The 144,179-nt window shown below is 39.8% G+C and overlaps 1 long non-coding RNA gene across 1 annotated transcript; it reads left to right on the top strand.

Moving 5' to 3' along the window:
* Positions 1-49,763: 49,763 nt before the first annotated feature.
* On the top strand, positions 49,764-87,524 carry LOC147998190 (uncharacterized). Its single transcript, XR_015647061.1, has 3 exons — positions 49,764-49,813; positions 84,894-85,034; positions 86,120-87,524. It is a non-coding gene; the product is annotated as an uncharacterized LOC147998190 (long non-coding RNA).
* The last annotated feature ends 56,655 nt before the right edge of the window (positions 87,525-144,179 follow it).

The raw sequence follows: 144,179 nt of genomic DNA on the forward strand, positions 1-144,179 counted from the left end.
CTGGAGCTTGAGCCTGTTTGCAGGAGGAGAAAATGAAGCAAAAGAGACAGGAATATCAAGGGATGAAGTACATGCTCCTTCTGCCACTGGCCCTTTCTTTGAATCTCAGATCTCTTGACAAAGTTGTTTCAGGCTCAGTGCTACAGTTTGCAAGTGCCCACTGGAAGGATGCTAATGTTTTTCCCTCCTCCCTTTTCTCTAAGATAAGGCAGCTCAGGCACTGACAAGTTAAATACTTTGTTTCAAGTCACACATGGGTTATAGTTGACAAAGAGATAATTCTAGGACACTTACTGTGACTCCAGCACCTGTGTTCTCATCCAATAAGCTATAGGGTTACTCAACTCTGCTATACACCTATGCCATTTATTCTTCCCAGTGAGAGGAAGTAGTAAAGCTGTCTATTTGTACTACTTGCACCCAGATGAAGCCTGACAAATAGACCATGCTCCATTCCTAGGCAAGCCATTGGGTGTGAAGGCTTTGGCCTTAACAATCTAGATGATGTATTTTTATCTCCTCCTGTCCTCTGTCCCTGGCACCTTGATAGAGTACAGAGGCTGATCATGCTTGCTGTTCTCTCTGAAGCAGCCTCACTAAGAAGAGTCCCTTCCCAGCTCTCTTCTCACAGCTGTGTGCCTTAAAATTTTTTTCTTGGTTAACCCCTAGGAAAGCCTTCAATCTCTGCCCTGAAATCAGGCCAAGTTTTTAAATATCCTACTTAATTTTTGTGAATTCCACCCTGGAGATACATACTACAAGCATATAGCTGACAGGACAATGTTGTCCTATGTATGAAGGATCAGTAACTTTCTATGTGATGTGGTCTTAGATTTGAAAATGGAGCCCATCATCGACACTGTTAACAGAATGAAGTGACCAGGGTTACTGTTTCTAGCATCCTCTAAGGCAATGGGATAGGGTTGTCCTATGGCATGGAAATGGTTCAGGTCTAAATCTGCCTTGACAAATTGCAGCAGTCAACAGGATCACTGAGGAGCATGCCACCCTGATAGTCACCCACTAAGAAGATCCCATTCGGATAATGAGATCTATGACAGGAGTGATAAGTGTGGGGACAAAGGAAGGTTCTAAAGATCTCTATAACCTTACAAATTGCCTTTGTTTTTGTTTTTGTTTTTATAATATGTTATGTTGGAGCTGGAGAAATGGTCTCAGTCTTTAAGAGAACAGGTTGTTTTTCCACTTGACCCAAGTTCAGTTCCCAGCTCCAACATGGTGACTGGCAACCTTTAAAAACCCAGTTCCATGGTATCTGACACCCTCTTCTGTGCTCTACTTGGACTGGCATACCAGTTGTGCACATACATTCATACACAGAGGCAAACACTCATACACATAAAGTAAAATAAAATCTTAAATATGTTACAAAAGTGTCTTTTATTTGTGGTGTTAGAGGTTGAACTCAGAGCCTTTCATGTGAAGAAAGGCCTTTTACCTCTGAGCTATATCCCCAGCCTATCAATTCACTTTATATTATGCCAAATATGTTCTTTCTTAGACTATAATTGACGCCATTAGCTTGCTTCTCCTCACTCCATAATAAGCCCTCTCTTTACCTTCACCAACATTTATTGGCTCCTCAGCTTGAGTAGATGTGGTATTTGAGGGTTTACTAGGATACTATGTGTGGCCAAGTCAGAGACAGAGACAGTATACTTTCTGTTTAGAAGCTGCTCATTTAGTGACTGTTTGTGTTTCTTGTCCAGGTCAAAGAAATATACTTTGCTGAGGTGTATATTATTAAGGCTCTCAGATATTTCCTTTTGGACCTGGGAACTTGCATCTTTCCTTCCACCAGAACAACCTCCATCCCACACAATCAGTAGTTGTCCAGAGAGACCAATGGGAATTTTTTTGTAGTAATATATGCTTCTCTTTCTGGGGACCATAATGTGACCATCTTGTAGCTCTTTGCAATTTGTAATAGATGACAGTAGCCATTACCTCTATATTCCCAAATAAAATCAGCAGCTTGCCATACTGTTGGCAAACTTTTGGATTACCCTTTTCCTTCTCCATTGTCCAGCATCTATGAACCATGGTTGGCCTAAAGAGTCTCACTTACTCTAACTAGAGAACCAGATGGAAAGGCTTGTTCCTACCATTAGCAAACTATGTCTAAACCACAAAAATCAACTCACAATGCTTCAAGACTGAATGAATTAGGGATGTCAGTGTCTTTCATAGATACATGCTATGTAAGAAGTGCCAGAGGGGCTAGCAAGTTGGCAGAGTGGGCAAATTACTCTCTGTACAGAGAGATGATAGAGTTCAGAACCCCTGAATCCCTATAAATCTGAGCAAAGTAAAGTGTGCTCCACTACTCCATGTGCTCCAATAGTGAGATGAGAGGCAGGGACAGGAGAATTGCTGGGATCTCGTGGACCTTCTTCTAGCTGTGTATACAGCACAGTTCACAAATAAAAAGGAGATCCAGCCCCCCAAAGAGTAAAATGCCAGAGCCAACACCTGAAGTGATCCCCTATGCCCCCATAGCATGTGTGTGGGTACAGTTCACACATGTATCTGTACTCAAGATAGAGGAAGAAAGAGGCACCACTAGCTGAAAAGTGGGTGGTGAAGCCATGTCAGGAATCACATATCTGCTGACTGCAAATCTCTACCAATCCCTTGTACTAGATGCAATGGATTTTCCTGGAAGGTTTCTGTGATTGCTCACAGTACTTGCTCGTTTTGCTGTTGGAGCTAGTTTGACCTCTGGTTCTCTTACAGATGCCTATCCTTTAGCTGCTACAACACACAGCTGAAATACAGAAGTGTTCCACCCCCAAGAATCTCACAGAAGTCAGTTGCCTTTTAATGGTAACCAGTTTTCTTAGGTGGCTTCCCACCTCAAACCAACCCCCCAAAATAAAGTATTAATATGGTGGGTGGCCTATGAAGTTGGGGAGTTGTTTTTTTATCTCTTCAGATCATTTTTGTGTGTCACCTGCTGTAAGGTGTCCCAGTTTGATGGGAGTCCAGATTTGGACGATTGGATGGTCCAGATTTCTGTGGGTCATGATCTGATCTCCAGGGTTCCTCTATTTCCTGTCTTCTTAGAATCTGTTAGTCATTGAGTGTTTCCAAGCTGTAGACTGGCCTGCTAGCCTTATTCTGTAATTGAGGGCTTGCTCTCTGCCTTATATGCACAAGATTTGTCAGTGTCAGAGAAACAAGGCCATTTTAAAGTGATCTCTATGTATTTTCTATGGCCTTGCCATGACCTGATTTGATTATCATGTGTTTATTATTTATAGAACGTTACTCAGAAACAACACCAACATTATGATTTTTACCTAAATCAAAGCATGTGTTTATAGAAATTTACCAATTTAAATATAAGGAACATATGGCCCATTCAATGTCGGGAATTGTGTCTCATCAATCATTTATATTATAGCACCTTGAAAAGTACTCACAGCTACCAACCCACAACCACTTTCATTTTAGTAAATAAATTAAAGAATGGCTTTTTTTACTATTAGATCTCCTCCATTTGTCTATAGTCACTAATGCGAAGAACAATTCTACTATTTTCCTAATGTCCACCCTCCTTGTGGGAAATAGTGATATGCCATTTGGTACCATAGATGGGGTCACTCCAGCTCTTGAGAGAGTTCCTGACTGGTTTAGATTAGTTATCCTATGGGGAGATTCCACAAAGGGCACACTATACCCTTTTTACAGCAAGAATGAGTGAGGAAAATCCAATCTGGACGGGGTGGCTTATGTTTGTAACCCCCAGCACATGGGCTGTTGTCCCAGCCTGAGGGAACATCAATGGAGACCCTGGAGAGGGGAGTGGAATGGATGGGACAAGAGGCACAAGGAATGGAGACAAGACAGTATTCTAATCAAGTCTCGTTTAATCAAGCAAAAAGCACTTGCTTATAAGCAGAAAAATCACACAACACAAACTGGTAGTCAAGGTAACAATAAACATATGTCACATCAGAAACCAATGGCATAAGTTTTGATTTCCCAAAAACTTCTTACCTGCAATAAGTTTCAATTTTCTGAAGTTTCTAACTAACAATAGAGTGAAACTCATTCCTGTGTAGAAGCAAGCTACAAGGAAGTCTCCAGTATTCTTAGATGGTGCTAACCCCCACGTATGCTACTTGGAAACAAGGGCCCACGAAGTGGGAAACACCTAGCTCAGGCACAGAAAGGCATAAGTTGGCCAGGTGGCCCCGGATAGGGAGTATGAAGTAAGCATGTAGATTGCCATGAGTTTGAAACCAGGCAGAATTACATAGTGCCTCAAAACTAAATCAGTACAAAAGAACACGCAGAAAGGAATGAAAGGAAAAAGGAAAGGAAGGGCGCTAACAGTGGAAGATGTATGCAGTTTGTTGCTCCTGTTTATAAATGAAGTGCTTTGGAAACTGAGACAGGAGGAATGCTACACATTCAAGGCTAGCCTGGAGTTTCACAGTGAGTTCAAAGCTACAAAGAAAGACTCTCTTTCAAACAAACTCCACAACAATCATTACTGTGAAAAGTAGCATTTTACAATGGATAAGAAATATATCAATCATAGTGAACCCAGGACTTCGTTTAGATAACATGTGATAAGTAGAGATACTACTATTCTCAGACAATACTAAGGAAGCTCATATCTCTGAAAATCTATGGCTATCAAAACCCTCCAATTCTGAGCCACATTGTTCATGTGGTCAAGAGTTTCAGCCCAATGAAGAATGTCAAAAAGGAATTAGTTTCTCAACACAGTGGTGACTATTTTTTTTTTTACTTATGCGAGTTAATATGTTTACTTTGTCATTCAAACCAGTTTATTTTTAAAACTTGCCATCTAAAGCATAGTGACTCAAATACGACTATTAAAAATATTTTTGACCTGGGATCACTCTATATAGCTTTCCCTGCCTGGGAACTTGTTATGTAGACCAGGTTGGCCTGGAACTTACACTCATCCTCCTGACTCTACATCCCAAAGAATGGGACTACAGGAGTAAGTCAACTTACCCAGCTTATTCAAATGTGACTTCATATAATGGGTACCAAACTCAGTAAAGAAAGGCAGTCTTCTTAGCAGAAGAAACAGTGGTTGCATCATGATGCAAATCTTCATCTAGTATAGACCCCCAGTGAAAGCTTTGCAGCTAAGTGGAGAACACATCTCTTTCACGTGTTTTCTCTGGCTAGATTTAAAGACCATTGCTCAGCCTTATTCCTTAGTTTATTTAGAATGTGCATTATCATTGTAGAGGAGTTATTTACGAAATCTTTACAAGAAGATAAATTAGAATTGTTTAGTTTAGATACAAACCAAAAACGTCAAGGCTTTATAGTAGAGTGTTCAAAGATCTCAGGTCTGAAGCCAAATGCTTGAGTTTGTTCTTGTCTCTGATACACCAGTGACCTCAGGCACCTGATGCACCTCTTTCCTCTTCTGTGCCATGAATCTCACTGAATACCTGACCTCGCCCTTGTTCATACAGTTAAATGAGTTCAAAACATGCAAAGCGCATAGTGAATGCCTTACCAATGTTAGTAGTACTGGCGGGGGATTTAGAACTTTTTCAAGTGTATGCCATATCTATAAGTAGTCATTAGGTGACCGTAGTCATGCCAGCACAGGGGAAAAAATCAGTTGTGAAAAGTCTCAGACATGGAGGTTAATGAGAAGAAGGCCTCCCTTATCTATAAAAGGAGCTAGGAAAGAAGATAGTAAATCAGTCAGATTCTATTGTCCAGGTGATGCAAAATTTCTTCTAAAGTTGAGAGTTAGTTCAGGGCATCATTCTGAAATGGAAATTTTGCCTTTGCCTCCCTCCCCAATGAGCTCTTCTGTTCTTTCAGCAGCAGAATTGAGTAACTGCTTTTCTTTGCCTGGTTGCCCAGAAACCTCTACATTCGCAATTCTTTCTAACCCACACTGTGTCCTTTTTCCTCCTTTAGCTAATAGAAGTAACTTGCTTCTATTAATTTGGGATCTCTTCCAGAACTATGAATAAATAACTCATTGTTATGTTCACAACATTTGGTTTTGCTTTAAAGTGCTATAAAATGCCTTGATTCCAAAAAAGGGGGGGGGGCGGGACTGAATTGAGACCAAGGCTATCTAATCTTGATCTGTTTGCATAAAAAAGAAGGGTGGGGGAGATGGCTCAGTTTAGTAAAATATTAGTCACACAAATATGAGTTCAGATCTCTAGCATCTAGGTAAAAAGTCCAATGTGGTGATTTACTCCTGTAATCTCAGTACAGAGAAGGCAATATCAAGTTTTCTGGCCAGTTAGTTCATCCTACTTGGTGAGCTCTACATTCAGTGAAAGACTTATTTTCAAATACAAGGTGAAGAGTGATTTAGGAAGTTACCTAATGTAAATGTCTGGCCTCTACATGTGTTCTCTCTCTCTCTCTCTCTCTCTCTCTCTTTTTCTCTTTCCTTCACACACACACACACACACACACACACACACACAGAAAACACACACATCCTTGGGCAGGAGGAACATTTAGATACTTTTCTACTGTTGTTATAAGATATCATGACCAATTTATAAAAGAAAATGTTTAATTTGGGCTTATGGTTTCAGAGGATTAGAGTCCATGATGGTAGAGCAAAACCATGGCAGCAAGAACAGGGAAGAGTGCACCATCTTCATCTATAATCAAGAGGCAAGAGTGAGACGAACTGGATATAGCTTGAGGTTTTTGAAACCTTAAAGCCCATCCCAGTGATAAAACTTCTCCAATAAGGCCACAAGTTCTAATCCTTCCCAAAGAGTTTCACCAAATGGTGACCAAGAATTCAAACTTATGAACCTATGGAGCAATTTTCATTCAAGCCACCACATATATGTCTAGATTGTCACAGATCTAGGACTTTTTTTTTACTTAGTTTGTAGATATGGTGGTGGTATTTGTTTGTTTTGTTTTGTTTTTTATTTTTTTTTTTATTATTTTGAGACACAATCTCACTATGTAGCTTTGGATGTCCTGAACTTAGTATGTAGATGAGGTTGGACTCAGACTCATAAAATCCACCTGCTTTTGCCTTCAAAGTTCTGGGATTAAAGACATGTGCTACTACTCCCTGTACAGATATGATTTTAATGTGCTCAAATTATACTCAAGTATTCAAGTATTTGAATGCTTGGTCCTCAGTTTGTGGAGCTGTTGGGCTTAGTTTAAGAGGTGTGGTCTTCTCCAAGGAAGTATGTGACTAGATGTTGGCTTGGAGTTTTCAAAGCTTTACACCATTCCATGTGTGTTATCTATACCTCATGCTTTCTGTTTGAGATGTGAGCTCTCAGCTTATTCATCTAGCCATTATGCCTACCTTCTGCCATGCCTCCTACCATGACAGTAATGTACTACTTACCTCTTTGGGATTGTAAGCCCTCAAATCCCATTCTTTCTGTTAGTTGCCTTGACCATGGTGTTTTTTCACAGCAAAAGGAAGTTAGGTAATAGAGTACATCTCACTGATATTGCCAAGTATACTGCAAATACAAAAATCTCATCAGCTTTCTCCTTCTATGGAAGGCAGATAAGGTTTTACCAGGCTATTTGAATAGCTGTACAAGTTCTCTCCTTTGGACAAAGGTGAAGAAGCAACTGTAAAGCTTGTCTTTTGACTGAAAGCAGGACTTTGATTTTATGCTGATAAGTGTTCATTCTCTTTTTGTCTATCTTTTGTATTCCTTTTGTCACTGGGAGACAAAGCAACCATTTATTAAGAGAAAAAGGAGAAAGAGAGCCAACACTGATAAGGGATGCTTGCAACTCTAGGAACAGGTAGGAAAAGATAGCTTCTGCCACAAAAGCTCAAGGGCTGTATAGATGGCAGGTGATTAATTCTTTTCGATCTTGAGGAGAACCAGGATTAGATTCAGCAGCCACTGCCAATGATCAAAGACTCCCTTGGGCTCTGGGATGAAACAGAGCCAGGGATGACAGATGCAGGGCAAAGCTCAGGACTTGGCAGAGTGGCTCCTAGGAAGGGCTAAACCTGCAAGTCAAGCTTGAGCTACAGAGCCGGATGCAGCTCACTGCTTAGCACATGGGAATTGCAATTTGCAAAGAAAAGGCCAAAGTCAGGAACAGCTTTCCAAAGGTTAGTAAAAATCCAAAACAATGGTTAGAAACTGAGCATGCCCAAGAAACGGGAGACACACTGGGTATCACCCCCAGGCCATCCTTGCTCATGGGAATGTCTCCTTTCTCAATGTTGTTCTTTTGGTGGGTGCCATGCATGTAGTAATTGGGAATCTGAAGCAATTATGAAATGACTCTCAGGCTGGCATCCAGACAATGGGTCAATGGGAGCGGTACATATCTACCCAGGAACTGTTGACTCAGAAAATTTCTTAGAGAAACTAGAGTGAGAAGGTTCATGGAAGAATGCCTTGACTTCTGTACTATAGCAGGGTCAGTGAGCTGGCTGCACAGATTCAGGGACTTGGATCCAACTGGTTGTGGCCAGGAGAGGAAGAAATAAACAGAGAGACACATGGACAAAGAAATGCTGTAACCAAGCAGATGGGTCTGTCTGGTGGAGAAACCTCAGCATTCTGGAAGCTCGGAGTATTTATTAACTAGAGTTGAACAGAGAAGCAGGATTATTGCATACAACTGAACAAGGAGGCAGGGCTAATACACAGAGATAAACGAGCAAGCAGGGTTTATGGTATATAGCTGGATCAAGAATTAGGTTTAGCTAATCTCGGTAGAAGTGCCGGTATTAACAGCACACATTTGCTCAAGACATCACTCATTTAGAGCTTCTTCTGCTCCCCACATGATTTTCAGAAAACTATTCTTGGCAAGGTTTAAAACACAGAAAATTTATCATAATAGCTCCAAGCACATAGCAGGGAGTTGGTGAAATGCAACTAAATACATAAGGAGAACAAAAGACAAATTATACTTACTGCCCTATTCCTCATTTTCCTTACGATGGCCTCATTATGGAAATTCATTTTGCATTTATTGCAGGAAGATCCTTGCTCTAGTTCTAATGCAAACAAATGGTGCTTTCCTTTGTTAAGCACATCACTGATGGAGAGAACCCCACTATAGAAGCATATTCATTAGAACTGCTCTTCTCCTGTTCACTCCCATGTTAGTGGGAAGACCTCATGCCACCAATAAGCACAGCTTCTTTCACTGTGGTCCTGAAAATCTTTGTCTTCCAAGTGAGGGCAAACATCTCGGCTGAAATGAAAGAGCTGTCATTTATTCAGTGAATTATATATAAGGCCAGTCGCTATTGAAGATAATGGGTGGAGACAGGTTAGTGGCCAGCCTGGTCCAGACAAGACGTTAGCATTTTAACTGGACTCTCGAGAGAAAAAGACCACTGGTTCAAAGCTGTGACTCTTTAGTAGGATTATATGATGCTCTGGTAGGTCCGTGAGAGAAGAGTTCAGGGAAAGGGAGGTTTTATAATATCCCTATCTTTCCAAGCACTTGAAAGTCATGCTCTTGAAGAGTCCCCTTTCTGCCTAGTTATTCCTGTACTCTTCAGCTACAGAGTCTGGGAAGGGTATTTGTCATAAACTGTTCACCTAGAATTCTTAGGTAACAGAGAAATAATTTATACCTTAATTCTCTCTCTCTCTCTCTCTCTCTCTCTCTCTCTCTCTCTCTCTCTCTCTCTCTCTCTCCCTCTCCCTCTCCCTCCCACTTCCCCTCTCCCTCTTTCCCTCCCCACTTTCTCTCTCTCTCTCTCTCTCTCTCACACACACACACACACACACACACACACACACACACACACACACACACACATTAAAGACAAAATTCTCATAAAAGAATGAGAAGCCTCCACTGTCCTTTTGAGAGCAAATGCTACAATAGATAAAAGTGCTTTTGCTAAAAGATTTTCTTTTTCTTTAAAAAAAGATCATGCAGCTTTGATGTTCTGGTGCAATCTTCTTTTGTTCAACCCTCCCCCCCTTAAAAGACAGCATTCTTTATTGCACATCTATTTTCAGGTAACCTGTGGGCTTTGGGCAATAGAATGATTTTTATTTAAATGGGATAAACTCCATTTTCTTATGAGGGCACTCATCTGGTTGGACCATTGACCATGATGGTGCCAATTGCCAAATGAAGAGGAAGCCATGATTTCAATAATACATTAGTTGATCTGTCATAATAATGCCATTCTACAGATCACACAGTTTTATTTTGTAACTGACAAACTCACTCTTACTTAGGCTATTGCTTTGCGGGGAATTAATGCTTTACAAATTCTTGGCTACTGACCAATCAAAGTGAGGAGCTTTGCTCCGAATGGCTGTGATTCAGAGGTCTTCATTAGATTTGCTTCCTCATCCTTTCCTGCCATTACTCATCAGCTTTGATGTAACCAGTTATGTGATCAGTTTCGAGTTTTGCCCTTTGAGAGAAAACATTACATTAGATGTTTTACTTTCATCTTCCCCTTGTATGGGTTAATATTTATTGCACAAAAGCTTTATTATTGTGAGAACCAAAACAAAGAGTATGAAATTTGTTTCATGGGAATGGTGCAAAAGGGGTGCTTTTTCTCATGTACAATAAAAAACTGTGGTAAACAGTGAACTAGTCTATGGGGGGAGGGCGGAAATGGGGGGAGGGTTGGGAGGGGAACACCCATAAGGAAGGGGAGGGGGGGAGGGGGATGTTTGCCCGGAAACCGGGAAAGGGAATAACACTCGAAATGTATATAAGAAATACTCAAGTTAATAAAAAAAAAAAAAAAAAAAACTGTGGTAAAGGCATCCTGGTTCATGGGAGTTGCTTGCTGCTGCTTATTAAGAAATGATGGTTGGAAATTTTGCACACAGACTAAGAGCAAATATCTGTATATTTTCTTTCTACAATGAATCTAATGTGGCTCTCGGTCTCAGAAACAGAATGTGCTCAACACTACTGACTGACACCCATCAAGGCACATGTTTCGATTCTCTCATGTTCCCATACATACTTGAAAAGATTTGATTCACTGGGCCTTCACATTTGTTGTGTGTCCTCAGAAGTTCTAAGGTAGATAGATGTCTTTCCCTGTGATTCTGAAGGGATTGACTACTCCTTTACAGACTCTGAATTGGAGATTTGAGAAGAGAACCAAAGCCAAGACTATCTCAGTATATCTGCTTTGGCAAGGTTGAGACTGCTCGTGCATTCAGCTTTTTTTTTTTTTTTTTTTTTTTTTTTTTTTTTTTTTTTTTTTTTATAAACTTGAGTATTTCTTATATACATTTCAAGTGTTATTCCCTTTCCTGGTTTCCGGGCAAACATCCCCCTCCCCCCTCCCCTTCCTTATGGGTGTTCCCCTCCCAACCCTCCCCCCATTGCCGCCCTCGCCCCATAGTCTAGTTCACTGGGGGTTCAGTCTTAGCAGGACCCAGGGCTTCCCCTTCCACTGGTGCTCTTACTAGGATATTCATTGCTACCTATGGGGTCAGAGTCCAGGGTCAGTCCATGTATAGTCTTTAGGTAGTGGCTTAGTCCCTGGAAGCTCTGGTTGCTTGACATTGTTGTACTTTTGGGGTCTCGAGCCCCTTCAAGCTCTTCCAGTTCTTTCTCTGATTCCTTCAACGGGGGACCTATTCTCAGTTCAGTGGTTTGCTGCTGGCATTCGCCTCTGTATTTGCTGTATTCTGGCTGTGTCTCTCTCAGGAGCGATCTACATCTGGCTCCTGTCGGTCTGCACTTCTTTGCTTCATCCATCTTGTCTAATTGGGTGGCTGTATATGTATGGGCCACATGTGGGGCAGGCTCTGAATGGGTGTTTCTTCAGTCTCTGTTTTAATCTTTGCCTCTCCCTTCCCTGCCAAGGGTATTCTTTTTCCTCATTTAAAGGAGTGAAGCATTCACATTTTGATCATCCGTCTTGAGTTTCGTTTGTTCTAGGGATCTAGGGAAATTCAAGCATTTGGGCTAATAGCCACTTATCAATGAGTGCATACCATGTATGTCTTTCTGTGATTGGGTTAGCTCACTCAGGATGATATTTTCCAGTTCCAACCATTTGCCTACGAATTTCATAAACTCGTTGTTTTTGATAGCTGAGTAATATTCCATTGTGTAGATGTACCACATTTTCTGTATCCATTCCTCTGTTGAAGGGCATCTGGGTTCTTTCCAGCTTCTGGCTATTATAAATAAGGCTGCGATGAACATAGTGGAGCAGGTGTCTCTTTTATATGTTGAGGCATCTTTTGGGTATATGCCCAAGAGAGGTATAGCTGGATCCTCAGGCAGTTCAATGTCCAATTTTCTGAGGAACCTCCAGACTGATTTCCAGAATGGTTTTACCAGTCTGCAATCCCACCAACAATGGAGGAGTGTTCCTCTTTCTCCACATCCTCGCCAGCATCTGCTGTCACCTGAGTTTTTGATCTTAGCCATTCTCACTGGTGTGAGGTGAAATCTCAGGGTTGTTTTGATTTGCATTTCCCTTATGACTAAACATGTTGAACATTTCTTTTTTTTTTTTTACTTCTTTCTTTTTTTTTGTTTTATTAACTTGAGTATTTCTTATATACATTTCAAGTGTTATTCCCTTTCCCGGTTTACGGACAAACATCCCCCTCCCCCCTCCCCTTCATTATGGGTGTTCCCCTCTCAACCCTCCCCCCATTGCCGCCCTCCCCCCATAGTCTAGTTCACTGGGGGTTCAGTCTTAGCAGGACCCAGGGCTTCCCCTTCCACTGGTGCTCTTACTAGGATATTCATTGCTACCTATGGGGTCAGAGTCCAGGGTCAGTCCATGTATAGTCTTTAGGTAGTGGCTTAGTCCCTGGAAGCTCTGGTTGCTTGACATTGTTGTACTTTTGGGGTCTCGAGCCCCTTCAAGCTCTTCCAGTTCTTTCTCTGATTCCTTCAACGGGGGACCTATTCTCAGTTCAGTGGTTTGCTGCTGGCATTCGCCTCTGTATTTGCTGTATTCTGGCTGTGTCTCTCTCAGGAGCGATCTACATCTGGCTCCTGTCGGTCTGCACTTCTTTGCTTCATCCATCTTGTCTAATTGGGTGGCTGTATGTGTATGGGCCACATGTGGGGCAGGCTCTGAATGGGTGTTTCTTCAGTCTCTGTTTTAATCTTTGCCTCTCCCTTCCCTGCCAAGGGTATTCTTTTTCCTCATTTAAAGAAGGAGTGAAGCATTCACATTTTGATCATCCGTCTTGAGTTTCGTTTGTTCTAGGGATCTAGGGTAATTCAAGCATTTGGGCTAATAGCCACTTATCAATGAGTGCATACCATGTATGTCTTTCTGTGATTGGGTTAGCTCACTCAGGATGATATTTTCCAGTTCCAACCATTTGCCTACGAATTTCATAAACTCGTTGTTTTTGATAGCTGAGTAATATTCCATTGTGTAGATGTACCACATTTTCTGTATCCATTCCTCTGTTGAAGGGCATCTGGGTTCTTTCCAGCTTCTGGCTATTATAAATAAGGCTGCGATGAACATAGTGGAGCAGGTGTCTCTTTTATATGTTGAGGCATCTTTTGGGTATATGCCCAAGAGAGGTATAGCTGGATTCTCAGGCAGTTCAATGTCCAATTTTCTGAGGAACCTCCAGACTGATTTCCAGAATGGTTGTACCAGTTTGCAATCCCACCAACAATGGAGGAGTGTTCCTCTTTCTCCCCATCCTCGCCAGCATCTGCTGTCACCTGAGTTTTTGATCTTAGCCATTCTCACTGGTGTGAGGTGAAATCTCAGGGTTGTTTTGATTTGCATTTCCCTTATGACTAAAGACGTTGAACATTTCTTTAGGTGTTTTTCAGCCATTCGGCATTCCTCAGCTGTGAATTCTTTGTTTAGCTCTGAACCCCATTTTTTAATAGGGTTATTTGTTTCCCTGCGGTCTAACTTCTTGAGTTCTTTGTATATTTTGGATATAAGGCCTCTATCTGTTGTAGGATTGGTAAAGATCTTTTCCCAATCTGTTGGTTGCCGTTTTGTCCTAACCACAGTGTCCTTTGCCTTACAGAAGCTTTGCAGTTTTATGAGATCCCATTTGTCGATTCTTGATCTTAGAGCATAAGCCATTGGTGTTTTGTTCAGGAAATTTTTTCCAGTGCCCATGTGTTCCAGATGCTTCCCTAGTTTTTCTTCTATTAGTTTGAGTGTGTCTGCTTTGATGTGGAGGTCCTTGATCCACTTGGACTTAAGCTTTGTACAGGGTGATAAGCATGGATCGATCTGCATTCTTCTACATGTTGACCTCCAGTTGAACCAGCACCATTTGCTGAAAATGCTATCTTTTTTCCATTGGATGGTTTTGGCTCCTTTGTCAAAAATCAAGTGACCATAGGTGTTTGCGTTCACTTCTGGGTCTTCAATTCTATTCCATTGGTCTATCTGTCTGTCTCTGTACCAACACCATGCAGTTTTTATCACTATTGCTCTGTAATAGTGCTTGAGTTCAGGGATAGTGATTCCCCCTGAAGTCCTTTTATTGTTGAGGATAGCTTTAGCTATCCTGGGTTTTTTGTTATTCCAGATGAATTTGCAAATTGTTCTGTCTAACTCTTTGAAGAAATGGATTGGTATTTTGATGGGGATTGCATTGAATCTGTAGATTGCTTTTGATAAAATGGCCATTTTTACTAAATTAATCCTGCCAATCCATGAGCATGGGAGATCTTTCCATCTTCTGAGGTCTTCTTCAATTTCTTTCCTCAGTGTCTTGAAGTTCTTCTTGTACAGATCTTTTACTTGCTTGGTTAAAGTCACACCGAGGTACTTTATATTATTTGGGTCTCTTATGAAGGGTGTCGTTTCCCTAATTTCTTTCTCGGCTTGTTTCTCTTTTGTATAGAGGAAGGCAACTGATTTATTTGAGTTAATTTTATACCCAGCCACTTTGCTGAAGTTGTTTATCAGCTTTAGTAGTTCTCTGGTGGAACTTTTGGGATCACTTAAATATACTATCATGTCATCTGCAAATAGTGATATTTTGACCTCTTCTTTTCCGATCTGTATCCCCTTGATCTCCTTTTGTTGTCTGATTGCTCTGGCTAGAATTTCAAGAACTATATTGAATAAGTAGGGAGAGAGTGGGCAGCCTTGTCTAGTCCCTGATTTTAGTGGGATTGCTTCAAGTTTCTCTCCATTTAGTTTAATGTTAGCAACTGGTTTGCTGTATATGGCTTTTACTATGTTTAGGTATGGGCCTTGAATTCCTATTCTTTCCAGGACTTTTATCATGAAGGGGTGTTGAATTTTGTCAAATGCTTTCTCAGCATCTAATGAAATGATCATGTGGTTCTGTTCTTTCAGTTTGTTTATATAATGGATCACGTTGATGGTTTTCTGTATATTAAACCATCCCTGCATACCTGGGATGAAGCCTACTTGATCATGGTGGATGATTGTTTTGATGTGCTCTTGAATTCGGTTTGCCAGAATTTTATTGAGTATTTTTGCGTCGATATTCATAAGGGAAATTGGTCTGAAGTTCTCTTTCTTTGTTGTGTCTTTGTGTGGTTTAGGTATAAGAGTAATTGTGGCTTCGTAGAAGGAATTCGGTAGGGCTCCATCTGTTTCAATTTTGTGGAATAGTTTGGATAATATTGGTATGAGGTCTTCTATGAAGGTTTGATAGAATTCTGCATTAAACCCGTCTGGAACTGGGCTCTTTTTGGTTGGGAGACCTTTAATGACTGCTTCTATTTCCTTAGGAGTTATGGGGTTGTTTAACTGGTTTATCTATTCCTGATTTAACTTCGATACCTGGTATCTGTCTAGGAAATTGTCCATTTCCTGAAGATTTTCAAGTTTTGTTGAATATAGGTTTTTATAGTAACATCTGATGATTTTTTGAATTTACTCTGAATCTGTAGTTATGTCTCCCTTTTCATTTCTGATTTTGTTAATTTGGACGCACTCTCTGTGTCCTCTCATTAGTCTGGCTAAGGGTTTATCTATCTTGTTGATTTTCTCAAAGAACCAACTTTTGGTTCTGTTGATTCTTCCTATGGTCCTTTTTGTTTCTACTTGGTTGATTTCAGCTCTGAGTTTGATTATTTCCTGCCTTCTACTCCTCCTGGGTCTATTTGCTTCTTTTTGTTCTAGAGCTTTTAGGTGTGCTGTCAAGCTGCTGACATATGCTCTTTCCTGTTTCTTTCTGCAGGCACTCAGCGCTGTGAGTTTTCCTCTTAGCACAGCTTTCATTGTGTCCCATAAGTTTGGGTATGTTGTACCTTCATTTTCATTAAATTCTAAAAAGTTTTTAATTTCTTTCTTTATTTCTTCCTTTACCAGGTTATCATTGAGTAGAGCATTGTTCAATTTCCACGTATATGTGGGCATTCTTCCCTTATTGTTATTGAAGACCAGTTTTAGGCCGTGGTGGTCCGATAGCACGCATGGGATGATTTCTATCTTTCTGTACCTGTTGAGGCCCGTTTTTTGACCAATTATATGGTCAATTTTGGAGAAAGTACCATGAGGAGCTGAGAAGAAGGTATATCCTTTTGCTTTAGGATAGAATATTCTATAAATATCCGTTAAGTCCATTTGGCTCATGACTTCTCTTAGTCTGTCGACATCACTGTTTAATTTCTGTTTCCATGATCTGTCCATTGATGAGAGTGGGGAGTTGAAATCTCCCACTATTATTGTGTGAGGTGCAATGTGTGTTTTGAGCTTTAGTAAGGTTTCTTTTACGTATGTCGGTGCCCTTGTATTTGGGGCATAGATATTTAGGATTGAGAGTTCATCTTGGTGGATTTTTCCTTTGATGAATATGAAGTGTCCTTCCTTATCTTTTTTGATGACTTTTAGTTGGAAATTGATTTTATTTGATATTAGAATGGCTACACCAGCTTGCTTCTTCTGACCATTTGCTTGGAAAGTTGTTTTCCAGCCTTTCACTCTGAGGTAGTGTCTGTCTTTGTCTCTGAGGTGTGTTTCCTGTAGGCAGCAGAATGCAGGGTCCTCGTTGCGTATCGAGTTTGTTAATCTATGTCTTTTTATTGGGGAGTTGAGGCCATTGATATTGAGAGATATTAAGGAGTAGTGATTATTGCTTCCCGTTATATTCATATTTGGATGTGAGGTTATGTTTGTGTGCTTTCATTCTCTTTGTTTTGTTGCCAAGACGATTAGTTTCTTGCTTCTTCTAGGGTATAGCTTGCCTCCTTCTGTTGGGCTTTACCATTTATTATCCTTTGTAGTGCTGGATTTGTAGAAAGATATTGTGTAAATTTGGTTTTGTCATGAAATATCTTGGTTTCTCCATTAATGTTAATTGAGAGTTTTGCTGGATACCGTAACCTGGGCTGGCATTTGTGTTCTCTTAGGGTCTGTATGACATCAGTCCAGGATCCTCTGGCCTTCATAGTTTCTGGCGAGAAGTCTGGTGTGATTCTGATAGGTCTCCCTTTATATGTTACTTGACCTTTTTCCCTTACTGCTTTTAATATTCTTTCTTTATTTTGTGCGTTTGGTGTTTTGACAATTATGTGACGGGAGGTGTTTCTTTTCTGGTCCAATCTATTTGGAGTTCTGTAGGCTTCTTGTATGTCTATGGGTATCTCTTTTTTTAGGTTAGGGAAGTTTTCTTCTATGATTTTGTTGAAGATATTTACTGGTCCTTTGAGCTGGGAGTCTTCACTCTCTTCTATACCTATTATCCTTAGGTTTGATCTTCTCATTGAGTCCTGGATTTCCTGTATGTTTTGGACCAGTAGCTTTTTCCGCTTTACATTATCTTTGACAGTTGAGTCAATGATTTCTATGGAATCTTCTGCTCCTGAGATTCTCTCTTCCATCTCTTGTATTCTGTTGGTGAAGCTTGTATCTACAGCTCCTTGTCTCTTCTTTTGGTTTTCTATATCCAGGGTTGTTTCCATGTGTTCTTTCTTGATTGCTTCTATTTCCATTTTTAATTCCTTTAACTGTTTGATTGTGTTTTCCTGGAATTCTTTCAGGGATTTTTGTGTCTCCTCTCTATGTGCTTCTACTTGTTTATTTATGTTTTCCTGGAATTCTTTCAGGGATTTTTGTGTCTCCTCTCTATGGGCTTCTACTTGTTTATTTATGTTTTCCTGGAATTCTTTCAGGCTTTTTTGCAATTCCTCTCTGTAGGCTTCTACTTGTTCTCTAAGGGAGTTCTTCACGTCTTTCTTGAAGTCCTCCAGCATCATGATCAAAAATGATTTTGAAACTAGACCTTGCTTTTCTGGTGTGTTTGGATATTCCATGTTTGTTTTGATGGGAGAATTGGGCTCCGATGGTGCCATGTAGTCTTGGTTTCTGTTGCTTGGGTTCCTGCGCTTGCCTCTCGCCATCAGATTATCTCTAGTGTTACTTTGTTCTGCTATTTCTGACAGTGGCTAGACTGTCCTATAAGCCTGTGTGTCAGGAGTGCTGTAGACCTGTTTTCCTCTCTTTCAGCCAGTTATGGGGACAGAGTGTTCTGCTTTCGGGCGTGTAGTTTTTCCTCTCTACAGGTCTTCCGCTGTTCCTGTGGGCCTGTGTCTTGAGTTCACCAGGCAGCTTTCTTGCAGCAGAAAAGTTGGTCTTACCTGTGGTCCCGAGGCTCAAGTTCGCTCGTGGGGTGCTGCCCACGGGCTCTCTGCAGCGGCAGCAACCAGGAAGACCTGTGCCGCCCCTTTCGGGAGCTTCAGTGCACCAGGGTTCCAGATGGTCTTTGACTTTTTCCTCTGGCGTCTGAGATGTGTGTGCAGAGAGCAGTCTCTTCTGGTTTCCCAGGCTTGTCTGCCTCTCTGAAGGTTTAGCTCTCCCTCCCACGGGATTTGGGTGCAGAGAACTGTTTATCTGGTCTGTTTCTTTCAGGGTCCGGCGGTGTCTCAGGCAGGGGTCCTGCCGCTCCTGGGCCCTCCCCCACCGGAGCCCAGAGGCCTTATACAGTTTCCTCTTGGGCCAGGGATGTGGGCAGGGGTGAGCAGTGTTGGTGGTCTCTTCCGCTCTGCAGCCTCAGGAGTGCCCACCTGACCAGGCGGTTGGGTCTCTCTCTCACGGGGTCTGGGAGCAGAGAGCTGCTGTGGGCCGGGATCCGCGGGTGTGGGACTTCCGGTAAACACAGAACGTGCCTGGTCCTAGAGGAATTCTGCTTCCGTGTGTCCCAAGCTCACCAGGCAGCTTTCTTGCAGCAGAAAAGTTGGTCTTACCTGTGGTCCCGAGGCTCAAGTTCGCTCGTGGGGTGCTGCCCACGGGTTCTCTGCAGCGGCAGCAACCAGGAAGACCTGTGCCATCCTTCCGGGAGCTTCAGTGCACCCGCATTCAGCTTGTTTAAAGAAAAGAAAAAACAAAGCAAACTACATTTGGAAACCAATTCAAAGAATATATGCTCCTTGTTGACTTGGGGTGAAGAAAAAGAAATCCTTCTGGTAATTACTGCAGGAGAAGTCTAAACTGAATTACTAAAGTAATGAAATGGTTATTATGAGCGCTATAAGTCAGGGCTGCTAAGAAAATGGAATTTTAATGAGTAGATGCTTGGTACAAAATAAATCACACCTTACAAATACAACATTTTATTTTGAAGCAATTAGGAAATTAAAGGATGGAAGAAAAGAGCCTCTTTAAGATCTTAATTCACATTAGGGTCAGTGTATGTGTGTGTGTTTGTGTGTGTGTGTGTGTGTGTGTGTGTGTGTGTACTCTCGACTCGTTTTATGTTTAAAATAGAACAGTCTGTTTTTCCCTGGCCAACCATTGTCCCCAGTATCAACTCTCGATAGCATAGTCCCTGTTTACATCCCTGGTATCCAACACCTTTCTTTGTAGCAACACTTTTTTTTGTCATTATTGCCTTTTAAAATTAATTGTGGTATAATAATCCAAGTGTTTAAAAGAGTTAACAGAATAGTGTAAATATGGGCATCATTTATCAACTCTAAAGTTGACAGACTTTTAAAAAGTTGATCTGTATTGGTGTGTGTGTGTGTGTGTGTGTGTGTGTGTGTGTGTGTGTGTGTGTGTTTGCATGTGTGTGCCACAAGAGAATGTTTGATCTCCTTGGATGGTTGCTACAAGCATTTGTGAGCCACCTGATGTGGCTACTGGCAATAGACACTGAGCTCTCTCTTCAGCCCCAGTCGACATGCATTTGTCCATAGTTTTAATGTTTTAAATTAATAACATTTCTCTGAGCACTTCTGCTCATCTCTTAGAGTACAGTTGCAAACTTTTCTAGGTTACATATTCTGATGATGGACTTACTAGTTCATAGAGTGGGCACATACACAACCTAAGGCCAGAATGTATTACAAAGTATCAACACCAATTAGATAATCTCCCCATCCTTTCCTAAAGTCTTTCTTCTCTGTAATGACCTTAGTTAAATCCCATACATATGTCATTTTTGTTTTTGCCAGTCTGGAACACAAACAATATTTCAGGATGATTGTAGTACCCCTCCCCCTTATTGGTGGCTGTTGAGGTAACCATCTGCTAGAGTTCATCTTTCAGTAAAACTCACATCTTTTAGAAAAGCCTCTTCATATGTATTTTATATTGTATTATACTTATATTGTAGTTATCAATTGTGTTACTGATTGTTGGGATCTTATTCTAGACAATAAACCTATGTCTTTTATACATTGCGTATGTCCAGTCTGCCTTATAGTTTGTATTTTCACTCTCTTTCCGGTGATTATTGGCAAATTACGATTCTTAATGACTTTAATACAAGTGAATTCATCTAAATCCATATAAATAATCCATTGTAGTTTTAGTTTTTACAAGTGAATTCTTGCTGAGCATAGTACCACATTCTCAGCAATCTGGAGATGCTTGACAACCTGGACTACGGAAAGAGACCTTACCTCTTTTAAAGATTTGTACCATGAGGATTCTTAATTCATCTTGTCAATTTTAAAATCCCACTAAGGAACTAACGTAAAGCTTTGTTGCTCTCATTTTTGTTTTATTTTCCACTTTATAGAATCACTATTGCATCCCTCAAAACTTTGCTATGTGTTTGCTAAATATGCTAAGTCATTTTTTTTATTGAAACCTACACATAAGACAAGGAAGGCTTCACACTGTTATAATGTGGTGAATTATTTCACAGCTGAACACACCCATTTCATTATCAACTGAAATTCATCACAAGAGTTTTATAATGTAGGATTGCCATCTTCATACCATTTGTAATATTTTTATTTTGATTGACTTTTTTAATTTTATAAATTTTATTTTAAGTAAATTCATCTAAATATTCCTGTTTAAATAGCATTACTAATAGTGATATTCAAATGACTTATAGTGCTGATTCTTCTGTCGGCTTGATCTCTAATTAAGGTTTGGATATCTCTCAATATTATGCAATCTCGTTAACTTTTTGTCAATTTTGTTTTCTGTTTTCTGATGCTCTGGCTAGCCTCAAACTCCTGCCTTAAGACATCCTCCTGCTGCTCCCTTCCTAGTAGTTGTAGCATCCACATCCACTGCATTCCTTTTACTCTTTGTTTCTTCCCTTCTCTAGCCTGTTGTTCTTCCTGCTTTCCTCCCCTCTCTTTCCCCCACTCCCACTCTCCTTACTCCCTCCTTTCCTCTCTTCTCTCTTTGTTTTGCTCCTTGGAGCTAATCCTTTTTGCAGTTGCACTTACTCTAGGAGCACAACCATACCTAATCAGGGTTAGACACTCTAGAACTGACTCTGTTTTCCATGTTTCCTTTGTTAGGGAAACTACTACTTTTCCAGTTAGCCCTGGAATGGGTCTTCTTCAGCTAACCTCTATTTTCTGGCTATTTTACTGGTCTGTGGACAGGTGTCATCTGCCATGTTCTACCCCATTAGATGTGCTTTTAAAAATGCATGAGATAGATTTGGATCCATCCTGATATAGTTTGCTTCTTAACAAGCAAGCCTATACTTCCTTTACGTGTATTTGAATTACTGGTCTATTTGGACCCCTCTTTAAATGCATGCATTTGTTCTGGAATGTGTTTCTCCTCCTCGCCACACATTCTTTTCTCCTCAAGTGGTATCTTTTGTTCTTTCAGTTTTAAATATATATTCATACTCCTTGAAATTTGAAGTTACGTGTTCTTTTTTCTTTTTTCTTTTTTTAATTGCTGATTCCAGGACTTTAACCGTGTTAACACTGCTAAGTTTATCAATGCCTTGGCAAAGTGCTAAAAACAAAATGGGATTCAGAAACCTGTTTCCCCATTGTTTCATGCATCTTCTATGTCACAGTGAGTGGCATTTTAATCTATCTTCTAAACCCTCCAAATTAGAGGTTGCTTTTTAATATATTCAATGCCTCATTACATTTGTCATAAGTATAGTACTACTTATTTCTGTGCTTCAGACTTTCTATCCCTTTCTTTTCCCAGAATTCTTTTTAGATAATGTTTTGGTGAATATTGTGCATATCCTCTTTATTTTTTGTTTGCATGCATGTATATGTATTTCACTGTATTTCTGAAAAGTAGTTTTGCGGGATATACAATTCTAAATGCACCATTAGGATTAGCTTCATTTGGATTGTGTTGTAGCTGATGAAGCATCCATCAGTCAAACTGTAGTCCTCAGTAAGTGAGCTGTGCTTTCTGTTTTCTTTTAGATGTTCTCTATTTGCTATTATACATTTCCACGATGATTTTATTGTAATGTATTCCTTTTTATCTATTTTCCTTGGAATTTGTTCAAATCACTGCACTTCAGGATTGAGATCTCTTTTTCCATTTTATTTTGTTTGTTTCCATATGCACATATTTCTTTGTGGATAGTGGCCTTATGTGCCATGGCACATGGGTGAAGCTCAGAGAACAACTTGCAGGGGTCTCTTTTCACCTTCTACCATGAGTGCTGTGTCCACAGGCCTGTACTCAGGTCACCAGGCTTGATGGTCAGCACTTTTATTTTCTGAGACACCTCAATGGTCTCAATATTGTGATGTCTTTTGACAGGTCTATGAAATCCGCACCCTTAGTCATCCCCACTAATTTCTACAAGAGTATTTCTATTTAACTCCATTGTTAATATCTTGGTGCTATCCTGACACTGACTTTTTCAACTCCATGTTTTCTGCACAATTTCTCCAATGTCCTCTAGATAAGTAGTTATGGACTATGCCAAAATAGCTCTATTATGTTGTAGGCATTTTTAATCCATTCCGAAGGGCCTTCTGAATGGGGAAGGAGTCTTTACTAGCACTTGAGTAGTGAAGGGAGGAAGGTCAGGAGTTCAAGACCATCCTTAGTAAGTTGGGAGTTGGCCTGGGCTGCATGAGATTCTGGTGTGTGTGTGTGTGTGTGTGTGTGTGTGTGTGTGTGTGTGCACATTTGTGTGTGTGTGTGTGTTTATGTAAAATAAAAATGAGTTACTTTTTATTTGGGGTTTGCTAAGTCTACCATCTAATGTATTTGTGAGCCTGAACCTACTGAGGTGAGAACTCTGGGTCATGTTTGTCAGTTTTATTGTTTTCATTAGAGCTTATGTTCTTTTGAAGTTTATTTCTGCTCATTCTTTGATATCGGGTGAGATGGAGGTCCTTCAGACAATGTCTGTGTTTGTTCTTGTCAGTCACTTAGGAATACCACCAACCCGGGGTCAGTCTTAATTCAATTTCCAACCTAAACTTTTCACCTCACACGGCAACATGAAATGCAAAAGCAAACCCATATGTTTGCCAACTGAATGGAACCTGCTCAGGGGAATTGTTTTTTAACTAATACTAAAGTCAAAACACTTATTTAATGACTTCTTTTTTGCAGTGAGGTGTGTATGTGTGTGTGTGTATGTGTGTGTGTGTGTGTGTGTGTGTGTGTGTGAGAGCGTGTGTTTGCATGTAAGGAAGTAAGAGGTAAACCCCAGTTATTAGTTCTTTGCACAATCCACACATTTGAGACAGTCTCCTTCACTGACCTCAGGCTCATCAAGTAGACAGAATAGCTGGTCAGCTAGACTGAGAGACTGCCTGTCTCCACCTCCTTGGCTCTGTGAATACAAACCATGCTTTGCTTTCTCTGTGTGTGCTGAAGATCTAACTCTGATCCTCGTGATTATGCAGCAAACACTGTATGAACTGAGTTATCTATGTTCATATGCACCAGTGTCTCTCCACTTTCCTAATGCTGTGACCCTGGTAATGTAATTTCTCATGTTGTGGTGACCCACAACCATAAAATTATTTCTGTTGCAACTCCATAACTGCAATCTTGTTACTGTTATGAAGCCAAAAGTAAATATCTGTGGATTTTAATGGGATTAGCTAACCCCTGTGGAAAGAGCAGTTGAGGCCTGAAAGGGTCACAACCCATAGGTTGACAACCACCAATATAAACAATGAGTCGTTTAGCCAATTAGGGAAATGACAGTCTGTCTACTCTGTTGCATTGTCTAGTTTTGAAGGGTTCTTATCTTTCTTTTTACTGTACTTTGGTGGGATCTCATAATTCTTTTTTTTTTTCTCCAGCAAAAACTCCTGAGGATAAAGCTGCATACATTTAATTCCTCTCTCCCTACTCCGCATTATTAGCTAGGTGAGGACCAGGCCTCCTCCAACTTTTGCACTGCCACTCTCAGGAAAATCCTTGGGATGAATCACAAGCACATGGATAATTTTCTTAGTACAACAGACTCTTCATTACCTGTGTTCTAAATATCAATCAGAAGGACAATTATTTTTAGCTCAGGTATATGTGCAAGAAACATCTAAACAGTTTCTGCCATGGTTGCTGAATAATAAAGTTTTGTAAGTATTGTGGCCAAAACTTTGAAGAAACCCCACCCTTCCAGTCAGCAGCCACAGGATTCTTCTAGTTCTTGGACCCTTGACTTTTCTTTGATGTGGATTTACTTTAAAGATATAAGGGGGAGTTTGTAAAAACGGGGGGAATCCCTAATAATTTTCTTTGTATATACCAGGGCTCAGAACATGACTCAGTAGCCTAGGGAGAACCTTCAAGGGTTACTGGCCACCAGCACAGGAGAAAAAACTTCTTGCTCAAGGTGCAGTTAATGGCCTTGTCTCGATGGGGGCTATAAGGTAGCAAGCAATAGACTTAGATTCCAGACATCCTCATGTGGCCTCTACATTTTTGTGTGGGTGTGCACATTTAAACAGATGCATAATCATGCATGTACATACCATATATAGACATCCATACAAAAACATATACATTTCAAAAATTAAGTTTGGTCCACATGTCAGTTGTCCTCCAAGTCTCTATGGAAATATTTAACCTAAGGGAAAGTTAGTGGCTACAAAACTTAATATAAGTTGATGATATCTCAGTTTCTACTCCAAGTTTCTTAAAGTCTTGCTAAATACCACTGACAAACCTTAGTTCACATTTAATTAATCACATAGGCATAGGAGCAAAAGCCATAAAGGAGCTAAATCAATGAATATTAATCCTCATGACCTTGGGCTTGCCAATGGATCTTTAGATATGAAACTCAAATTACATGCAGAAGGAACAAGAATATGGAAATTATACTTCATCACAATTAAAATATTCTGTATCACAGGTTGTTATCAAGAAAGAGCAGAGTCTACATTATAAGAGAAGACATTTATAAATCACAGATATGTTAAGAGTTTAATAACCTTATAATACAAAATAAGATATGAAAAGAATTCTTACAACTCAACAATAAAGAAGACAACCTTGAATGTACAATCTCCCAAAGATATACAACTGGCCAACAGGCCCATGAAAACACACTAACTATTAGTTATGTTTGTGCCTATAACTTTAGAGCTGTGGAGGCAGGAAGTAGAGGCAGGAGGATTCCTGGGGCTTGCTGGATTCCAGTTAAGCTTCAAGTTCAGTGAGAGACCCTGCCCCAAGGGAATAAAATAGTGAGCTAAAGCATAAAACATCAAACAACATCTTTCTAAGGCTTCTGCAAGGGTGCCCTATCCCATATACACACCACACTACACTTACACATGTACATACAAAAATACACACGTACTTCAAAAAGAAAATGATTGAAGTAGCTATTCATATTAGCATGGCTACTGAAAAATATTTGAAAACAAATGATAAATTGGCTGAAGATACACAGAAAAATAAAATATTGTCTGTTCATGGTGGACTTATAATTGGTTTCATCACCATAGAAAAGACTACAGGGGTTCTTTAAAATTAAGAATTATCACAATATGCAATAATTTTATTCCTGGGTGTACTGTGGAAACATATTCAAATAAATCTATGTGGGAACATGTTCAAAGTAACAGTGTATATATAATAGCCCCCAAAGGTAGAAAGTCTAACAAATGTACATCAGGGAAGACAGTGGATGGATGGATCAGAGGATGGCTAGATAAGCAAGTATTGGAATTTGCTAAATACTGGTGATTACCAATAAATTGGGATATTACTCAGCCACCAAAGACAACAGCATCTCAATACCACAAAGAATAAATCGTTGAAGCCAGAGACAAGTAGCCAGGTGGTGGTGGCACATGCCTTTACTCACAGCACTTGGGAGGTCGAGTAGGTGAATCTCTGAGTTTGAGGCCAGACTTGTCTACTTCCAGGGTAGCCAGGAGTATATAGAAAACCCTGTCTCAAAAACCAAAACCAAACCAAACCAACAAACAAAAACCAATCTTAACAAGTGAGAGAAGCGAGACACGAAAGATCACATTAGATTGCATTATGGAATTTCTGTGACATCGTGAAATGTCAAAAATAGGCAGATTTACAGAAATAGTGTAGATTAATAATTTTCAGGAGCTCTGGGGGCAGGAAATGGAATCTATTGTTCTGTGGGTACAGATTATCCTTTTGAGAATGATGGAAATCTTCTGGAACTAGTTAGAGATTCTAGATGTGCAATATTGTGAATGTCCTAAACACTACTGACTTATTTACTTTAAAAGGATTAATTTATATAAATCTCACCTCAAATTTAAAAGTTTAAAAACAACCTAACGGAAAGTCCTTACAATGTGGAGCCTTTCTGAACTGACTAATCATTTGCACCATACTAGAAAACCAGAGACTGGTGGTATTGCAAAGTAGCTAAGGAGCCTTGTTGCCAAACGTGATGACCTGAATTTGATCCCCAGAATCCACAAGGTTGAAAGTGAGAACCAACTAATGCATGTCATCCTCTGATGTCAACATATGTATGGTGGCATGTGTACCCACCTACCCACCCACCCACCAAAAATCAATCAATAACTCAAAAAAAGAAGAAAGAATCCTAGGCTTATTTGTCATCTTCTTCATTTCTTTATTACCTTTCTACATGCACATATTTAGGAAACTCCAGATCTAAATTTTAAATCTTGGCCTGTAGGACATGACTACTGTATTTCATGATGTTCTTGGGGCCTGCATTAATTTCCTCTCATCAAGGAAGAAACCAACACTGAGTTGCTTAAAACAAGGTATATTTGGGGCTGGAGAGATGGCTCAGTGGTTAAGAGTATTGACCATTCTTCCGGAGGTCCTGAGTTCAATTCCCAGCAACCACATGGTGGCTCACAAAACAAGGTATATTTATAATTTCAGTTTCCATGGACCAATTGTCTGAGCATAAAGATGTTATTTCCTCCCTACCACCTTAGCAGGTTGTAGCAAACGTACTAGCTGAGTGCATTCTCATGTGAATGCATGCCTAGTGAAGAATTGCTTTATTGGCTGAATTTATGTCCTTAGGACTTCAGGTCAGTGGGTCCTGGTTTTGTGTTTGCTATTGAATGGAAACCACACTCAATACCATGACACTGACTTGATGTCCTGAAGGCTGTCTTCTGTGTCTTGCTATATGGGGTTTCTCCTCTCACACTTAATGGAAATTTACCCAAGCAAACCTCATTATGAGAGAGCCTTATTCTAGTTGTTGTGATGGAACTCTACAGAAAATGACAATCCTGGAAGTGACGTGTGTGTGTGTGTGTGTGTGTGTGTGTGTGTGTGTGTGTGTGTGTGTTTGCTTCCATACAGGTACATGATGCTATGGCACGTGTGGGGTTGAAAGTACAATCTCAGATGTTAGGTCTCACTTTCTACTTTGTGAGAGGCAGGGTTTCCAGTTTAATGGTAGATGAACCAACCAAGCTAGCTAGTTTGTGAGCTTTCTGGTCTCCTCCAATCTCTCCTTTTGAGTGGTTGGACTACAAATGTGTGCTACCTTGACTGAATTTATGTGTGTTCTCAACTCAGGTCCTTAAACTTAACAGGCAAATGCTTCATGCACTGACTCCTTCTCCCAGCCCAGAGACTTCTAGTTTTCATTGGTAACTCCTTGTTTCTGTTCATACTGATTTGCTTGAATGCCAAGAGGTAGGAATCACAGGGAGAGATCACTGTAGAGAATGTCTGGTGCAGGGTCCAGTTCTTCACTGTTTCTGATATAAAAACTTTTAAATTCTTTTAAGTTATGATTCCATAGACTAATTATTGTGTGAAACAAAGAGCCTGTCCCACATTGTTGCCTACATGCCCCTAAATACATTCCATTTTTGATAGTTTTGAAACACAAAATTTGGTAAGAAGATGCCTCAGATATATATTACAACAGAATTCTAGTCCTTTTCTTCTGTTCCAGTAGCAGAGATTTTAAATTTAGATACTGATGGTCATTGAAATGTTGTTTTAAAAAATAAAATTAAATTAAAGCAGCAGAGTCGTCTGTAGCCCAGACTGGCTTTAAGCTTACTATATAGCAAAAGGTGACCATGAACTGATCCACCTGTCTCCACCTGTCAAGGGCTGGGACTACAGGTTTAAACCATTGCATAGATTTACATGGTGTATGCTAGGCAGGTTCTTTGTCCAGTGAGCTGTAGCCCCAGACCCATCAAACAGACATTTAAAGTCAAGCTCAAGGACATTGATTCAATCTAAAAGCCCTACCCCTCCTACATTTTCATGAAACTGACTTTTTTCTTTTGTTTCTGGGCAATAAAGAAAAGTAATTACCTTTAAATCTGAGTCGTTGACTTTATAGCCACCTAAGAACATATAAAATTATCCTTTCTCAAGTAAGTAGGAGATAGAAATGCCTCTGATAGCAATGAAACTTTTTTTTCGTTGAGAAGTGTTACAAGAACACAGAAGAGTTGAGATGAGTTTTGGCTTGTATTGAAATTTTATTACAAGCATGCCTATATCCAGATCAAAGGGGACTATTGTATTTTTATATCTAGACTCCTATCCAAAGATTTCAAAGATGGATCTGCTCTAATTTTATCCAGTGTGTTCTTTCTGAGTCCTATAATAGGTTTTTGTTTGCATGCAGGCACGTAATTAAGAGCGGGGGAAAAATCCCTTGTTAAAATCAGCTGGGAATAATCAGAGTGATCATTCCATGACTCATAAATATTCCATGAGCAATATGGCTACATTGGTAATGTCTAACAGTTTTCCAGTTCCATTTAAAACTTTTTGTTCTTGAAGTCTTCAAGCCCAAGAGAAGATTGCTTTAAATTCTCAATCACAAGAAGACCTCATGGGATTTCTATTTACAGTGATTTGATTTATACATCTTCAAAGACTATTAAAAAAACTAACATGTTATTTGTGACTATTTTACTGACTCGGGAAAGGGATATAGTGTACCTCTTCTGGCACTTCAAGAGGTAGATATCTGCATTCCCTTGGCTACTTCACCAGGACCCATATCTTGGACCTATAATATTTTGTCTGCTTAGCCATTTTTCATTATAGTTATCTGAACTTGGAGCAAAGTGATATGATCATGTAGATCACGCAAACTCTCCAAGTAGAGTTTTTGGCAAGAAACTTTAGCAAGTCCAGGAAAAAAAACACAAGTGAGAAAAGAGATAGTATAATGACAACATTGCCTTAAAGGTAGATGAAAATCCAAGCTCCCCTTCACTGCTCCCATTTCTGCTTAAAGCCCACAATTTACTTCCGCCTGGTAGCACAGTCACTTCCAGGTGATTTGCACTTAGGTTATTGCTCCTTAGTTTCCCTTCTCTTGGTGGAAGATGAACGTAGGAGAGGGAAGGTTCTTGAGGAAGAGGGCCTCGAGCTCCCCCTACAGGTTCAAATGCTTACTGAACAATACTTCTGTCCAGTGTCTGGTTTTCGTGATCCTTGTAGTTGTAATTGTAGTTTGGAGCTTTGGTTTTGTTTTTGGTTTATTTTTGCAAATAATATATTTCATCTATTTTTAAAAAGGACTTTATTAAAATTTTCATTTCTTCAAACAATTTAAGCAAAGAGAAGAAGGTTTGTTCCTCCTCCAAATGAGATTTTTCAGATAACAATGCATACAGGCACAGGATCAGGGGGAAGTCCTTCAATGAATATAGCATTGTAGCAAACATCATTAATCATTAAAACATTAGGAAATGTGGATATTATCCTTTGGCTGTAACCTAATCAAGGCCTGAGATTGGGCATTCTAACACGTGTGAAGACTTAGATTCTCAGCCTAAGCAGCATGGCTAGTTGGGGCTAGCTAATTCTCTTTTGTTGAGGGCTATTTTGCATCTTCTGCAGTACTCAGAAGCATGCTTGACCTCAATCCACTAGATGTTATTTACTTGCACACAAATCAGTATGGCCACCAAAGATAACAAAACTTTCCTGGGAGACAAAATTGACCTTACTTGAGAAACACTGGCTTCAGGAAACCATAGCAAATGAGATTGGGAAATATAAAAAAGAGGAGGGGGCACCTCAGATCAATACTTTTCTACAGATTACATTTGTCCTGAGCCCAAGACCTGTATTTCACAAACCAAGGATCTAACATTAGAATCTTGTGAAAGAAAGCTTTGCTTCCATTTATGTTATTCACGGGGAGTCCTGAGGAATTAATTCCAAGGACTACAGTGAATATGAAGGAATGTGTTAAGTTGTTTCATCAGTGCATCTGCAAGTGTTATAAATAAGGCAGAGGGCAGAGAATATGGAGATGCCTGAATGTTTCCTTCAGAATACTATTCATGTATAACATTTTCTTTCATGAAGCAACAACAAAAGCTCTTGACTAGAGTTCAATTCTGCTAATTATTTTGTGATGAACAGGTTTTCTGTCCCCCCCCCCCACCAAAAGAGATTTCTGAACGAATAACAACTGCCAAATAGTAAAAACAAAACACCAGGCCAGGCATTTAAGAGGAGTTGGTGCTTGCAATAGAAGGCTTGTCTTCCCATAGTTCAGTGGATCTTGGCTTGCCGATTTTGCCTTCCAGGAGACATTTGGCAATGTTTGTACAATTTTGATTTTCAGAACTGGGTGAAAGGCTGCCTTTTTTAACCTGGTGAATTGTTGAATATGCCACAATGCATGGCACAGCCCCAAATAGGAAAAAAAAAATCATCTGGCCCCAGGTGTCAAAGGTGAAAACCCCTGACAGAGATGTGTGACAAAGGAGGGGATGGGCTTTCATATAAGATGACCTGGAGTCAGAGGAAAATTATTTTTGGCAAGAAAAAAAAAACATTACTCTTCTACTGCCTTGTGGAAGTTTCTCTGGGTCTAGCACAGATCATTCGTTCCATTCTTTTAAAAAGCAGATGGTGTGTGTAAAATATGGAGTTAGGAAATGGATAGTAAGGACCTTCCGGAACATTGGTTCTTATGAGAAGATTCCAGAACAGAGCAACTTTGGGACATATTGGAGGGGGAAGGAAGACTAATTGAGTGTGTTGGGGTTATAGCTCAGTTGTTAGAGTTCCTAGCATGCAGGAAGTCCTAGGACTGATCTTCAGCACCATATTAAACCTAGTGTGGTTGGTACACATTTGTAATCCCAATATTGGGAAGGTAAATGCAGAAGGATTAGAAGTTCAGGGTCACCGTCATGTTCATAGACAGTTAGTGGCGCCTTGACTTCTAAGAATAACTCTTTGGAGTTAAGGGGGAAGTTTCTAAAGTGGGGCTGTGGATGCTTCTCTTCCTCGTGTTTGGAGCTTTCAGCGCCTCTCTTAGGCTTACATGCACAGAGAATGGCAATTTATGGTAGGCATGGGAGCATGTATGCATGCCTGTATGGGTACATGTGTACATGTGTGGGTATATGTGTTGTGTGCTTGTGTGTGTGTGTGTGTGTGTGTGTGAGAGAGAGAGAGAGAGAGAGAGAGAGAGAGAGAGAGAGAGAGAGAGAGAGAAAGAGAAAAGTTAAGGGAGAAAACTTAGAGAGATTAAATATAAGATATTTTCTAAAAGATGGACCAGGACTTTATACTTACTCAGGCAGAGAGTAACTATAACTTCAATAACTGAAGTAGTCCATGGTTTAGAGTTAATCAACGACTTCTGAAAAGGATAATGGTTTTGTAGGGAGTCATGTGCCTTTCATCCCAGTTCTGCTTCTGTGTCTTTCTTTTAAAAATATATGTGCATCACTACACCTGTATATCACACCTGTGCTTGGTGCCTACAGAGGCCAGAAAAGGTGTTCAGTTCCCTGGAATTGGAGCTAGAGATAGTTATGAGCTGTGGGTGCTGGGGATTGAGTATGGGTCCTCTGGATGAACACAAGGCTTTAAATGGCTGAACTGTCTCTTTAGCCCCATCTGCTATTTTCCTTTTATCTTTGCTTACTGGATATCAGGTCTGTGCTAAAGAAGGTTCAGTAGCATGTGAAATACTATTATAGTTTTTAAGTTTCATTTTTTCTCCTCACGTTTTCAGTGAAGGCTCCCTAGCACTTTAGAACATCTTGTTACTCCCCCCACCTCTGAGAACAGCTCAAACATGTGGACTTTGAATCTTTTCATTTTCCAGAATACATATTTTGCCTGTGTATTTGCATGTTTCTTCATGCTTAATTGTAGTTCATTATAGTGAAAGTCGGGTTTAAAAGTTAACAGAAACTTTCCAAAGTGAAATGAAGAACACAGTCGATTACTGAGAATGTCACCCAGAATGTTCTTCCAGGCACAGCAACCCCTAAAATTGGGGTTTCCTGACATCTGTTCCTTCACAGTGGCATACTGTAACTTTTTTTTTACTCCCTCCAGTCACAGATCAGTCTGGAAGAAGTCCCAGAGAAATGTAATTTTGTCATCCCAATCTTTCCCAACTCTTGGTTGGGCCCTGCTATCTTTATTTTCTTAGTGTTTCCCATTTTGGTTGCAACTGAGCTGTGACTATCTTTGAATCCTTCATATTTCAGGTGTCTTTTCCTTAATAACACACAAAACAAAGGGTTGAAAACTAAAATCAAATATGGTAAGGTTCTTTTTCCTTTCCAACTTTTATTTTCATATCTGTGCTGCATGTACATGCATGGATGTTTTCACATATATATGTGTGCATTTGAAGGCCTGAGGTTAATGTCTCTAATCATCGTCCATTGCTCTTCAACCTACTTACCTAGGTAAGCCCTCTTATTCACACACAGAGGTCATAGATACAGTTTGTCTCAGTAGACATTCTTCTCCGAGGATCTGCTATCTCCCACCTTCAATGACTATAATTAAAGATGGGCCACCAACCTCACCCAGAATCTTATACGGGTTCTGGAGTACTGAACTCAAGACGTCCTGTTCGCAAAGTGAGTGCTTTAATCACTGGGTAATATCCAAAGCCCAAGAATTTTTAAATAGTCTTTATTGGTTAGATCATTCATTCATTTTACAGAAATGAGGGTTTATTAATATGAGTCCCTCCAAATGGCATGCAAGCATTCTACCAAGCAAGCTACAGTCTCAGCTCACACTGGTTAGATCGTTAAACATGTGGTTACAGTGTTATAAACGAACTCATTTAAATTGTCAAAATGTCAGTATATCTATCAATATTAACCATTGACTTAGTATCCTGATCAGAGAAATACTTGATCCAATAGGGATATGGACTTCCCATCAGATACTCTTTCTTTTGTACCATTTTTGCCTTAGATTTTAGTCTGGGGAAATAAGATTTCTGTGTGTGGATGAATGTCCAGTGCCATACTTAGTATGAAGTTGCATTAGAAATTTCCAGAACTCCAGCTTTATGTGTACTCAATATAGACATTCCTGGAAGGGGTTGGGCACAGTCTTCCAGTGCATTTTACATTTCCTTAAGTGTACCAGACCTGTTTTGCAGACTCTTCTGGAAATGTTACCGTAAAATTCTGTTAGTACCTTCTGTTTCATAATTAAGAACAGGACTTGAGGGCCGGAGTAAGGACTATGGCTCAGTCAGTAAAAGTGATTGCCACACAAATGTGAGGTCTTCAATCCCAAGAACCCAAGTCAAAATTCTGGGTGTGGTAGAACACACTGGTAATCCCAGTGCTGGAGGACACAGAGACCGAAGAACCCCTAGCTCTGGCTGAACTAGTGAGACCCAGGCTGTTTTACAGCAGGTGGATGATGGTATTTCTAAGAATGGTGTTTAAAGTTGTCCATTTGCCTCTACATGCTTGAGCACCCACATACACACCCACCCACATACACCTGTGCACCCCCCACAAATACAGCGAGAGAAAGAGAGAGAGAGAGAGAGAGAGAGAGAGAGAGAGAGAGAAGTTTAAAGAATATTTGAGACTGAGAATGTAGCTCAGGGATACAGTGCTTGCCCACCATGTGCAAAGCCCCGAGTTAAACTTCCAATACCCTTTCCTCAAATTAAAAAAGAAAAAAAAAGAAAGAAAGAAAAAATAAAAAATAAAAAGATTTCACATACAAAAGATAGAAGAATCAGGAGGCACTGTGTTTAGAAATAAGAATCTAATCCTGAGGTTTTATAACATATTTATACACAATAGACTTTACTACATACATGTCTACATGTACATGCTATCTGGACTACATGCCCATCCAAAGACCAGGATGGAATCAAGAAAATACATTTAAATATCCACTTTCGGTAAAGTTTGGGAAATGAAATTGGTGTGCTTCAGCAAACGATTGCTTCCCCAGAAGCCCTTTGGCCCCTCTTCACTGCCTCTGCAGAGAAAATAAATGAGTAATGGCAGTTGTGTTCCCAGAGCAGTGGCAATTAGGTTAAGAAAATTCTCTGTATAAGATGCGATTGTGACGGTAGAAACTGCATCTCTCATGCTTGCCTTGTGGCTCTTAAGTCTGTCCGTCAAATAAACATTGAAAATATATGCAACAAAAGAAATGAAATTCTGTCTTCCAAAAGCTCTCCTGCTTCTGTCTATATATTCAGTTGTTGTTGCTATTAATTGTAAATCTTCATCAGGACATAGGCCATGGTTCATTTCCTTTTGTTTTTCTTTCTTCTTTCTTTCTTTGATTTTTTAAAAAAGCTAATATATATCACAGATGTAATGAAACAGAACACATGAACATAATTTTACATTAGCATTGCCAAGTGAGTCTGAGACGCAGCTACGAGTCCACTTCAAAAAAATTATAAAAATGTGAAATTGGGTCTAGGGAGACAGCTAAGGAATGGATTTGATTGCTGTTAGAGCATGGGAACTTGAGTTTGGAAACCCAGTATCCTTAATGTCTAGGTGTGGCAGTGTGGATCTATAACTCTGTGCTCGGGAGGGCGTTGGGCAGACAGCGGTGGATGAAAGCCAGACAAGTTAGGGAGTATCAGTAACCTCAGATCCCAGGGTCTTATCCCAGGGCCCAGCCAGTCTCTGTGCTCTGAAACTCCAAGTTCAGTGAGAAACCCTTTTCTCAAACAACGAAGGTGAAGAATGATAGATGAAGACTCCCAGTGTTTTGATCTCTGGCCTCCACATCTACATACACTGGCATGTGTATACACATGCATATACACATAGCCACCTCCCCATCATACACACACATATCACATATACACCCTCACCCCTGCCAAAGAGGAATATGCTTTGTTGCGTTTTGAATATACTTGGCCCGGGGTAGCAATATTAGAAGGTGCGGTCTTCCTGAAGGAACTGTGCCCCTGTAAGGTTGGGCCTTGAGAACTTACTCCTAGCTGCCTGAAAATAGTCTTCTCCTCTTTGCCTTTGGAACAAGATGTGGAACTCTCAGCTCCTCCAGTGCCATGCCTGCCTGAATGCTGCCATGTTTTCTGTCATGGTGATAATAGACTGAACCTCAGAACATGTAAACCCACCCCAACTAAATGTTGTCCTTTATGAGAGGTGCCTTGATCATGGTATCTGTTTACATCAATGAAAATTCCATCTAAGACATACTTAAAGATCAAGTCTTTAATGCTTAATCAGATATCCCTAGGATATAGGCTGAAGATGTCTTAGAAATATTTGGCACTGTAGTTCTAAGAAATCTGGGAACGGTGATTACTATGTGGAAGATGGCTCACAGTGAAGCCTTATAGAGGACCTGAAGAAGAGAGGGTGAATATTATCACTGAAGCTTTCTGATGGTTAGTGCTGTGAATGAGCCAAGATCTAGAATTACCGAAGAGACAAGCTTGGGCACTCCAGCAAGAGATGGTTTAAGTTAAGTTAGCTTCAGGGCATGTTCCTGGGGAATTAAGTTCCTCATCATTAATGTTAAGTTAATTGAGGTGAGAAGGCCTGCCTACTGTGGGTAGGCATTCCCTCTGACTGAGATCCTGAACTGTGCAAAATGGAGGAAGTTGAGTGCCAACATAGTATTTATTCAAGCTCTTCTTCTTCCTGATGCGGATATGATATAACCAGCTGTCTCAAGGTTCTAGAGCCCCAGCTTCTCAACCATGAAGAGTTGAAACGAACCTATTATACCTTAAATGGCTTTCGTTATGGTATTTTCACCTATCATAGCAACAGGAAAAGAAATAAAGACAGACATGTTGGAGGAAGATGTTCCGCCTGAACAAACTATAGGGCATGAGGAGTTAGGGATACAGTGAAGTGATGAAACTATTTCTAGTGTTTGCAAACAAGGCCATTTGAATCAGAAATTCCACATGGGACTATGGGATGAGATAGGGTCTGAACATAGTATTTAAGAGGAACTTACATAAACTCTAGGGTGAAAGAGATCTGAGCAAAAGCAGGCTTGGGAGTATTGGTAGAAGTCTGCTCCACCAATCTAATTCCAATAAAGGACTGAAAAAGATCCCTTTGGATAGTTTGATTTTGAAAGCAGGAGAGGCAGAAATTGTCATATTTCCTAACATGTATGCATTAGTCTGTTATTCCTATTGTATTGCTTTGGGACAGGTTGCCGATATGCCTAGTGGTTTACAAAACAAAGCATTTTCTTTCACTGTCCACAAGCCATTGATTATATAGAGTGTCTTTGGTCCTCTTTATTACATGGCAAGGTTTGGTTCTAGGTGTTTAACTTCGTGCTTGCCATTAACCTATATCTGAAGAGAAGGCCTAGCCTGAAGCCTAAGATTTTTATTCTCTTTGTAATAGTGGGTGAGTCAAAGGCCAAGTCAATTTGTGCAAGTAAATTCTATTCCTTTGGTCATTCATTACAACAAACCTGGCTTAATTGGACAGGGAAATTAATTTATTTCAAGACAAGAAATTAGGTGAATATTTTTGGAGCAAATATCCATGTTTAAATAACTAGTATGATATTTTTTTTCTTGAAGTGCACCTGCACAGATCACCTACCTTAAAACCTAGAAAATTCAGTCTTATAAAACCATCTGTATTACAGCCATATTGAAATCTTGACCATGACTATAATCATCTTTCCTGTCTTGTGGCTGTTTAAAATATTGCCTTTGAAATTTTTATTGTACAAGGGGTTCTTTGAATGTGCTATGTGTGATGTTTGAGTGTACTATGCTCTCCCATATGCTCACATAATTTAACACTTGGGCCATAGCTTGTGGTACAGTTTGGGAAGGCCATGGACCCTTTAGGGTGGTAGAGCCTTGCTGGAGGAAGTGAGTCACTGGAGGGAGGGCCCAGTGTCACTTACTGTTCTCTCTGTTTCCTTATGTAGTTGAAATATGACTCACTAGCTTCCTGTTCCCATCACCTTTCTCTAAGTTGTTTTGTCAGATATTATGTTAATGCAAGAAGGTAAGTTACCTGACACAAAGGGATTGTGGACCATGTTTTTTTTTTTTTTTGGAGCTGAGGACCGAACCAAGCGCTCTACCACTGAGCTAAATCCTCAACCCCTGTAGAACATGTTTTTAATCCTTGCACTCAGGAGGCAGAAGTTGGATCTCTGTAAATTCAAAACCAGACTGGGCTACACAGTTGAGACCCTATCTTAAAAATGAACAAAACAGTAGAGGGGGGCGGGCATTTGAAGTACTCTTTTGTATTCAACTCACAAGTCACATCTGAAATATAAGAAATGTGCCTTTGCTCATATTCAAAAAGAAATCATTGTTCTCTCATTTTATGCAACCCAGCATCAAAAGTTTTATTCCTTAATGTTGAAGAAAGTTAGAAAAACTTTGAATGCTGCCTTAGAAAACAACTTGTCTTCCCTAATAGCTTACATCAGGAACAGCTGCAGAGTCACGTAAACAAGTTGACTAAGTGCTTTTCAGTTTGAATGGGAAGATGCTTTTCCTTCCCTTAAGAAGAAACATGACGTCTGCAGGAATTGCTCAGGAGCCCTTTCTGAATGAGCTATTTGGCTCTGGGAGGATTTCACATGTCTGTGTGGTACACAGCAAACCAGAGTTACTGTCAGATCCAGATGTCAGAAAGCTCTTTCACATGCTGCCTCCTACAGAGTCTGCTTCCTCTACCCTCTGACATTATCCCCGAAGTGCATCCCTGACTCTGCTCACATTTACTGTACTCTCTTGACAATCGTCATATTTGTAGAGTACACGCCACTCAATCAAAAAGCAGCAAAACACTGTAAGCAGTATGCCACCCAAATAAAATATTTCAGTTCCAAAGAAATCCAACATCTAATCCTCCAAGTATATTCATTTATTATATGTTTTATTCCTTGAGAATTTCATATATGTATACAATATACTTTGGTCATATATATACATACATATATATATATATATATATATATATATATATATATATATATATCCCCTTCCAACTGTTCCCATATCTGGCCCTCTACATCTCCTTCTCAACTTAATTGTAATTTCGTCCTCCTCCTTCAATTAGTATTGTCCATGTGACGAGGCAATGTATAAAGATACCATATACCCGATTAAGCTGGCTTGCTCTCCGTTAGCATCCATTAATTACTAAAAGCATCCAGGTAGGGCTGAAGTTTCACAAGCCCCTCCTGCCTCTGTGTTGGAAAGCTGATTGGCTTGATCTTTTGCAGGTCTTGTGTGGGCAGCTAGAGCTGCTGAAAGTTCATGAGCAGATCAATTCTTTCATACCCAGAAGACACCACTTCCCAACAGTTTTCCCTACCTCTGCAGCAGATAATATTTGGTCCCCTCTACCTCCATATTCCCTGAGCTTCAGGGAGGAGGGACTGATAGAGATATCACAACTGGAGCTTAGCACACCATTGGCATTCATTCTCTGCTCTTTGACTAGGTGCAACTCTTTTGTTTGTTTGTTTGTTTGTTTGTTTGGGTTTTTGTTTTTGTTTTTTGTTTTTTTTTTCCAGAGCTGGGGACTGAACCCAGGGCCTTGCGCTTGCTAGGCAAGCGCTCTACCATTGAGCTAAATCCCCAACCATAGGTGCAACTCTTTATATTGACTGCTATCCACTTTACTACAAAGCTTCTCTGCTGAGGAGTAAATGTTGTATGAATCTATAGTTATAATTTCAACATTTAAAATAATAATTCTTTGAGTGTTTCACACAGTGCACTTCAATCATATTTATTGCTCTCCCCCAACTCTTCAGAGACCCATGCCCCTCAACCCTACCCATGAAATTTGGTGTCCTTAAACAAAATCCTTTAAGACCAACTTTCTGCCTCCGTGTCCTGAGTAGTGGGTTCAACAGCCCAAGGCACTGACTCACAATTTATGTGGTGCTGGGGATGAAACCTAGGGTATATTGCATGCCCGTTAAGCACTCTGACATCTGGGCTACATCTGTAACCTCATATACTGTACATTAATATAATTTTAATAATGAAACATGAATGCTAAGCATTGGGTCAGAAAAAGTTGCAAGTTGAATCCACAGATTTTTAACAGCTCTGTCAAAAGTGCAGAAATGAAGATGAATACCATTGGGTGGGCAACAGCTTTTCTTGACAATGACTTGGAGAAAGCACGTTTGGAAGTTAGATGAGGAAGTTACAGACCTTGACGATTTCACCAAGGCTAGGTAAGTTAGCACAGGAAATCAGTGCATGCCTGCGCCTGTCAGAATCTCAGGAAAGCTGGATTTGCTTCTCCCAATTCTCATCACATTAGAGCTTCCTGTAAGGCAGAAAGCAAGTCTGAATGGGAGATTACAGAGAAATAGGCACAGGAAGCAATTTGCAAGTAGAAGATACCAGCTTCCCAACTGAACACCTCTTGATGCAATGATGAGACCATCTGCACAGGCCGGGGCTCACTGGGTCTGAATTTAGGAGCGCATCAGCTTTATTCAGAGTGTCAAAGATAAACTTTCCCTTCTCAAACCACCCCCCCTCTGAAAAAGTTTCCATGCTTTGCATTCTCCTCTGACCAAAAAAACAAGGAAAGAGTCCTCAACTTGACATTTCAAGCTTTAGAAATGAGTTCTCATGGATAAGCTAATACACTACCTGTGATTCATTTTTAAATTTACATTCAGATTTTCAAACCTTTAATTAACTTATTAAGTGTGTGAGAGATGGGGGGAGGGGTGCACCGGTAACCTGAGGAAGTCAGAGAACAACTTGCAGAACTCATGGTTGTTGTTTTCCTTTAAATGTGGGTCCCAGAGATCAAGGGGGAAACTGGCAGTGCCCAGCAAGCACTTTTCTCGCTGCGCTTTCCTGTGGCTCAGTTATTGACTTAATTCTATTTCCTTCTTCAGCTAGGCCCAGTCTGACTCAATATGTAGCTGAGGATGTCTCTGAATTTCTCATCCTCTGGCCTCTACCTTCTGAGGACTGGGATTGCAGGCTTATACTACCACTTCCAGTTTATGTGATTCTGGAGAGGAACTCCATGCTTTCATGAGGGCTAAGTAAGCACTCTACAATGGAGCTACACGTCCTGCCCAGCAGGCATTCTAGCGATAATTAAAGCCGCATACATTATTGGATTTGTATCAACTGAACTCACTTTGCCATCTTTATTCCACCTCACTCTGGTCCTACACATAAAACCTTTTTTGTAGATTTTGGTACAAATTTGGATTATGTTTCCCCTATTAATTTTGACACAGATTATAGGGCTGCCCCCCCCCCCCCAAAATCTGTAAAGATTATAAGATGAGGCGGTGCAAAAGACAAAGAAATGTATCTGGATTCCAACAGTTACTTTCAGATTGGACTAGTGACTAAATTTATGTAAGAGAAATGAAGAGACAGTCTAGTGTGACTCTAAAAAAGGCGGCTTGGATATGAGCATGCAGCGGTGCTCACAGAAGAAAAGCACGCCAAGAGCCAATATGATAATAGAATGGAGATTAGCACTTTGCATGCTAAGCCATCCCTGCCCATCCCTCCTGCTCACAGTGGCTGCCTAGACTATGTTGTCCTTGCCCAGACATTCTTTCTTCTTGTCAGAAATTGGTTCCTACTATTTAGGATGCAACTAAAGCATCATCTCTTCATGAAAGAACTTCTAAATCCCTCATACAAAATACTGCATCTTTTTTTTTAAATGTGACTACCACCCGCTCTGGCTGGTTCCCCTATCCTGTCACTCTAAGTGGCTCACCTGTGAGTTCCTTCCCATGTCAGCCTTCCCAGGGTTGGGATTACAAGCAATATAAAATCTACAGACTGACATATATCAATAGATCTACCCTTCCATACATATAATTTGTCTACTCATTGGATACATTTTAACAGTTGATGGGAATCTACTTTATAGTCTTTATTTTTTCCAGTGTGTGTGTATGAATATTCATACAATTACCTTTAGAAATATCAGTAGGGCTCTGGTCCCTGGGGCTCTCCACAGTGATTTCTGGCCCTGCTAGGTGTGTGTGTTCAGGTGAGAGGGGGTGGGGGGTGGGGGGGGACTCAGGCAGGGAGAGGGGAACAGCTTTTGCTGCCCCCACTGCTGGTCTTTTTCCTTTTTTCTGCCGCTGCTGCTGCCACTGCCGCTGCCACTGCCTTGGTTGCACAGACTGGGCTTAGCCAGCAGGAGACTGACTGGCCAGCAAAGGGTGCAAGGGAGCTTCTGGCAGTCATTTTGGGAGAGCAGATCTCTTCCTCAAGTTGCAATGTCATAGCTCTTGTGACAGAAGCTCTCAGATGATGGAATAATTCCTGCACACTTTTAATCCTAAACATGGCTCTTAAATAGATTTTGGATGAGTCAGACAGTGTCTGACAATAGGTACTTCCTATTGGTTTGGCCTGAGAGCTTGTGAAGACCTCATCTACATATTTTGGGGCATGGTCCTGTTTTTACTGACTGATCTGTCTTGAGCCTACATGACCTGTGGTCCCATCCTTACCTGTGGAGGAGGAGCTTGGGGCATTGCCTACGTGACTGGTCTGTCTCCAACCTCTCTCCAGGGGTCTGTGTGTGGCACAGCTATGGCAGGCCTTGATATCATGGGAGCCTGGGAATGCACCTGCCATCCCTTCTAGGGTCCCCGGGGACTTGACCTATTTCAACTAGGAATCAGGGTACTTTTCACAGCCTGCTGCCCCACAGTGTTCCTGATTAGAAGGAGCTGTTTGTGTCTTTGCCAATTGATCATGTAATAAGTGGAGAACACCACCCCTGTCTGAAAGCAGAAAAGAAAGGTTGAGTTCCATTCCCAAGAACAGACAGGTGGATGGAGCCCATTGTATCCACCAGACTCTTGGGCACAGTGCTTGGCACCGAGTGAGCAGGTGTTAGTTAAGGTTGGCAGTGCTAGCAGCTATGACAAAGACTGAATCACCGCAATCATTTGCTCCCTAGCATTCCTTTAAAGGTGGGATGAGTTGCAAGTTATAGAGTTTCAATTGCCTGTTCTGATGATTTACTTGACAATCACACAGAAGATTGATGGAAAATACAGGAAAGTGATAGATGATGGATAGGTTAAATTAAGGTGGAAGTCTAGTAGCCAAAGAAGAGACTATATAAATGACCATATACTGCTTAGATACTTTATGAGAATTGATCAATATTGATTTAGGAGAACAAAGATACTTCTACCATGCCCTCCAAACAGAGTGCCTGAAACAAAGAAACAGGTATTGTCAGCGGGCACTGGGGGGATGGATGGCAAACCAAGATCCAAAACCCTGGGGTCAGTAAAGTCTTTGTATTGGGTACATTTTTCTATTTGGAATTTTGTTTTTTGACTCATAAGAGGTTTGCTAGAATGACTTGACCCACAATACTGACAGGTTTTTAATTGTAATTGAATGAAACCTTTGGAATGTGTCCCTGTAAATGAATTCATTAGCATGGCCATTGAATTATTAAGCTTATCATTTTCCCTCAGATTATTGTTTTTAAATAAAGATTGACTTGTCATCATTCATAGACTACAACCCAGGCCTGGGTTTTCAGAAGGATGAGTTCAGGTGGGGCATGAATGTAATGAAATCTCTATGTAACCAGTGTAGGAAGTAACTAATAATAACAACTGTGGCTCCTACTCTTCCTGAGGGCCTGCCTACAGTGTAGCCATGAGCATGTTCCCAATGCTTTGCCTTAAACACAGAAAAAGGCATTTTATCTGAGCCTCATTCTCATATGGCCAAAGAGGAAGACACAAAATGTGACCGCAGAGCATTGGACTTCCTTTTCACTGTGCGCTATTCCATTGAACATTTATTTTCCAAACTCAAGACAATGAAAGATGTGTTTTAATTAACTTTCTGTCTCTCCAGTGAGTTCTTGGACCCTCACTTCCGTTCACACAGGATGATCTACAGGAACAATACTCTGAATGCTTCTTTTCACACAGTTATGGGGAATCAGTTTTTTTCCAAGGCGTGTTCAGAGGCAGGCAATTTTGATTGCATGTCAGGTCAGCAACTCCAAGAAATGTGGGGGCATTATTCCTAGAGATGTGTTTGTAACCACAAGGTGATGCCACGGAGTGCTTTCAAACAAGTATATGATGAAGCCGAATCAAGGGCAGCTATCCTTTTTCCTTGTTTGCTGTATCTTTTGCCTAATATTTAAGCATTTAAACCTTACCAGAGTGGAGTTTATAACTCTTTGGCCTGAATGTATGTTTCATTTCCCTGAATGCACATCTCATTTCCCAGAAGGGGCATATGACGCCCTTTAGATATCCAACATGAAATAAGCTGTGACAGTCCTGTGACAACTGGGGATGGAGTTCCTGCATGTCCTTCACTGTCACTGTCCAGTCCATTCATACATTAGGTCATTATTAAGCTGTGATTAAATGTCTCATAATATTAGGTGTAGAGAGGGTGACAGTAAGTCTTCTATTCCTGAATTTGTCAAACCTAGGGAAACAGGGTTTGATAAGCCTGTGGACCCATTGATATATGTTTACTAGACCTGTTACAGTAGCCCTGCATGACAGTCATGGATGAAGTTCTTTTCCATAGCCCTGGGCCTTGGGAAACTATCAAGTAGGGCTTCAGTCAAATAAGAAGACACTGAGGAAGTGTTCACCAACTGTTCTAGAAGCTGCATGAGCATTAAGTCCTGCCCATTCCAGAAACCCCAAAGCCTAACAGTCCAGAAGCAACAGCAGAGGACTGAGTCAGCCAAGTTCTTCCTGCTCTTCCAGCCTGAAGAAACGGAACAGTGTGAGATTCCCGAGGATGGACTTGAAGTGCTGTCACTGTGAGTTTCTTTGTCTGGGTTACATCTTGATCTCTTTATGTATAAAATAAGGATGTAATAGGATTAATAGGGACAATTACAGCACTAGGCAGAGTGACGCATTACACCTTACTATGCTCCTTGCTTGGAAGCACCCATTAATTTAATTCGCTTCGGTAAGTATATATTAGGGTTCTGCAGGAAATCTGCTATTTTCCATTCCCATCTGTCACCCAGTTTCTTGCACTAGCTCTTTCATTGTACCTTAAAAAAATCTACACATCATTCACCCAAATGGACATCATTAATATGAAAGGCACCATTTTTTCATTACACTTTATCTCAGGCTGCAGACAACTGGTTGCATGGGGGGTATTGCAACCACATGGGTTCCTAACATAATTAGCTCAGTGGAGCTTTTAGTCATGAATCTGCCCCCCCTCCCTTGTGTAAAACTTCTCAAGGGCAAGCCAAGCCAGGAAAGGCTTTTCGTTCACCTACTCTTCATCTGCACTACAGGTTCTATCATAGGGTCACTTGCTGTGTGGTCTAAGAATATGCACCATGCAGTTTGACTTCTGTGTGTGCTCTTGCAATCCCAGCACTTGGAAGGCTAGAACAAGAGGACCATGAGTTCCAAGTAAGTTGAGTATATCATGAGACTCTTTTTCAAAAAAAGTGGGGATTTGAAATACAAGACCACCTCTAGCTGTGGACATCGGCAATTGTCAGCTGCTAGGAGACAGAGACAATTTTCTCTAAGTCAACTTAACCCCTGCTTAAGCTGACCAGACTCTAGTGGAAGACCTCAATTTCAAGAACACTAGTAAATCACAAATTGGTTTTGAAAGTTTTAAAAAGAAAAATGAAGGACACGGATTAAGGTAGGAAATCTGGAAAGAGTCAAAGGACAAGGAAGAATATTTATGAAATTGTCAAAGAACTACTAAATAAATTTCAAGAGATTCCAGAGATTGAGGTACTCTTGTTCTAAAACAGCATTACATTTAGGTCTCAGCCACCTAAGGTCATTGCAAAAACATATGTTTACATTATGGTTTATAACAGTGGCCAAAGTACAGTTATGAAGTAACAACAAAAATAATTTTATGGTTAGGGGTCACCACAACTTGAGAAGCTGTGTGGAAGGGTCACTCACTGCTTTAAGAGGATTGAGAACTACTATCCTAGCAACTTTGGATGCATGCAGTGAGTGGGTCTTCAAGAGACTGAGCACATCAATATTGAGGCCTGAATGGAGGAGGGACTCAGAGGACTCTACCCCTCATTGCTGAACTATTTGCTACTGGTAGATTCACCAAGCAAGGAAAACATTACCTTCAGTTGTGTACCTACCAATAAGCATATCAGCCTTTTAGTGGTTAAATGAAATAGATCGCAGAACAAAGCCCAAAGTCGTGAATCTGGGAGTGGAACTGGTAGGAATGAGGTGTATGCGTGTGTGTGTGTGTGTGTGTGTGTGTGTGTGTGTGTGTGTGTAAGGGTATATGGTAAAAATGGGAAGGAGATAGAAAAGAGTAGAAGAAAAAGTAATCAGAAGACAGTACACACACACACACACACAGATACACACACACTCACCTACACACACATACACTTCATGCATGAAACTGTCAACTGCATTAATCACTAACTCCACAATTAGGGCTCAAGAGAAAGCTTAGTGGTTAGAAGCACTGGCTGTTACTGCAGAGGACCCAGGTTCAGTTCCCAGCACCCACGTGGCAGCTCATAACCTTTGGTAAGTCCAGTGCTAGGGGATGTGATGCCATCTTCTAGCCTCTGTGATTACTACATGAACATGGAGCACAAGGGTACATGCAGATAAAATACCCATTTGAGTAAGTTAAGACAACAACACAAAAAAACCTTCACAATTTCTGCCCACACGTTCAGATTTAGTAGTTTCAAGATGGTACCCAAGAACTGGCATTTCACACGCACATCCCACACATGCCGATGCTCCTAATCCATGGGCCATACTTTTCTGAAGTGGTAGCCTAAATTGCACATATTTCATTTTGTCTGCATGGTTACCTTTGAATTTAAGCTTTACCTTTACTCAGGAACCCCATGATAATGACTCTGTGACCAGGAACTGAAAGGGAATCATCGTTTGCTCATATCCGATTGACTTATTTTTTTTTCCAGTCTAGACAAAGTCCATTTCATTTTCAATATTTCCTTTAATCCCTAAAAACCTGCACATGGAAAGCACTCTGTAGAATTCTATTGTCCCAGCTTTTACCCTGATGAATCATCTTTCCACAGACATGTGAGCCTTTAGCAAATGCATTATGTCATCCCTCTGAGCTCCGTAGAGACAACTGATATGCCTTCAGATACCACAAGAGCTGATGGCTCCATGTGCCCCTCATGCAGTCACTCTGACTTGGAAGGGTTTCCAGGAATGTGACAGAAAACCTTGTCCCTGGTTCCAACTACTGGAAAGGTGGGCCCATGATCCTGTCTCCTCTCAGGCTGCCACATACAAAATAATGATTTATTTTTAGAGAAGAAATCATTAGTCATTACTCTCTCCCAAGATTCTTCCCCCACCCCTTCGGTAAAATTTAAGAACCTGATTCTTTATAAGAAAATTTTCAGGCTGTTGGAATAAATGGTGAAATGATTATAGCCTTTGTACAATGAAGCCTCCTTTCTAGACAAAGGCAAATTTTCCAGAGCAGTCTTTCCCTCAAGTGCCTGGTCCTCATATCTAAATCAACTTTATCTTTCACAACTTATTAGAGAATTCTCTGATTCCTTTGATTTTTTTCTGGTTTCCTCAAACCCCGAATCCAAACCTAATTTTATAATATACTAAACATTTGCCCTTTAAGCCTTTTATAAAAATCTTATCCTGGAAATCAATTCTTAGCAAAACAACCCTCTAGCTTTGGTATAGAAGATTATATGAATATTTCTTATACATATATTATATGTGTGATATTTAATACTAAAGCAGAAGCGACAGAAAACAAGATGACTCTGATAGCTTTAAATCCCAAGCTATAAGAGATTTTGTTTTGTTTTGAAGGATGCTTGTATCTCCTTGAGCTAAATCCATGGTGTGGTAAATGGTTTTATGGCCAGACAAGCCACCAAAAGTTGCCAACTTTTGCCTTTAATTAAATTGTATTTGTAAATGTGTGGTGGGAAATGTCATCATTTAGAAGCTCATCAAAAATTCATCATCACCTGGTGGCTGAGAAGGCACAGCCATCCCCTGGGAGAGATAGTACACTTCACTCCATCCATCCACCCTGCCCCATCTGTAGCCTTATAATTTTATAATTGAACCCTGTTCAAGGAGACTGAGGTCATCAACATCAGAAAGAAGCAGAAGGTAGATTTTTAGGAAAATATACAAGCCAAAGGGAAGAATTTCTAAAATATAGCCCACATGTAATCTAAAGGCTTTTTAGTGGTCTTGAGACTAAGCACATCATCTCTGCTGCACTAAGGTGACCAAGGAGACAGAGAAGAGACAATGTATGATGCTTATATCAGTGATCTCCTTTTCTACTTAAAATGATACAAATGAAGACCTTTGATCACGAATCTTTTGCCATCTCTCTCATTAGAAGGCAATGTCCTTGTGTCTTTCACTTGAATCTGAGGGTTGTTTGGTTGGCACCCATGTTAGCAATGACTCAATACTGAGTCGGGATGGTGGGCACCTGCAGTCCTGGTTATTTGGGAGTCTGGAGCAGGACAATTGCAAGTTTGAGGCTAGCCCGGCCTAAACACTTGGAAATCATCATCATAATTTTGTACACACACACACACACACACACACACACACACACACACACACACACACACACACACACTACAACCACCATCACCACCTCCAACAACAACAAACAAACAAACAAATACCAAACAAAACTAAGAATACAGTGATTTTGGTCTAGACCTTTAAAAGGTCAGAGACCCCTGCCTTGGAAACTCCTGTTCCTAGAAGTACTCATTCTTTGCACCTAAATGTCATGTTATGAGGAAGACTCAACAGCTCTTTGTGAAGGCCCATATCAGGACAGACTGGAGTCAGATAACAAGTAGCACCAATCTAGCAGCATATGAATAAGCTGTGTAGGAAATAAGTATCCTGTTGGCACTGGCCCTGTCCACCTTGTATTAAGATAAGAAACACTAATGATGACTGTTCATTTAATGTTGGAAGTCATTCTTCATGTGGCAACAATATTGAGAATTAACAACCCCCTTTTCTTGTCCATACCATAGCTCCTCTAGGCCAAGATGGGAACTCCACTGCCACAGCCTTGCAGACAATAGCCTGGTAGAATTTCCCCAGCCAGAATGACCCGGATATGACTGTCAGTGTTTTTTTCCTTCACAGAAAGCAGCATCTAATCTCCCCCTGTCCTTTCCTTCCACCCTTGCTGTTATTTCATTCAGCATTATCATTAAGATAGAGTCCCCTTTTGGCTGTCATGGTACTTACTGTCCAAGCCAGCTTGTTCCTTTCTCTAACTTATGAGAATTCTCTTGCCTAATCCTCTGGATTATGGGGCCATGCCAACACACCCATGCCTCAGAGTGCACTGATTAACCAGATGGTGTGCTTTAAGTCAAGAGCAAAAGATCGCATGTGAGGTCTACTGTGCTATTGAGTCATCATATGAACAGCAAGAGCTTTCATCAGTACTAAAATCTCAGTCTTTATTTCTTCCATTAAGAGATGTAAGTATATTTCTAAGATACGTATATTCTGTGATAGTATTGTTTCCATTAGGGTCCTGCTGAATGTCCCTAGAACTTATTATGTAGCTCAGACCAACCGTGGCCTATTGTCTTTGCTGCCCTAGTGATGGAATGACTTGTCGCACTATGCCTAGCCTGTGCTATTGTTAAATTATGAGTAAGGATTAATGGCAGTAAGCTAAGAGTAAAGATTGACCTGTCAGTGACCACAGGGATGGAAGCTCTACCCTCAGGAATTCTTGGAGGGAAAAAGAAACTGCTATGCAGAGGGAAACAGGAAATGAAGAGGGTGTCAGAAATACATTTACATGGTTTATCTTTGCCTGGCTGAGGCTGTTCTGAGTCACTGCCGGGATAATGCTGAATCATGGCTACAGCTAGTAGCCATGACATTCTTTCTGTCTGCTGGCAGAGTAAGCCTTTGTTGTATAGAGTTGTGGTTCTGCTCTCAATTAAGGTGAGTGTTTGTTATTCCTATATTGACTTATACCTTGAAAAACTGATACCTAGAGAAGAAAGGAATATTGCTCAAGGTATGATCTTAACAGAACTAAGAAGCAGGATTCAAACTGGGGGTGCTGGCTGCCTTTGCCCCATCGTTTGTCCTAGCTTTGGCTGATCTCAAGACTCTAGGCACAAAGCCTCAGGGAATTCAGTTTGAGTTCACAGCAATTTTTTTTTAAAGACAGAATCTTATCTACCCCAGGCTGGCATTGAGCTCACTGTGCAACAAAGAATTGTCTTCAACTTCTTTTGATCCGTCTGCCTTCATTTTCCGAATGCTAGGATTACAGCTGTGAGGTATTGTACTCAGTTTATGTGGTGCTCGGTATTGAACTCAGAGCTTAGCCCGTGATAGGCAAGCATTCTACCAACTGGAGCTGTATTCCCAGCTCCCAACGTAGTTTTAATCTTTGTCACCTGTCAAGCATCAGAGGGATTGCACTAGGAAAGGCTATGTTTGTACAATTTTACATACAATGTCATCTCCAATAGATCACATGTGCCTTTGCAGGCTGCTCAAAGTCCTCAGAAGAATATACAATATTACTAAGCAAACACAAAAGTTAAACTGCAAAAGGAAAGTATAGGGCAATGCATTGCTCTATAGATAGGATGGGTGTAGAGTGGTCTGGCAATAAAGAATGCAGTGATCTGAACACGGAAAAAAGGAAGGACAGAAGGAAGGAACACGAAAGAGAGAAGGAATTGATTTAAGGTAGTACTCATTTTCAGTAGCCTGTCCTGAAAAGAAATCCAGAGCCTTATATGGCAGAGTAGATGATTGTAGTTAATATCCAATTTGCTATGATGAGGCAGTAAATTAGGTCACATCTATATTAGATATGTGTTACACTACTGAAATTCTAATAGCCCTTTCCTAGTTGCTTGGAAAAATACTAAATATTTGCTTAAAAATACTTAGATGCAATTTTTTCTTGTCTCTAAACATTGCCTGGATTCCTATAGTGAGCTGGATGCATACTTCATGGGATTTGCTTGGCCAAAAGGCTAGCCTCCAGCTCAGAGAAGCACCTGCTTCTGTTGAAACCTCTCATTTGCTTTAAATTGCATGCATAATTTAAACTGACTGTAACACCTTAAAGAGCCTTGAAAATGAATCTATTCCTTTTCACTGGGCAGAAATAAGTAGCCCCTCTGTAATTGTAAAGGATGTGACCCATTTCAGGAGATCTTAAGTGTTCTCACATACACAGAAATGAAAATAGTAACCAGGCGAGGAGATGGCTATGCTAATTAGTTTGCTTATGGTGATTATTTTACAGTGCATACTATATGCAGACATCAAGTTTTATGCCTTAAATATATACCACTTACTGCTTAGCAGTCACTGTTCAGTAAACAAAAATAAAAAAGAAAGAAAAAGAAAAATCAACAACAAAAACAAAGCCAAACACCCCCACAACAAATAAAATAAACCCAATTGATTTCAGGGAAACGGTATTTTGAATAAAACATCATTTGTGTGTTAAGAACATGTAGTTACCAAATATTAATGCAAAAATAATTCAAGTATTGTTTTAAAATTTATGAGTATAATATTTAGTATACTCAGATCAAAGTCAGATAACTTGTACAGAAGACACTAAACAGGTATCTATTCTCCTAGTCTGCCTTTCCCTAGTAGTTTATAACAGATGTGTAAACAATCAATAAAGACTAGTAAAGGGGTGTCCCTAAGTAGACTTCAGCTAAATAAGTTGTTCTGAGTAGTCTGAATTCAACATTGAGGCATGCTATTGTTTCTTTTTTTATCAGTAAAGTAATATATTTTATTTTTAGTGGTATTTGAATAGCTTCCTTAGTATAGTCATCTGTGTGACTCTCTTATTCAGCAAGCACTTATTCACAGAGCAGTCCTGATTAGTACTATCATTTTAGGATTATTTTTTATTGGATAGTTTATGTATTTACATTTCAAATGTGATCCCCTTTCTCCCCTCTCCCATAACCTGTCCCCCTGCTTCTATGAGGATGTCACCCTCCCACCCACCCACTCCCACCTCAGTGCCCTGGCATTCCCCTACACTGGGGAAATGAGCCTTCACAGGACTGAGGTCTTTTCCTCCTATTGATGCTGGACAATGCCATCCTCTGCTACATATGAAGCTGAAGTCATGGGTCCCCCATGTGTACTCTTTGGTTGGTGGTTTAGTCCCTGGGAGATTTGGGGTCTGGTTGGTTGTTATTGTTGTTCTTCCTATGGGGTCGAAAATCCCTTCAGCTCCTTCAGTCCTTTCTCTAACTCCTCCACAGGGGTTCCCATGCTCAGTCTGATGGTTAACTGCAAGCATCTTAATCTGTATCAATAAGACTCAGGCAAAGCCTCTCAGGAGACGTCCATGTCAGACCCCTGTCAGCAAGCACTTCTTGGCATCAGCAACAGTGACTGGGTTTGGTGGCTGCATATGGGATGGATCCCCAGGTGGGGCAGTCTCTGCATGGCCTGTCCTTCAGTCTCTGCTCCACTGTTTGTCCCTGTATGTTATTGCTTCTTATGATTTAATCTGAAGACTCTTATCTGAAAGGCAACACTTTTAAACAAAAGAGAAAACAGCTCTCTTTGTAGGAAGAACAAACACAAGCCACTCGGCACGAGCAGGACGTGCAATTTATTTTGTAGCTATTACTTGAAGTTGGGGTATGTGTAAACAAAGTCCTTCCAATTAAGGAGGGGGGTGTTTCTTGTAAATCTTTGTAATTCTCAGTTAAATCTGAAAACTATTCTTGCATCTCTTTTAAATTTAAAGATAATTTTTTTTAATTTTTAAAAGACTTATTTACTTGAAGTTCCATGCATTTGTGTGTGTTTGTGCTTGTCTTGTGCGTGCATGCCTCTGTGTGTGTGTGTGTGTGTGTGTGTGTGTGTGTGTTTGTGTATGTTTCGGTAAGTGCACATGAGTATAGTGACCACTAAAGCCAGAATACAGTAGCAAACTCCTCTGGAACTGGAGTTATAGACAGTTGTTAGCCACATGTAGCTGCTGAGAGCACAACCATGTCTCTCTATAGGAGTAGCAAGTATTTTTAATTGCTGAATAGTCATTTTGCTAGAACCAAGATGAAAATGTATATAATACCTGATTCTTATAGAAGTAGTTAGATTGTCATTAAACATCTCCTGCCTGGGCAATGAATACTAATTTACCAGTTACACACACACACACACACACACACACACACACACACACACACACACACACACACATATATATATATATATATATATATATATATATATATATATATATATATTGGATTTCATTGGTGTCCTAGCTCACGTGAAAGAATATAGTATAGCTCTGCCATTGTAAAATGAGAGCAGCCTTTATGACAATATGTAAAATTATGGACATGACTATTTTCCAGTTAAACAACAAAAGGTACAGCAGTGAAAAAATAGGCAAGGTGTTGAAGGAAGAATAATTAGTTGGACAAATATAAGGACAGACTTGAAAGCAAGAATTTTCTGTAGCGGACCTAAGCAAGGAAAACAATGTATGGCCATTTAAACACTTCCCCTGTCCTATCCTTACCCTCATGAAGAGGCAGAATGAGGTTTCACTGGCTGGAAACCAGAAGATTGATGACACAATTTTGTACCTCCTTATTAGTAGTATGACAAAAGGAAACAAAGATTTAAAACTTGGAGCTATTACGTTAAGATGCTCAAAAATGATGACTGAGCTTCCAATGTCACCCCAACTTTCCTGTCTGCTTCAAGCAGAAGAGAGAAAAGAGCTATTATTACGGATTTCACAGAGCATGTACTAAAAATCTTGAGCTAAGTGTAAACTCTTTTGCCAGTGAGGAAACTGACAGCTAACTATCTCACAAGGTCATTCATATTTTAATTATGACACTAGTGCTGCCTTCTGACAAAAGGAAAAGGAAAACACTGTGTTGTGACTTTGTGACTCTCCCTTGGAGCAATAAGCAGATGCCATGAATGAATCAGTCCTACACTATACACCAGTTCCATATTCATCCACTCCCAGAATAGAAATGTCCAGAGCAGGGTTTCTCATCCTTGACATTATGATATTTGGGGCCACATAATTCTTTGCCCATGAGGCTGTCACGTTCATTATCGTTTCTAAGGGTAAAAGATGTGGATAGAGGCATCTGCTTACTCTGTTAGAAATTAACCTGATAAATAAACAAGAAATTGTTTGTAATTCTGTTTACAGATAGAAAACTGACAAGCATGGGCAGATATTAAGATTAAATCTCTATAAGTGTAAGATCCAATTAAAATATTTATGATGCTACTATCATATGTAGGGCAACATTCTAGGGTTTTGCAAAGATTTAAGAGACTAAATCAGGGATATGCATGTGGCTGAGTGGTGGAGTTCTTGCTTAGCATGTGCAAGCTCTTGGCTTTCATCCCCAGTGCCACAAAGTAAATGAATAAATAAATCAGATACAGTTTTTGTAACATATTCCAGAAGCTCATAGTAATACAGGCTCAACAAATATTTCCTATGCAGACACAGCTAAGAAATGCATTAACTTTGAGGATCAGTTTGTTTCCATTGCTCCTATTCGGCATTGGCACTGTAAAATAAAAGCAGCCGCTATGACAATATACACAATGACAGACATGACTATTTTCCAATCGAACAAGAAAAGTTACAGGGGTGGAAATATGGGCATCGGGTTGAAGAAAGAACAATTGTTTGGGAAAATGTGAGGACAGGATCGGAAGCAAGGAATATAATATATGGTCATGTCAACATTTCCTCTGTCCTAGCCCACCCTCATATTGACCACTAAGGTGCAATTGCCAGGAAAGCATTTTTTCTAGGTTTGGTTGGAACACCTATACATCTTTCTATGTTATCGGCTTCCCTCAGGTGTTTCTAAGGATATGCTGGAGCTGTAATCACTCCCAAGTTTGCGTTGTTTTCCTTCATGATGCGCCCCCTTATCGTTTACCAAAGAATGAAGAATATGTCGGTGAGATACTCAGCATATAGAACCTTGAGGAGGTGTGTCTGATTCAGTGGGGGAGCCAAGGCTCTGGAACTACAGTTTTCAACTCCCGTAGTCACTGTTCTCTTGTAACTTATGTACAAATACATGACATTTGCTGCAACACAGAATTGAATGATGCAGACATACTCACCACTTCTCCAGTTCCAGTGGGCACTGAGCAGTACATACACAGAACCTTTCAGTTTTCACACACACACACACACACACACACACACACACACACTATTCTTTTAAACTGTGGTGCTCTTATGAGCTAAGAGTGCATAGACTCTGAAAGGACTAGCTCTAAGTCTGGGACTGGAAACTTGGGTAACAGTTGAGACGTTTAATAACTGCGCATCCAGTCATATGTACTATTGAAGTGCCACTCTTGTCATCTGCAATGTGGTGAAAAGCAGGACACATCCAGCAGGTGGTCATAAGGATAAAGTGATGCATTGTTCTGGGGGAAGCTGCAGAGTGGCACATAGAGATAAAACGTTGCTTTCATTTTATTGGTACGGTTCTGTGCCTTGAGGCATTTTCCACGCTTACTTCCATGCACACAATCCTGTCAGTTGCAAATGGCAATCATTTTGCATCTTTTTTTTCCTAATCAGAATGTCCTTTATCTTATTTTCTTGCCAAATAGCCCTGCCTAGTACTTCTGGTACATTGGCGAATACATATGTTGAAGGCAAAAACTGTTTTGCTTCTGCTCTGGTGTGGAAAGCTGTCAGCGTTTCACCATTAAGTCTAGTAGTAGCTGCAGGTCCTCAACTGTCTTTTATTAGTTTGCAGACAGCTGGCCCTCTGTATTGACTATGTTGCTGTTACTATGTTTAATCATGAAAGTGTATGCCTTTCTCCTTGATTTACTTTGTTATATTTTATAATCCCCTTTTTCTTATTTATTTGACTCTAACTACCTTATTGTGTTGAAAACAAGCTATGTGATTGGTTGTACCTGTTTGCATTTCTTCTAAGATCTGCCCCAGTTACCTGGAAATAGCCAGGTATGCCTTATTCAGTATATAAGGGGCTGCTTGCCCCCTCCTCTCTCTTGCCCTTTTGCTTTCTTACTTTTTTACCCTCTTTCCCCTCTGCCCCATCTCTCCCCATCCCCTTCTCTCTCTACCTCTTTCTTGGCCTGTATCTACTCCTCTCTCTCTCTCTCTCTCTCTCTCTCTCTCTCTCTCTCTCTCTCTCTCTCTTTCTCTCTTTCTCTCTCTCTTCTCTCCCAACTCCCCTCCCCATACCCTAAATAAACTCTATCCTCTACCCTACCTGTCTTGTCATTGGTACCTCAGGGGGAAGGAATGCTTCAGCATGGGCAAACAGAGGCACCCATTTCCACTTTACCATACCTCACTCTACCAAACATATCTATAGCTTTCTTTTCTTTTCCTTTCTTTCCTTTCCTTTTCTTTTCTTTTCTTTTCTTTTCTTTTTTCTTTTCTTTTCTTTTCTTTTCTAGAAAGCACAATAATACCCACCATTACTTGGCAGTCCGAAAGGGTAGACACAGTAATATATATATACGCTGTATAACATCTTTTCTAGTTTGAGTAGTGCATGGTTCCTAGCATTTCCGTTGCTACAAGATTTGCTGGATCAAGACATGTAATCTCATTGTTCAGAGTTGTCTTGTGGTTGAGAAGGGATATATACATATATATATATGTGTGTATATGTATATACATATGTATGTGTATATATATATATATAATGCAGCCATTATAATAACCTCATTAAGGCTACTACTAAAGAGGCAATGCAAAAACTCACATATTAGTGCAGATTAACATGTTATTGCTTGGGGAAAAGACCTTATATCCATTAGTCTTCATAACATTACTCTGACATGGAAGTATATGGCATTTTTAATATTTGAATTATTACATATTTATGTGCCCATGACTATGGATGAGGAGGTCAGAAGGGTGTTGGAGTTCTAGGTAGATATAAGATGCTTGTTGTGGGCATTGGGAATTAAATTCAGATCCTCTTTAGGAACAATATGAGATCATAATGGTTGCGCCATCTCTCAGTGTTCAGTGAATACAAAGTTTTAAAATGATATAGTAGCCTGCTATATGGAAGAAGAAGAAGAGAGAAAGACCAGATGGAGGAAGAGATGGTGGAGATGAGAAAAGGAAGAGACTGTACCTTAGGAAATAGCATGAATGAAGACAAAGCAGTAGAAATGATCAATGAAACCATCAAGACCTTGTGAGTAATGACCTTGCGGCGCGGTGGCATGTACAAATGAGTATAGCATCTTTTCTAGTTTGAGTAGTGCGTAGTTCCTAGCAATCTTCCATTACAACACTCCAGTTACAAGATTTACTGGACCAAGACATACGGTCTCATTTTTCAGAGTTGCCTTGTGGTTGAGAAGGGACCATTAAATAATCTGTTCCATTCTAATAAAATAATCCATGGATATAACCAAAAATGTACACTCGATTTCTTCAAAGCCAACAGTAAAGCATGTATTCCAGTGTAGTCCTCTGTTGTATTTCCAGCCTCCCACTACTTTCCGCTTATTAATCTGAGACAATCTCTTGCCATCTAAGGACAGGGACACACTTAAGTGTCTGCTAGAGATTCTATTTATTCTTGCAGAGTACATAGTACATAGTAACTTCCTCCCCCACCCCCAGAGGCTGTATATATTATAGCTCTCTGTATCTAGGCAGTTTCATGCTCTTTTTGAGTTAGCTGCCATGTCAACTTACTGAGTTAGATGATTTTCTTAAACTTTGGTAATGCTGACCCCAACCACTTAAACCTAGTGCCCATGGTTGGTCAGGAGCTTTATGTCTTTGCCAATTTCTTCTTTCTGAGACATTTAGCATTTTACAAGTCTTCATCCCTTCCTCCTTTTTTATTTCTTCCCTATGTTTATTGTGACAGAGTCTTCCTATGTAGCTCTGGCTGTCCTGAAACTCTCTATGAAGACCAAGCTGGCCTTGAACTCACGGGCAGCTATGAGGTGCCATGGCTGTGCTGGGAACTGAACCCAGGTCCTTTGCTATAGTCACATGTGCTCAGACCCACTGAGCTATTTCTCCACCTTCTCACCTACATTTTCAGTGGTGTATTAGATATATTAATGAGACATAATATATGAAGAAAATAATGTATAGGGAGAAACTTTATTTTAGCTTATAGTTTCAGGGCTTTTGTTCATCATCAGCTGACTCCATTGCTCTTTGTCTTTTAGCAAGACAGGAGAATCATGATGGGACAGAATGGTAAGCCTCTCCCTTCATGGCAGCCAGGAAAGGATATGGGAAGAGAAGGAGCCAGGACAAGATAATCACTTTCAAAGCCATGCTCCCCATGACCTTGTTCTTCCAACTTATTCCTAATATCTGTTATGGTCATTAATAGACATAAAGTGAGCATATGATCCAGTCATCTCTCAATAGCAACTACAGCTGAGCATTGAACCCCCTAAACAGGAGCCTTTGGAGACCATTCATCCATCCATTCATTCATTCATTCATTCATTCACCTGTTTGTGTTGTTTTGGGATCCACCTGCTTCTGCCTTTTGAGTGCTGGGAATAAAAATGTGTGCTACCATGCCCGGTTCTTTGGGGATGTTTTATATGTAAGCCATACACGTATGTATAAGCATGTATAAGGCTCTGGGTTTTATTCACAGCACCAAAATGAAGCAAATTAATAAATTTTGCAGTATTTCAGACTAGAGAGATGGCTTAATATGTAAGGGTTCTCATTGCTTTTCTCAAGGACGTAAATTCAGTTCCTTCAGTTCCTCACACCCTTGCATTGGCAGCACACAACCACCCGTAACTCAGATCTTACATAGATCTGACTCCCACTTTTGGACACGACATGGTGTACACACATATGCTCAGACCCACTAACTTACACATTAAATAAAATAATTTTTAAAAAAATCTAATATTTCTCTCTCTCTCTCTCTCTCTCTCTCTCTCTCTCTCTCTCTCTCTCTCTGTGTGTGTGTGTGTGTGTGTGTGTGTGTGTGAATTCAAGAGAGCTTGGCCTGGAATCATCAAGCAATGCCTGTAGCAGAACTGCAGGGTGTGGCATAGATGTAGGCTATGTGCGTCATTATTACGAGCAGGCTGCAAATTATCCTCCATTTTCCAATGAGTAACAACCTACAGTGAGATCCTAGACAGTAAATGACCTACTAGCTAGCTGAGTAAAAGATTCTGTGATTGGGCCCAAAGATGTAAGAAGAAGCAAGAAAGAGCAAGGTTTGGTTGCATTTCTTTGCTTGTTCATTTTATTTCCACATGGCAACACTGTAGTTGAAGCTTGAGCAAAACAAAACAAACAAAAAAAACCTTGCTTTTTCAAAATTGAAAATGATTTATATTTAGGTAGCTTGGTTTTCACATGATTATTGGGCTTCGAATGCAGGCTAATGCCAGATAGCACTTGCCTTTGCCCTGAGTGTTCTATCCCCTAGCAACACACACACACACACACACACACACACACACACACACACACGCACGCACGCACGCACGCACGCACGCACGCACGCACGCACATAGAGAGAGAGAGAGACTTCTACAAGTTCAAGAATTTTAATAATACACTTCTCTCTGACCTATTTTGTAGTTTCTTTCTTAGGAGATTTTAAAAGTTTGGCTTCTTCATCAGTCTTGGTGGCTATTTACCCAGTTTAAAAGCACATAACAGCTTATACCTTCATTAATTAATCCCTATGAATTTATCTAGTTACCTTACCAGAAAAGAAATTCAAGCTCTCCTCCTCTACTCTCCCTTACATCACATTGCCTCCCTGGATGCTTCCATATTTTATCAGCCTATACTGCTTATGCTTTTAGCATTGATCAATCTTGTTATTATATACTTTTATGAAAATCTTTTCATATCCACTGTCAGATGGGTGATATTTATTGCCCTTTCATTTTACCTAAAGTGACCCAATTTTGTTTGTGTTAGAGACATCCTTACCTAAAATCTACATTTCCTGGACTCCTGTGCATGTTTATTGGGACACATGACACAGTTCTGACAATTAAGATGTATATTAAAAGTTGTAGGGCATATAACTCAGTGGTCCATAGCTTGACTAGTATACTTAAAGTTCCAGGATCCATCTCTAGAATCCTATAGACTAACAACTCCTCGATTCAGTCCCTAGCATTACATAAAGTAGACACAGTGACATATTCCTGTAGTCACAACACTTGTGAGTTAGAGGCAGGAGGATAGCAAATTCAGGGCATGTTTGTCTACATTGAGGGTTCAATGCCTGTTGGGATATAAGGAGTGAGGGAAAGGATGGATAGAGAGAGGGAGAGAAGAAGGGAGGGAGGGAGAAAGAATGGGAAGGGAGAGAGGGAAAGTAACAGTGGTAATGATGCAGCTTCGGGGGGATGCTCTTTAAAATAGCACGGAATATAGTTGGTTTGTATCTTTTGCCTTTCGGACTTATTCTTTTTCTGCTTAGCTACAGTCACAATATTAGACAAGAAACATCTGCATGAGATGGTAACAAGCATAAGATAAGAACCTCACTCTACATTCAGGCTGAGTAGAAAAACAGGGGATAAATGAGTTCTTCATTGGCACACAGAACCACATGCTTCTTGGGACTTAATATTAACATAAGAAAAATAAACAGCCTTTAATTCCAGTTCTTGAGAGGCAGAGACAGGCAGATTTCTATGAGTTTGAGACCAGCCTGGTCTATAGGGTGAGTTCCAGGACAGCCAGGGATAATACATAGGGAGACCCTGCCCCAAACAAACAAATAAGAAAAAAACCCAAAAGTAATAAAAACTAGCTGATCTTCATTGCTGTTTTCCCCCCTCAGGCTTCTTATTTGCAGTGGCAAGAATAATAAAAAAAGAAAGAATGAGGTTATAAATGTTTACCTGGAGAAGAGAACTGTGTCATTGGACTGTATAATATAATTCTCTGGAGTGATGTCGGAGACTTTTGTCCCCCTTCCTGGGATTGTAGGATTGGAGAAGTCAGTGCAAAAGAAGAAAGTTGAGTCAGAGGTCAGGAGTTGAGTAGAGAGTAATGGGAGTGCTGCATATTGTAGGAGTGAAGCTGCAGGAAATGGGAGGGAAATGATGAGGGTTGGTGGGCTGTCTAATGCTCTTGTATTAAATGCGGTTGAGTTGGAGGAGAGAGGCTCAATGTGGTTAGTCCACTCATTATGTGCATTAAGCAGACCAGAGTGCATTAAATACAAAGTGAATTGATTTTATGCAACTGTCTGCTGCCATCCTTTTGGAAAATCATGACTAATGCATGTCTGCAAATGTGCTTCTCCGGAAGAGCTGGTTGTGTTGGGGAAGAGTTATTCTACCTAATCCCTTCTCATCGGTGGTATGGATTATTTAGCATGCTCACTTGACCTTGAGAACTGTACATCTGCCTAAGAAGTAATGAAACCCTAGCCAAAGAAGAATACTAATATTGCACAATGTTCCTTTGAAATTTGCTATTTAGGCTCATTTATTTTTCCTTGCTGATAAAAGGGAACTCTGCCTTTACAGTGTGAGGTTTGTAAGTCAAATAACTGCTCAAGTGCCAAACAAAGGGAACAACTTTGTTTGCACTCTCCAGCCTATTCCTTCCTCAAGGAAATTTTTCTCTTAAGGATTCCAGGTCTGGCCTTAGATCCTTTACTCTAGGGCGAGACACAGCCTTCCCACAGAGCAGGTCCCAGCCAACTTTGATCTCACTTCTCCAAGGCTGGTGTCTGACCTCCTGAGCTTTTACACTATTCCTCTATTTTCTCCGTTCACTAGGCTATTGTTGGCCTTAGAATAGTGCTTGCCCCATATACCATGACTATTTTTATCCTCCTGCTTCTTGCTGATTGACCTAGCTTAGGAATCCTCACTTGCCCTGATCTTTGGTAGTTGTATTTGCTTCTTTACAGGTTTGTCTTGAAGATTTCCATCCACTCCCTCTCATAAATTTCTCCTCTTTCCTCTGGAGCATACTCTGTCAACAACTGATTCCCCGACTGCTGCTTCTTGGATTTCTGTGCTCAACCCTTGCAATGCATTGAATTCTTCTATAGAGTTAAAGCTAGAGAAGCTGGAAGAGTCAGGGCTGTGCAGCAGGAAGTTTATACGAGCCTGTATGTAACTCCTGTGTTTTTCAACCATACAACAGAATGTCCTGCCTGTGCCATGTTTGTAACATCTGTCTCTCAGCAGGATAGGAATAGAAACGACTCTGGAAGTTGATTTGATGAGCAGGCACAAACTCAGATGCCCCCTTTTCAGCAATGTTCTCTCCTGGTGCATGTTCATTGCTGTGTAGGAATTTCCCCTCTTAATAAGAACACTAGTCATGCTAGATGACAGCCCACCCTAGTGGCTCATCCTAATGATCACATCTGCAAAAGACCCTATTTCCAGATAAAGTCCCTATCACAGTTATTGTGGGGGGTGAAATGGGTGTAATTGACTTCAACATATCTGTGCAGAAAATAATTCAATCCAAAAACACATATCAATCTCTAATCTAGAATCCCTTTGCCCAGGGGAGTTTTACAATCCACTGTTTTACCTAAGAATGCCACTTACTGAACGTCAGATTAAGAGTCCTTTGTTTGCTGGTAAACAAGAGCAGGCTCACGCCAGAAAGGACTCTTGACCCCAAAGTAGTGAAACAGGGCAGGTTTTATAACCTAAAATAGAATAAGGAAAAATGACAAAGGTTCCAAAAATTTCAGTTCAGTTGATTAAAACCATTTGTTTTATGTTGTAAAACAATGGACCCCTGAAGCTGCAGGTGCGGCTGCATGAGAATGTGAGAATGTGAGAATATTCTGCTCAGCAGGATGCAGCTAGCAGCAGGGAGCAGTTGGGTGAAGTAGGAGACAAGTTAGCTAAAATGAGGACAAAAATGGAGTCACTTTGGGCAGTTCACCCAAAGCCGTTCGGATTGTAGAAAAGTAGCACAAGGCATGTACCATCTGTTACATTACACTTCAAGCAGTACCAGGAATGCAAATACTACATTATAGTTACAGAAATATCAACTAGATTCACACTAAGTGAGGCAAAGACCACTGACGCCACCTCATCACATCAAGTCACACGTTACTGCCACATGAATTATGATTTAACGTTCACTTTAGAGAATTTTTATTCCCATATTGAAATACCACCTAATGGATTAAGCACTATTATCCAATACATGGATTTCATACTTCTGAAATGATTTCTAGTAATTCTGCCCTAATTCCACCTAATTCCTAGGTAACAAGTTGTCTGTTTTAACATGGATAACTTCCTAGCCTGTCCAGTGGCTTCCCCAGTCATCTTCAACTGTCCTTACTCTGTGCTGAGTCATCTTCTGCTCCTATAGCTGGACTAAGCCATTCCCTCAACCATTCCTTATTGCCTACCAAATCAAGTCCATTGGAGACCTCTCAGTGCTTCTATAATATAGGCCATCATCTTCTCTATAGAATCCAACCCTACTGTTCATTATTTTGATTCCATGGTGATCTTACTGTGCGTGTGCAACTCCTAGTGCTGAAGCCATGATTTCTAAATCCTGATTCTACTTACTTACCAAGGTCAAGTTCAGATCATATCCTCAGAGAATCTTCTTTGATTCATGGGACTGGACATCACTTTATCTTTTCACATCATGATAACAAGGGAGAAAACCTTTCAAGCACTTAATCATGTGCAAGACCCTGTGCACAGCACCTTGTAATTGCTGACTTTATCATCTCCATGGTCTGTGAAGGGAGTCATATATGCAGCTCCATTTTCCAGATGAAGAGACTGAGGGTCAGAGAAAATAAACAACTTTGTAAATTTTTACAACATGGTTAGAAGTAGACCTGCATTTTGAGCACATGGCACTTATCTCCAGGGCCCTGCTAATATTTTTGTTACTATATTATTGCTGTCTTATTGTGTTACTACATTAGTGTGTCATTGTCTCTTGAGTTATAGATCTTAAAATATGCCTCCCTATCTAAATGTTTAAAATTTCTGGGTGTTTTCCTTTGAACCTACCATAATAATACTTAGCATAGTGCTTGGTTCATGGCAAGAATTTCAGGGGTTGGGGATTTAGCTCAGTGGTGAGCGTTTGCAAAGCCCTGGGTTCAGTCCCCTACTCAGGGGGGGGGGGGTGGAGAAAAGAAAAAAAAAAGAATTTCCTTACTGTGACAGGTGATGCAACCTATGGTTAGAAATCAATCCGGAAATATTGTAGTTTGCCCCAGTAAAGTTTGTTTCTTGTTAATAGAAGCAGTCACTTTAGGCAGTTCTGCTTGGATGAATCCTATCCCAGGATTAATATTTCTCTCTCTCTCTCTCTCTCTCTCTCTCTCTCTCTCTCTCTCTCTCTCTCTCTCTCCCTCTCTCTCTCTTTCTCTCTGTCTGTCTGTCTCTTGGTCTCTCTCCCTCTCTCTCTTTCTTTCCCTCTTCCCTCCATCACTCTTTCCTTCTTTATTTCTTTTGTTTTCTTTTGTCCCCTAGAGACTGGGTCCATGCAACTTGGGCTGTCTACAAAGACCCTTGAGTTTTGTACCTTCTACTTCTCAAGTACTGGCATTACAAGCACATGCCACTGTGCCCCATTTTATGCAGTGCTGGGATCCAAACCCAGGCCTTTGTGCATGCTGGACAAGCACTCTACCGCCTGAGAGCTGTATTCAAAACCCTGATTCACAGTTCTTATTCTATGTCTAAACTGAATTTTGCCATCATCTCATTTCCACGATTACCCCAGGGTTCTTTTCCTTCTAGATGTTTGGAAGGTAAGGCACTTTTAAAGAAGTGAGGATGAAGGACTTTTGTGGGCTAGGCTTGGAAGTGAAGACCATTTTTTTCACATACCAGAGGGCAGTCATTGGGCCACATTGTGTCGCAAGCAGTGTTGAGCTATGTCAAACAGCTGAATGTGTATCTGTCTAGGAGGACAAGTAGACACAGAGAATGGATACATTGGAGCTCACCATGCCACAATCCTAGAGCCATCACAGTAGCATTGTAGTTACTTCATCAACCTGGAGGCTACTCTCTTATTGTGCAAATCAAGCTCTCTACTTTGGTTTCAGGACACTGGGAAAATTTGTGTTAAAAATCCCAGTTAGAGCAGGTTACACACTATTTCTCTTGTTTACCCACAAATATGTCCTGCATTTAATCAGCTTTAGAATCGGTATTGACATAAGGAGGTTTGCAGAGAGGCAGCTCTTAGGGACATGTGTCATTCAGGAATGCTTTGATCTCATTAGTCTTTTCATGGCTGACACTAAGAGATTTCGTCCATTTAAAAATAATCACACACTCATGAGTCAATGCATCTGTTTACTTAAATTGCCCTTCTCCTTGATTGGCTTATGCAGTGGGAAGCTATTTGGCTGAGTCTTTTTATTTTCCTAGTCTCAAACCTGTCCAATAACTAGTGAGCTGAACATAATAATAGATTCATCATTTTAACCTCGTTCTTTTCCTTTCTCAAATGAGAAATGTTAGCATAATATTCAAATGACCTACTGAAAATGGTGGTAGTTTTTCTTCTATCTCTAATAAAACTGAGAATTTTAGAAGTCTGAATAGTTCTCTTACTTAAAAATATATTCTTGTCTTATATAGCTAATATGTTAGGCAAGGCTCAATTGATAACTACTTTCAAAAGAAATTGAGTAAATCTTCGATTTAGTCCTAAACTAGCCCATTATCATTTAGTGGATCAAAGCCAAACATTAAACAAATACATATATGTGATGGTTACAACTGATTATCAATTTGATAGGATCTAAGTAGTACCAGCAAAGAGATAAGCCTCTGGGCATGTCTGTGAGAAATTATCTAGGTTAATTATAGTGCAAAGGCTCACTCAATGTGGGTGACACCATTCTACTGGTTAGGGTCCCAGGATGGATGGAAGTGAAAAACTGAGCTGAAAACCAGCTTTCATAGATTTCTGCTTCCTTCAGAGGGAATGTGACCAACTACCTCACATACCAACTGCCATGACTTCCTTACCATGATTGACTACATTGCTCTCTATTGCTATCCAATACAAACGTGCAGAAAGCTATGGCTGTGGAAACTGTTCAGAATACCATTACATGCTATAATCTGACTGACAATTCTCTTCTCTTACCTTCTCATGTGTGAATGACTGTGAATGCTGTCCCAAATACTAGAAACATTGTCTGAGTATTCTGCTTTTCCTCAAGAAAGATACTTTGATACTTATGGAGAAAAGTACTTTTTCCCCTCCTAAAACTGGTGAATTGTATATAATAAGGAGATATATCTTTTGATTTAATATATTATACTCTATAATTATATACTATTTAGTATACATTTATATATTTGCTAATAATAATTAATAATCTAATCTGTAATCACTAATTATCTATTATCAATGGTTTATTAACCATGAATTATTAATAATTTAATCATTTAAATTAATAGTAATTTATATTATGATTATATGTTTTAAATATGTAATTATATATAGTATCTTATAATACATCTTATTATATGTGTGTATATCATAGATTCTGTCCCACCACAAACAAATAGTGGTGCAAGAGGTTCTGTAACACATCCCATTTTAGTTTTTGAATCTTAGAATTAAAGTCAAGACTTACTTTTGTTGGGTTCATTCTCCCTGAAGTGTAAAATTGGCTCTTCAACCTTCAAGGCTGGTGATCTTATAACTTCTGCACAGTCATTCTGAGCAACTGTCAATCTACAGCCTCACATGGCAACTCATTTAGCTGTTACAAGGTTAAAGTTGCTGTGGCTTTTTGGAATTCTGATTTTCAAAATAATAATAATAACAATATTAATAATAATAACCATTGTTATTATTATTAGTGTGCGTGTGGGGGGATTATATTCCATGTATACATGCCGACATGAAAAGACAACTTTGTGGAGTGTGTTCTCTTTTACTATCTTTCATGAGTTGTAGGTCTTGAATGTGGGTCACCAGGCTTTTGTGAGAACTGACTTCTCCCACTGAACCATCTTGCCATCCCTCTGTCTCCTTTTGACTTCTGTCTATTGAGCCTGTTTCTTCTGTCAAAACTGGGTAATAGTAAACAAGATTTTATTTCTTGTATAAATGTATATGGTAAGAAAGCTTAGGTTTCAGGCATTTTAGAATTTATTTTTATTGTATTTAGATGTTCAAAGTTAACCCAATTTGTTCACACTTGTGTCCAGGAGATTCTTTCTGGGAAGAGACGGCCTTCAAATCTTGAATTATGAAAAGTGGCAATTTCCTTAGCCACATAGATGATTTGGTGCAATTATGTGATGTGGATGGACAACCTAAGTGAGGAAATCTAGAATCAGCTTGAAACAATTCCTTCCTGCTCCATGGAGTATAACCAAATGATCAGTCCAAACTGGCCACAGAATCAACCCTTGTTCTTGGTCTTTGTTTTATGAATGCCAAGTTGCTGAGCGCGCGCGCGCGCGCACGCACACACACACACACACACACACACACACACACATATATGTATATCTGCTTTTCTTACAGAGGACCTCAGTTCAGTTCCTAGCATCCATGTACTGCCTAAAACAATCCATATTCCCAATTCTAAGAAATGGGATGCCCTCTTCTGGCCTCCTCAGGCACTGCGTGCATATGGTGCAATGTGTTCATATAGGCAAAACACCAATACACAATACACACAAATATTTAAAAAATATAAAAGAAAAGAAAAAAGTGACAAATAAAGTTGGTCTTGACTTTTCTTTAAAGCATGACAGGGTATTATCCTGTCTGTATCCTAGATCCGCCTGTTAATGAGTAGGTAGCCCAAGATGTCCTTCAATTTGCAGTGATCCTCTCACCGCCTCAGCTTTTTGAATGGTGGGATTACAGGTGTGTGTCACCATGCCCAGATTTAAATTAGACTTCATTATGTAGGTATTGCTATCAAATGAACTATTTTGACCTAATCCATGTCTTCTTACAGAATAAATATGAATAAAATTAATATCTGTGCCAATAAAATTGTTCCTGATAAATGGCCAATGAAGTATTGAATATAAAGAGATTATTTGCTCATGAATCATTGAAAATCCTCTTGTCTAGTGTTTAAATTGTGTCTACGTCTTTGCAGTTCCCTCAGAAGGAAAGAGACACACTTATTAGGTAGATCATTAGTCTCATTCTCTTGTCAACCACTGGAAATTTTGTACCAACATTCAGGATATGTGAGTTTTTATTTGTTTCAAAATAAATCACCATAGACTTATGGACTTATACCATGTACTGTTAGCATGAGGCAGGAGTCTATACATAGCTTAGTAGGCTTCTGTGCACAGGGTTGCAGAAGCTGCAAAACAAGATGTCAGCCAGGCTGAGTGTCGTTCAAGCAGATGGGTGTGATGTGGTTATTAGCAGATTTCAGAATTCCTTTGCAGTTGTGAGACTGAGGGGACAGATTTTCCATTGGCTGTCAGCAGAGAGCTGTTTTCAGCTCCTGCCTGCTCTGCAGTTCTCTACCTCTTGACCTTCTCAGGACACAGCAGTTGACTGCTTCAGAGCCAGCAGGAGAATCTGAAAGCTGGACCGTTTTGAAAAACAACATGGAAGGATCCTCTGTGTGTATGTATGTGTTTTTCCTGCTATGTTATTTTCTAAGTTTATTTAATTTATTTTTCTTATTACATTAGATTTTTAATCAGCCTATGGCGAAAGCATCCAACTTCCATATTGCGTTTTCGTACATATTTTCTTTGGGCGCTCTTCTCCCCCTGCTCCACACCCTCATTCTACTGCACACCCTCATTCCACTGCACACCCTCATTCCACTGCACACCGTCATTCCACTCCACAACGTCATTCCACTCCACACCATCATTCCACTCCACACCCTCATTCCACTGCACACCCTCATTCCACTGCACACCATCATTCCACTTCACACCCTCATTCCACTGCACACCCTCATTCCACTGCACACCATCATTCCACTCCACACCATCATTCCACTCCACACCCTCATTCCACTGCACACCCTCATTCCACTGCACACCGTCATTCCACTTCACACCCTCGTTCCACTGCACACCCTCATTCCACTGCACACCATCATTCCACTCCACACCCTCATTCCACTCCACACCCTCATTCCACTGCACACCCTCATTCCACTGCACACCCTCATTCCACTCCACACCCTCATTCCACTGCACACCCTCATTCCACTGCACACCCTCATTCCACTGCACACCCTCATTCCACTGCACACCCTCATTCCACTGCACACCATCATTCCACTTCACACCCTCATTCCACTGCACACCCTCATTCCACTGCACACCATCATTCCACTCCACACCATCATTCCACTCCACACCCTCATTCCACTCCACACCCTCATTCCACTGCACACCCTCATTCCACTTCACACCCTCGTTCCACTGCACACCCTCATTCCACTGCACACCATCATTCCACTCCACACCATCATTCCACTCCACACCCTCATTCCACTGCACACCCTCATTCCACTGCACACCCTCATTCCACTGCACACCATCATTCCACTTCACACCATCATTCCACTGCACACCGTCATTCCACTGCACACCGTCATTCCACTGCACACCCTCATTCCACTCCACACCCTCATTCCACTGCACACCCTCATTCCACTGCACACCCTCATTCCACTTCACACCCTCATTCCACTGCACACCCTCATTCCACTCCACACCCTCATTCCACTGCACACCCTCATTCCACTCCACACCCTCATTCCACTGCACACCCTCATTCCACTGCACACCCTCATTCCACTGCACACCCTCATTCCACTGCACACCCTCATTCCACTGCACACCCTCATTCCACTGCACACCCTCATTCCACTGCACACCCTCATTGCACTGCACACCATCATTCCACTACACACCCTCATTCCACTGCACACCATCATTCCACTGCACACCCTCATTCCACTGCACACCCTCATTGCACTGCACACCCTCATTCCACTGCACACCCTCATCCCACTCCACACCCTCATTGCACTGCACACTTGTTTTACTCTTCCACCCCCAGTATCCTTCTGTATTGCTCTATCTACTTTCCTTCTCCAAGACTTCATTCCCTCTTCTTTTTCCTCTTTCTTGAAACCCCATTTAATTTCCTGATTTTGGCCCACACTCATTTACATATATTAAAACCTTGAATCTGCATATGTGAAAGAAGGTGCAATGTTTTTCTGATTCTGGGCTATCTCATCAATGTTCTCCATAGCTTAATTTTGTTTATGGATGAATAAAATTCCATTGTGTATATGTGCCACATTTTAATTACCCTTTCCTCATTTGATGGACAACTAAGCTGATTCTATCTCCTTGATATTGGGAAAAGAGTGACAATAGACATGACTGTGTGACTAAAGTTCATAACAAAATCAAGAAAAATTTTCCATATACTTTCCACACAACTTCCCAAACCAGCATCTCTTATTTTAGTTGTTCATTTGCAACTGTTGACAGACCTCTTCTAATAGGCTGCAATCTCCCATAGGCTACAATGATTTAAAAAGAGATTTTACTTTATGTGGGTGCATTTGCATATGTCTTTGTCTGTATGAATGTATGCCATGTCTGTATGGGTGACCAAGAAGGGAGTAACGCCCTGGATCTGGAGTTACTGATGTTTCTGAGCTGCCTGATGTAGGACCTAGGAACTGAAACACTGAAACAACTTTACAGCCCAAGACTACAATTCAAAAATTTTTCCATTTATATAATGTACAGTGACAAAGATCAAGCCACCTCTCCATCCCCACACTACAAATCCCCCCTTTTATTGAAAATATACTTTTTTCTCATCTATTTTATCCCGAGTACAGTTATTTTTTCCTCCATTTCTCTCAGTCTTCCAACCTCTCCTTCCACTTGGATCCACTTTCTTTCTGTTTCTCCTTAGAAAACAAATAGGCTTCTAAGGTAGTTGCTGTCAACCACTTTGGAGTTGAATGACCCTTGTACAGGGGTTATATGTCAGATATGTATATTTCAACCAATGACAGTAGTAAGATTATCCTTATGATATAGTGAAAATAGTTTTATATTTGAGGATCATCACAACATAATAAATTGTATTAAAAGTTCACAGTTTTGTGAAGGTTGAGAACCACTGCTCTAAGGGATAAAAATAAAACATAACAAAATAAAGTAAGATAAAACAAGAACGGTCACATTAGTGTGCAAACAAGAGTACAGAAAAAGAACAAGCAGAAGGGAAAAGATCACCTGAGAAGGCACAAGAATCGAAACCCACTCATTCACACGCTCAGCAATTCCACAAAAACTGACAAGCTATAATATATGTGCAGAAGATCTGCAGAACTGTGAAGAGCATACACATGCTGCCTCAGTCTCTGGGTTCATATGAACTTTAATCATGTTGGTTTAGATGGCCTCCTTCTTTTGGTTTCCTCCATCCCCTCTGGCTCTTAACTACGTTCTGTCTTCCCTTTTCTGGAATCCCCTGAGTCCTGAATAAGGGGAGGACTTTGATAGAGATGTCCCTTTGGGACTGACTGTTCCAAGGGATTTCACTTGCTGCCTATTGTCCGGCTGCGGATATCTGTATTTGTTCCCATTTGCTGCAGGAGGAAGCTTCTCTGAAGGCCCCATTGCTTAAGATAACAACTACACAAATCATTGAATATGAAGAATTTGAGATGGTGCCTTCTTAGAACCTTAGCCCCTATGTTCCTGCAGCTCTGGTAAGGAAGGTACTCTGTATACTATCAAAAGAGAAACATGGACACCAACATAGCCACAAACCCTTTATCTACAGTGGTGTCCTGCCTGCAAGATTTGCTGGAGGAATGGTTGTGGGAGTGACCAATCAACATCTGATTTGATCTAAAGCCCACTCCATGTGATTTAAAACATGCTGGACACTTCTTGGGTGACCAAGAAATGGGGAATAAATAGCTTGGTGACCTAGGGTAAAACTAAAACCAAATAGTACTATTTCAAAATAAAGCAAAACAAAAAATTTGTAAAATCACAAAAGCCAAATGAACAAACAACAAAATCGCAATAAAATGACTACTGTTGACATTCTGCTATACTCATAGATCATTGCTTTGCTCACTCAGACTACAACTCTTAATGTTTCCTTTGTATAAATTTATAGTGCCATAAAACTAGCATTGGAAAATTGTAAAGAAATGTCACTGTTCAGTCACCTCTGTCTCACTTCTCTGTTCCATTAGTCATCATTTCTATTTCTTCTCCCCTAACATCTGGAAATTCTATTCTATTTACTATCACCATCATTTTGAGTTTTCCAAAATCTTGTAGATTTGAATTCACATGGTCTACAGCCTTTTCAAACTGGCTTCTTTCACTTAAACATTTATGTTGTCTAGATATCTTTTCTTTGTTTGACATCTCATCTGCTTTTAGGGCTAAATAGTGCCTCATTGTTTGGGTGGACACAGTTTCTTTATTCACTCTCCTACCAAAGGGTATCTTGATTATATCAAAGTTTTATGTAAGCTCTTAACTCCTTCAAGTTAGTGAGTACCAAGAATTCAATTAATGAGTCATCTAGTGTGTAATGATACATTTTTGTGAAAATATCTTTTTACCCCAAAACATCTGCTGGACCTTGCAGTCAAGTTAATAATATTCTTTGATATCCTCTAATATTATTACTGAGTTTGCTATCCTACTATGTACTCAACACTGTTAATTTTAACCTGCCTTTAAGAGAACAACATAACAAATTTTACTATGCCTTGTATTGACTATAAACTTGGCTTTTATAACCCAAGCTAAATGCATAACTTCACTCTTAAATACTCTTCCATGTTCCTCACCCAGAATTTCATAAGTGTGTGTTGTGATAAACATTTGCTAAAAGCACCTAACAAGTTAAAAACAACCTTAAACAACAAATAACTGTTGGAAGTCGTATATAGGTATAACTCAATAATATCGGTTTACAGTGTTGAGTACCATTTTGGGTCAATTGAAATTAAATAAATCAATGAAATGCTTGTTAAAGATATCTGTGAGGTATCCATTATTCCTCTACCATATCATGCTTTCAGGATAATAATGCAGATCAAAGCTCTTTGTTACATGCACACAATAGACACAAGGACAGAAGTGAAAAATTCAAATTTGGGTTCACTCTTGGTCAAATTAACTCAAGAGGATGTCTGTTTTTTTTTTTTCGGAGCTGAGGATGTCTGTTTTTATTCCTTAATGAGTTATCAGTGTAATTGGGCAAAGTCTGCTTAGCTTTTAAGGAACTGCCAAGCTATCTTCTGAAGTGAACAGGCCACTTTGCTTTCCTTCCAGCACAGAGTGGGAGTTCCTGTAGCTCCTTGTCAACCCTTGTTGTTATTGCCAGTGTTCTAGATTTGAGCCATTCTAATGTATATAGTGGTATTTACTGATGATATAGATTGCATTTCTGTGGAACATGTTTCATGCCTTTGTTCTTTTTTTCTTTGGTCAGATGTCTCCTAATATATTTGCTTGATTTTTAAAAGTTGGCTTGATTTTTTTCCTACTTTTCACTTTTTGGAATTCCTTTTGTATTCTGTATAACTTTAAAAAAATCAAGTATGCCATTTGTAAAACAATTTCTGCCAATTAGTGACTTGCCTTCTTAATTTTTGACAGTGTTTTTTTTTTTTAACAGAAGAGTTATTTTTAACTTTAAGGAAGTCCAATCCATCAACTCTTTCTTTCACAGGTTGGGTCAAAACCTCTTGACTTTTATCCTGTTGTCATTAGGGCATTTAACAGTTTTATGTTTTGACATGTAGGTCAGCAATACATTTTCAGTTCATTTCAAAGAGGCTCATAATATCTGTGTTTTATTTGTGTTGTTGTTGTTTCCTTTGTATTTGTAGCCTCTGTGAAAATTTGTCTCTTTGCATCAATTCTACACAGGATACTTCATTTTGATGAATTTAATGTCAACTAATTTGACTTTAATTGCATTTGTGAAATCACTTAATACTTGCCATATAATATAACCTAAACATGGAAATGCCTTTCCCATAATATTTACAGATCATATCCATGCAGAAGAGGAACTACAGGCTGGAGCTAGAAACTGTGCAGACCTTAGAATTCAGCCTACCATAATATCTATGATCATTCTGGTCATGACCTCTCTGACACTCACATTTATCATCTGACAAATGAGAACTGTAACGTATCTCTCTCTCTCCTAGTAAGGGAATCTGTCTTTCTGTTTAATCTACTGTGTTAAAGACACAAACCAGACTGGCTTATATAATTGTAAGAAATTTTTCAGACTCCATGCAGCACATTAGAAACCCAGTAGAAAAATATCCCCGCCTTCGAGATCATTTCAGAGACTAAACTATCAGAAAAAGAATATATTCATGGCACAATCTTATTCCACTCCCAGTTCATCAATATAATATCCTCAAAATAAAGACAAACAGGGCACATCTGCAGGCAACATGAGACCTGCATATGAGACCTTCCTGAAGTAGACTTGTGAGCACTTCGGGGGCTTGTCTAATGTTTCAGGATCTCTTTCTATTGGCTATCGACTTGAACTGTTTTGTTTTGAGCTACTCAAACAGTGTCTTGAACTGAGATTATAAATCAGTGGTAGAGTTTTGTTAGTATGCATGAGACTGTAGGTTCAAATCCCCACACTGAAAAAATAATCTCAAAGAAGGCCTTATTTCTTCTCTCTCTCTCTCTCTCTCTCTCTCTCTCTCTCTCTCTCTCTCTCTCTCTCTCTCTTCTACTGGATATTTTCTTTATTTACATTTCAAATGTTATTCCCTTTCCTGATTTTCCCTCCAGCAACCCCCTATCCCATCCCTTCTTATAAACTGAGATTTCTGAAAGTTTACTATCAGTTTTTAACATAGACAGGCAAAACAGAATGTATGTAACAAATTGGGAAATGGCAGTGGACCATAAACATTGAACAATTCTTTCATCAAAAGGAATACATGTTCTTTGAAGACCAATGTTCATGAACGTTATTAGAGAAGACATTGATCATCAACCCCAGTAGGAAGGGGAAAAGTAAAAACAAAAACAAGTTATATATAGAATGTTAGTAGAAATAAAGTATAAGTTTGAGGAATAAGAGCTATATTTTTATAAAATATGACCCCTTCTTTTACAGAGTGTCTCCTATACTTAGTCTAAGGATACCCTTTTAAGGGTGTAATTATCTAGGTTGATAATGCTTGTATAGATGGACTTGGTAGAGAATGTCTCATAGTTGTGCAATACCTACCACAGTGCCTGCCATATAAAGAATGTACATAAGAAATGCTACCATGTGGTATTCTTTGAGGAATTGGGATAGTATTCAGTGCTGTTTCTCTAGTAGGACATAGAAAGTGCTTTTAAGAGTAAGAGCACTTTTAAGTGCTATTGTTTATTGTAATTGATGAGAGGACACGGTCAGAAGAGTGACAATAGAAACAAGGGCTCACCATGTAGCTCTGACTGACAGAGACCTCACTACATACACTAGGCTGGCTGAGAACTCACAGAGATTGGTCAGGTTTTGCCTCATGAATTCTACGTCTAAAGGCATGTGCCACCACACCTGGTGTTGGTCAATATTGTGAAGAATATACATGTATCACTGGTGGTGTATAATCACTGCTGCTGACAACAAACAGTAGGTTTTTTAGAAGCTGAATCTGATGGTACATGTTTATAATCCCAGATACTTGGTAGTATGAGGACTTCAAGTGCAAATCTACCTTGGACAACTTTGTAAGATCCTGTAGCAAAAGAAAATGTAGAAAAAGTGTCAGGGAAGTTGCTTGGTGGTAGAATATATACCCAGCATGTGCACAGACTGAGTCTCAATTTTCAGCACTAATAAAAATTGCCTATAAAAAGTAAATCTGTCAGCAGTCTGGGTCAGGTGAAAAGAAATTTGGAAAGTTACAGGAATGCCAAACGTCAGGGTGTGGAAAGGTATGACGTCTGCAGCTGTGCTTTTTTAGTTTTTTTTTTTTCTTTTCGAGTGGAAGCTAACCATAATCAGAGTGATAGAATGTTGAGAACCGTGATTTGCTTTTTATCACTTGAGAGGTCAGTGGTTTACAAGCAGGAGTGAAATTGCCCCTTTGGGAGCATTTAGAAGTTTTTACAGGCATTTTCTGTTATTACAACTTGGGGAAGGAGAGGCAGGACTATGGCCATCTGTTACGCAGGGATCACTGAACTGTAATGCATTCTATAATGAACATGACAGCCTCCTTGGCAAAGAATTTTCTGGTCCCAAATATCATAATGCCAAGGTTATGAAATCCTGCTCTGGACATTTTCGTTCTGTGAGTGGATGAAGATGGAACTGGTGTACATGTATGATTCATCCATGATGTCTGTTTATTACTCTTAGGGAGAGTCAGAAAATCACAACACAGTGTTTTCCTTTTCCTTTGCCCAAAAAGCAGCACTAGTGTCATGACTAAAATATGCATGCCCTTGTGAGATAGTTAACCATCATTTCCTCACTTAGCTCAAGATTTTCAGTACATGTTCTGTAAAATCAATAATAATACCCTTTTTTGCTTGAAGCAGACAGGAAATTTGAGGTGACATTTGGAAGCTCAGTCATCATTTTTCAGTATTGTAACATAATAGCTGAAAGTTTTAAATATCTGTTTCCTCTGGTTATAATTTTCATTTTACAGTGACTATTTTGTCAGATAGGACTTTCTTATAACAGTCGAAAAAAAGGTTTAATCATTCTTAATATAAGAGACATGGATTTCTTTTACATATACTGTGGGATGATCTTTCTTTTTTTACTTTTTTTATTTTTTTTTATTAACTTGAGTATTTCTTATATACATTTCAAGTGTTATTCCCTTTCCCGCTTTCCGGGCAAACATCCCCCTCCCCCCTCCCCTTCCTTATGGGTGTTCCCCTCCCAACCCTCCCCCCATTGCCGCCCTCTCCCCATAGTCTAGTTCACTGGGGGTTCAGTCTTAGCAGGACCCAGGGCTTCCCCTTCCACTGGTGCTCTTACTAGGATATTCATTGCTACCTATGGGGACAGAGTCCAGGGTCAGTCCATGTATAGTCTTTAGGTAGTGGCTTAGTCCCTGGAAGCTCTGGTTGCTTGGCATTGTTGTACTTTTGGGGTCTCGAGCCCCTTCAAGCTCTTCCAGTTCTTTCTCTGATTCCTTCAACGGGGGTCCTATTCTCAGTTCAGTGGTTTGCTGCTGGCATTCGCCTCTGTATTTGCTGTATTCTGGCTGTGTCTCTCAGGAGCGATCTACATCCGGCTCCTGTCGGCCTGCACTTCTTTGCTTCATGCATCTTGTCTAATTGGGTGACTGTATATGCATGGGCCACATGTGGGGCAGGCTCTGAATGGGTGTTCCTTCAGTCTCTGTTTTAATCTTTGCCTCTCCCTTCCCTGCCAAGGGTATTCTTTTTCCTCATTTAAAGAAGGCATGAAGCATTCGCATTTTGATCATCCGTCTTGAGTTTCGTTTGTTCTAGGGATCTAGGGTAATTCAAGCATTTGGGCAAATAGCCACTTATCAATGAGTGCATACCATGTATGTCTTTCTGTGATTGGGTTAGCTCACTCAGGATGATATTTTTCAGTTCCAACCATTTGCCTACGAATTTCATAAAGCCGTTGTTTTTGATAGCTGAGTAATATTCCATTGTGTAGATGTACCACATTTTCTGTATCCATTCCTCTGTTGAAGGGCATCTGGGTTCTTTCCAGCTTCTGGCTATTATAAATAAGGCTGCGATGAACATAGTGGAGCACGTGTCTCTTTTATATGTTGAGGCATCTTTTGGGTATGTGCCCAAGAGAGGTATAGCTGGATCTTCAGGCAGTTCAATGTCCAATTTTCTGAGGAACCTCCAGACTGATTTCCAGAATGGTTTTACCAGTCTGCAATCCCACCAACAATGGAGGAGTGTTCCTCTTTCTCCACATCCTCGCCAGCATCTGCTGTCACCTGAGTTTTTGATCTTAGCCATTCTCACTGGTGTGAGGTGAAATCTCAGGGTTGTTTTGATTTGCATTTCCCTTATGACTAAAGATGTTGAACATTTCTTTAGGTGTTTTTCAGCCATTCGGCATTCCTCAGCTGTGAATTCTTTGTTTAGCTCTGAACCCCATTTTTTAATAGGGTTATTTGTTTCCCTGCGGTCTAACTTCTTGAGTTCTTTGTATATTTTGGATATAAGGCCTCTATCTGTTGTGGGATTGGTAAAGATCTTTTCCCAATCTGTTGGTTGCCGTTTTGTCCTAACCACAGTGTCCTTTGCCTTACAGAAGCTTTGCAGTTTTATGAGATCCCATTTGTCGATTCTTGATCTTAGAGCATAAGCCATTGGTGTTTTGTTCAGGAAATTTTTTCCAGTGCCCATGTGTTCCAGATGCTTCCCTAGTTTTTCTTCTATTAGTTTGAGTGTGTCTGGTTTGATGTGGAGGTCCTTGATCCACTTGGACTTAAGCTTTGTACAGGGTGATAAGCATGGATCGATCTGCATTCTTCTACATGTTGTCCTCCAGTTGAACCAGCACCATTTGCTGAAAATGCTATCTTTTTTCCATTGGATGGTTTTGGCTCCGTTGTCAAAAATCAAGTGACCATAGGTGTGTGGGTTCATTTCTGGGTCTTCAATTCTATTCCATTGGTCTATCTGTCTGTCTCTGTACCAATACCATGCAGTTTTTATCACTATTGCTCTGTAATACTGCTTGAGTCCAGGGATAGTGATTCCCCCTGGAGTCCTTTTATTGTTGAGGATACCTTTAGCTATCCTGGGTTTTTTGTTATTCCAGATGAATTTGCAAATTGTTCTGTCTAACTCTTTGAAGAATTGGATTGGTATTTTGATAGGGATTGCATTGAATCTGTAGATCGCTTTTGGTAAAATGGCCATTTTTACTATATTAATCCTGCCAATCCATGAGCATGGGAGATCTTTCCATCTTCTGAGGTCTTCTTCAATTTCTTTCCTCAGTGTCTTGAAGTTCTTATTGTACAGATCTTTTACTTGCTTGGTTAAAGTCACACCGAGGTACTTTATATTATTTGGGTCTATTATGAAGGGTGTCGTTTCCCTAATTTCTTTCTCGGCTTGTTTCTCTTTTGTATAGAGGAAGGCAACTGATTTATTTGAGTTAATTTTATACCCAGCCACTTTGCTGAAGTTGTTTATCAGCTTTAGTAGTTCTCTGGTGGAACTTTTGGGATCACTTAAATATACTATCATGTCGTCTGCAAATAGTGATATTTTGACCTCTTCTTTTCCGATCTGTATCCCCTTGATCTCCTTTTGTTGTCTGATTGCTCTGGCTAGAACTTCAGGAACTATATTGAATAAGTAGGGAGAGAGTGGGCAGCCTTGTCTAGTCCCTGATTTTAGTGGGATTGCTTCAAGTTTCTCTCCATTTAGTTTAATGTTAGCAACTGGTTTGCTGTATATGGCTTTTACTATGTTTAGGTATGGGCCTTGAATTCCTATTCTTTCCAGGACTTTTATCATGAAGGGGTGTTGAATTTTGTCAAATGCTTTCTCAGCAATAATGAAATAATCATGTGGTTCTGTTCTTTCAGTTTGTTTATATAATGGATCACGTTGATGGTTTTCCGTATATTAAACCATCCCTGCATGCCTGGGATGAAGCCTACTTGATCATGGTGGATGATTGTTTTGATGTGCTCTTGAATTCGGTTTGCCAGAATTTTATTGAGTATTTTTGCGTCGATATTCATAAGGGAAATTGGTCTGAAGTTCTCTTTCTTTGTTGTGTCTTTGTGTGGTTTAGGTATAAGAGTAATTGTGGCTTCATAGAAGGAATTCGGTAGTGCTCCATCTGTTTCAATTTTGTGGAATAGTTTGGATAATATTGGTATGAGGTCTTCTATGAAGGTTTGATAGAATTCTGCACTAAACCCGTCTGGACCTGGGCTCTTTTTGGTTGGGAGACCTTTAATGACTGCTTCTATTTCCTTAGGAGCTATGGGGTTGTTTAACTGGTTTATCTGTTCCTGATTTAACTTCGATACCTGGTATCTGTCTAGGAAATTGTCCGTTTCCTGAAGATTTTCAAATTTTGTTGAATATAGGTTTTTATAGTAAGATCTGATGATTTTTTGAATTTCCTCTGAATCTGTAGTTATGTCTCCCTTTTCATTTCTGATTTTGTTAATTTGGACGCACTCTCTGTGTCCTCTCGTTAGTCTGGCTAAGGGTTTATCTATCTTGTTGATTTTCTCAAAGAACCAACTTTTGGTTCTGTTGATTCTTTCTATGGTCCTCTTTGTTTCTACTTGGTTGATTTCAGCTCTGAGTTTGATTATTTCCTGCCTTCTACTCCTCCTGGGTGTATTTGCTTCTTTTTGTTCTAGAGCTTTTAGGTGTGCTGTCAAGCTGCTGAGATATGCTCTTTCCTGTTTCTTTCTGCAGGCACTCAGCGCTATGAGTTTTCCTCTTAGCACAGCTTTCATTGTGTCCCATAAGTTTGGGTATGTTGTATCTTCATTTTCATTAAATTCTAAAAAGTTTTTAATTTCTTTCTTTATTTCTTCCTTGACCAGGTTATCATTGAGTAGAGCATTGTTCAATGTCCACGTATATGTGGGCATTCTTCCCTTATTGTTATTGAAGACCAGTTTTAGGCCGTGGTGGTCCGATAGCACGCATGGGATTATTTCTATCTTTCTGTACCTGTTGAGGCCCGTTTTTTGACCAATTATATGGTCAATTTTGGAGAAAGTACCATGAGGAGCTGAGAAGAAGGTATATCCTTTTGCTTTAGGATAGAATGTTCTATAAATATCCGTTAAGTCCATTTGGCTCATGACTTCTCTTAGTCTGTCGACATCACTGTTTAATTTCTGTTTCCATGATCTGTCCATTGATGAGAGTGGGGTGTTGAAATCTCCCACTATTATTGTGTGAGATGCAATGTGTGTTTTGAGCTTTAGTAAGGTTTCTTTTACGTATGTAGGTGCCCTTGTATTTGGGGCATAGATATTTAGGTTTGAGAGTTCATCTAGGTGGATTTTTCCTTTGATGAATATGAAGTGTCCTTCCTTATCTTTTTTGATGACTTTTAGTTGGAAATTGATTTTATTTGATATTAGAATGGCTACACCAGCTTGCTTCTTCTGACCATTTGCTTGGAAAGTTGTTTTCCAGCCTTTCACTCTGAGGTAGTGTCTGTCTTTGTCTCTGAGGTGTGTTTCCTGTAGGCAGCAGAATGCAGGGTCCTCGTTGCGTATCCAGTTTGTTAATCTATGTCTTTTTATTGGGGAGTTCAGGCCATTGATATTGAGAGATATTAAGGAGTAGTGATTATTGCTTCCCTTTATATTCATATTTGGATGTGAGGTTATGTTTGTGTGCTTTCATTCTCTTTGTTTTGTTGCCAAGACGATTAGTTTCTTGCTTCTTCTAGGGTATAGCTTGCCTCCTTATGTTGGGCTTTACCATTTATTATCCTTTGTAGTGCTGGATTTGTAGAAAGATATTGTGTAAATTTGGTTTTGTCATGGAATATCTTGGTTTCTCCATCAATGTTAATTGAGAGTTTTGCTGGATACAGTAACCTGGGCTGGCATTTGTGTTCTCTTAGGGTCTGTATGACATCAGTCCAGGATCTTCTGGCCTTCATAGTTTCTGGCGAGAAGTCTGGTGTGATTCTGATAGGTCTCCCTTTATATGTTACTTGACCTTTTTCCCTTACTGCTTTTAATATTCTTTCTTTATTTTGTGCGTTTGGTGTTTTGACAATTATGTGACGGGAGGTGTTTCTTTTCTGGTCCAATCTATTTGCAGTTCTGTAGGCTTCTTGTATGTCTATGGGTATCTCTTTTTTTAGGTTAGGGAAGTTTTCTTCTATGATTTTGTTGAAGATATTTACTGGTCCTTTGAGCTGGGAGTCTTCACTCTCTTCTATACCTATTATCCTTAGGTTTGATCTTCTCATTGAGTCCTGGATTTCCTGTATGTTTTGGACCAGTAGCTTTTTCCACTTTACATTATCTTTGACAGTTGAGTCAATGATTTCTATGGAATCTTCTGCTCCTGAGATTCTCTCTTCCATCTCTTGTATTCTGTTGGTGAAGCTTGTATCTACCGCTCCTTGTCTCTTCTTTTGATTTTCTATATCCAGGGTTGTTTCCATGTGTTCTTTCTTGATTGCTTCTATTTCCATTTTTAATTCCTTCAACTGTTTGATTGTGTTTTCCTGGAATTCTTTCAGGGATTTTTGTGTCTCCTCTCTATGTGCTTCTACTTGTTTATTTATGTTTTCCTGGAATTCTTTCAGGGATTTTTGTGTCTCCTCTCTATGGGCTTCTACTTGTTTATTTATGTTTTCCTGGAATTCTTTCAGGCTTTTTTGCAATTCCTCTCTGTAGGCTTCTACTTGTTCTCTAAGGGAGTTCTTCACGTCTTTCTTGAAGTCCTCCAGCATCATGATCAAAAATGATTTTGAAACTAGATCTTGCTTTTCTGGTGTGTTTGGATATTCCATGTTTGTTTTGATGGGAGAATTGGGCTCCGATGGTGCCATGTAGTCTTGGTTTCTGTTGCTTGGGTTCCTGCGCTTGCCTCTCGCCATCAGATTATCTCTAGTGTTACTTTGTTCTGCTATTTCTGACAGTGGCTAGACTGTCCTATAAGCCTGTGTGTCAGGAGTGCTGTAGACCTGTTTTCCTCTCTTTCAGTCAGTTATGGGGACAGAGTGTTCTGCTTTCGGGCGTGTAGTTTTTCCTCTCTACAGGTCTTCCGCTGTTCCTGTGGGCCTGTGTCTTGAGTTCACCAGGCAGCTTTCTTGCAGCAGAAAAGTTGGTCTTACCTGTGGTCCCGAGGCTCAAGTTCGCTCGTGGGGTGCTGCCCACGGGCTCTCTGCAGCGGCAGCAACCAGGAAAACCTGTGCCGCTGTTTCCGGGTGCTTCAGTGCACCAGGGTTCCAGATGGTCTTTGGCTTTTTCCTCTGGCGTCTGAGATGTGTGTGCAGAGAGCAGTCTCTTCTGGTTTCCCAGGCTTGTCTGCCTCTCTGAAGGTTCATCTCTCCCTCCCACGGGATTTGGGTGCAGAGAACTGTTTATCTGGTCTGTTTCCCTCAGGTTCCGGTGGTGTCTCAGGCAGGGGTCCTGCCGCTCCTGGGCCCTCCCCCACGGGAGCCCAGAGGCCTTATACAGTTTCCTCTTGGGCCAGGGATGTGGGCAGTGGTGAGCTGTGTTGGTGGTCTCTTCTGCTCTGCAGCCTCAGGAGTGCCCACCTGACCAGGCGGTTGGGTCTCTCTCTCACAGGGTCTGGGGGCAGAGAGCTGCTGCGGGCCGGGATCCGCGGGTGTGGGACTTCCGGTAAACACAGAACGTGCCCGGTCCTTGAGGAATTCTGCTTCTGTGTGTCCCAAGCTCACCAGGCAGCTTTCTTGCAGCAGAAAAGTTGGTCTTACCTATGGTCCCGGGGCTCAAGTTCGCTCGTGGGGTGCTGCCCACGGGCTCTCTGCAGCGGCAGCAACCAGGAAAACCCGTGCCGCCGTTTCCGGGAGTTTCAGTGCACCAGGGTTCCAGATGGTCTTTGGCTTTTTCCTCTGGCGTCCGAGATGTGTGTACAGAGAGCAGTCTCTTCTGGTTTCCCAGGCTTGTCTGCCTCTCTGAAGGTTCATCTCTCCCTCCCACGGGATTTGGGTGCAGAGAACTGTTTATCCGGTCTGTTTCCCTCAGGTTCAGGCGGTGTCTCAGGCAGGGGTCCTGCCGCTCCTGGGCCCTCCCCCACGGGAGCCCAGAGGCCTTATACAGTTTCCTCTTGGGCCAGGGATGTGAGCAGGGGTGAGCAGTGTTGGTGGTCTCTTCCGCTCTGCAGCCTCAGGAGTGCCCACCTGGGGATGATCTTTCTTAATGGTATATATTCATGTGCTTTTCTATTGCATTTATGTTTGGGGTGTCAGACATAGCAATGATTTCTAAAAATCCATTGAGAAAAAGATTAGTCTTTCTATCCACATTGAGATACATATGTTCTCCAGGTGACATGTCCTCGAAGTGACTCTGTCCTCAAAGATGTATTGACACAAGCCTACCAGTTCAGGACCATTATCATGGAGAACAGGGTAGCCAAGTGGATGTCTGAAATATTAGCTAGTCCTATTAGTACTTTTCCACTGTGGTATTAAAATCCACTGATCCAAAGCAACTTACAGAAGAAAAGTTGATTTTGGCTTATTGTTCCAAAGGGAGGAGTGTCCATCTGGCATGGAACCATAGCAGCAAGGAGCAGGAAGTAAGTAATCACATCTCAACCACATACAGGAAGCAGAGCAAGAGAACAGGAAGAAGGGTGAGAGTATGAGCCCTTAAAGCCCGCGCAAAGTGATATACTTCCTCCAGTGAGACTGTAGAACATAAAGGTTTTATAACCGCTGCAAACTGTGCCACCAACTGCGTGTTGAAATACATGAACCTGTGAGAAGCCATGTACTTAGAACTTACATCTATCATATAGCAATTAAAGCCAAAGATTGGTAGACAAGAGAAACATCCAAAGAGAATGAGGGTGTTCCTGCATATGTATTAAAATATTGCACAATATGCTTCTATGACTACATTTTAAAGGTGCGAATCCATGACAGTAATAGATATCTATATCTATATCTATATCTATATCTATATCTATATCTATATCTATATCTATATCTATATCTATATCTATATCTATATCTATCTCTATCTCTATCTCTATCTCTATCTCTATCTCTATCTCTATCTCTATCTCTATCTCTATCTCTATCTCTATCTATATCTATATCTATATCTATATCTATATCTATATCTCTATATATCTATATATCTATATATCTATTCAATGACTTAATATTAAGATTTTCATTCATGCTAACAGAGATAATAATTCCAATGACTCATTTCACATTAAATAAGAGAACAATAGAAACAAAAACTAGAGAGATCTCATGTATTAGAGGCTTGCATGTAATTTTTTTCTTCAGGGGTTCATATGGTGAAGGATTGATTCTCAGAGTGACAACAGTTGGTGATGGAACTATAAAGAGTAGAACCTGTTGGAGATCCTTATTCAACTGGTGCATGCCAAGATCCACCTACCTCTGCTTCCTGTGTTGGGATTGATGGTGTGTACCACCATGCCTGGTTGCATATGATTTTAATAATGAAATACATTGATTGGTTCAAGGTTCCCAGAACAAGAGAATTTTTTTTTTGTTTGACGGTTTTTTGGAACTAGTGTTTGAGAATTTAGTTCAGGCTAGCTTCAAACCCATATTCCTTGTTATGGTACCCCCTAAATGCTAGTATATCAGATCTGTGCTGTCATAACCCCCTGAAACTTTTCAATAGATATTGAGAAATACAATGTGCTAAAATGACAAATGTTTGTACCAATCAAATGTTTGAAAATGCAGGATGAAGAGGAGGAAGCCATTTCTAAAGCCCAAATGAAAGAGACTAGTTTTAGAAGCAAGATCATGTGGTGTCACTGAAGGCATGATGTTGTTAGGGAGTCTATGACTTTCTTAGTGGCAAGTAGACATGTGCAGAAGAATTTCCCTCTAGGAAGCTGAAGGCAAGGTTACCTAGAAATGTGGCGTTAATGTAAGAATTTTGAGGAAATTAAGACAAGTTTGAAATCCTGTTCTGTGAGATCAGAAAAGAAGTATTATTAAAGTAACAAAGAGGGCAATTTGGGGATGCAGAGATGACTTTGTGGTTACAAGCACTTGCTGTTCTTGTGGAGGACACAAGTTCAGTTTCCAGTGTCCATGTGGTAGCTAATAACAGTTTGTGACACCAGTTCAAGGGGATCTGATTACACCTTGTGGCTTCTATAAGCACCAAGCACACAGACACACACAATGTATGTATGTGTGTGTGTATATATATATATATATATATATATATATATATATATATATATATATATATACACATATAAGTTCATGTAGGCAAAACACTTTTATACATAAAAATAAATATTTTTGAAAGGATGGTAATTTATCAAAAGAATCCCAAGATCCATTAAATAAAGCTGGCTATGTGAAACAATGTGATCCATTTGGGAAGCAATGTAAATGAAATGGAGTTAAGGATGTTACTAACTGGGAAGATGCTCTCCTAGCACCTCTGCGAACCTGGGGTTGACCCTGCCATAGTGCTGAGATTAAATCAGCTGAAAGTGGTAATGATATTTTCAACCAAGGCCTTAGGATGAAAACCTGCACAAGGAACTTTGTGAGGAGAAGAGAATCCATCATCCAGCCTTACTGTATAAGATGAGGAGACTGCAGACTTCACCCAAGAGGACTTATGAGAGTATGTGGGAGAGAAGAGAAATGAGCCATAATTTCACCATCCTGAGCAACCATGGCCAAAAACCTTTAAGAAGATTGTGCTGCACAAGGGGGAAGAATTGGTCTGAGTTCGGTGACAGCTCTGATGCAAAGGAATGCAGTCATTGCTTTAGACTCGTGGTTGTCAGGATGGAGAAGCAGCTGGATAGAAGCCAGAAGAACATGCAGATGGTTGCTGGGTTACCTCTCCCTGCCTCCACTTGCTGATACTTTGCCAGAATCACCTGGCCCGCTGAGTTGGGCAGAATTCTTCCTGCTGATCCATCCTTCTAAGCCCTAATCCATCTTGCTCTTGCTTCCTGCAGCTTCCCTTGAGCTGGGAGACAATGTAACTGAAAAGATTTTCATCGGGAGCATAAGTCTTGTTTTACAAGAAGCTTTCAGGGGAAATTTCTGGCTTTCCCATAACTTATTTCAACTCTTGAGAGTCACATAACCATAACAATGCAGGCAGACTATTTGTCTCCAGTCCATTTGATTCTTGCACTGGGAAAGCACGCTCAGCCACCCGCACCCACCATGTCATTTCGTCATTCATTAATTTGACTCAGTAAACTCATTAAGGGGCACCAGGGCCTTATTTGATGGGTATAGCACTTAGGTAAATGGATTGGTTTCTTTGCCTGAACAATAGATAGTGTGTATATTTACATGGAACTAATCAGAGCACCAAACATTTGAGCTTTTCCCACAGCCCTGTGTGGAAGCAGCTCTAAACCCACTGGAGAAGGATGCAGTGATGTCACATGCAAGTTGGCAGCTACACTCTTCAAATAATCCTTTGCTCTGTGACGCCAGCATGTGAAGAAACAATGTATCTGGTCCTTGGCTTCATTAAAACTGTGTTCCATTTTCAGACACCCAAACTGTTGATGCTTCTTTAACAAAAGGATTTTATTTGCAGTCAGATCCAAGCCGAATGGTCCTTCATGTATGAAATACCAGCACAATTGTGTTTGGAAAGGTTGTTGCCCACGTTTGGATGACATTTGTAAGTGTTTTATGGTTTCCAGAGCTCTTTCGTGTATAATATGATTTGTTGCTCCTACAACCCCACAGAGTTTGTTCTCTGAGCCTTGACTTAAAAATGAATAAAGGGATTTTCAGAAAGGCCAGTTTAAGTGATAAAGTTAAGCTAAAATCACTGGTTGTCTGAAACACAAGGGATCCTTTCTGTCATAACATGCTAACCCTGAGCAAATGAAGTTTCCTGTGCACTTCCACTTTGTGCCATAATAAAGTGTGTTCAACTTGATCTCAGGCTGTATTTCAAGGTTAACGCTTTATAAATGGATCTAAATCATCGGAGCTCAGGCCAGAAGCTAGACATTTATTTATTGATCTAGTCTGGCCTCTTGGGTTTCTTGATATTTGGTGAGATGGGGCATTTGTTGGAAAAGCATTCTGTTTCCTCTAGAGTGAAAAGTACTGCTCTTGAATTTTAAACACAAGAAATGGTTCAACAACACTCCTGGGCACAGAGCCTCATGTTGGCACAGAAAAAAAATGGTCAATTTCTGAAGAGTCACTCTATTGACTTCCACTTAGAGCTAAGTCTTAAAATGATTGGCATTAGGACTGGGTGTGGTGACATCCACATATAATCCAGCACTCAAAAGGCTGAGGCACACAGAGCTCTGTGAGTTTAAAGCCAGTCTGGTCTCAGAAGTCAGTTCCATGGAAGCTAGGGAGAGCAAGAGTCTGCCTTAAAAAAAGAAAAAAACAACACTCTCAAGACGTTATACTCTATGAAAGCCTGCATAGTAATTACGTGTATCTCTCTATCCTTATACTATTTCTAATGAAGTATTAATGATTGAATATGTTCATTTTCAAAGATTCCCTATTTCATAATGTGATAATGTTCAAGTATTAGGTGTGTATAGCAGAACAAAATTAAGAGCTATCAAACTATTTTATGGGTCATTTATTAATTGCAGAAAGTGAAGTGAGAATTCTCCTACAGTGGCTGAGGATTTGGCTCAATTTTTAAGCATTTCAGGAATGTTTGATTTGGATGTTGTGTACAACACAAATTGGGCGTGGTAGTGCATGCAAGTAATCCTAGAACTCAAGACAAAGAAGCAGTATTGGGCATCACCCCTTAGCTATATAATAAGTTTGTGGCCAGCCTGGGATATATGAGATTCCATCTCTAAATAAATAAATAAAAGTCCTTTTACCATAAAAAAATCTGAAAATTGGCTTAAGAAGTAGCTCACTACTTCAGAACAATTGTTGCTCTTCCAGAAGACCCAGGTTTAATACCCAACACCTACATGACAACTCACAACTATCTGAATTTTAATTTCAGGGGAATCCTACATATACTTCTGGCCTTTACCAGTATTAGTCACTCACATGTGTATACATATATATATACATATACATATGTATATGTATATATATACATACATACACAACATACACACTCACACACACATACATACATACATATATATGCAAAACACCCATACAGAAAAAAAAAGATCCAGTTTATATCCTCTAGTACCTGAATACATGGACTTCTGGAGTTATGTACCTTGAAGAATGGTTTGACATATCCGTGGTATCCCTGCCTCAACCTGAGATCATGATCTTAAGAAACATCACATATTAACCTAGCAGCTATAGTGTGGTGACACGAAGATTCATCCTCAATACAGAGGCCATCCTCAATACATAGTACCTTAGAGGCCAACCTGGATTTTATGGGACCCTGTCTCAAAGCACAAAACAAAACAAAATCAGATCAAATCCATGTCAAAGGACCTACAGCAACCAACTTAATGACATCCTTTATAAGCCAGTCACAAAAGACATAGAGAGGGAGAGGACCTGTGGCAAATGAACATAATTTGAAGAGAGCAGAGAAGTAAATGCTGTGTATTGCATCTGAATCAGAGAAAGAAAATGGTCGTAACAGGTATTTTTAAATATTCTTTTCTCATACAGTGTATCCTAACCACAGATCCCCTCTCTACACTACTCTCACCCCACTTCCCCTAATGAATATTAATAGGAAAATTTCCAAAATGAAAAGTTGAAAGAAGAAAAAAAAATCAACATCTGTGCTTAAATTTGAGAGCATTTTTGCTTTTTAAAAAAGATAATATGAACTGATTCAAATGTTATTTTGTTAACAATCTAGGTCTGAGTAAAGAAAAATTTGCAGGAACATTTTGAATTTTGCTTCATTATTTTAAAGTGCCACAAAATAATATATTTATTGTGTAAAATGAAAGAAATTTATTACAAACCTTGGTTCAGCACAGGCACTGTCTAACCTCAGAGTTCTACTCTCTACTTATGAAAAATATTTAACATTTGTGTAGTTCCTTGGTTTTGATCTAGCTGTTTTCATCATTAAGAGGCCTTGTCTCCTTTATATATGATCATTTTAAAGGATGTTCACTTATTTATTGGCTTAGCAGGACCATTATGTGTAAGAGTCTCTGACAGTCATCTGGTCACCATTGACAGAGTCATGTGGAGAGTCACATCAACTTAGAGAATTCTCTGTTTTCATACACCACCAGTTATTACTCCCTTGAAGAAGATCTGAGCTTGACTAAGTACATTTGTTAGAGTCCATTTTTCTGTCCATTGTGTAATATAAATATTTAGTGAGCAGCTATGGATTATGGCCCTCGTCTGACCACTGAAACTGTACTAAAAATATATGTGCCTTCACCTCACATAGGCAAAACACTCACTCATGAAATTTCCAGGTAGTTTTCCAGTGTTCCATGGCTCAGACACACACACAGACACAGACAGAGACACAAACACACACACACACACACACACAAACACACACACACATCCACACATACACACACACACACAGATACACACACAGACACACACACACACAGATCTCCTTCTCTACCAGTGTTTTTTCATAAGCATTAAAATTCTAGGTTTCTTTTCCCACTTGTAGTTACTTGTTCACTTATTTATTTAGTTCCAGTGCTATTCAGTGACCGTATACAACTGTACAAACATCACTGCACCAAGACACAGAGCAAGGCATGGAAGTTGGCCGTGTGAATAAAATGCCTGTCATGTAAGTGTGAAGACCTGAGTTTAAATCATCTGTATATGTAGAAAAGCATCTGGTGACTCTAGCATTGGAAGGGAGAGAGTCAAAGGTCTCTCAGACTTGCTGGCTGTCTCAGTGAGGGGCTGTACTGCTGTGAAAAGACATCATGACCATAGCAATGTTTATGGAGTCAAATACTTAATTGGGACTGGCTTACAGTTTCAGAGAGTAGTCTATTATCATCAAGGCAGGAAGCATGACAATGTGCCAAGCAGACATGGGGCTGGAGGAAGCAAGAGTTCTACATTATTTTCATTTATTTATTTATTTATTTATTTATTTATTTATTTATTTATTTATTTATTTATTCACTTTACATTCTGATTGCAGCCCCCTCTTCCCCATCCCACCCTCACAATCCCCTACGTCCATTAGCCCTTCAGAATAATTATGCTATTACCTCTACAAAATACTGTGGAGAATCACATTAATTTACAGGATTCTGTTTTTGTATATCATCAGTTATTACTCTCCTGAGGAAGATTTGAGCTTGACTAATGCTCATATATTTGAAAAAAAAAAAGCTCTGTTTTCTTCTAGCTACAGAACACATGACCTTCTGGTGTAATGTACACTGAAGAATACTGTGGCATGTCCGTGCTATACCTGCTCCAACACTAAATTATTGTCTTAAGACATATCAAACATTAGCCCAGCATTGATAAGGTGGTAGCCGGAAGTACAGGACTTCAAAATCATCCTCAACACATAACATGCTAGACACCAACCTGGGTTTAGTATGACAGTGACTCAAAATACCAAATCAAACCAAACCAAAGTCAGATTTACTCCAGGTCAACGGAGCTTCTGCAATCAAGTCAATGATACCTTTCCTTAGAGAAGAAGATGCCTTGTCCCCCTGATTATCACTTGCCCTGGGACATTAACTTGTAGCAGGACTAGGCACATCCTCTTCCAACGAAGCCCAGGAAGGCAGTCCAGCTAGAAGGAAATCCAATGACAGGCAAGAGAGTCAGAGAATTCACTTCAGTTTTGAGGAGACCCACATGGACTCCAAGCTGTGTGCATCAGTTACACATGTGTAGGAGGCCTAGTTCCATCCCCTGAATGCTCTTTTGTTGGTGGTTCAGACTCTGTGAGCCCCCATGGTCCCAGGTTAGTTGACTCTATATGTCTTCTTCTGGTGTCCTTGACACCCTCCGCTCCCTAAATCCTATCCCCTACTCTTCCACAAGACTCCCCAAGCTCTTCCTGATGTTTGGCTTTGGGTGTCTGCATGTGTTTCCATCAGCTGCTGGATGAGGTCTCTCAGGAGACAGTTATGCTCCTGTCTGCAAGGATAGCAGGGTATCATTAATAGTGTCAAGAGTTGGGTCTCTCCCACAAGATGGGGCTCAAATTAGCTCGTCGTTGGCTGGCCCTTCCCTCAGTCTCTGCTCCATCTTTACCCCTTGGCATTTTGTAGGCCGGACAGATTTTTGGTCCAAGGTTTTGTAGGTGGGTTGATACCCCCATCCCTCTACTGGAAGTGCAACCTGGCCTCAGGACATGGTCATTCCAGTCTTCATATCTTCAACTACTAGGAGTCTCAACTAGGGCCACCCCTCTAGACTCCCAGGAGCCTCCCCCATCCCAGGTCTCCAGCTAGTCCAAAATGTGCCCCCCACCTATTTCCATTCTATCTCCCAGGCCTTTTCCACAGCTCCTCTCCCCACACCTGATCACATCACTGTTCCCTCCTCACCCCATCTTCAACCCTATTTCCCCCCTCCCTCCCTCCGCTTCTAATTTCTGTTTTATTTCCACTCCTGTGTGATATTCACACATCTTCACTTGAGTCCTCCTCAGTATTTAGTTTCTTTAGGTCTGTGGATTATAACATGGTTATTCTATACATTATGGCTAATATCCACTTATGAGTACACATCATGTGTGGCTATCTGGTTACCTCACTCAGGATGATCTCTTCTAGTTCCATACATTTAGCTGCACATTTCATGATGTCTTCATTTTAAATAGCCGAATCGTATTCCACTATTATAAATGTACCAAGTTTTTGATATCCATTCTTCAGTTGAGGGACAAATCAAATCAAATCAAAAAGCAGATCACATACTTACAATATGTCATGACAAGGTCACAGCTACTCCAAAAAGGCTCCACCTCCTAATAGTGCCACTAACTATGGACCAATCATTCAAACATATGAGTCTATGGGCACCAGTCCTATTCAAACCAGCACATTACGTCTATAATTAGTGATCTCTGGATTCAGGTCATCTCACTTCCTTTTTAAAATTCTGCATGGCTTCCCATTGGCCCTGGAAGTTCAAGATAGCAAAGCTATGGTTCCCTAGTATGCTCCTTTCTGAATTTGTCACTTCTCTTGACTACTTCTGGGTGTGGCTTTTCTAGCTGCACTTCAAATGAAGTCCACCCTCTTGGGCAGTGCATTAATTATTTTTTTCTTGTTACTGTGACAAAATACCTAAGGAAAGCAAATTAAGGAAGGAAGGTTTTATTTTGGCTCAAGGTTTAATAAGGGATAGAGTTCACCACGGCGGGAAGGAGAACAGGAGTTTGATTCAGCTGGTTACAATGTTAGTCAGGAAGCTGAGAACAGTGTCCCGGTGCTGAGCTGCCTCCCTTCTTTCCTCTTTATTATTCAGTTCAGGACCCCAGTCCATGGCATAGTGCTTCCTACCTTCATTTTTAGTTAAACGTCTCTGGAAATGCCGTCATAGACATATCCAGAAATGTCACCATTCATTGAAGTTAGCGCTGGCAGTGAAGGCAGTTCCAGGTAAGTAGAAACCGGAGAAGTATGGGTTTTGCTTTTAGTTCATGTAGCTTTTAAACTTCTAGTCTATTTGCTCACATTATTCTCTTTCTGGAGCTCTCTTGTGGTTGTTCATGATCATTTTCTTCAAACTTATAAGTGCTTGATTTATGTTTGTGTTATAGGGTATTTAAATCTATTTCTAGTTAGGATATGGCTCAGCCCTTAGTACTCACTTTTAATCTCAAACAATAAAGGTAAACTTAGTTTGTAGAAGGAAGCAGCCATGATGTTCAACTGAGTGGCAAAAAAAGTGATGAGTTAGAGGAAGATTTGAAGGAGTAGGATACGCCCAACTCTCACAAGAAGAAAGAGAAAAGAGAAGCTACTTAAGGGAGAGCAGTGCAGAGGAGAGGAGGCAGTTTTACTGTGCAGTTATACAAAGACAGTACAGGAAGAAGAGAGTACTTCATGGGAACATAGTCAAGTTCATGGAGACAGTACAGTAGAGTTGAGAGGGTGAGTAGAGCGGCACAGAGAGGGAGAAGGAGGTAGTTTTACCAAGAGAGTTTTACAGAAACAGATTAAAGAGAGAACAAGCCATGCACAGGTGAAAACAGGATGAGTCAGAGAAGGAGAATGACCTGAAAGATTAGAAAAGATTGCTATAGTTAGTTTGAGGCCGGGTAGAGGAATCCAGAGGTGAAGAGAAAAGCCAGATTGAGTAAGTCATCTGAGAGAGAAGTTTGAGCCAGAAGAGCTGAGTTGCAAGAGCCAGGCAGAGCTCACAAAGAACTAGGAAGGGATGAGCTAATTCAGTAGCAAGTCTCAGAAGCTGAAAATATTCTAGGCCTAGATTAGCTTGTATGTAGTCTAGAAGCCTCCAGGACTGGGCCTAGGTTAGGAGACAGAGGCAGTATGCCTGCAAGATGAAAATTACTTCAGGAAAATAAAAGTTACTTTTACATGTTTGAGAGGGGTTTGTCAAAATTTTCACTCTGTCACACACAAGCATACATACTCTGGTGGTGGTGGTGGTGGTGGTGGTGGTGGTGTTTGTGTGTGTGTGTGTGTGTGTGTGTGTGTGTGTGTGTGTGTGTGTGTGTGTTTTGCAGGAAATACACACATTGAATGAACTAATGAGGAAACCCTGCAAAACACATAAAAACATAATTAAATTAATAAAGCTTTAAACTGGAATGTAAAGTCAAGCTTAAGGAAAAGCAAAGAAGCTCCTGCAACAGTTAAGGATTGTTTGGTTATCAGCTGTGGGGGTTTTCTTTAAGACGAACATGCAGGACTGGAGAGATAGCTGCACAGATAGGCATGAAGACTTTGAGTTCACCAATCATAACAATGTTCACCAGTAGCTCCAGTGCTGTGAGGGCAGAGTTCTGAGGTCCTTCAGGCTTGCTAGCTCTCAGCCTAGCTGTGGGTTCAGTGAGAGACATTGTTTCACAAGAATAAGACAAATAAGGACAAAACAGAATATCTTCTGATACCCTCCTCTGGCTTTCACGCACCTGCACCTACATACACAGATAAAACAAAACACATGCCTGTTTGGATATACACACACACAAAGACACACACACACACAAATGCACACACACACGCACACGTACAGGCACACACAGGCACACACAAGGGACAAACATCATTCCTGAAATATTTTATGATAGTGCACAATCAGAATCTACTTATACTTTTAAAAGTTCAGACCCTGAAGACACCACAGTTATATTCTAATCTCGATGTCCTCAAACACTAGACTCTGAGTGGCTTGAACTTCTTCAGTCTGTAAAGTTGTTTTCTTTCATCTGGATACCAATAAAAAGAATGAAGCACAAACTTAACATTCATCTTTACAAATCCATATCCATTTCATTTAAAGGTCATATTTTCCCTAACACAACCATTCTTCTCAACATTTAGCATGAAAATGTCCCATCCCATCTAGCACATGCCACTAATGGCTAGTAATGGAGCAACATTACTACCACACTCATATTAACAAAAAATTTCCCCTCTGTGATATTCTGTAGCTTTTTGAAAAATTACTGCCGTTCCTGAGAAATAAAATAAACGCTTTTCTCCCCTTTATTCTGTTAGACAGTTTTTTAAAAGAGAAGATATCATTTTATGATAATTGAATATAGTTTGTTCTTCATGAGAAAAGCTTTTTCTGTAGAGCTGACAGGGAAAATGAATTGCCGCTTTCCCTTCTGTGTAATTTAGCTATTTGAATTAGTTTTTTAACTAATTTTCTGAATGATCAAACCTTGTTTGGGCTTAAAGGGAAATACACCCTTGGGATATATTTTTTTCTTTTTTGTGATAGTAGTAGGGATCAAACCCAGAGCCTCATCCATGGCAAGTAAGTTCTCTATCACAGAAGCACACTCCAGCCTAGCTCTTAAAGCTTTCTTTTTAAATTAATTTAGTGGGAGGATAGAGACTTAGCTCACTGGTTAAGGACACAATTTGCTTTCCCAAAGAACACAGGTTTGATCCCCAGTACCCTACACATGCTCACCAATATCTGTGACTCTAGTTCGGGGAATCCAATTCCCTCTTTTGGCTTCTGTGGACACCAGGCTTGCACATAGCACACATACATACATATAGACAAAACACCTAACCACATAAATGGGAATTACTTTAGGTGTGGTCAGAGTGGTAGCTTATATCTTGAATCTCAGCCCTTGGAAAAGGTAGGCAAGAGAATCAAGAGTGCAAGTTCACTCCCAGCTATATAGAAAGTTCAAGGCCAGTCTCCATTATATAAACTGTTATTTGCCTTGGATTATGTGATAAGAAGCCAGCTCATTCTGGAATAGTTGGTTATGATTTTATCTTGAAAATATATGAATTTCAAAACTTGACAGGTAAATGATCTGAATCGTTCCAGGTATGAGAAGTAGAAAAGCACATGTAGAACTTTCAAGTCAGAGAGAAATCTAGTTTGTACCATACCATGGCATACATGTCAAAGACAAAAGGAGTTCAGGTATCACATACACTTATGAGGACAGTTCATAGGGGTCTTGGATGAAGTGGCCAATTTGATCTGCATTTTAAAACCATGTGGGAGAATGTATGTTGAACATATATGTAGTGTATATGTGTGTTCATGTATATGAATGTAGGCATGTATATAAATTGGCACCCATCTGAAGATCAGAAGCTAAGCTCAGTTGTCAGTCATCAACTCTTCACCTTGTTTGAGACAGGGTCCTTTCACTGTATACCAGGTCAGCTGGCTGAGGAACTTTACGGGATTCTCCTGTCTCCACCTTATATCATGCCACAGACTGATGTGATTGCAAATGCATGATATAATACCTGGCTTTTTTGTTGGTTCTGGTCATCTAATCTCAGATCGCATGCTTCTGTGGCAACTGCTTTATCAACAGTGTGACTTCTTAAGCTCAGAGTTGGATTTTGATGGACAACTAGGGCTTTGTATGCCACTCTCTGAATATTAGACTCTGATCAAGTCACTTAATCACTTTTGTCCTAACTGTCCAAATCCTATTATTAAATTCTATCCTTCCAGATTAGTACTGACTTAATAGAGTATACATAGAGAATTGTGATTCCATGTAATATTAACTCTCTAATTTACTTTTTCCTTGTGCGTTTGCTAAGAAAATTGCTATTGAAGCAGAAATATTGAAAATTAAGAAGTATTACTTTTTCTCCGTTTATTAATAATAGAAAATATAGACACTATTTCCCGTATATTAGAAAAAGTTTCAAATGGAAGATTGGCAAACATTTGACTGTAAATCAAGTTCTCTTCCTTCCTGATTTTTGATGTCTTATAAGTCTGGGATATTTTTTTAAACTACTCTTTTAAGGGTGAAAGGAGACAAAAAGGGCTGGAGGCTATAGCTCAATGGAAGATTGCTTGTCTTGCAGGCACGAGACTCTAAGCTACCCTTACCAACACAAAAGTACATCAAGAATATGTATTGACATAGACATTTGGGGCTCATAGAAGGCAAATGTTTCCTAAAAAAATCGACTCATTAAAAAGTGTATTATGTGTGGATAAATGTGTGTGTAAACTATAGCCTTACCAAAAAATATAACTTGTTGTGTTAACTTTCCTTCTCTTATAGTTTTGAATACTATTCCTGCCATATATTAGCTCTTCCTCACATCTTTTTGTCTGTTATCAGATCATAACTAGAGTGCCCCAGTCTTCACATTGTAAGTTTTTTCCTATTATAATTGTAACAGCATAGAATCATAAATTACTTCCTCACAGCCATCCCTTCAGTATCCCATGAATTTTGAATTATTGTGTTGTTTTTAAATTATTTATTGTAGAATATAATTATAATATATAATATATGTAATAGATGTGTGGTATATCTATCTATCTATCTATCTATCTATAAACACATTTATGAATGGGCATGTATACACTCCTAAATATGCACACATGTGTAAATAAATATTTTTAGGTTATATATATTTTAACATGATGAACTAAAGTTAGAAATCACCAATAAACATCTAAATTCCATGCATATGTAGATGATAAATGCATTTTAATATTTAACCCATGGATCAAGAAGGAATTATGATAGAATTTTAAATTCTATAACCTTATTTATTATATATTATTTCATTGATACTTCATAACTGTAATTTTGCTAGTTTTATAAATCGTTTTGGAGACAGAGGTTTGCCAAAGGGGTTGTGACTCACAATTTGAGAAACCCTGGCCCAAAGGGTTCTTGACCCATAGATTGAGAACCACTTACCTAGATTCCAATAAGATACTAATAGACAAAATTGAGATTAGCAAAAAATTCAAAGCTGAATAGAATATGTTGGTGAAATGTGATATGATCAGAACTTTCTGATATTGGGAACTGAGGCTGTAGCTCAGTGGGTAGTCAGGTGTGGGAGCACACATCCATTAATCCTTACACTCCAGAGGTAGAGACAGGAGGATGAGAAGCTCAGAGTTGTCTTTGATGATACAAGAAGTTCAAAGTCAGTTTGGAATGCAGAAGACTGTGCTTCAAGTAAAAGCAACAAAAAAGTTTTCAGATACATGCTGATTTAGAAATTGGTGCTCTTACTTTTGGGGCCATTTTGCAGTTTCTAATAAGTCAAAGGAATGTCTTTAGGCCATGAACTTCTAATCTTACTCAATATTGGTTAAAAATTATGCCAGAAGTGTTGGATAAGATGCTTGTGTTAGAAGTCTGTCTCACCATGCTCAACTAACACATTTTCATCAACTGGACCAGTTTTGCAATGTATCCCTTATATATACTTATTATATACCTCAAAGATATTTTTAATTTTTGGAACCATAGAAGAATTGCTGAAAAAACATGATGATAAGGTCAAATGACATCTACTGCCATTTAGATGTGCTGTGATAAATTAGGACAGCAGCATTTTGCTAGGTTCCATATTCTTTAGTCAATTTCTGCCAGTCAAAGGTTGAAGTAAATGAATCCTTAGTAAATCACTATGTTGGATTTATAGAGAAGGGAAGCTTGTAAAACTGTTCCTTGTGGTCGTTAAACACTCTTTGTCTTCTCTCTAGAACTGGCTGTATTGATATTCTACCAACACATCAAGGAAATTTATGAGTTTGATGCTTTGATCTCACTCAGTGAGAAAGTTGGCAGGGAGTGATAGAAAAAGAACATCTTAGTTTTCCAATAATGTCTTTATAGCATTGTGTTTGAGTGGGTAAAGGAATATTCAAGGTAAAATGGGTGTAGTAGAAAAGGCCAGTTGAAAACCAAAGACAGGGTTGAAAATGTGGCTGAGTTGGTACAGAAGTTTCCTAGACTATGCTAAGCCATGTGTTCAGCACCAGATAAACCAGGCATATTGGCATGCATCCATGGTGCCAAGACTAAACAGATGGAAACAGGGTGTTCTGAAAGTCATCCTCAACCACATAATAAATTTGAAGCCTTTAGTTTCTATATCAGTGCCTATCTCAACAAAGCAACAATAAGCATATAAGTAATTTCGGCTTCTGTATCTCATAATTATTCAGTTATCGGAGATAGAGTGTTTCCTGATTTTTTAATTAATTATTTTATTTATTTACATTCCAGCTTTTAACCCCTGCCGCCTACCCCCTTTGGATTTCCTTCTTCCCCTTGCCTCTGAGAAGATGCAGAACCGCCCCCCCCCCACCTTGGATACTTCCCTTCCCTGGGGCTTCAACTCTCTCAAGATCAGGCACATCATCATCTCCTACTGAGGCCAAAACAGAGAGTTTTCTGCTCTATATATGCAGGGAGCCTCAGACCAGCCTGTGCATGCTACCTGGTCAGTGGCTTAGTCTCTGGGATCTCCCAGGCGTCCAGATGAGTTGATCTTCCTATGGGTAGCCCTCCCCTTTAGCTCCTTCAATCCTTCCACTAGTTACTCCATAGGGGTCCCTGACTTTAGTAAAATGGTTGGGTTTAAGTATTGGCCTCCGTCTCAGTCAGCTACAGGTAGGGCCTCTTAGAGGACAGTCATGCTAAACTCCTATATGTAAACACATAATAACACATAATCAGAAAGAGTTTCAGGCCTTGGTCGCCCCCCATGAGGTGGACAGTCTTTCTTTCAGTCTGTTCTCCATTTTTGTCCCTGTAGTTCTTTTAGGCAGGAACAATTCTGGGTCAAAATTTTTGACTATGGGTTGGTAACCCCCTACCGCCTCCATTTGAGGCCCTGTCTATCTCCTGGATATTAACTCTTCGAGTCCCCTTTCCTTACTGTTGGACATTTCAGCTAAAGTCACCCCAACTGAGTCCTGAGAATGTCTCACTTCACAGGTTTCTGGGAATTTCTAGACAGTCTTCCCTCCTCCCACCCACAGAAGCTGCATATTTTCATTCATTCTCCTGGTCCTCTGTGGGCTTCTCTTCTGTTCCCCAACACCATACCTAATCCTGTTCCCCCTTTTCCATCCCCCATCTCACCCACATCCATCCATCCCTCTGCCTTCCATGATTATTTTGTTTCCCTTTCTAAGTGGGATTGATGCATTCTTACTTGGGCCTTCCTGCTTGTTAAACTTGTTAAACGTCTGTCCACTTATTAGTGAGTACATACCACGCAAGTCCTTTTGGGTCTTGGTTACCTCAATCAAGATGATATCCTCTAGTTCTATACATTTGCCTGCAAAAATCATGATGTCTTTGTTTTTAATAGCTCAATAGTATTCTATTGTGTAAATGAACCATGTTTTCTGTATCAGAGAAATCTGGGTGGTTTCTGACTTCTGGTTATTACAAATATAGCTATTATGAACATAGTGGGGAACCTGTCCTTGTGGTATGGTGGAGCATCTTTTGCATATATACCCAGGAGTGATACAGCTGGGTCTTCCGGTAGAGCTATTTCCAACTTTCTGGGAAACCGCCAGATAGATTTCCAGAGTGGTTGTACCAGTTTGCAATCCCACCAACAATCGAGTGTTCTTCTTTTACCACATCCTCACTTGAGGTTTTGATCTTAGCCATTCTCTGTCTGATATTTTATAGCTGAGAAAGTTTGGTTATTATCCTACTCTACATTAACTATTAACCTGGCCCAGCATAGAATTCCCTGAAAAGAGGTATATCTGTAAAGGACCATGTCTTGATTGTTAATGGAGGCAATAGTGTTTATGATAACACTATTGTTAAGTGAGGCAAACCCGTTTATGGATAGCAGTGTACTTTGGCAACTGATACTAGGTTGTGCAACAAAGGAAGCTAAATAATACCTACAAATTTTCAAATATCTTTCCTTATACCCACAAATAGATGTAGACCTTGCCTCTCATTGCAACCCTCTCTTGAAACAGATGAGACCATTATAGAAAATCAAAAACAGTTAAAACACAGAGCTGGAGGTCTCAGTCCCAATGGTTACATCTTCAAAACAACTGCCAAACCTAAGGCTTTGGTAATATTGTAGAACAGGAGTTAGAATGATTCTAAATTCCAAAGGACCATGTACTGCTCGCTAGAATGTGTTTCCTAGTAATGTCAGAACTCACACTGACAAATCTTACCAACATGGTGTTCTAAGTGTGAAACAATCACACAAAAACAACAACAGCAACAGCAACAACAACAGCAACAGCAGCAACAACAACAACAACAACAACAACAGACATGATAAGGTGGACATGTGGAAAGCCCATAAGGTTTCAACCCTACACAAAGAACTATAGACAACTCAGGAATGCTGAGGATGGGGAAATAGTTTTCCCCAGTATCATAGTTACTTTTCTATTGCTCTGAAAAGACTTCATGACAAGGAAAATTTATAGAATATTTTACTGGAGCTTGTATGTCTAAAGGGTGAGTCCCTAATCATCATGATGGTAGGTCAGCAGGCAGAAACATGTGGCACTGGACCAGTAGTTGAGAGTTTATACCTTGAGAGATAACCAGGAGGCAGAAAGATAAAGAGGCAGAACTGAGAATATTGTATGCTTTTGAAACTTCAAAACTCTGCCAGTGATCCTCTTTCTCTATTAAGACTACATCTTATATCCTTCCCAAACAGTTTCATATATTGAGGACTAAGCACTTAAATATATGAACCTACGGGGTCCATTCTCATGCAAACCACACACCTTGGTAAGGGAACACCAAATAGTTATCCAGTGTCAAATTGTCAACTCTTTTTTTTTTTTATTAACTTGAGTATTTCTTATATACATTTCAAGTGTTATTCCCTTTCCCGGTTTCCGGGCAAACATCCCCCTCCCCCCTCCCCTTCCTTATGGGTGTTCCCCTCCCAACCCTCCCCCCATTGCCGCCCTCCCCCCATAGTCTAGTTCACTGGGGGTTCAGTCTTAGCAGGACCCAGGGCTTCCCCTTCCACTGGTGCTCTTACTAGGATATTCATTGCTACCTATGGGGTCAGAGTCCAGGGTCAGTCCATGTATAGTATTTAGGTAGTGGCTTAGTCCCTGGAAGCTCTGGTTGCTTGGCATTGTTGTACTTTTGGGGTCTCGAGCCCCTTCAAGCTCTTCCAGTTCTTTCTCTGATTCCTTCAACGGGGGACCTATTCTCAGTTCAGTGGTTTGCTGCTGGCATTCGCCTCTGTATTTGCTGTATTCTGGCTGTGTCTCTCAGGAGCGATCTACATCCGGCTCCTGTCGGTCTGCACTTCTTTGCTTCATCCATCTTGTCTAATTGGGTGGCTGTATATGTATGGGCCACATGTGGGGCAGGCTCTGAATGGGTGTTCATTCAGTCTCTGTTTTAATCTTTGCCTCTCCCTTCCCTGCCAAGGGTATTCTTTTTCCTCATTTAAAGAAGGAGTGAAGCATTCACATTTTGATCATCCGTCTTGAGTTTCGTTTGTTCTAGGGATCTAGGGTAATTCAAGCATTTGGGCTAAAAGCCACTTATCAATGAGTGCATACCATGTATGTCTTTCTGTGATTGGGTTAGCTCACTCAGGATGATATTTTCCAGTTCCAACCATTTGCCTATGAATTTCATAAACTCGTTGTTTTTGATAGCTGAGTAATATTCCATTGTGTAGATGTACCACATTTTCTGTATCCATTCCTCTGTTGAAGGGCATCTGGGTTCTTTCCAGCTTCTGGCTATTATAAATAAGGCTGCGATGAACATAGTGGAGCACGTGTCTCTTTTATATGTTGAGGCATCTTTTGGGTATATGCCCAAGAGAGGTATAGCTGGATCCTCAGGCAGTTCAATGTCCAATTTTCTGAGGAACCTCCAGACTGATTTCCAGAATGGTTTTACCAGTCTGCAATCCCACCAACAATGGAGGAGTGTTCCTCTTTCTCCACATCCTCGCCAGCATCTGCTGTCACCTGAGTCTTTGATCTTAGCCATTCTCACTGGTGTGAGGTGAAATCTCAGGGTTGTTTTTATTTGCATTTCCCTTATGACTAAAGATGTTGAACATTTCTTTAGGTGTTTCTCAGCCATTCGGCATTCCTCAGCTGTGAATTCTTTGTTTAGCTCTGAACCCCATTTTTTAGTAGGGTAAATTGTCAACTCTTAAAAGATATAAAGGAGTAACATCCCATTGACTAAGCAGAGTATGATTAGGAATACATACATGTATACATGTCATAATACTTAATAGAAAAAGATGCCATGGATTTATAGGAGAGTGAAGAGAGTCATATGGAAGAATTTGGAGAAAGGAAAGTGAAGTGGAAAATGCTGTGATGATATCCTCCAAAATTAAGGAAATAAAGAAACTTTTTTGTAAAATTCAAGTCATATTTTAGATTATTTTAAAACAGAAAGTGTTAAGTCATAGTTTTGAAAAAATTAATCCAGCTATGAGTTAGTTTGTGCTATTGAACCTACCACTCTTAATCTACCTCATCATTGTAAGCTGCTTAACTTTGAAAAATCCTGTGAAAATTGGTTTGTAAAACATGTTTAAACATTTAAATCTCAATGTACTTATATGGTGTCATAGTGGGAAGGGCATAAAATATTTATCAAGAGAAATATTAGGTTTTACTCTCAATGAAATACTACATATTGCTGCATGTTAGTGTAACATGTGCTTTTCACTCTGCTGGTGCATAACTATTAATAACAACTAATAATTGATAATTTAAAAATATCTAAGGTTTGTGGAAACTAATACTTTTTAAACAGACTTAATTCATTTATTTTTCTTGTATAAAAACCCTTATGTGGTAGCCACAGCTGGAGCCTGGGTCCTCTGAACAGAGACTCTGGTGTGGATTTTCACAGGATGGTCAGTGAATTCCTGATAAGGAGACTTGGTGAACATAGTCTCTTTCCAGAGGTCAGGGGTCAGGTAGCTCTAAGTCTTGGAATAGCATCAAAAGTGACCTTGGCAAAGTTGTCCTAGGTGGCAGTACAGCCCCTGGCTGAAGTGTAGCAGTCATCTGTACAGGCCATCATCAGTAGCTTCTTGGGCACAGGAGCAGAGAAAATGCCAGTGCCTCTGGGGAAGGGATGAGACACACTAGCACAGAGACACAGAGGCCTGTCACCTTACATGGTACAGCGTGGGGCTTGCCAATCTTGTTCCCCCAGTAGCCACTCCGAACTGGGATGATCTAAACCTTGGCCAGGATGATAGCCTTTCGGATGGCAGTGGCTACCTCTTGGAGCACTTAACACCAAGACCAACGTGGCCATTGTAGTCCCCAATAGTGACAAAAGCCTTGAACATGGTTTGCTGGCTAGCCTGAGTCTGCTTCTGCACTGGCATGGTTTTCAGAACCTCATCCTTTAGAGATGCACCCAGGAAATGCCAATAATCTCAGACTCTTTAATGGGCAGGGAGAACAGGTGTATCTCCTTCAAGGATTTGATCTTCATGTCCTTAACCAGGTGGCCCAGCTTGGTGACAGGGCTCCACTCCTGTCTTCAGTTTTACCTCCATGAGCCCCGTGGCCTCGACCATGGCCACAGCCTCGACCACGACTGGGACCCCTTAAGACCGCTGCCGAATCCTCCACGGAAGCCCCAGTGGCCTCCTAATCCTGGGCCCTGGGTCCTCCGGGCCCTCCCACTGCACTGGTGACATCTGCCATTTGGTATTTTCCAGAAGAAGAACAAGAAGAAGAAGAAGAAGAAGGCGGAGGAGGAGGAGAAGGAGGGTGACGAGGAGGAGGAGGGGGAGGAGCTAATTAATACTTTAAATATTGTTAATTATCATAAATATATAATGTATCCAGCAGTGTATAATACATTAATATCTTCAAAAAGTTCTCTGAGTGCATACTATTTATTTTCCTATAATTTACTCTGCAGTAGATGGCTAAGGAAAGTCTGAAGAAAGATGATTTCTTTGAAGCTATTTGCTTTGTTCTGTCTAGGTCTGTCTGTCTGCCTGCCTGCCTGCCTGCCTGCCTGCCTGCCTGCCTGCCTGCCTGCCTGCCTGCCTGCCTGCCTGCCTGTTTTGTGGGATAGAATTTCTCTGTGTAGCAATCTTATCCATCCCGGATTTCAGAGTTCTACCTGCCTCTGCCTTCCAAATGCTGGGATTACAGGCGTGCCCAACCACGTCTGCCAAAGTTATTTTTGTATATAGTATATGCCATTATTCTGAGTGTTCAACATCAGAGCTTTATGATTGATAGACTTAGGCCAAGGAATACCCAGTTTTCTGTGTAAACTGGTTTCTTTAATAGTATTTCAACAGAATCATATCAAAACTTCCTGTGAAAAGTATTTTCCCATTCAGTCTCTACTCTTTCTTACTCTATTATCTTCTTATTGCCTTAATTTTTGTTTTCTAATAAATTGAACACTCCCATGTTCCACTTGCTATACATTTCTTCTGCAGGATATTTGATCACACTGTAAACCCTGAGATTCTGTTATTTACTGAAAAAAAAACCTGTTTCTAGGTGTGGTGTAATCAGCCTTTAGAACATACCTTTAATTCCTCTGGATGGAATACACACATGTTCTTAGTACATAACTTTAATCTCAAATGATGAAAGTAAAGTTAGTTTGTAGAAATAAACACCCATATTTAAAAGTGACTTCTAGTTCAGGGGCAGAAAAACTGACAAAACATTTGACAGAAATGGGTATGCTCAACTCTTGTGAGAAGAGAGAGGAAAGGGAAACTATTTAAGAGAGAGCAGTGTAGGGGGGGGCAGTTTTACAGAGACAGGTTTCAGAGAGAAAGAATGAATTAGACACAGGTAAAGACACATGAGCCAGAGAATAAGAAGGATCCAGACGATTAGACCAGACTGCTAGAGTTAATATGAGTCCAAGCAGTGTGATTCAGGAGAGGCCAAGAAGAGAAGCCAGATTGAATCAGTCAGTTTGGAAAGGAAGTTGAACCAGAACAGCTGAGGTGAACCAACCAACCACAGATCAGGAAGAACTAGAAAGGGTAAGCTTATTCAGCAGTAAATCTCAGAGGCTGACACAGAGGCTAGAAGCTGCCAGGACTAGGCCTAGGTTAGCAGACAGAGGCAGTAAGCCTTGGAGAGAACAATTACCATCAGGCAAATAAAAGATCTGTTTACAATACATGAAGTAATATTTCATACTGTAATAACCTGAGAGCAAATTCAAGGAAAAATTAAAGGGGGGGTGGGTGGGCTGCTGAGCTTGAGCCTGTGAGAGAACCAGAAAGGAACCTCCACAGCTGCTGCTTCAAGTTATTGCTTGAATTCCCACCCTGACTCCCCTCAGTGATGGCTTGTGACCTGGTAGTATAAACCACATAACCCCTTTCTTCCCCAAGTTGTTTTTAGTTAGTCTTTTATCACAGCAGCAGAGAGGAAGCTAGAATCGTTTTTCACTCACATCTGATTCCTATGTCTCTCATTTACTGGGCTTCTCTCCATTACTTTACTTACTTAACAAAAAGCCACCTAGAAAGAATTAATCACAATTCCTAAATTCAAAAATATTAAGGCGGAATTTGAGGATATTTACCAAGATACCAAGATGTTAAGAGGAATATTGGTACAAACTCAAAAAGGGCCTGCCTACTTATTACAATGAAAGATGGGGGAATATGGTATAGATGTGAACAAGCTGCCATGATATGTGGGAAATATGTCCAAATAGCTGCTGAAGAAAGCAAATTGAGCTTGGCCACTCATCCTAGGCCCATGGTTGAAACCACTACAACAAAGGAAAGACCACTAAGAGAAAAAAAGTCGGCATTGTTTACTATGAGCTTGACCAGGGGCATAGTATTATTAAGAAAGGCAGACACAGACTGGGCATGCAGCTTAGTTGGTGGACTGTTCCTCTGCATGTAAGTGGCTCTGGTAGGTGTAGGCTCATAATCTGAGCATGTGGGAGGTGGAGGCAGAAAAATCAGACGTTTCAAAGTCATCCTCAATAGTGAGTTTGAATGCAGCCTTGGAATGGGAACACATGAGATCTTATTTTAACAATTAAAATAAAAGTAGAGTTAGGATGGTGGCAGGGAGAATGGTTCTTGGAATCCATGTCTGTCAGCTCACAACTGCCTCTACCTTCTGCTCTAGGGGACCCAACACCCTCTTCTGGACTTGATAGGCACCTGAACTCACACACATGCATACATGGGATTGAATAAAAAATAAATGTTAGAAAGAAAGGAAGACAGCCCTGAAAATATAATTAAACTTATGTGGTTTTCTGCTAGGTTAAATTAATAGCCAACCATTGTGGGGAAATCTAACTGGTCTGAGCATGTGTTATCATAGGAATGAACTGGGTGAGCATGGCCAGTTTGTTGAAATTCTTTTCTGTGTTCCAATGTCTTTAGACAGAATGGTTCTTTCCTCTAGGTATAGGGATAGTAGGTCTTATTGAGATCTCATGACCTGGTGCCTTCTCATAGGTTTTATGACCACTTTGAGAAAAATGGTGGCAGGCCTGTGGGTGAGGGACTTGCCTACTTCTGCAATCTTTTTATATTCTTGTCAATTATCCTTCTCTCTTTGTTCTCTTTCCCCTTTAGCAGAATCTCACTATGTATTCTAGACTGGCCTAGAACTCATAATCTTCTTGCCTCAGCCTTCTAAGTGCTAGAATCACATTTGTGCCTGCCTCATCATGTATAGCTTGATGATTTAGTTTCTTAAAAATCCAATTGCTGTGCTCTCCTGACCACTGCCCCCAACCTCACAACTTATTCTCTTCTTGCTTTTGCTCTCTCTATAACTTAGTAACATGTCCTGTTTCTCTTGAAGCATTTGCCTTTTCCTCTTAAAATGTCACCTCCCTGAGGGCATACATCTTTATCTGGTCACTATTTTTACTTTGGTTAATAGCTAGTCAAAATATACTTGTCAAATTAAACTTAATTAACTCTGATGAGATGAAAATGGAAATATGTCATTGGGGATATATTTGATTCAGGCTATGTGAATGGGAATGACTAATATTTGTCAATTTCTAAGTAAATCACATTTAATGTACAAAATGATGATGTGAGTCACAGTTGATTAACGTGTAGCTGTTTCCTATATGAGTTGTGAGATGTGGTAAGGAACATGGTTTAATCATTGTGCAATGTGTCCTTATATTAAAACATGTACATTATAAATGTGTCATTTTTACTTGCCAGTTAAACCTTTAAGAACAGCTCAGTTAATAGAATTCTTGCTTAGCATGCACAAAATTCTGGGTTTGATCTCCATTACAGAGTATCTAGGCATATTGGGATTTCTCCTCTCCTAGTAATCTGGAGGTGGATGTAAAAGGATCAGAACTGCAAGGTTATTCTTGGCTATAGATGGAGTTCAAGGTCGGCCTGGAATAAGTGAAACTCTATCTCAGGATACAAAATCAAACAAACCCGAGGGAAACATGATTTGGAAGTGTATATGTATTCCTAGTCTCTGACTTTATTCAAGAAAATAAGAGGTTAATAATTCAATCCATGGGGCAGTATTAGAAGGGTTTAACGGTGAAATTCAGAATGGATAGAGGAGAATTAAGTATGCATGCTTCAAGGATGGATGAAAAGACCATTAAATGCCTACTTCTATTTTGTAGTCCAGTCAAGGACCCAAAGCAGGAGGTAGTATAGCACTTTAGGAGGGGACAAGGAAAACATTGTTCTTGTTTTCTGGGAGGAGGGCTATAGGACTTGACTGAACATTTATAGGAGGTATAATTAGACATTTTAAAAAATGACATGTTTTCTCTCACTAGAAATGGAAGCTAGGGTGTCAGACATGGCAGGCAAGCTGGCTATCAAAGAGTAACATCATCTTCTGAGAAATGACACATTGAAACAATCCTTCACTTCATTTGAACTTTGGACTACATAATTCAGAGGAATCTTAATGAATAATATAAAAGTAACATTTTTCTCAGTTCTACCTTCTCTATATTGCCATTCACTAAATGTTATCTTCCCTTAGGAATTTGTGTGTTTCTTCGATTTTTGACTGGCCTGACATTCATTATGTATCTCAGGCTAGTCTTGACTACTGGCAGGCCTTCAATTATAGTCTTCAAAGTTCTGATATTATAGTTGTGTGCTACCACCAATATGGGTACTGTCAAATAAATATACAAAAATTTAGTTTCACATTATCCATATTGATGAATATGTAGGGAGGTATTTCTGTTTTGTCATAATAAAGCTATAATTATCATTCATATATATTTTTAGAATTTATGTATTTGTATCCACTCAAATGACTCACAAAATATGTTCTAGTTTAAAATAGTAAAAAGCTCATTTAAGATTAAGTTATATTTTCTTGTTTCCCTAGTATGTAAATCCAGTTTATTATGCTTGTTTAAAACAAAGGTGACAAGAAGATGTCTCTTGTTTAAAAGTGACAGTCATGCATGCCACATCTAATCCCCAGAAAACACACACACACACACACACACACACAACACACACACACACACACACAACACACACACACACACAGATACACACACACACACACACACGCACACGCACACTACCATAATGTTGTAGAATATACCTGTAATTCCAGGATAGAAGGTGGAAACAGGGAAATCTTCCAGAAGTTCAAGGACCAGCTAGGCTGGAGTATTTAGCACAGCAGCAGAAACAAGAGAGACCCTGCCTCAGAAAACTAGAAAGAACTCCCAGAAACTGTTCTTTGACTTCTATGTGATACACACACACACACACACACACACACACACACACACACACACACACACAAATACACATACAGGCACATGCACACACACACAAACTGTATTTGAAAAATAAACAACTTTGCTATAAAATGCTTTGGAGCACAAACTAAAAACAACATACAATAATTGTATGATAAATTGAATGTGAACATAATGAAGACGGGCATTTATTTTAATTACCCAAAATTTGGCAGATGTCCCTTCTGTTTGCACTTGTCAATTAGTTACATTACTGATGATGGTGTTTTTGAACAGAGCATAATTTAGTCTCATCAGCGTCACTGAAAAGAATCAAAATCAGAATTACTATTTTTAGTTATTTCTCTTGTGTCATTACTCTTTTTGGATGAAATAGAATATACTTAAATATTTACATCATGAATTTAGAGTTGGGTCTACTTCTCTGATTGTTGTGAATTTATTATGGGTTTATTATTAATAGTGTATGTTAGAATTTGTGAAATAAAGAAAATTGCCCTCTTCACCTCATGTCTTATCTGGGTTTGAATTATTTTTAAGAGAAATTGCCAGATATAATAAAATGAAGTTTATTTTTTTAGATATTATAGTATTTCTGTATGTGTTTTTGAGACAGAGTATTGTATATTCAGCATGTCCTCAACTTCCTGGCTAGTCAAGAATGACCTTGAATTTCTAGTCCTCCTGTCCCTGTCTCCCAAGTGCTCACATTATAGGTGTGCACTACTACGCTAAGTTTTATACAATACTGGTAGGTCAAACCCAGGATACAACATGCTGGGAAAATATTCTATCTGCTGAGCTCAGTCTCTTATCCAGGACTGCAATGTTTTGACTATTAAACAAGAGTGAACTTAAGTCAGTATTAGTCACCTGGTACACTAAAATCTTTTTTCTCCAGTATCTTCAAACAATGGCTAAAAACTGCACCCTTTGTTTCCCCCAGTCCTCTTCAAAGCATTGCACTGGGCTGCTACCAAGAGGCTGGCTATGGTAGAGTCTAGTGCCATGCCTTCTTTCTCAAGCAAGCTGTCAGCAATGTTAAGGTTGAGATAATACTTTTTAGTCTTACTGCCTGACGCCTAAGGTAGTCTCTTAATCTCTTTACTTGGAGACAGGTAAAGTCATGTTCTTCATTCACTAAAGGAAATAATTTCAGGACAAGACATTATGAAGCAGAGTTGAAATTTATTAAAATACATTTGGAAGATACTTATTAAGCCCAGGTGTTAACAGAAAGAGAAGTAAGACACACCCAGGAGATTTTAGGTTTCAGAGAAGAGAGCTGCCCTCTTGTATTCTGGATTTTGAATGTTTCTGGAATTTTCTTCTTCACTCGGTTTTTCTGGGACCCTCTCTTCGTCTGTCTCTATCCCCTTTCAATAATTGAGACTATAGGATGATTTAGATGGGATTACAATTGCACAAGACAAAACTAAGAACTACCAGAGTTACGAAAGGGAGTTAAGACATACCCTTTTACTGTAAATGGGTGCTGTTGTTTGTAAGATGCCTATAAGGTTATAGGTTTATACCTGTGATGAGAGAAAAGTTTTTTATCAACTGTTCATGGTATTGGGATTCTTATTTCTTAGCTGGCAATAGGCTTCAACCAGTCTCCAGGGGAAAGAGCTCCTTTTGCCTCTATTGCACTCAGTAGTTCTGTCCTGGATGCAAACCACACTGGACTTCAGTTAATACTTTTTGCAAGTGCATAGACAAAGTTATGGATAGCCATTCCTGGATTTTGCTACTCCATCGTGCAAAATTTAGGAATGGAGTCCTGCAGTATGGTAACTGGACCTCTCTCTTCCTTCTAGAGTTGTTTTCCTGAGTCTAGATTTTCTGGATAGCCTAGGGCTCTAGTGCTGGGGGGGAAGGGACATTTAGAAACCCGAATGCCTGCTCCCTGTCACAGTATTTCTGTATACTCTCTAAATTGTTATTCTCTTTCTAGTTTCAATCTTTCCCAGGAATAGGTTCAAGGCCAGGAAAATGAAATTACACGGGGAACACAGAGGGTGTCACCTGTCACTCACAACAGAAATTACTTCATGAAATATTGTCATAAAACAGAATTATATTTCATAAGAGACTCAATCAGGAAATAAAATGACTCTAAGCTCATTGAAGGGTAAGTAGGAAAAATAAATGCCACTGAATAAAAAATAGTTCACTGTGTACACTATAATGGAGTATGACACTTCAATTTTTGTTCAACATTTTATTTTATATGTTGTTTGCCTTATGCCTGAAGAGCTTAGAAGAAAACATTGGGTTTCTTGGAGTTGGAGATATAGATGGCTATGAACCACCATGTGTGTGCTGGGAACCAAACCTGGGTCCTTTAATTACTCTGACACACACATGCAAACAGTCTTGCAGAAGTCTATAATTTCTTCTTCATCCATTTTGTACGCAGGGGGATAGAGCACAGGTCATGATTAGGGGGCCACTCCTATTTAACCCACCACAGCAGTTAATGTAGGCACATTGAAAGGAGAAACTGATAAAATATTCTAGTAAACCCCAAGTCCCTTTTTTCATTACTGACATAAATTTTGGCCTTAACTATATGTCTTCTTTCTACATGTGGATCATAGTTTTTCCTCTATTATCTACTCCCAGTCCTTTCCCCAACCTCTCCTCTGCCCCCCATCCACTCCTGCTCTCTTTCTCTTCAGAATAGGCCCCCCATAGATATCAACCAAACATGCCATATCAAGTTGTAGTAAGACTGGGCAATCTCCTTTCTTATTAAGGTTAAACAAGTCTTTAGTAGCAGGCAAAAGCAGATAAGAACAGGCAAAAGAGTCAGAGACAGCCACTTCTCCCATTGTTAGAAGTCCCATAAGAAGACCAAACTATGCAACTATAACATATGTTTTAGAGTGTCTAAGTCAGTCCCATGCAGGCTCCCTGTCCATTCAGTCTGTTTGGGCCCATATGAGCCCAGGTTGGTTGATTCTGTGGGTTTTCTTGTAGTGTCCTTGACCGTGCTGGCTACTACAATCTTTCTCCCCTTCTCTTTTGCAGGATTCTCTGAGTTCGACCTTAGTAAAAGCGATATTAAGCATCTGCTTGTATTTTACATATAATTTAGTGTGTCTTGTCTCAGAATGGCCCCTGCAGTCTCTCCAATTGCTTGCCATTTAGGAATGATAACAGCTCTGTGTGTTAGTGCATAAAGCTTTTAACATTCCTTGCTAACCTAGGAAACTGAAGAAGAACAAACAGTGTTCCCTCTGCCCTCCTGAATTGTTTTCACAGTTTTCTGTATCAAAGGATGATTACTGAGGGAAAAACAAGTTGATTAGTATGTGTTCCTCACATACACTTAGGAAGTACTCAGGGGAATGTGTCAACCTCTACTAGGCATGCTAGAAGTACCAAAGGAAGAGATGCTGATGGGATGCCAAGGGAAACAGGAGACAGAAAAAGAGAAAGACTTGGACGGCAGTTAAAATACCAGCTGGGGAGAAGAATGCAGCCTTAAAAATGGAGAATCGCCTCTATGAATGGAAGTTTCCCTAACCTTGAATTCTCCTCTAGGTTCAGAGTTTTCCTGGTGTCTCAAAAATTGTTATGCAAAGAGACCTATTAAGAAGTATCATTCTCTGGCCTCTAGCAATGCTGGAGATTTGAGGAATGTGAAAAATAGAAGAGACAAAGACGGGGCTACACTTAGGATGAAATACACATAGAAACAGATAAGCAAAGGCCAAGAGGAAAAAATCAAGTTGCATTTAAATTTATGATTGTTGCAAAGAAAAAGGGGATGAGTTTTCGTGGGAGAGGGAACATGAAAATAAAGATTTTATATGTTACACAAAACTACAGCTCTCATCTCAAACAGGATAAGGGATAGTTTATTCTGGAGGTGAATAAGAGGTACCATGACCTGGAGGCACTGATTCAGATTACCCTAATACCATGTTTCTACATGTTAACAATTTTATAGTTAATGACCAAAAGTAAAGACATAAATCAAGGCACTTCTAAACAGAATTGCTGAAAATGTGAGTCAGGTCACAGAAAAGTGCGAGGAGTGAGAGCAGTATGTTTCAGGCAGTATTTGATAGTAGTTTTAGCCTTTAGTTGGTGGAAGTTAGTGGTATCTTAGTACATTCTAAAAGAATTTCCCTTGATAGGAATTGGATGTTAGGTCAAGCACAGAGATGGGCAACAAAGGGTTACTAAGGACATTAACGATTTCCCAGGTTAGCTTAGCTATGGGTCTGCAGTGTTCCAGCTCTTTTTGTAATCAGATTAATCAATTATGTCACATAAGAACAAATACGATGATGGGAATGTTTTCATTTAAAAAAGATCAACTTAAAAATAATTTGCTTGGAGGGAAGGGAGGTACAATCAGGATGTAAAGTAAATAAATTAATGAAAACATTTGCTCAACTTCACATCCTTCTTGATCTATTGTATCGATGACATGTTTGTGTCTCTAAAGCTCTCGATTTAACATTTATTGTAAATTAATGGGTGTTAAGTTGGCAGACTCACATTTCACTAACATCTATTTTAACTTAATTTGAGACCAGTGTTCTTGTACTCTTAAAACAGTTTGTATCTGAAAGCATTTTGAAGAAGGCAATGAATAAGCCCCTACTACCTTTAATGTCCTTACAATTTTTACTTAGAAAAATAAAACAATATAAAGTCAAGCCTGGACCTTTAGAGCTGTAGTATAGAATAGGGCATTGAATCGGAGAATAGTATCACTGAGGCCATGCAATAAGTCTGAGGATCTAAAAACAAAGCCTTAGGGATTGGGGACATGGCTCAGTTGGTAAAGTGCCTGCTGTGGAGACAGGGTGACCTGTATTTTATCACTACGAGCTACATAAAAATCTGGGGTTGAAAGCATGTACCCACAATCTCTAGCTGTAGGTGGTAGCATATGCCTTTAGCCTGGAGCATGGGGTAAGAGAAACACAGAAAGAGCCTTGAAGCTCACTGGTCAGACAGCCTAGGCAACTCAATAAATTTCAGGTTCACTGAGTGGTCTGACTTTAAAAATAAATAAATGAATAAATAAATAAATAAATAAATAAATAAATAAATAAATAAAATGAAGCATTGAGAAGAATAGGAGAAAGTACCAGACATCGACCTGCACATATCCACGGACACATACTTACTGTGTGGTACCATGTACGACACACACACACTTTTTAAATCAAGTATTTAATCATTGGTTTATAAATTTATGTTTAATTTTGATTTTCTGACCTTTTCCTACCTACTTGGGGTGCTATTGTTTCATGATGCCACCCCACAAACTAATAGATAATGTACATGTTTTGGGTGAGAATAACTCCTTCCTTTGATGCTTAGTCCTTCCTTCCGGGAATATGGCCAGTTTTTCTCTTTTTCACTGTGCTTTTGAGGCAGGGAGGTCGTCAGGTCAGAGGCAGTGACTGTCATTCATAAGAAAGATACCCATTTGTCCTGATAACCTAAAAAGACCACTCCTGGGATTCAGTGGAATTGAATTGTGCAGCATCCTTCCAACATACAGAAAAATTCCCACCACAATCACAAATTTTCCTGGATACACACAAGACACACTAAGCTAAAAGACTATCCCAAATGGACCTCTGGAAGATCACAAACCAGTTAAGAGGTAATGCATATGAATTGCCTGTCCTACAGATAATTATGATGGGATAGAACATGCAAGAGAAATATAGAGATGCCAGTCACCTACATCAATTAAGGAAAGACCCACCTCCTCTGTGAGCTCCTCTTTTCCATTTTGCAATTGAAAGTCTGTGGAATAGAAAATGGAAATAAGGGATCTTCTGAGCTAAGTACTGGCTCAAAGTTGCTCCCACTCTGTAGAGTGTATTTTTTACATCCACTTTCTTTTGTAATAAATCTAGGTTTTGCTAATGCTTTCCAAGATGCACAGAATCTGCAAACCTAAACACCTCACTTCAATTGTTTGTAATCATATTTCTCCAGGTTTCTGTAATTTTGTTGTTGTTGTATAATTGCTGCTGACAGTTTTATGCTTTTATTTCCCCTTCCAATGGCTGTGCAGATAAGGTGATAGGCAGAGGAATGTAAGCATTTGTTTTTGCTGTGATATAAAAATGCCCTTTGATTGTCTCTAAGTGACTTATGGGGATGTAGAGGAGAACTTTGATATTGTAAGGTTTTTCTTTCTAATGAACAGGCTTCTGATATTTGCTCTGAACAATTTTGATTTTTCTCCTGAGCTGCTAGAATATCTTAGTTTTTTGTTTTGTTTTGTTTTGGGTTTGTTTGTTTTGGGTTTTTCTCATTGTTGTTTTGTTTTTGTTTTTGTTCTCTTTGAGATTTCACTCTTTTCCTGTTACTTAGGCGGGTTTCAGACTTCTCAGTTCAAATAAGTCCTCCTAGTTCAGCCTCCTGAAAACTGGGACTGAAAGCTTTTCAGTGAATTTTTTTGTCAGAAAGTTATAATAAAAATTAGTCAAAAGAGAACTTCCTGTCATTTTCTAATATTCATACCTACATGTATGTTTTGTCCATTGCACCTGGTAGGACTTAAAATCCAATGTTGATGAGTTAAGGTGGAAAGGGTTATCTTTGCCTTCTTTATGGCTTTATGGAAATGTTGAAAACAGCATACCAACAACAATTGGAATTCAGAATCCCAATGATGGCTCAGAAAATTAAAAGTACCTGCTACAAAACCTGCCACCTATGTTTGATCCCTGAGATCCACATGGTAAAGAACAAAACAAACAGAAAAAAATGGATTTAGAGAGATATGCACATACATCCTCATAATACCAGAACTCAGGAAGCTCAGACAAAAGAAAGGTCAGAAGTTCAAGGGCAGCTTGTGCTAAATTTTAAGACCCCCCCACCCAACACCAAAACCATACCATGTTTTGGCCATTTCTAAATTACTTAGGTTCTTGTTTTAAAATATATTCATATTTATCAAATGCTCTTTTACTTTACATTTTTGAGACAGGGTCTCATGTCATTCCAAATGGCTTCAAATTCACTGTGTAGTTCTGGATTCTTTAAACTTCTGATCCTTTTGCCTCCTCCTCCTAATTGTTGTCATTCCAGGCATATGTTTCCATACCTGATTTTATAAAGTTCTGGGGATGGATCGTACACTCTTCTAACTGAGCTATATCCTCTGTTCCTTTCTATTATCCATTGAAAAGATAATGTTTTGCTGTTTTTACATAATAATACAGTGAATTTCACTTCTGTGTTTCCTACTGTAATTCCTACAGCTATTGTATAACCAAACTTACAGAATACATTTTGCTAAGATTTTGTAACTCCTGTATAAGCTATAATACATGAAAAGGATTGCTAAAACACCTGATGTTGGGTTTTAGGAGTTGATTTCAGCTACCTTTTTGATAGTAGGCAATTCTATCATCTGTATCATCTTGAATTTCTCTTGATACTTTATATTTTAATGATATCTACTTAGTTCTACTAAATTTACAAATTTGTTATTGTCTCTTAATATGAAAATCACCATATCACTGGCATGAAAGTGAATTGCAATGGATAGGTATATTCCAAGAATATGCTTTCCTGGGCCTGTTTCAAGCCAGCCCAATATTTTACCAGGGAATATAGCTACTGGGTGACTTACTAGTCAGTGTCATTTTCTAGAGGCAAGTACAAGTACGTTTTATGATGATTGCTACAAATACTTGAAGGTGGACATTTGGATTATTGATCATCAAAGTGACAACAAAGTGAGAAGTGTAGAACAACAAAGTTCATCTGTAAAAGTATAAAAAATTGGCCATCCACCTTGGTAAGCCAACTTTTCCCTGTGCTCATTTTAAGGAAAGGAACCAGGTTTCAGTATATGTAGCAATGATAGTAAGCCCTGAGATTTGTCGCCAGCCACACAGTAGCTAGAATGAGAATGACCTCCACAGGCTCATTATGTTTGAATCCTTGGTCCCTAGTTGGTTGAACTGTTTGGGAAGGATTAGTAGGTAAGGACTAGGTGTGCCACTAGGGGGTGGGCTTTGAGGTTTCTCCATCTGTCTCTGTCTGTCTGTCTGTCTGTCTGTCTGTCTGTCTGTCTGCCTGCCTGCCTGCCTGCCTGCCTGCCTGCCTGCCTGCCTGTCTATCCCTCCCCCCTTCCTCATGATTGCTGTCTTGATCTATAAGCTCTCAGATTCTGTTCCAGCACTATGCCTGCTTGCTTTTTGCCATTCTACTCCACACATTTTTTCACAGACTCACCCTCTGTAAGCCCAAGAAACTCTTTTTCTATAAGTTGCCTTAATTATGAAGTTTTGTCAGAGCTTTAGAAAAGTTGTGAAGATCCGCACAAAAATACATGCAGACATAAACCAGCCCCCACAGCAAAAACAAAGGAAAGGTTCAAGCAAGTTTCTGACAATACAATCAATATATCCCTGGGGAAATTAATTAATTAATATTTATTTATTTAACGTGATTTTTTCCTGCATGTTTTATAGGCAGCATATGTTGTCCTGGTATCCACAGAAGTCAGAAGAGGGAATCTGATCCCCTGGAAGTGGAATTAAAGATGGTTGTGAATCATCTTATTTATCATCTAAGTGCTAGGAACTGAACTCAGGTTCTCTGCAAAAGCAACAAGTACTCTTAACCATTGAGCCATCTCTCCAGCCCCAGGAAATTTTATTGTAGAGCTAAATATATTAATTAACTGAGTCCTAGGAATGAAAATTTTCATTTCTGTGGATTAATACAATGACTTTTAATAAAGATTTTGAAAAATTTTGTTTTAATAAAAATGGGCTAATTAATAAAGGAAAGAACATGATTTGATCATTTCAAGTGGTTAGTATGTACACAGAGTCTATATGATTTTGAATGTCAGTGTGCATAATTAATGATATGTATTTATAAAAGTAAGTGAAGGCAATTTACACAAAATAGGGTAATTAGGCTTCTGGGATTTGTTAAAGGGCATCAAGTTTCCATTGGCAAACACTATCAATTTTTAGATCTCGTTTTTCAAACTGAGTACTGTTGCTTTTTCAAAAAATCAGTGGCTACTAGAAGGAAATAAATGATCACAACACCTTTTAAGAAATTTATCTAGCACTTTCTGGTACTCAGCCATATTCCCTTTCAAACAGAAATAGGCCTAACAAGACATCTTAGAGTTTTACTGCTGTGAACAGACACCATGACCAAGGCAACTCTTATAAGGACAACAATTAATTAGGGATAGCTTACATGTTCAGAGGTTCAGTCCATTATCATCAAGGCGGGAACATGGGAGCATCCAGGCAGGCATGGTGCAGGAGGAGCTCAGAGTTCTACATCTTCATCTGGAGGCCGTTAGCAGAATACTGACAGTCAGCTAGGATGAGGGTATTAAAGCTGATGCCCACAGCAACACACCAACAAAGACATACCTTCTAGTAGTACCACTCCCTGGGCAAGCATATACAAACCATAATACCAGGCTTAGAATTGAAACTGCTCTGATAAGCAGGGAGCTAAAAAGCACAGTGGCTTGTGATAGGAGGGAACAGTTTCTGTGATACTGTGACTACAAATATTTCCATAATATCATCTGGAGTACTGCAGGCCTATTCAGATCATTGTTTCAGGAGATAGGGCAGTTTCCTACAAAGATGCCAATTAGGTGGAGGAGAACTTCCGATCTTCTGTTTCTATTTCTCTTCTCTATCATTCCATATCAACCCCTGAAAAGCCCATTGAACCAGGGTAGCTAGTTCTTGCTTTATGTTACCACAGCTACTTACAGCTCTGTATGCTTCACTTCTGACTTGGTAATTCTAGGTTAACTTTGATGGTTATTTTGGGAACATTTATTCAATACTAATGTTCCAATGCTCCCCAGACTGGAATGTAGACACTCTTTGTGTTCTTACAGATTCAGAAGAAAGATACTTTCTTCATCAAGGTAATTTAGATAAGTATATATCTAGCTATTCAAATTCATACTTTACATTGTATGTATCATACTATAATTTTAGCTTTACCCAGTGTTTAGGTACAGAATCCATCCACTCACATGTGTGTGTGTGTGTGTGTGTGGAGGTTCTGTGGAATAATGTATATGTGGGGGTCTGTAATGTGTATGTGTGTGTGGTGTGTGGTATGATATGTATGTGTGTGGTGTAATATATGTGGTGTGGTGTGTGGTGTCATGTGTCTCTGTACGTGTGCGGTGTATGTATGTGATGTTTGTGTGGTGGTGGTGGTGGTGGTGTTGGTGGTGGTTGTGTGTGTGTGTGTGTGTGTGTGTGTGTGTGTGTGTATTGCTATGCTGGCACATGTGTGGGAGAGTGCACATAAAGGAGGTCAAAGCACAGCTTCAGACATCATTCCCCACCAGGGTTTGCTTGTTGTTTGCTCTCTGCTGTGTGTTGTAGGCTAACTGACACAAAAGCCTCTGGGGTTCCCCTGTCTTCCTCTTCCATTTCCCAATAGCAGTACTAAGATTAAAGATACTGATTCTCTGCGTGTGGATTTTACACAGGTTCTGGGGATTTGAACTCAAATTCTCACATTTGTGTAGCAAGCACTTTACCCACTAAAGTGTTTCCTCAGCCTCATCCACTGTTTTTTCAAACACAGTAAATCTAACTCTATTCCTCTCCTGTGAACTGTATGTATCATTTATAGGCATAGCTCTGAACTATTTTGCCTGTTGGAAAAACTTCAATCATTTGGTTGGGGCCCAAGATTAACCTGCTAGATAACAATATCCTGCGGTGAATTAAATCCCAGTAAGTTTCCAATTTTGTTTCTTTCTCCTGCTATTTTTATTAGCTTAAGTAAATTAAATTTTCTTTCAGAATAACACCCACCATAGATCCTTCTTTTAGATTGTCTGCTCAAGTCATTTCTCTTCCTGAACTTTACACTGTGGAGTTGCAGGACTCTCATCCACGTGTAGGAGCAAAATGATAAGGCACTGATACCAGCTTTGAAGGGGTGTTACCAAGGAAACAAATCAAATTCCAAGTCTCTGTTTTTTGTAATCTTCCACAAAGATTGGAGATGAACCCTCGAAATTTAACTTCCTGAGAACACATCAGATCAGGAGTATGGTGTGCCCAGAAACAATTGAAAGGTTCAATTAAGCAAATACATTTGATTGGATCGTCAGCATTTCTTTGCTGCTTTTTGCCCTTTAAATAATGTGAGCTCTGTTTGCCCTTTAACAATTATAAGTGCTTGGGCCATGTTCCTAAGTAGCGAAGAATTTAATTATAAAACACTTCAATTTTTGGACATTTAGAATATTTGAAGAACAATAAAATGAACTTCATATAATTTAGACCATCCAAATGTCTTATGCTGTTTTAATATAGGTTTGCTAAAAATTTTTCTAGATTACAATTGCTTATAGAAATAGTATACATTGAGTCTTATTTTCAGGGAGAGAATTTGATTCAAGAGTAAAACTCTATCATCTATCTTGTGTGTACCTAAGACCCAGAGAAAAACAAAGCATAGATATAAAGTGGGCCAAGATTTCAGAGTTCTATTGCAAGCAGTGAGTTCTATTATAAGTTTGTCAATTGAGAGGAACATAAGGTGATCACCATGTCCTTAACCTTGCCCTTCCCTGGCTTACCCACAGTATCTGAGTCCTCACAATATTCATGACCTATTCAGGCCTTGCCATACCCTTTGTGACCTGGGATAACAGACCTGTCTTGCCATCCTCATTTCTTTGCTACTATTTTGACAACAACAAGATGCGGATCTGGTGACTTCACATAGTATATCTCTATTCCTACAATAATCAATGACTGGTATAGACAGGATAGTGGCCTCCAAAGGATGTGTTTTCTAATCATAGAACCTGTGAATGTGCCTACATGCCAAAGAGGCCACTACTTTGATTATGTTTTGGAAATGAGATGAGGAGTTTATCCTGGATTATCTGAGTGAACTTCATGTCATCACGAAGGTCCTTACGAGTGGGAGACAGAAAGGCAAACACAGGAAAGAAGAGATGAGGCCATATTCAGAAGTTGGGGTTGAAAGATGCTATATTGCTAGCTTTAAAGAGAGAAAGAAGACCATGTTTTGTGATGCAGATGACCTTTAAGAACCTGAAGCAGATTCTCCAAGAGCCACTGGGAGCAACACAGTGCCACTGGCATTTTGGGTTCATTCCAGTGATATCAATTATAAGTGTTAGGCTTTTAAAACTGATGGAATATTAACTATTGCTGCATTAAACAACCAAGTATGTGGTAATTCTTTATAGTAGCAATAAGAAAGTAATACAGAGGCCATAAGGATGCCTCAGCTGTTAAAAATACATACTGCTTGGGCTAGAGAGATGGCTCAGCCATTAAAGGGTAGGCTGACATATATATGTGTGTGTGTGTGTGTGTGTGTGTGTGTGTGTGTGTGTGTGTGTGTGTAAATGTATACTGCACTTGCAGATGACCAGAATCCAATCCCCAGCACTCATGTTTGACAGCTTGAAACTCAAGCAAGATCCAGGGGATCCAGTTCCTCTGGCTGATCCATGGTACTTGCACTCACATAACTCAGTAGTCTCAATATGGCCCTGCAAACCTGGGGCATTCTTGGAGATCTGCTTGCTTGACTTTAGTTGACAATGGAACCTGGAAATGCTGATTCTAATGGTGAAATGATTTTCAGCAACAGGGCAAACCAGCTTGATGGCAAAAGAAAAAGCCAAGAGAACCAAAGAGGAATGTTCCTCCTTATACCATATCCTTTGAGTCTGTGCTGCTCCCAGAAGTTGCTACCTATATTTTGGGCATGGATTCCAACATCAGTGAAAGCAATAGGAATTCCTTGGCTGTGGCTCCCTGCTCAAGTGATACTAATTGATGGCAAATTGACAACTAAAGAAACTATCATGTGTATTAGAGCAGATGGCTGCACTATGGACAACTGAACAACGTCTCTGTGTTAGAGCCTTTTGAGCCTCAACCTGCATTTTGCCTTTGCCTTCATTTAGCTGTCTTTTCTCTGCTTTGTCGTTTTGATTTTGAGATAGCTGCAAATCCCTGGGTGCCCTATAACTAACCATGAAACCCAGGCCACATTTGAACTCATAATTCTTCTGCCTTAGCCTCCTGAGTACTAAGATTATTTACATGATCTTGTTTATGTCTAAATTCTCTTAGCTTTCCTATCATACATGTTTAATGAATGCCTTATGCTATAATGCATTAGGATTTAATTCTGTGACTGGATTGCCTTTTTTAAAATTGTAAAAACTTCTCCTTTAACTATAGAGCTAATTTATCACTCTCTCTCTCTCTCTCTCTCTCTCTCTCTCTCTCTCAATCATATAGGAAATGAAGTTGAATGTTGCATATGTTAAACAAATATACTACCACTGACCAATCATCCAAGCCTTCTGAAAAATTCTTAAAATAAAATAGTTTCACCATCTGTAGAGGAGGGAATCGTTCGTCAATGGATTGAGTGGACTGCTATAAAGTCAGCAGTTTATGAATGTTCGCTGGTGTTGAATGTAATGTTTCATGAATATTTGTTGAGTGTATACTACATATTTATTTGATTTGATTCTAAGCATGTACAGAAGAAGAGAAAGTCTCTGCCTCAGAGGGGCTGCCACTTTGAGATAATGCACAGCCAAATTAAAGACAAACCAGGCACTTAAAGACACAGTCCATCTTCCCCAGTGGTGATCTGTGGACTGAGAAAATATAAATGGCAGGATGGATGAAGGAAGTTGAGTTTGTGTTGCTTAGGCAAGGAGGCAGGAAAGACTGGTCTAGGATGCTATTTGATTAGACTCAGCAACATTGCTCTCTCGATGAAAAGGAAGAGTCTTAAGCTAGGAAAGTGCTTGGAATGTTCAATGCAATGCAGAGACACCTGCAGATGGAGGCTGGTGGCAGTCATGGGTGCCATGGCTAGGATTTTGATACACTGTGACTCTGATGACAAGATTGTAGGAGGCACTGTGATGCGCCATTTTAAAAGTGATTTCCTGTCTACCATGTGGAGGGTAGATTGCAGGTGGCAAGGGTAGAAGTCAAGGGAATTAGACTCCAGGAAAGATGTGATGATGGCTGCACCAGTCCCACTTCAATAATCGAGTCAATGAGAAGTCACCATCCTGGAAATATGGGTTTCAAGCAAGGCAGATAAGATATTCTCCTGTATCAGACTGAGATGCAGAATATGAGTCTAGAATCCCCAAACATAGTCCAGATAGTGTGGGTATGAATGGTGTTTGTAAACTGGAGACCTGAGGAGTCTTCTTAAGGAGTGATTGAAACATGCAGAAGTCTATACCCGAAGTGGGCTACCCTGGTGCTTTGAGGTTGCAGTTGAGAGGGAACTCTAAGGAAGTAGGGAGCTAACCTGTTGTGCTGTCCTGAACATGTGTACACTTGTGAAAAAAAATCATTTTAAAGAGTGATGAGAGATCAGAATGTAAAATAGGATGATAAGATGGTAACGCTGGTTGTTAGCTTACATTAAATGTCCCCCTTTCCCCACTTTATGCTGCATTTTTTTGGCTCTGGCCTGGCCAGGCCTTAAATATCCTTTCACAATCACTGTGAGTTCATACGTGCATCTTCCTTGTTGAGTCTGGAAGATACTATTTCCTTGTGTTGCTCACCAGTTCTGAGTCTTACAACCTTGCCACCCTTCTTCCAAAAAAAAAAAAATTCCAGTACATTGGAGATGACATGGAGCTCAATATTGGTTTTGTGTTTTGTTTTGTGTGTGGCTAGGTTTGATTTGTTTGTTTGTTTGCTTGCTTGTTTTAATTCACATTGTTACTTTTATCCACACCATTATTTGCCGTCTCTACATTGCATTTGATGGCTGCTGAAAGGGGACTTGTAGGTTGATTGCATTGGGTCAGTCAAGAGAGTGAGGAGACAGGAAGTGGAGACACTGAGGGTGGTCATACCTTTCTAGGAAATTAGCCAAGACCATACATAACGAATTATATGGTGAGCTAGGCTCCGGAATATGGGACTGAAAGAAGATTTAATTTTTTTTTGATTCTTTTTTTTTTCGGAGCTGGGGACTGAACCCAGGGCCTTGCGCTCCCTAGGTAAGCGCTCTACCACTGAGCTAAATCCCCAGCCCCTTAATTTTTTTTAATATGGAAGGTAGTGCAGAGTTTTGAATGCAGCTAGCTCTGGTCAAATGCAGTGACTTGAAGCTGAAGATGACTGGATGAGTAACCATGTGGGATTTACAAGGCAGTTGAAAAGTATGGCCTTGTGAGTGACAAGGGGACAGCTCGTGTTTTAGAAACAGTTGAGAGGGGGTCATATTCTGTATGCATTTATATGTGTTTGCATTTGCTTGTGTGAATCCATATGTGTGTTCATTCGTACGTGTGGTGTTCACAAGATGACCTTGGAGGTTGGTCCTCATCTGGCACCTTGCTTGGGATTAGATCTCTTTGTTGCTTTTCTACCACATACACCACATTAGCTGCCCTGAAAGCGCTGAACAATTCTGTTTCTGAATCTCATTTTCCCTATAGAAATGGTGGTTTTAAATAAAGACAGACAGACAAAAAAGAAATAAGAAAAAGAAGAGGGGGTTACGAGTAAGGGAGTGAGGGTAGCAATTTCATCTTCAAGTAATATTAATAGGGAATAATTTATACTCTTAAAGATATTTTCAGAATATAGTAATAGTAAGCATAATATGTAAATACACACACACACACACACAAAGAAATGCTGGTTTTACAGATACTTGAAATATGCATCTGCCTTTTATTTGGGTTCTGAAGATTTGAACTCAGTCAAATATTTTTACCTATACAGATATATCACTAGCCTGAAACATATTTTCAAAATAGGAGATTATCTGAAAATTGATAGTTTCCTAAAGGACAGAAAAAATAAAAACTGGAACTATCTTAGAAAATCCGTATGTACAGACAATGCTGTACTTGTATAGTTGTTACTACATATATCTGGTTGGTTGTTGTCAGTTAATAGAACATACCTAGTGGTGGGCATTGTGGTTTACGCCCTTAATTCCAGTACTTTGCAGGCAGAAGCAGTCAGATGTGAGTTCAAGGCCAGCCTGGTCCACATAGTGAGTTTGAAGACAGCCAGAGCTAGATAGCAAACCTCTGTCTCAAAAAACTAGACCACAACAAAACAGACCATATGTGGAATCCCACTATTCCGAAATTCTTCAAGTCTCTAATACAGTGCAAGTGTGTTTTCTTTAAACAGTTGATTGTTCTGTTCTGCTGAACCACACCTGAAGCCAGCCACTTAATAAAGGTAGATGAGAATGAGTTAATGGGGCTAATTCACTGTAGGGTCTTCTCTCTACTGGAGGGAAACTATTCAGCATCATTTCATATAAAAGACAGCCCATTCATGATCTCTCTCTCTCTCTCCCCCCTTTTTTCTCTGTCTCTCTGTCTCTCTGTCTCTCTCTCTGTCTTTCTCTCTCTCTCTATATATATATATATAAATATATATATATATAATATATATGTGATATTTTCAAAGTAATGAAGCACCCTTTTCAAAGATGAGCTCCAATTTACTAAATCATTGAAAGTGCCAGGATTCTTCAGGCATTTTGGACATTTATATTGCAAAGCACGGTTTCATCACAGTAATTGTGCAGCTGTGTTGCTTAGTAAGATCTTTCAGGAATGCGTGCCCTTGGGGCTTAGTTTTGATTGCCAAGTGTTAGTCTTGGAAAGGTATCTCACAGCAATTAGGAAAGATTGGTTACTTTTATCCACATATTGCAGGTGACGATCTGATGATGGTGGAGATACTTGCCCAGAGTCCATAAATAGTGCTGATTGTATGAATCTCAGAGTATTGATTAGACCAGGTCAAGATGGGAACATTAGGCAGACTTTCCCGTTCCTTCCTTCCCTATTTACTGATTTCTCTCCATCATCATCTCTACCTTGTCTTTCTACCTCTCTATGCTCTTTCCATAGCCCTTTTCCCACCTTCCTTTCTAACCCCTCCATCTCTGCTTCCTTCATCTCCCCTACTTCCTCCTTGCCAAATACATGAACTAGAGCACATACCACCAGATCCCTGAGCATGGCCTAAGCTACATAGCACATGAATGAAAGCAAGTGGTAAGACAGCTAGTGCCTTTCCAGAGTGGAGCCCTGTAAAGCATTTATTCCTTCTAGAAGTCCTTCAATAAAATGTTCAAAGACTCTGTGAAAAACACATTTACCCTTAATACATACAGTTTCATTCTCAACTTGGGACCTCATCAAAAGCAACAAATAGTTTTAACAGATGAGCCATTTCTCCAGACCTAACATATACTTTGATTCATTTGGACATGACTTCAAAGAGCTTCTTTGGGCTTGCATGGAGAGTATGTAGCCATCATGACAAAGAGACCCTGATCCTGTTTTACATCATGCCTTGTGATTGGCTTTCTCAACTTTCTAGTGAAGATAACAATACATCATTGAAGAGTTTCTATAGCCTGACAAGCCATTTTGTTTTTTTCCTCACTAATTTTGTCTTATAAAGTACTCTAAACTCTTAGAATGCTCTACTTCTAACCTTTTCAACCAAGGATGGTAGAGGAAAGATTAGGCCATATGTATGAACCTGCAAGTAATGCCTCATTGTTGTTCAATGTCTGACACCTCTAGATGTTTGAGCACTGTAGGATTCCTATCACAGTTGACATCATTCTCATCCAGATTTGATCATGTTATATAGCAGTAGCCCTCTTGACTTAGAGCCAAGAAGAACTCATTTCTGTCATCCAGAAGCTGCTGTTGGATTGGAAGCCGTTTTGTGTTAGGCATGCCTGGGAAAGTCTCCCTCTGTGTTAGCACGGGGCTGGTTGGGAGATGCTTTGCTTCTCATACAATCTATTACTACTGAATTCTTTCCCATTTCCATCTCTGTTCCAAAATTCATAAAGCATTTATCTTGGGTTAGAGCAATTATTTTGTCACCCATAGCCTATAGTGTTCACTGTAATTAGGTGTATAGTCAGATAACACAGCTTTATGGACTATGTAATTAGTCATGCCTGCTTGCACGCATTGCCTAGCACCCAACAATGCAGGGCTGACACCAGCCCAACCTCCTGCCTGATATCTTTCCCCAAGTGTTGTGTAATTCAAAGGGCATTTTCTAAAACGGCCCCGGTCAGCTAAAGTATGGACAATAGAAAGAATAGCTATCATGGTGGGTTTGAAACTCTGAAATGTAGTTTTTATTATGAAAATATTTCATATTTTTCAGATACAGATCCTGTGGTAATAAACACATGCATGCCCAAATTAAACACATTGAGTTTCTTTTTATCTTGCTACAGGCATTCTTTGGGAAACAAAACAGAACATTATAGAATCAGATATACTATTGCCCCAACCTCCTTTTCTCTCTGCAGAAATTACTGGCATTCTGAGCATGAGCTTTGCCTGTCTTGTTCTAAGACTTTAATTCTCTCCCTTGTATATCTAGACATTGGGAATGATCTCATTTAGGGTGTTTTTCACAACGTACCTAAGCAGTTTCATATCGCCCCCTTTTGCATCAAACATATTTCTTAGAGGTTTATCTAAGTTGGTTTACCTATTTTCTTCTCTTTTAGTTCATTGTATAAATGTGCTTTGCTTCATTGACACAATCACTGCTTGATGGATATTCACCCAGATTCCTTGCTCCTTATTCTCTCTCCTCTCTCCTTTGTTTTGACAGTGTGGCTATGTAGTCCAGGCTGGCTTAGCTTGGATTATAGGTGTGCCTAACCTTCCATTTCTTTTTAACATAGAAACCTTCTAGGGAAGTCTTTTGTATAACTTCCTTATACACATGTGCGACAGATTCTCTAGGATCAGGGTCTTCCAACCTTGTAACTGATTATAATAAAATGTGTTCTACTTTACAAGCTATGTGGTCTTTGTTATAGCTGGTAGCATTTGCCATGTTTGTATTAAAGGAGCCACCTACAAATATGTAAATGAGCAGGTATGCTATTTGTTGGTGAAATGCATTTATAAATGCTGACAATAGAACTTATCATTTACATGTCATTCTAATACTTGTGGTATTTTACTTTCTCCTTTCAACCCCTGAAAAGTGTGTGAAAAACATTGTGAATGAAAGCTTGGGATAGGTTCAGTCCATAGATCATAATTTGCCATCCCTTCCTCTAAGGCATACCTATAGGTGGCATTACTGTATCAAGGGAACCTTCATCTTTATGAGGTAGGGTCAGATTACTCTCCACAACAGATTGAATTAGTTTTGTATTCATTCTTAACCACATTTCCCAGTAGTCCCACTTACCCTTGATGGCATCAGTCTTGGAATGCATTGCCAATGCAAATCATGTTAAATGATGTCCGAGCTTTATTTTAATAGGCATTTTTGGTAAATCGGAAAGTTTATCTTTCTGTTCATTCAGGATTAGCAGAGGACATCCTGTATGTTTATTAGGTATGTGTCTTCATTCTAATTTGAATGTGTCAGTTACCCATTCAAGTTTTCTGTCGAGTTGTTTACTCTGTTTTCCTTGCTTCTTAGTCTTTGTATATAATCTGCATACTGATCTCTTGATAGATGAAACCATCATGTTGTCTGTGTCTCAGATTTGTGGCAGGTCTTTATTGTGCTGCCATCACTTACATAAAATGTCATCAATTTTTTATTCATGTTGGTACTTTTTGTATCAAAGAAATTTCCAGGTTAAATTACTTACTCTGAAGCTAGTCATATTTATTTAAAAAGGCCACCACCACTGTTGTAGCTCCTACTCCAAAATTTAGAAATTTGTCTACCCTTGTCTTAGGTGAGCCCATTTCCTATTTTTTCAAGGTCTCTGCCCAACTGATTTACTCTTGAGCTCTGCCACTTTTGCTCTTGTCTGTTTAGTCTTGGTCCACGGGTCCCACTGGATGCAAATGCCTAATATCTGCTTACAGTTTTTTTCCCAAAAAACATCAATGTCTTAATCTAAAGGCATAATTGACTAATATAAAATTTTAGCTACCAGAAAGTAATATAAGAGGATTTTCTTGACTCTCTGAAATCAAGCCAGTTAGATTGTTGTAGACCTGCCCTGCCAGTGCAAGACAAATGAGATTATTACTTCAACACCATGTATTATTGATTTGGCATATGGTTCTTCTGTTGTATTAATGAAATTTGAGATAATAAGAATGTGAGAGTATTCCAGAAATGTATTATATGTTGAGCTAATGTTTCTCCAGTGACATGAGATTGCAAATGCATTTGCTCGGCATGGGTCTTGCACCATGTAGAGTGACATAATTAAGATAATCTCTTTCATCCTATAATTCTTATAACAACATTCGGAGATATTTCCCCCAAATGCTTTAAATTATGGTCTTTGGAAAGACAAGTGCAGCGCAGTGTTGTAAAGGGAAGAAGGAGCTTGCAGTCTGTGTAGGAGGAGAGTTGTAATCAGTGGGAAAGAAGCCAGGGAGCAATAAGCTTGGAAGCAGCAAAAGGCAATTTCCTTGGTCAGATCATGTCAGAAGCTGGAGTATGAGTAGGTTTGATGGCCTTGCTGGCTGTGCTTGGAATCCACCCTTGAGCCCAGGAAGTAAGAATGGAAGCGTCCTGGAGGTAGTTCATGCTTCTGCCTGCACGTAAAATGAGTCAGCTCATCCCCTATTGTATTTGGTGTTTTTCAAAATTTTGTTACTGAATACCTGACAAAAAAGCAACTTGAAGGGATTAAAATCTTAGGCTGGCTCACGGTTTTAGGGAATACAGTCCCTTAAGGTGGGGAAGGCATGGCAATATGAATATAAGGCAGTTGGTCACATGGTTATTTATAATCAGAGAGCAGAGAATGGGCAGGAAATAGAACTTGGGTAAAAACCTCAAGGACTGTTGCCCTAGTGACCACTTCTTCAGTGGCACCCTACCTCCTAAAGATTTCACAACCTTCTGAAAGAGTGCCACCAGCTGGAGACCAAGTGTTCAAACATATGAGCCAAAGGAGAACAGTTCACTTTCAAACCACTGCTCACATTTTCATCTTTTATATCAGAAATTATATTTGTATGTGTGTTTATAGAGTTAAAGACTTACAAAAGAAGGCATGTTGGACTACCTCTCCCTTTAGTGATACTCTTTATGGAATGACACAGTTTGCCATTGAGTCATCCAAAGATAGCTACCTGTAGGTAAAAAGAGGTGAGGAGAGGCTGAGCACAGGTAGTACATGTCTGTCAGACTGGTGTTAAGGAGGTTGATTCAGGACGAATTCTGGGTCTTCCTGGAAAACACCAAAAGAGTATAAATGTAGTGGTCATAGAAAGATGTAGGATGAAAACAAAAAATACTTTACAGAACATCCTGGAAGGAACTTTCTTTTTTTACACAAGAAAAGAACGATTACACAACTTGAGACCACCAAAAGAAAAGAAGAAATGTCATTTAAGTGTGCTTCTATGGGACAGATATAAACAGATTTTCCCCATCTCTTCAACCAAGGGTTCTAAATGTCACAAGGCAGCAGCAGCCTGAGGAAATAAGTACAAGAAAGTCTTGAGTTCTGACCTCTGAGGGCATTGCATATATGTGATGCACAGACACACAAACGAACATTTATATATGTAAAATAGATAAACCTAAAAATATTTTAAAGGTGAACATTAATAATAATAGTAATAATAATAATAAAAATAATAATAATATAAAGAATTGATACTGACTGTGTCAAACACTGTAGCTCAAAAAATACAACATATAAAGATACAAAGCTGGGGATAGAGCTTTTTGGTAGATGTGCAAGGCCATGGGAAAAAAATTTCTGTATCACCTCCAAATGTATGCCATTGAGTACTGATGTCATTTTAAATTAGGTAAAATGGCTCCTCTTCATTTTGTCCTTGGTTTATTTTAGCCTGTTTGGTTTTATAAGTCAAGAAAGTAAAAGGTTGATTTAAGATGTGTGCCTAGGATCTAGAGGAATGGCTCAGAGATTAAAAGCACTTGCTTTTGCTGAGGACCCTGGTTCTCCTCCCAGTGCTCTCATGGGCAGGCTGGCAGTGTGGCAAGTGTGTAGGTGTGGAGAGGGTAGTCCTCACAGTTGCCTGCGACCCCAGTTCCAGAATATCTGCCACTCTCTTCTGGCATCTTTAGGCACAACCATGCACACATAGACACATACATATAAATAAAAATCAAGACAATCTTGAAAAGACACTTGCCTGAGGAAACATAACTAGCAATCATCAAAGCCCTTGATCTGTCACAGTTGGAGTTAACTGAGGAGCTTTTACCTGACTGAATTCAAAGCTTTATACTTGTCCTGTGCTTCTAGAGAATTTAAGCTACTTCTGAGTAGAAGGAAGAGATGATTAGGTAAAGAATTTGTAGGATAGTGAACATACTCCATATGAAAGGTACTGTATTGGTGGCTGCTTGACATGACATTTGTCCAAACTCGCAGAAAACAAATCACCAGGAGAGTAAAATAAACTCTGCCATATATACTCTGGGTTTTACTTGAGTCTGATATGCTAAAGTAAGATTGTCAGAACTTTTGATATATCACTTTGGTGGCAGATGCAAATGATGGTGTGTGTGTGTGTGTGTGTGTGTGTGTGTGTGTGTGTGTGTGTGTGTGTATGGGGTATGGGATCTTAATGTCTTTCCTTCTTTGTTTCTGCAAACCTAAGAGTATGTTATCTGTTATTGCTAGTGATGGGAATGTTTGGGGCTTTTTCAATTATTTTTGTTTGGCTTGGTATGATTTAGTTTGTTTTGGGGACATAGGATTTTACTCTGCAGGAATTCATGATAACCTAAAAGTTATGATCCTCCTATAACAGTCTCGCATATCAGAATTTCAGGTCTGAGCAATCATAATTTAAAACAGTTTTTAGAAAATGTATTTTATATTTATGAATGTCTTGTATATGTATATATATACATATACATATATACATATATGTGTATATATATGTATATATATATACCTTTGCTGCTGTTATGAATTGTAAGGTAAATATCCATATTTTCCAATGGTATATCATACACACACACACACACACACACACACACACACACACACACACACACATATATATGATCGGGGTCCTTTGCAAGAGCAGAAGTGCTCTTAACCACTCAAACCTTCGCTCCAGCTCCCTCTAAAAGTCTCCTTAAAGAAGAATGAAGAGAGAGGGTGTGAGTACAATGGGGAAAATGAATAGGCTGCAGCATGTGACCCATGATGCCATTACCAGCCCATCCAGCATCAGCATCAGTAGAAAATTAGCTCCCCCTTCAGTCAGTAGCCCAGACTGACTTTGAACCTCTTATCTGCACCACTAGGATTACAGGTATGTATTATTTGGGGTTTATGCAATGCTGGGTGGCGGGGGGACACTACACAATTTCTATTAATTGTGATGTTGATACCTTCTACCTCCCCAATATGAAAAGTTACCATTTCTGGCCAGAACTCATCAATAAGTACTGAGCAGCATGTTGCTTCCCAGACTTTATTCATAATGGAAAATTAGCATCAAAGCAATCATAGACCATATAGGTCGTTGAACTGGTTTCAGCGTGGTTTGAGTTGTGCTCCACATAGGTCTTGATTGTAAAGAATACTGGAAGATTGGAGATGAAATAGCAATTACCCATCCCTCATTATTCAAGGTCTCTCCTCTCCTCATTTTTATTGCTGTTTTGGCCTCTATTAAATATTTCAAAAAATTATTCTTTGTATCTTTCGTGAAACTGTTGCTTGATTTTGCTCTTTGAAATGTAGTCACAGGAATGTTTTCTTATTACTTCCTTGTCTGTGCTGAATGGGGAATAGGCACTCAGGGTAGAGAATTAGCAACATCTTTCAGTTTTATGGGAAGTTGGCTGAAGCATATCAGATGCATGTCACGAATAAAGTACTTGGTCCCTAAAAAAAAAACATACCGTCTTCACTCTGCTGGCCCTCTCTTGAGAAGCAGCAGAAGAGTGGGGTTTTGTTTTCTCTGTTTTGTTTTCAGTACAGGAAATTGAATGCAGACCCTAGTTCCTGCTAATAAGCATGCTACTGAAGTGTAACTCCACTTCTGTTTTACTTTTTATTTTGAGATAGAATGTCACTAAATTGTCCAGGCTTACTTTGAACTCACTCTGAAGCCCAGCAAGACCTGAACTTTAGCATTTTAGCTCCTTCTGCCTCAGACCCTAGAGCAGTGGTTCCCAACCTTCTTATTGCGGGTTGTCATTCTGTGGTTACTCTCAACCATACAGTTATTATGTGGCTACTTCATAACTGTAATTTTGCTACTGTTAAGAATTGTAAAGTAAAAAATCATGATTTTCAATGGTCTTCCAGCCCTGTGAAAGGGTTGTTTGACTCCCAAAAGGATGGTTGTCTTTGGAAAATTACTCTTCTTTAGATGGGGATAATACTGCAGAAAGCATGAATGTGTCTTAAACCAGAGTCAGTCAGCATGGGGGTGAGGGTGGGGTGATCTTGGCCTGTTGGAAAGGTTACTATGATAGTCTGATGCCTCTGACAAACTTTATGGGAAAAGCTCTACAAATTATTTTTTAAAATGTGCCACCTTTCAGAGGCAAGGGGGTTATGAATGAACATTCTAGCAGTTTAAAAGTCTTGGTTGAGAGGCTGCCGAGATGGCTCATGGGTGAAGGCACTTGCTGCCAAGCTTGGTGACTTGAGTTTGATGCCGAGGACCCATGTGATGGACACTGAAAATGAACTCCATCATGATGCCCTCTGACATCTGCACACACACTGTGATTCATGTACACACGCATGCAGTCACAAACACACAACAAATAAATGACAGTTTTTCAGTAAAAAAAAAAATATCTTATTTGAAATTGCCCGTGATGCCCATTTCCACCTGGAAAGTTCTGTTTTCTGTTTCCCAACCCCTGGTAATCAAGAATCCTTGATGCACCACAGAACACAGTGGAGGGAGGCCTTTACAGCTTTCTCTCTACTTTATCGCCTGATTTGTTTTTTTTATTTTGTAGCACTTGACCACTAATGTTTTTCTTCTAGAAACCTGTTGCTTATATCCCCAAGTTTTCCCCTGAGACTCTGTCAGGGCCTTTTCTGTACCCTGTTTGCTCTCTTTCTTCTCTTTTCTTTTTTTTTTCCTATTCCTTAAGCTTTGTTTCTCTTCTTTTCCCCTTTTATTGGATATTTTTTATTTACATTTCAAATGTTATCCCCTTTCCTGGTTTCCCCTTCAGAAACCTGCTCTCCCATCCCCACTCCCCCTGCTTCTGTGAGGGTGCTACCTCATCCACCCACCCACTCCCCCCTACCTCCCCGCTCTGACAAACCCCTACACTGGAGCATCCAGCCTTGACAGGACCAAGGGCTTCTCCTCCCATTGATGCCCAAGAAGGCCAACCTCTGCTACATACGCAGACACAGGTCCATCCCTGTGTTCTCTTGGGATGGTGGTTTAGTCTCTGGGAGCTCTGTGGGGTCTGGTTGGTTAATATTGTTCTTCTTATGAGGTTGCAAACCCCTTCAGCTCCTTCAGTCCTTTCTTTAACTCCTCCATTGGGGATCCGTTCTCAGTTTAATGGTTGGCTGCAAGCATCTACCTCTGTATTTGTCAGGCTCTGGCAGAGCTTCTCAGGAGACAGCTATATCAGGCTCCTTTCAGCATGCACTTCTTGGCTTCTGCAATATTGTCTGGGTTTGATGTCTATGTATGGGATGGACCCCCCCAGAATGGGCAGTCTCTGTATGGCCTTTCCTTCAGTCTCTGTTCCACGCTTTGTCTCGATATTTCCTCTTGAATTTTGTTCCTCCCTCTAAGAATGACTGAAGCATCCACACTTTGGTTTTCCCACTTCTTGAACTTCATGTGGTCTGTGGATTGTATCTTGGGTATTCCAAGCTTTTGGGCTAATATCCCCTTATCAGTGAGTGCATACCATGCATTTTTTGTGTGGTTGGGTTATCCCACTCAGGATGATATTTTGGAGTTCCATCCATTTGCCTATGAATTTTATGATGTCATTGTTTTTGATAGCTGAGTAGTACTCCATTGTGTAAATGTACCACATTCTCTGTATCCATTCCTCTGTTGTAGGACATCTGGGTTATTTCCAGCTTCTGGTTATTATAAATAAGGCTGCTATGAACATAGTGGAACATGAGGCCCCTGTGTACCCTTTTCTATTTTCACCACCGGGAGCCTTGGTAAGTTCAACTCACTTCAAGTTTCTGTTCTCTGCATAACGTAGCCCTGTCTTTGATTCTGTTAGTGCACAAGACACCATGTTTCTTTTTTTATTGAATATTTTATTTATTTACATTTCAAATGTTATCCCCTTCACTGGTTTACCTGCCTCAAACCCTCTATCCAGTCCCCCTCTCCCTGAGGCTGGTCCCCCCACTCTCTCCTGCCTCCCCATCCTGACATACACCCACACATGGGTATCGAACCCTCACAAGAGCAAGTGTGAGGGGCATGTAGTGCAGCAGAGGGAGAATTGAGAGGCTGACACATGCAGAGGGAAGGACAACCAGGACAAGACACCATGTCAGGGTTGTTTTGATATGCATTTCCCTAATGACTAAGGATGTTGAACATTTCTTTAGGTGCTTCTCAGACATTCCGTATTTCTGTTGAGAATACTCGTTTTAGCTCTGTTTCCCATTTTACAAATAGGTTATTTGGGTCTCTGGAGTCTAATTTCTTGAGTTCTTTGTATATATTGGATATTAGCTCTCTATCAGATGTAGGACTGGTAAATATTTTTTCCCAATCTGTTGGTTGCCATTTTGTCTATTGACAATGTCCTTTGCCTTACAGAAGCTTTGCAATTTTATGAGATCCCATTTGCCAATTCTTGATCTGAGAGCATAAGCCATTGGTGTTCTCTTCAGGAAAATTTCCCCAGTGCTCATGTGTTTGAGGCTCTTGCCCACATTTTCTTCTATTAGTTTGAGTGTATCTGGTTTTATGTGGAGGTCCTTGATCCACTTGGACAGGGTAATAAGAATGGATCGATCTGCATTCTTCTACATGCTGACCTCCAGTTGAACCAGCACCATTTGCTGAAAATGCTGTCTTTTGTCCACTGGATTGTTTTAGTGCCTTTGTCAAGGAACTAGTGACCATAGGTGTGCGGGTTCATTTCTGGGTCTTCAATTCTATTCCATTGATCTACCTGCCTGTCTCTGTACCAATACCATGCATTTTATTCACAATTACTCTGTAATATAACTTGTGTTCAGGGATGGGAATTCGCTTAGAAGTTCTTTTTTTTTTAATTTGTTTTTCTACGTTTATTGGATATTTTATGTACTTACATTTCAACTGTTATCCCCTTTCCCTCCTCTTCAATGCTTCCTCTCCCTCCCCCTGATTCTGTGGATACTTCCACTCCCACCCACCTACTCTCACCTAAATACCTTGGCATTCCTCAACACTAGGGAAACGAGCCTTCACCGGACCAAGGGCTTCTCCTCCCATTGATCAGCGTTGGGGCTAATATTTACTTATCAGTGAGTACATATCATGTGTGTTCTTTTGTGACTGGGTTACCTCACTCAGGATCACATTTTCTAGTTCCCTCCATTTGCCTAAGAGTTTCATGTAGTAATTGTTTTAATAGCTGAGTTGTACTCCATTGTGTAATTGTACCCCATTTTCTGTTTCCATTCCTCTGTTGAAGGACATCTTGGAACTTTTCAGCTTCTGGCTATTATAAATAAGGCTGCTATGAACATAGTGGAGCATGTGTCCTTGTTATATGTTGGAGCATCTTTTGGATGTATGCCCAGGAGTGGTATAGCTAGGTCCTCAGTACTTTTATTCTTGAGAATAGTTTTCACTATCCAGGGTTTTTTGTAATCCCAAGTGACAACACATTTCTTAATACCAGAGCCCATTTCTTCCCATGGTATTTCTGCAGTTGTTTTGGTGTGAGCCCTTAAAGATATTCTTGTACTTATTTCTTTAGTTTTATTTATTGTCTCTGTATGTGTGTGAGTGTATGCATATGAAATGGTATACATTCAGCAGTCACAGGCTAATTCAAGGGTGTAAGTTCTCTTTTCCTACCATGTGGCTTCCAGAGATTGAATTCAGGTTGCCTACGTTTGTTTTTTTTTTTTTCCTTTCCACAAGTTACACCCTATAGGCTGCCTTATAATTCCAGTCAACCCTTGTCCTTCTCAGAAATGCTGAGATTAGAGGCATCACCCACATGCAGGGCTTCACTTTTGTTTATTAATTTATTTTTTCTTATATTCTTTTGATTTTTTTCTGGCAGTGTATGAGAATAAACCCATGTTTTTACATGGGTTATAGAAGCCTTGTAATGATTTTAGTCATTTATTTGGGTGCTTCCGGTTGACCTGAGCATGCTGTCTACCACTGAGCCCAATCACTCTTTGGGTTTTATAGAACTTATGAAATTTTTCACTTCCATCAGAGTTTGAATTATTATTATTTTTTTTGTTCAAGTAAATGCTCTTATTATTGCCTTCATATGCCTTTTACATCCTGATTTAATGTTTTCCTTACAGAAATTTCTCTTTAATTTTCTTGATGTGTGCATGTGTTTGAATGGAGACTGTAATTTGTACCTTTCCCCATTAACCACCACTTCCCTTAATAGTACACAGCACTGACAGAAGTCTTCATTTGATTTAGTTTTTCCTTGCATCTTCCCCTTAGAAACGTAAGTGTGGGGCTAAATGGTACACATTTTATTTTGTATTCAGTCCTGTAAAGCCCCCTCCCAAATGGGGAAAAACCTGAGAAGTTTGATTTCTTGAAATTTCTCCCCTTCCCCATGAAAACCCTACACCAGTGATTCCCAAACTCTTGGTCATGACCACTTTGGGATTGTTTATCAGATATCGTACATATCAGATACTTACATTGTGATTCCTAACACTAGCAAAATTACAGTAATAAAGTAGCAACAAAATAACTTTACGATTGAGAGTAACCATAAGATAAAGAACTGTATTAAAGGGTAGAAGCAATAGGAAGATTGAAAACCACTCTCTTAGACCAATTTCGGTGTCTGGGGAAAGGGGGCGTATTTTTAATGGAACAGCATCTCTTTCACTTGAGAAGCTGAGGCAGAAGGATTATGAATTCAGGGCCACCATGCACTACAGAGTCAGCCTTGTCTTAAAAGGAAAAAAAGACAAGAAAGGTATTTTTCAGGGCTTGAAGCTATGGTCCAGCAGTTAAGAACATATATTGCTCTTGAAGAGACCCTGTGTTTGATTCCAAGGACCACATTGGACAGCTCACAACCACCTCAACTTGGGCTACTGGGGTTCCAATATGAACTTCTGACCTCTGTGAGGACCTATACTCATTTGCAACACACACACACACACACACACACACACACACACATACATACACACACAATTTTTATTACAATATTTATAAAAGAAAAAGAACCTTCCATATTTTTCACACTTAAGGGCCACAGGAACTCTTTGTATAAAAAATGTGAGGGTGAGATCTGGATGCTCTGCTAACTTCTGTTTGGCATCTTGTGAGAAGAGTTCCCTTTGATTCATTGTACGCAGCCAGCTTCTGGATGTCATTGTATAGTGCTTCTAATTCTGCGCATCGCTCCAGACTTCTGTATTTCCCCGTCTTTCTCTCTGTGTGTCCAACCAACAAAGAAGAGTGTTAAGCTCCACCGTTTTCCTTTAGCTCTGTAAACATGCTTCCTTGTGAAGTGTTCATCTCTGTCACCAACTAGCAAATTGCTTGTTACAGCCACACTAGTATTTGAGCACAGCTTAGCTAGGTACTGCTCAGGGCCTTATAAGTCTGTGATTTTGGTGTCAGCCTAGGCTTTGGTCTCATCTGAATGGTGACTGGGAATGTATGTCTTGCCAAGCTGTTGCTTGGTATATTGCATGGCATATTGCTGCCAGAAACCCTTGCAGTGGTAGCATTGAGGTCTTGGTGTATGTCTTATTTAGGTTTTGTATTGCTGGAATGAAACACCATGACCAAAAAGCAAATTTTGGGAGGAAAGAGTTTATTCATCTTATACATCAGCTTATATACTGCTCTCTGTCACCAAAAGAAGTCATGAAGGGAACTCAAACAGGACAGGAACCTGGAAGCATCAGCTGATGCAGAGGCTATAGAGGGGTGATGCTCATTACTGGTTTGCTCTCCCTGCTTTGCTCATCCAGATTTCTTGTAGAGCTCAGGACCATTCGGCCAGGGATGGAACGCTCACAATGGGATCAGCCTTTCCCTATTGATCATTAATTGAGAAAATGTTCTACTTCTGGATCTCACAGAGGCATTTCAAGTTGACCCCAAACCAGCAAGAACAGTGCCTCACAGACTGTTGAGAAGAAGTTACCCTGAAGCCACAGAATCTGCCCAAAGTTATTAGACTTGTGGCTTGATAGACAGATAGGAGTTGATAAGGCAGCTTGTTTCTTCACCACTGGTCTTTGTAAGACAAAGACTTTTGTTGTTATTCTTTTGTTTTCAGAGGCTGCGTTTCTCTCTGTAGCCCTGGCCATCTTGGTACTCCCTCTGGAGACCAGGCTGACCACGAGCTAACAGAAGTCCACCTGCCTCTGTCCACCTCTGCCTTCATTGCTGGGATTAAAGGCATGCACCACCACTGCCTGGAGTAAGACAGAGTCTTAATGTAACACCATAATGGGAGTAAACCTATCAATATTTTCATTATCTGTTAGAAACAAGTCATATTTTCCATCCACACTCAAAGGGAATGGATTCGATACGAATGTGACTTTTTGAGCCATGAAGAGTCAGATGTTACTCAAGTCTTTTTTAACAAAGTTTATCAGAATTACTTTCCTTCATTCTGATACCAAAACATTTTCCAAAGACCCAATAGCATTTTTCTCAAAGACCTCAAAACTACAGGTTGTACTGCCTTACCAAATCAAGAAAGAGGTTGTAAAAGAAAGACTTTGTAAAAGTATCTTTTTCTTTAGCCTACCAACATCAACATAAATTACATAAATAAATAAATTTGTTTAATTATCAATTGATTGAGTCCATCCTGTGCAATGGTCTTTCACTATATCTGTCAACAAGCAATGTCCTTAGCTCATTCTTTGTCATAGCGGTGTCATATGGCTTGGAAAATGATTAGCAACAGCCCTGGCTTTGTGCCTACCAGTTGCCACGTGAGTTTCCACTTTTGTGCTTACATCAGGTTTCTATATCTCCAGACCTTTTGCCAAGTGTTTCTAGGAGGGGTTGTACATAATTTGTCTGATATGGGATATGTCCCTTGAGGATCTTTCCCCAGATTTCTATGACAGAGATAATGTGCATCTCCTGATTGTAGTGAAATTCGTGAAGTGTTATTTCATGGAACCACATTTAGGATGAAATTGGCGTGCACACAGCTCATAGTCTTTCCAACTTCATTCAAACTGGAGGCCCAAGGCAGGGAAAAGTTGAGAACTAGCTTTGATTGTAGCTTCTGTATTCCCAGGTTGTTTCATCTGTTAATACAGGGTTATTTTACACAGGCAACTAAGATAAGGGTGTTCTAATCACATTGTTTTGATTGAAAAAATGCTTCTTAGTCCACAGAAATTCCCCCACGCCCTCCCTTAACAATGCATCTGGTTCTTGAAGTATCTGTACTTACTACAGCCAGTTTCAGGATGATTCTGTTTCAGAAAAAAAATGAATAAAATTTTGCAACCATTATCATAGTTTGTAAAATATTATTTGGGGTATGTGGGTGTGGGGAATATTGAGGTTTGAACATTTGATACCAAACATGCTAAGCACACAATCTACATTTGAGTAATACTTCCAGCCCCTCTATAATGACTACTTTGAAAAATAAAGTTTGCTTAAAAAAGAGTTGCTTATTTTCATTTTTGTACTTGAACATAAAACTCCAGTTATCCAGCCCCTCAAAATGATAGTAAAATGTACACAACTCGAGTGGGCCATGTTTTGCAATCCAATAGACAATGAGGTCTGTATAGATGACCCCATACGTCTCAATTATTTTATGAAAAATGATTTCCCTTTATTATGCTTTATTATGTAATGGTTTTCATTCAAGCTGACGTAGGATTAAGCCATGCCAGTTCTCCAGTCACAACCTGATGATTTCATTTATTTTGTAAACATCTGCAGTCTTGAACTTTCCTGTTGAGGTCATTTTGCTGTTGGGCATATGAATTGAGATTTATTCTGCAACTAGAGTCTTAAAATAAAGACCTGCTAACAACAATCTTTTTCTCCAATACAAATCAGCTTGGCAATGTGAATCCCTTTACATCCCAGGGCTTTAATGCAAAGTAAAATCAGAGATGTATTATACCTTAATGTGGTGTTCAGACCATGAACACATTTGTGGAGAAGTTCTGTTTTCTTTTGGTTTGAAAATTGTCGCTGAACCAATTATTTTTGGAAACTCTCAGAGACCATGCACCATATTCTTCCAATCAGTAATGTGTTTCTTTCTCTGAGAGCTGGAAAATTTAGGACATTGAACTCAGCGAGGAGCAGGTAATAATATTGTATGTCATCTCTATATATCTTCTTTCTCCACTATGCTAGTTAGAGAGCTCTATTTCCTCCTTCCAGTTACTAAGATAAAGACGCACTATGGCTAACCTTAATGCTTTGGATGGCTTTTACTATCTAGAATATCCATAAATGCATACAGTCCTGGTATGCATCTGTTTTTGTAGCTCATGCTGCCCTTGAACTTAATATTCAGTGAAGGATTACCTTTAATTTATAATGCTACTGCTGTTACCTTCCAAGAGGTAGTATGACAGGCATGTACCACCATTCCCAGTTTATCACATGCTAAGGATCAAACTCAGGGCCTGGTGTATGCTAGGCAACTATTCTATGAGCTGAGCCTCGTTCTCATCATTTCTGCAGGCTTTCTTCAAAGCATTATTGTTTTGGTGATGGTATATATGTTTCACCTTCATTTTTCCAGTTAATATTTTTTGAGAAATTCGTTCATGTGTGCAATCTCTTAAGAAGATGCCCATGTATTTACTTAGCTGGCATGGACAGGAGTGTTCTTGTTTTTGCAGGACATCTCTCTGCTAATGGTGGTTTCCATGACATGTTAAAAAAAGACGAAGGTAATCTATGGGCAAGTATGAGGAGAGATGAATTACACACAGGTCTCTCTGGGGACCTTCTCTAACACATAGTAATGAAGGTGTATTCTGAGACCACAAGAAAAAAACCAACATGGGTGGAAAGAACTGTTTCTGATTAGAGAAGTAAAAGAGGCAACTTTTAGGACTTCTGGAAATTATTTATATAGTGAAAATGTAAGAAATATATATTTTTTTGGAGCTGGGGACCGAACCCAGGGCCTTGCGTTTCCTAGGCAAGCGCTCTACCACTGAGCTAAATCCCCAACCCCAGAGCATGTCCTTTTCAGGTTGTACTTTGATTGCTTTCTTCTTCCTCCTCCTCCTCCTCTTCCTCTGCCTCCTCCTCCTCTGCCTCCTCCTCCTCTTCCTTCTCCTCCTCTTCCTCCTCCTCTTCCTCCTTCTCCTTTTGAGACAAGGTCTCACTATCTAGTCTTTACTGGCCTGAAACTTATTTAGATCAGGCTGACCTTGAACTCATAGAGATTCACTTTTCTCTGCCTCCTGAGTGCTGGGATTCATGGAGTACATCACCCAACCTGGCCCTAGCTGCTTTTCTAAGGAAGTCTAGAGGGCTTTTCTGTTGTCCTAAAGTTCTGGAATAGAAGTTAAACAATATCAAAGCATACAGTGCTTGAATGTATTCCTAAAAGTATGTCAGCTTTAATTTCTGTGATTTATTTAGTTATTCGTTTTTCTTCTCATTTAAATATCTGCTTATTTAAAGCCCCCTTCCCACTCCACCATTCTATCCAGCCCCTTCTATTGCTTCTTTTCAAGAAGGAAGTCACCTTTTTCAGAACAGAGTTGCACAGGATAGCAGTGTTCTGCTGCCAGCAAGAACCATGTTACCCATATACCAAGGCCTCTGTGAACATGAGGAAAGGTTTCACTGTTGCACTGACTTTTCCCTTGCCTGCAGACACAGCATGAGAGTTGTATTTGAGTTGAGGTTAATGTTACTATTTTACTCTTTTCTGGTCTAATGTTTCTTTCCTTTCTCAATTCAAATTTTTCGCCAGAAGCCACAAACACTGGGAGGTCTTTGAATAAATTTCTTTTCAATTACAGGAGCAGATCAGTCTTTGTCAAGTCGTCATCCGGCCATGGTTTTATCCACTGGCACCTTTGAGTGACTTCATCACCTCTCTTTTCCATTGCTTCCTTCTCATCCACCTAGATAGCTGCTTATAGGGCATTAATGTCTGGGGCTGGAAAGATGACTGAGTAGTAAAAGGCACGTGTTGCCCTTCCAAGCGACATGAAAATGGTTTTAAGAACCCACCTCTGGTGATTCGCCACCTCCTACAGCTACAGCTCTAAGGACATGAAGCTCTTTTTGCCTG

This window comes from Rattus norvegicus, chromosome X, assembly GCF_021556685.1.
Source record: "Rattus norvegicus strain SHRSP/BbbUtx chromosome X, alternate assembly SHRSP_T2T, whole genome shotgun sequence".
In the NCBI taxonomy this organism is placed as follows: domain Eukaryota; kingdom Metazoa; phylum Chordata; class Mammalia; order Rodentia; family Muridae; genus Rattus; species Rattus norvegicus.